The sequence below is a fragment of the Gordionus sp. m RMFG-2023 genome, chromosome 5 (genome assembly GCF_954871325.1).
Source record: "Gordionus sp. m RMFG-2023 chromosome 5, tfGorSpeb1-WG-v2, whole genome shotgun sequence".
Lineage (NCBI taxonomy): Eukaryota > Metazoa > Nematomorpha > Gordioida > Chordodea > Parachordodidae > Gordionus > Gordionus sp. m RMFG-2023.
The window spans coordinates 23479866-23601050 of NC_088779.1; the positions used below are offsets into that span (position 1 = coordinate 23479866).

General features: G+C 26.2%; 6 protein-coding genes across 6 annotated transcripts; 4 read left to right on the forward strand and 2 right to left on the reverse strand.

Annotated features, from left to right (window-relative positions):
• Window positions 1-23047: 23047 nt before the first annotated feature.
• LOC135929912 (large ribosomal subunit protein uL13m-like) lies at window positions 23048-25732 on the reverse strand. The gene is made up of 7 exons (XM_065466654.1): window positions 25658-25732; window positions 25494-25617; window positions 25360-25453; window positions 25258-25318; window positions 25133-25219; window positions 23293-23417; window positions 23048-23247 (listed from the first exon to the last, which is right to left on the reverse strand). Exons 1-7 carry the CDS (start codon window positions 25694-25696, stop codon window positions 23223-23225), a joined length of 555 nt encoding a protein of 184 aa, XP_065322726.1. The 5' UTR covers window positions 25697-25732; the 3' UTR covers window positions 23048-23222.
• Window positions 25733-34591: 8859 nt separating this feature from the next.
• LOC135930014 (uncharacterized) lies at window positions 34592-43411 on the forward strand. The gene is made up of 19 exons (XM_065466780.1): window positions 34592-34630; window positions 34750-34803; window positions 34944-34997; window positions 35116-35166; window positions 35268-35309; window positions 35365-35421; window positions 35653-35709; window positions 35781-35834; window positions 35932-35979; window positions 36055-36114; window positions 36215-36271; window positions 38662-38700; window positions 38800-38838; window positions 39150-39215; window positions 41487-41561; window positions 41626-41730; window positions 41891-42019; window positions 42199-42286; window positions 43370-43411. Exons 3-18 carry the CDS (start codon window positions 34979-34981, stop codon window positions 42258-42260), a joined length of 960 nt encoding a protein of 319 aa, XP_065322852.1. The 5' UTR covers window positions 34592-34630; window positions 34750-34803; window positions 34944-34978; the 3' UTR covers window positions 42261-42286; window positions 43370-43411.
• Window positions 43412-47799: 4388 nt separating this feature from the next.
• LOC135929905 (uncharacterized) lies at window positions 47800-63080 on the forward strand. The gene is made up of 18 exons (XM_065466646.1): window positions 47800-47866; window positions 49462-49506; window positions 49602-49679; window positions 50029-50082; window positions 50799-50852; window positions 50929-50967; window positions 51428-51526; window positions 52641-52679; window positions 53435-53542; window positions 53874-53909; window positions 56736-56828; window positions 60106-60144; window positions 60761-60829; window positions 61424-61477; window positions 61560-61661; window positions 62265-62378; window positions 62759-62875; window positions 63034-63080. Exons 1-18 carry the CDS (start codon window positions 47812-47814, stop codon window positions 63066-63068), a joined length of 1230 nt encoding a protein of 409 aa, XP_065322718.1. The 5' UTR covers window positions 47800-47811; the 3' UTR covers window positions 63069-63080.
• A 12299-nt stretch (window positions 63081-75379) lies between these two features.
• On the forward strand, window positions 75380-93921 carry LOC135930263 (uncharacterized). Its single transcript, XM_065467043.1, has 11 exons — window positions 75380-75416; window positions 75756-75782; window positions 75896-75928; window positions 76299-76343; window positions 76469-76504; window positions 76633-76668; window positions 77528-77674; window positions 82992-83177; window positions 85951-86010; window positions 87801-87884; window positions 93815-93921. The coding sequence occupies exons 1-11, from the start codon at window positions 75380-75382 to the stop codon at window positions 93919-93921; spliced, it is 798 nt and encodes a 265-aa protein (XP_065323115.1).
• A 9291-nt stretch (window positions 93922-103212) lies between these two features.
• Window positions 103213-111371, forward strand: LOC135930072 (uncharacterized). Its single transcript, XM_065466857.1, has 6 exons — window positions 103213-103316; window positions 104670-104702; window positions 104950-105006; window positions 106583-106669; window positions 109935-110012; window positions 111262-111371. The coding sequence occupies exons 1-6, from the start codon at window positions 103232-103234 to the stop codon at window positions 111291-111293; spliced, it is 372 nt and encodes a 123-aa protein (XP_065322929.1). The 5' UTR covers window positions 103213-103231; the 3' UTR covers window positions 111294-111371.
• Window positions 111372-115488: 4117 nt separating this feature from the next.
• On the reverse strand, window positions 115489-116554 carry LOC135929837 (large ribosomal subunit protein P1-like). Its single transcript, XM_065466565.1, has 5 exons — window positions 116445-116554; window positions 116240-116300; window positions 116056-116199; window positions 115790-115846; window positions 115489-115623 (listed from the first exon to the last, which is right to left on the reverse strand). The coding sequence occupies exons 1-5, from the start codon at window positions 116511-116513 to the stop codon at window positions 115610-115612; spliced, it is 345 nt and encodes a 114-aa protein (XP_065322637.1). The 5' UTR covers window positions 116514-116554; the 3' UTR covers window positions 115489-115609.
• Window positions 116555-121185: the final 4631 nt, after the last annotated feature.

Here is a 121185-nt window from a genome sequence, read left to right on the forward strand (position 1 = left end):
ATTTTTTAATATAGTTAAAATATATTAATTTATTTATAAATTATTACCATCGGTCGTATTCTGACTAGTTCTTATTCCTAAATAGAAATTTGTTTAGCCGTCTATATAGCTTAACCTTTAAACCGAAAAAAGAAACAAAGAGGATATTTAGAGGTGTGCACACTTAAAACAAAACAAAATAGGGGGTTTATAGGTAAAAATATGAATAGAACTGGTCTAAATAGAAATAGGTTTTAAAAGAAAAATAAGATGAACCAAGACATGACAAAATAAACTGAAAATATAAAAAACAAAAAAAAAACGTTTAAAAAAGAGTTAGTCATTCTATTTGCTTACAAATTGAAAAGTAGTAATAATTTTTTGTATTTTCTATAAAACTCTTAGCTGTTTAAATTGGTGAGTTTTTTTTTAAACGCAAAATCAAAACGTTTTGCTAATGCAATTTTTTTTTTGCGAATTCTCGAAGTTTAGGTAATAATATTTTTTTTAAGATAAAATTTGAATTAATATATTTTTATTTAAATTATTAAATCGAAGGGTTCTACGAAAACGCCCCAATTTGTAAGTATTATATTATTAGCCTATCTAAGCTACTACATAGTTATCTCTACTATAATAATATACTCGGAGATAAGTAAACCATTTTTTTTACGAAAACAACATTTTTGTTTATTATATATACTACAAATCCCTAAAAATCCTAGTAAAGAATATGTTACCAGCTAGTGTTGTTAAAAAGCCCGAATCGGGTCGATTTTTAAAAACGGCCCAGTTAAGGTTATAGCCAAAATAATATTATGTAAGCCTGAAAATTTTACTCATAGCTGGCGGAAAGGTTTGGACATCTATCCTGAGGCCTGCATAATATTATTTTGGATAAAATCTTAATCGGGACGTTTTTAAAAATCCACCTAAATCAGGCTTTTATCAACACTAATACCAGCAATGTGTAAAATCAAACAATGTGTTTAATATCATAAAAAATCACAGTTTTATTGAAAATAAAGAAAACGCACGAATAAATGATTTAATTTTGAAAAATAAATAAAATAGTTTAAATAATCTGCTAATCAAGTATTAGAAATTTGAATATCTGATGTTACCGAAAATATATTATCCGGTATATGTATAATACCTGCCCCTACATATTTCACACAAATTGTTAGTAAATTCTTGGTTTTTTAATTTCTACACTAAAATTACGTAAAATGGCTGATTGAAACCAATGATATAAATTTTTTTGAAGAAGATAATGATATAGAAGTAGAATGAGGCCTTTTTTTTATTATAAAGCTATTATGTTTATAGGATAATTTTAGCAGATAATCTTTAACACTAACAACGTCCACACCCTTTTCATGTCATTTAGGAATTTTGATGGAATTATGACAAGGGTCTTTTTAGAAACTCTCTCACACCCCTGTTTTTAAAAATAGCTTAGTAGCATGTAGTGTGAGAAATAATGAATATGATTTTGGATAGCCCTCTTAATTCATAATTGAAAATGGGAAAATGAAGCAAGCAAATACTCTCATCTTCCTATATTGAGGTAGATTATTTTAGTTTCGATAATTTTTATAAAATTATTAGTGTAGAGTTTATTTAAAAGTGGACCCAAAGAAATATAAATGCTAAAAAAAATCCACTTGTAAAAAGTATTCATCAAAGTATTTATTTTAGAAAAATATTTTAGCCAAAGTATTTGTACTGAATTACTTTTTTAAAAATTTTTTTGCAGGTATTTAGAAATTTATATTTAAAATACATCATTTATTTAAAAGTATTTGCATTTATATTTAATAGTTTTGTTAAACGGACGGATTTTTAAAAACTGCTAATCCAATATTTTGGCTAAAAAAAGTTATGCTAGTTTCGAGATTTCGTTAATAGATGTCCAAACCATTCTGCTATCTATGAGGAAAATCTCCAAACTTGCTTAATTATATAAAAAATCGAGCCGTTTAATAACACTAATATTTAAATGATAATTTTTGAAGAGTATTGGTATTTTTTTATATCCGAATTTATCCAATTCTGATCATAAATAACTTATATTTTAATTTTGCGAATTTACTATTTTATTTATATATTTATCATTTTAGTTTAGACAGCTCTTAAAATTCAGCGAAATAAGCATATTATATATTATTTTCAAATTAGTATTATTCAAATATTAACTTTGAAACTAAACAAAATACTTCTCAAAATTTTAAATGCCCGAGCTGGCCCCCATTAAAATTTACAAAATGTTCGGTCTTGCCTATAATTTTCTGTAAAATAGGGGATCAATTTTTTATTTTTATTTTTATAGATTTAATTTAGTTAGAACAGTTCTTTAAATACAACGAAAAGAAATAAGCTCATTGTTTTATTGTTATTTCAAAGAATATGAATCAAATTCGAAACCAGAGATTTGTGAGAACTAACCCAGACTTTTTATGCTTGGAATATCCGGTTCAGCCCGTTATTTTTTATGTTTGTAAATATTATTGCCCGAGCAAGTCCTTTATAATTTTTTTAAGAAATTTGACTTTTTAACGGATCGGGCTTTGCATATCTCAATTATATATATGTTAGCAGCAATTTTGAGCGCCTCTTTTTAAATTTAAGAATGATATTATCAGAAATTATTCCATCATGTTTGGAATACCTACCTTATGAATTTCAGACAATTTTGTCTTTCTACTTGATTTAATTTATATGCGTTTTTCTATAGATATTTTTATATTATAAATGACCCAAAAAAGGTTAGCGGCAAAATTTCCTACAATTCCCTAAGATAGGTATTCTTAAACATGCTATAATATATTTCAAGAAAAAATCAGATTTTAAAAATATAAAAAAAAACGCACTAAAATTGGAAAAATAACACATTGCCGGGGAAACACAATGCCGCTCTTATAAATTGGTAGTTTTTTTTTTGTTTTTTTTTGCGGAATAGACAATCTTTCTTTTTGCTAAATTATCAATTTATTGTTTTTTTTATAAGTCATAAAACTATGGCAAAAATATTATTTATTATATTATAAAAATTATAATAATATAAATATTTAAAATTTAAAAATTATTTCAAAATCGATACAAATTAGGAATAGTAAATTATTTTCTCTATTTATATTTATAAATATTTTTTTTATATATAAAGAGGATAAGGTAGGAGGAGGGAAATATTTTTTTTTCCAATATAAGTATATTATTATTTTTTTAAATGAACGTTTTACGGTTTACCTATTACCTTGATTTTTATATAAATTTTTTTTTGGTTAAATCTTATGTTTTTATTTCTTTTTTGTTTTTCATATCGAAGCGAAATAAAAAAAAAACAAAATTAAGATATTTATTATAAATAGATAGGCAAAACCAAAAGAAAAAAAAATGTTTTTATCGATTATTTTCTAAACAAAATATTTTTAATTATTGATTCTTATTCTAATTATAATTCTTATATTCTTATTTTATTTTTATTTTTTTTTACCTTTGTGGGCTATTAAAAATTTTTTTTATTTTTTTAAAAAAAATCTTTCGGCTCTCTATTTATAAAAATCGTTCTATCCTCTAAAGTAGGTTTGGATGCGTGACAGACTTTTGAAATCTGTTTAGGGAAAAAAAAATAATCTTTGTCATTTAGTCTTTAATTTATACCCTCCTGATAACTGGATATTCTTCTAGTATAAAAATCTATTATGACATTTTTTTTGTAATTTAATGTATATGTTAGCGTCAATGTGTTTTTCCCGGTAATGTGTTATTTTTTTCAACTTTAAATCTTTTTTTGAGAACTTTTTTTTTAAATTTAAAATTCTGATTTCAGGGGAAATATATTTCAGCATGCTTAGAATAGCGTAGACAATTTTGCCGGTAGCCTTTGAGCCATTTATAATTTATATAAAATATCTATGGAAAAACTAGTGTAAATTATATTAAGTTCAAAATTTCATAGGGTAAGTATTTCTTCGATAAAATCAGATTTTTAAATTTAAAAAAAGCGCCATCAAAATATGATTTAAAGTTGATATAATAACACATTCCCGGAAAACATATATATTAATCGCAAATTTATATCGGGATACGGCGAGACTTGAAATCATTTTAACTAGGAGAGATTTTTAATTTTAAACAAAAAAAACTGTTTTTTTACAGGAAATATATTCCAAGCATGTTTAGTGCACTTACCTTATAAATATACTCTTATTCTATTTTATGAATTTTTCATGTAAATTAAAAAAATCATACATAAATGTTCAAATTGTCTGAAATGGGGTTGGCAAAAAATTACATTTTTCAAATTTAAAAAATCGCTCTATTAGATGATGATCTTTTAAGAGATTTCTATCCTTCGCATTCCGGATAAATTTATATTCCAGAAAAACTTTCTTCGTATAGATGATATTGTTTTTTTAAACTAAAATCTTGATTTAACCATTTTAATAAAAAAAAATTGGCTAGAGGGATTTGACAACACTAGTGGCAATCATTTAAAAATTGTACTAATAGATGATAAAGCATAGCATTCCCATAAAAAAATTTTTTTTTTTAAATAAAATGCCTAGCAATCATCGTTATATTATCCAAGAACTAAAAATAAAACCAAAAAAATTATAAGATGCATCTGAAACATAACTTATTCTTCAATAGAGTTGAGAAAAGCTGAAAATCTGCTAATTGGTTTTAATTGGCGAATCTGGTAGAAGATCAATCAGCGATGTCAGTTAATCTATTTATGCTACTTTTTTTAAAGTTAAACAAAAAACCCCATAGGCGGAGTTGTTAATTTTTTGCTAAAAATTATGGTGAACGGTATATAGGTTCATATATATCGAGTAAATTATTTATGCTCGAAAAAATTTAATTTTTATTATGATAATGTATATGTTAACACTGGAAACTTCAAGGAAAACTGTAACCTCTTATTATTGATTATCTCCTGTGAAATTCTAATAAAAATGCTAAATGATTTAATGCATATGTTATCGTCAATGTGTTTTATCCGGTAATGTGTTATTTTTTCAACTTTAAATGTTTTTAAAAATTTAAAATCTGATTTTACCTGAAATGTATGTCGTCATGTTTGGAATACCTACCCTATGAATTTCAGACTATTTTTAAATGAACTTTTAAACTTAATATAATTTATTCTAAATTTTTCAAATATATTTTATATGACTCTAAGGCTAACAGCAAAATTGTGTACAATTCATAAGATAGGCATTCCAAACATGATAGAATATATTTCCGGTAAAATCAGATTTCTAAATTTTGAAGAACGTCCTCAGTTGTAGAAATGAAAAATAATTTTGAATATTTTTTTTGCCCAAATCTATAGAACAAAAAAAATTTCGAGATCTTAAAACTTATGCAAAAAAATTACAAAAGATTTACTTATAAAAAAAGTCTTTTACAAAAAATGGAATTTTAGGCAAAATTTGATTAAAAAACCTTGTTTGAGCTTCAAAAAAATCTCCAGAGATCAAAACTTGAAAAATTTATTTTTATTTTTGAAGAATATGTCAAAAAAAATATAATTCCGAATAATTCTTTACTCACATTATTATGGTCTGATCTAGTGTTGTAAAAACGGCTCGATTTTTAAAAAAGACGATTAGTCCAATATTTTGGCCAACAGGTATATTATGTTAGTCTAAGTAATTTGATCATAGATGGTAGGGTTTGGACATCTATTATTGAAATCTCGAGGCTTGCATAATATTATTTTGGCTAAAATCGTAAATTAAAATTGGCAAAATAGAGCCGTTTAACAACACTAGTTGTAATCTCTTATCTAAAATGTAAGAAATTTTTTTTTTATTACAAAAATTGTTCATAATTTAATTAATCGTAATTTTTTAATCTCAAGCGTTCATTTATGGCGGAAATCTTGAAACAAATTAAATCGAGCCGTCGAATAAACCGTTAACAACTGTTTTAAAACCCGGATAAACTGGTTTGAATTTCATGATTTTGTTCTTAATGTTTCATATTGTTGAAATAAATTTTATAACAAAAAAAAATCCTTTTTTTGAAAAAAAAATTTTATATAAAAGGGAATATATTTTAAAATGTAATAAATTAGAACTTTAAAAGGATTTTTTTTTTAAATGATAAAATATTTAGAAATAAAATAATAGGAAAAGGATAAAAGTGCTAAAATGAAATTTAATTAATAAAACAACGCTTATTAATATTATATATTATATTAAATATAGTTTTTAAAAAACGATATTAAAAATAAAATGAAAATTTATAAAGGAAAACGACATTGTAACATTTATTATGGGATAAAAAAATAAAGTGCAAAGTTTCAAGGCTAGAATTACCGAACCCATTCTATATCATTATATTTACACAAAAATTTGCAGAGATATTAAAAAGATAATTTTAAGGGTCGTTAGTTAATACTAGTGTTGTAAACGAAGTTCGTTTTTTTGAAAAAAATGATGTTCCTTTTATTTTTGACGAACTTTGAACGTGAACGCGTTTCTTTATTATGGCGAACGCGTTCGAATTTAACGTTCGTTCAATTTTAAAAATACTTTTTATTTTTATTCATTTGAAAAATTTATTATTTCCGAATTTTTTTAAAAAATGTATTATTTATATTTTTTAATCGGCTGTGTATTTCATTTTCACATTTCAAATTTTTTAACACATAGTTTATTAATTTGAATATTATTGTTTATATTTTAATTATTATTATTTAATCCTCATCATCTGATTCTGAAAATCCAAAATCAGATGAATTATCATTACTATATATCCTAATATGATAAATGTTTTACATTAACATCCTATATTGAAGGAACTAATCCAATGCTTACCAAGTGTAAAATGTGATCAAAAAGTATTATATTGCCAAAATCTTCAGGTTCCAATTTAAAAAGACATTTGATTTTAATATTAATTATTTGTTTTTATATGATATCTAAGTTAAATCATTAAATTTGAAGATGCATTTGGGATATTTGACCCCAACAATAACGATAGTTATTTTAAAATTAGAAAAATTAGTGGCCTCAAATATGGTCTCCTATAATCATGGCGAATATTTTCTCCAACAGGATTACTTCATACAGTACCGTCGTCTTGTCTCCGTCAGCCCCAACGGTCGATAGCGGATTGATCGGTAAATTCCATAAGCTCTTTCAATTCATGGGGACGACAAATAGCTGAGAAATAAATCTTCTGGCTAGGCTCAACCTCTCAGCCTCCTTCCCCCATCCGTCCCAATCCCCATTTACAAGGAATATAGCACTCAGAGGGGTTTGTCCTAAATATGACAAAAAAAGCCATTAATGATCACAGGGGATATTTGAAGAACCTCTTCATCAGACTGGCCTCCAAATATACTCCATATTCTCTCAGCTGGTACAAGCCTCAGTGATCGAGATTACCGATGATGCTTTCTATTTCCCCTTTTTTCTGATATCAAAACAAGATGGCACCCCACGATTCATTTCCGATTTTTCTAACTTATCTAAGAATTTCATTAAATATTCATTTCGACTCAAGACAATCCTTATACCTATGCTTGCCTCGGCCAACAAGGCCACGATCCCATCGGCGCAGAGTAGGAAATGGTTTTTCAAATTTGCCACCACGAATGCCAATATAGATACAAAACCCTCCCAATGGGAGCAGGATTCTCATCATACACCCAACAAAATATCGCGCTGTACATTTGTGTTAAGTCAGTAACGCAGGCCAACTATTCAGTCTACCTTGACGATATTACCATTTTCCATGCAGACGAACAACTAGTCTTCAGGGATACTATCGCCTTTTTAGATATGGCCACAGCTTGAGAATTGGTGGCCAATAATACTAAGTCAGTGCCAGCATCTACATGACAGGACATTCACTGGATGCAAACCCTCTCAAAAACCTATACCTACCCCCCTCCCCCTCCTAAAAATATTTTGCGGCCATAGGCGGTGATATTCACACACTTTTAATTATACCTTTTTAATAAATGTACTCCCTTCATAACCTATTGTTTGGCACGAATATGAGTTTACTGATAGAATTTTTAACCCTTGTAAATTATATTTAAAAGGATAGCAAAAAATGATCCCGAAATAGTTTTATTTGGAAAATATTCTATGCAAATATTTGAGAATAGAGATAAACTTCGTGGACAAGGCGGCCGCGGTTGATAAAGAAAATAAAGCCCGCATCCGCTTCTTCTAGTTAATTCTATACAAACACTCGTGCAAATGAACATTGAGAGACATCGCCCTCGAGGTATTAGGAATTCTAAACGACTACACTTACAATCACGGGATTATCGAGAGTGTTTGCGCTATACTAGAGCACTATGTTAAACGAAGAAGATACCCCCCCCCCCCCCACCCCCAAATCGATTATCTACTACTCAAAGGCCTTGATCGCCATAGCAGCGCTTATGAATCCTTTTCCATTCACTATCATGTAGATGCATCAACGACTCACATCGAAATTGCAGAGGCCCTATCTGGATGCTATTCCTACACATTTGACGAGGTTAAACATGCCCTTGGTATACCTAAATTATTCACGTCATACATCAACCAGAAGGAACTATTAGCAATCTGTGTAGGGTGTAAAATTTCGCTCAATAAATATGGTAACGTCCCTTCTAACGTCACAGATAGTCAGGTAGCTTATACCATCATCAAGGAAGGCAGTTCGAAATTCCCAGCCTGCGAGCACCTGGTCATAAGAATTATGCAGTTAATCGGGTTTTCGACCATCCAGACAGAAACCTGACATAGACGACCTTGGAGGACAACCTAGCAGATAGGCCGAGCAGGGCTTGGATCGGTAACCAACAAGCCCACGATATTCTACATGACTTAGATAGGAGAGCTACCACAGATCGATGAGACCTTTCCTTATAACAGGGACTCAGCTCCGATGCACCTTATCGATGAAATAGATGTTCTAGATGAAGATAGAGTACAAGCGCTAGAAAGAAATTTCAATCCAGCAATCTTCGATAATACCCTCGAACTATCAATCAACATCAACATTCTAGACGATGCCAATAAACATCTCACTCAAAATGAGAAACATCTACATGGCCTCGCAAAACATTAACCCCCCCCCCCCCCACTTAATTTTCACTAACATTACACACTTAGTGTTATATAAATTAGTAATAAAATTGTATTACTTATCTTTCTGTTTTTCCATATCATCTAATAACTTCGACCCGATTCGGAAATTAGGGAGAATAACTAAGAAATAAGGTCCTGCGTCTATAAAAAGGAGTAGATTAAAATATTTATCTTTTCAAAATTATTTTTCCCTGTTTGATTAGATCCTATTTCCCAAAATTTCCGAATTTAACTTCGTTGACGGGTCCAACATATTGCTCTTTTCTCATAATAATACGCATTTGTTATAATTTACTTTATCAGCCCCATACTTTGTTTATAATTACTTTGTCCGCGGCTAATTGTATACATTGATGGATTATTATTAATAGATAGGTTCGGCGAGACCACAGGGTCCTCCAGTACTTGGTATTGGGGGCCCCGCCATTATTAGATTTGGCTTTGTTTTGGGTTCTGGCTTAAATACTGTGATAATAAAAAATGAGACCGTGTCCTGATTCATCTTATTTCTAAACAGTCGTGTAGTCTGTTTAGCTGTATCATAGCTTCCTCTAAACAGCCTAAAAGGAGAGGGAATATTTAGATTTACCAAATATTAGCTGTATTTGTATCGAAAAGAATATATATAAATAACAAATTATATTTATTTTATGTACATATTCGTTCTTTCTTTCAAATAGAGTGTCCTAGTTTAAAATTGGTTTAGCCTGTGCTAAACATAAATAAGTTCTAAAAATAAGACAAACTAGAACACGGCCTAAAAAAAATTAAGATTAATACAACCCTATAATATGAATCGTACGATATTTTGAAAAAAAAAACATTATCACATGTGAATTAATCTTTATTTTGTTCCTTAGAACAAGTTTAGATATCCTGTAAAATTTAAAAAGAGGGCTACGGTTTCTATTATTCTTAAGAAAACGGTTATGGTTCCAGTTATTAGATTTATCCTGGTTCCTAGAGTTGAGTTATTTTAGCCTTTCCAAATTCTGCTCCTGCTATATTAGTTTCGGATAGCTAGAGATTTGTTAGAAAAGTGGAAATTTTTGATAACTTTTCATTTGACCCTTTTACAATCTTTTACTTTCAAAAAAAAATCTAAGCTGGGGAAAATAAACAATGCCAAAAAAATTGGATTAATATATATAAAATAATAATTAAATAGATTAAAAAAAAATTAAGAATGTATATATTCTTTTATCGATAATTGCTTAATAGCACAATCCCATGATTTAATTAAAAAAATATATATTCATTTAAACCATCAAAACTAGATCATAATTATTAAATTAGTAAATCAGAGAAATTCTCTTTGATAAATTGGTTAGTTACTGATGCGATCCGAATATATGGCAAAAAAAAATAAAGAAATATTATTTGAGCATGGCAAAATAACTATGATTTTTATCAAATTTTTTTTGCAAACCCCAAATGAAAATAATGTTTGGGGCCTCAATAATATTGACTTCTATAAAATAAGTATAACTTCTTTCTACGAATTCGAAATGTTTATATTTTTGATATGATAAATTTTATAAATTATTGATGAACATTTATATTATTTATTGCTGAATTTCATAATATTTTCAAGATATTTGTTTTTGGTGTTAAAAGGGTGTGTTCTTCTGAATAGAAAAGACCATGAATACAGAAATAGAAGTCAAGATGCATCATGTAGAGACATTTTTATACTAATTAATATAATGGTATCGATAAATGTCTCCAATTGGTAGATATTAAGAAATATTTTTAATCAACAAACTCAATCTATGATTCCATTCGTACTTTATCTTAAATCGATTTAAATATTAACATTATAATTTAAGAATTATAATTTTGAAAAGTTAGAGAGATGGGTATATTATGTTTATTAATTATTATATATACATATAATATGAAAATCAATGTCTCGATATTTAAGAGAATGTAAGAGATAAAATATATTTTGACCAAAATATAACCGACCTTGTATGTTCCTAACTCAATTGGTGGATCTATTATTTCCAAATTCAAATCAAGATTAGACTTTAAATATACCCACAAGAAAAAAAAATAATTATATTTATTTCTATTTTATGCAAAAATATTAAATTTTTTTAAAAAATAGGTGATAAAAGCTTTAAGATTAGTATGCATTTTTTAAAAAAAAATATTTTAAAATATAATCTTCTTAAAATAGTTATTTTTCAATTAAGCTTGTTATACAACAATTTTTCTCTCTTTAAAATTCTATGAATTATCGATTTTTTTAAATAAAAAAAAAGGAGGATATTGAAAAGTAGGTGGGCAGTTTATTTTAAAGATACATAAACATTACACATCATAATGAAAACTAAATAATTAATAAACCCAATATATTATAAATAAAAAAATCACCCTTTAGTTTATATAATCACATTAATATTTGTTTAATAATCATGTTATAATTTTCATTATCGACACCCGATATTATTGGGCTAAAATTGCCGAGTATGCTGAAAGGCTTCTAAACAATAAAGAATTAATTTTAATATTTTTTTATTTTTCGCAATTTTAATAAAAAGAAATTTATTTATTTAAAATTCATAAGGAAAAAATATAAATTGAGGCAAAAATTTCGTGGCCGAAATCCGCAAATTTTTGAACATTGGACACCTCCTAGTACTTGGCTACGCCACTTTCACATATATGTAGATTCTTCAAAAACTGCCTAAACAATGTAATTTAAAATGAAAGATTAAAAAATAATGATATGGATATAATTACATAATATTTACAAAATTTAAAAATGTAATGGAGGTTTAAAAAAAAAAAATTTTAAATCATAAAATATAATTTAACAATTAATATTCAAGTGAATTAGGAAAGTATTATAACTAAAATTGGATAATAATATAAGATAATCAAATTATAGTGTAATTCTTTTTGCAATTCTTGATTTAAATTTTAAGAAAGGATAATAAGTAATTATAAATATTAAAAACTAAATTTAATTTGTAAATAAAAAAAAATACTTTTATCGCATTAGGATACTCGATGTCTCTGGCTCTATGATACTTTTATAATTTAGACTTGTAGTACTTTTGGAAAATGGAATACCAAAATAAGATGAATTGGTAACGCTAAAAATGAAAACGATTATATAATGAAGTATTTTTTACCCTCAAGTGCTATTGTTCATTAAGTAAACCCAGTATTCCTTCTTCCTTCTCTCCCGGAAAATGATTAAGTATTTCAAAATACTCTAAATTTGATATCTAGACAAAAATTTGCCTTTATTTCTTTTTTAATTAATAAAACCTCCTTTTTCTATAAAATCATCTCATAATACCTTAAAAATTAAGAATACTATCGGTACATTTGATTTTTTAAATCAAATTTTCACATAATTTTAACCAAGTGTAGAAGCGCACTTAGTATAAGTATTAATTTACTAAACAATCACTCATATAGCGTGATGGTAAAAAAAATCACCTGTAATTTATTATCCTATTACTATTTAATTATAAGATCATTGAATCATAAAATTCCAAAATATTTTAAAACGAGGGGAAAAAACCTTAATGTAGTTAGATGATCCGATATTTAAGGTATGTTACTTCGCTTATAATTAGTTTCTATTTGAAAAACTGATTAATGAATTAGCAAGTATTACTCAATCATTACATATTGGCATTCAGATATTCAGTTTTTCATATCAATGATGCTAATCTTTTCTTATTTGCCAATAATGCGTTTTTCTTTAAACAATTTACCAAAGGGGTTGAGTTCTAAACTAAATTCACACTAATTATTGATATAAGTCTAGGGATTATTGAAGAAGATATCATATTTGTTGGGCTTATAATTCGGTTATTTTTTTTGTGTTTGGCGAAATAGATTCAAGAAAAAACTTACTAAATATTAATACAAACTAGATATTTAGAACCTCTATATTCCCCGCTCTGGAATGATGTCCATTTTATATAATATTTTGTTTTACACAGATATATTTTAAAAAAAAAACAAAAAAAATTCATCCGTCCATGTGGTGCGGTTTTTATATGTGGTGCATGGTTCGGGTTTTAAAATTGATCTCACGGTCAGTTTTTAGAATCGGGTCATCAGGTTCGATTCCTAAAAATTGGTTCCAAACATAATCATTGACCTTCACTATACATTGATATTTTTTTTAATGCGAAAATTTTATTAAAAAATTATGCTTAACATTTCGATGCCAGAATTGGAGGAATTCACTCAACATTTTAAAGATTTTTGAATTAGGATTAGATTTTAAGTTATTAATTACCAATTAAAAAATATATATAGAAATACTAATTCTGAACGCTTTGCGCTATTTGCATAATTTTTAAAATGCATTATCACTACCTATCATATTTTATAATCACTGTTGTGGCGCCTTTTTTTCAAATTTTTTATAAAAAAGTTATGATAAAGAGTAACTTGGAAAAATAAAATTATCATATAAATATTGGCTTTATTTATTTAATTGAATTATAATTTCTGTATATAAATAAAATTGAAATGGAGAGAATAGAAATTTTTTTTTAATATAATTTGTAGTTTTGTTAAAAGGCTCGATTTTAGCTAATTTTTAAAAAGGGGAAACTTAATGTCTTATTAGAAAAATGTTACTCTAAAGATTTTGCTCATTAATATCTATTAGCAAAATCTAGAGGCTTAGGCACTATTTTTCTTGCTAAAATATTGAGTTACTCGTTTTTAAAAATCCAAATCGTGCCGTTTAACAACACCAATTTGTAATTTGTTTCACTTGCAATTTGATAGTAAAATTTTTTTTATGCTCTAATAGTATTATGAAAATATATTATCTAAAAGTTTTTCTTGTATTTGATTTAAACTTAAATAATTTTTTCCAGTTCAACCGTGGAAGATTCCAATTCTGTAACGAAGATGTTTTGAGAAATAAGTACTATTTATTCATAGTTTATTTAAATGGAAGAAGAAATTTAGGAGATAATAGAAAAGGAAGTTCTATTAATTTAAAATAAATCATAAAAGCAAATTTTATCTATATCATATTTTCATGTAGATCAGATTTTCCATTGAGGTAGAACCCCCCCCTTCTTATCTCACTGTAGGGTTTGCAGCAGCAATATTTAAAAAGTATTAATGTCACATTATGGGAATATTATGTATAAATCTTTAAAACTTGAAGTAACTTTTTAGAAATGATAAATCTTTTAAGAATCGTATTATTGATTCAAAGATAATCACTATTTAAATAAAAATAATGATAACAAACACCATGATTCCCTAGATAATTTTATATCTGATATTAATAAATATGTTAAAATTTATTGTTTTATTATTAACTTTATATTAAATAATTTATGTATAATATTTTAATATATTTATTAAGTTTCTTATAATGTGATTATGTTTTACAAATATTTTTAAAATTTACATACTATTGTTTTATCATTTTTTCTGGGGTTCTTTTGAGATAGTCATTTAAAAAAATGAATATTGGTTTTCGTTTTGTAGAATATTATATAATATTAAAAAATATATAATATAATGAATTAGGATTTATTATAATATGTGCAGGTTATTGATTGTTTTTAAAATAAATACTTTCGTGATAAATCAAGAGAGTCATACATTTTTTGTTGCGTAAAGTTTGACACAAATATTATTAATTACTTTTCAAGATTCCAATAAAAATAATTTTTTTTTGTAGCCTAAAGATAGAATCATCCCTCAAAATAAATCTCCATTTTCTTTCTCCCCCATTCTGAGAAATATGCCTTTTTTTCAATAAACATTATTTAATGATATCGACATATATTTCACGGAATAAGTCTCATTATTACCCTTTTATAATCAGGGGAATATAAATTAATAAGTATATCTAAGCCAAATTTTATCACGGAGGATTACTTTGCTCAAATAGTGAATATGTTGAGTTTGAAACCCGAACACGATACATTTAAAGAATGGGTCAAGTCTAAGAATTGTATATACATCTGCCCTAACATTTATAGGAACCAGAAAGAATTAAGTGTGGTAAATCACCCTACTGAGAAGTAATTTTGCTTTAACAATAGGATTACAGAGCCTGTTGGATAAAAGTCATATGTAAAAGTAATGTTAAATTTTAAAATTATATTGAATAGATTTACAAAAAAAAATTCTTAAAATCATCTAATATGTAGTCTAAATATTTTTTCTGCTCCATCTCCGTTGATTTGGGTATAGTCAATTATTTTAGAGGACGCGAAATTTTGATTTTAACACCTAAACATAATGTAATGTAAGTTATATTATCAAAATTTACATCATTATTTCAACTAAGCTTATAAATATATTTATAAGAAAGATAAGAATTTAAATTAAAAATTTTATCTCCCAATTTAATTATTTTGTCAAAATAGAAGGATGCTAAATAGTAAAAAAAAATATTCTTGGTAATAATTTTATTCACAATTTGTTTCAGTAAAATTTACTTTTCTAAGAATAAAAAATAAATTCCTATGGAAATTATGTAAATTTCTAATTTGAGCGTCTAATCTAACTAATTTATGCAATTTTTATTTTGTCTCAATCATACTTGTTGGACACAAGTTACCAAATGCAAATACAAAATATATTTTGTCAAAAAAAATAAATTTTTTAAAAAAAAGTATTATCAAATTAATCAAAACGGTTTTAATCGGATATTTTCGATAATTATTTTTTAAATTACAGCACAGTGTATTATAATATTCAGAACTTTTATAAATGATTTTATATAAAATAATAAATCATGCATGGTGAACAGAGATAGATACACTTACCGGGAAATCTATAGTTTCCTAAACTAAACAACTCCCTATTTTCATATATGTGATATAGAGAAGGTCAACTTTCTCTAACGTTGTCGGAAAGGGAAGATTATATCGTATTTAATCACAAATCTACTAGGTACAATATACCTGGCTAATATTGTTATTTTTACACTTAGTTAAAGGAGCATCCTATTTATTTTCTCTGGCGATAAGTATCCTTGTGGTAGCTCGCTATTATATTTTTGAAATTAGTTTAAAGCTGATTTTAAATAATAAACATAATAATTAAATTTTTTGAGTATTATAAATCTAATTGACCATCTGATTTCGAATTTATGGCTATTCCTTAATAAGACTATTTATTAATTTCACGGAGTTATAGAAAGCATCTTGCTGCCAGTTTAAAATCAATCTTCCCATTTTTTTTCTCAAAGGCTGCTATTTTGGAGGATACTAATGTTTATTCCACAGTTAAGGTTAAAATATTTGACTTGGGTTATCCCCTTAGTTTTTTTTATTGTAAAAAATGGTTCATATCGGAGTCAAGGCAGGCTTAACCATCTTCATCTGGAAAATGTATGAAATAATATTCTTTCTAAAGGAAATGATAATATTAGAGAATAAAAATATAAATTAACATATATTGATCGGTTCAATATTAATTAGATTAACAATTTTGACTGAAAATTTAACAGCAAAAAAAATGAAGGAATTTAATGGTTGACCTGAATTAAGAATTCAGCTTATTATTTATAAAATTTAAATAAATAAGAGTAAATTTAATAATACAATAAAATATGTTTTTATTTTTAAAAAAATTTTGAACTCAAAAAAAAAAGAAACGCGTTGCACGTTATCTCGAGGAAAGTAACGAATGGCGTTCCTTTACTTCAAAAAAGATAACGCTGTTAGATAACGACGTTATTTTTTTTACGTTACCTTGCAGCACTATTTTATACTATTGTAAAGATTACCATTTTTTATAATACATACCTGAAAATTAGTTTGTTCTATCTACACTTTTTGTAAAATTATATAATTCTCAGGTGACGAATAGTGAAAATATTGTAAACGTGATTGGCTGCATTAATCCTAAAAATTAACAGTTACATATTTAAAAATATATTATGGATAAGTTACTCATTATTCGGAAAAAGGGGATAACAGTTACATCTAGTTACTTGGAAAAATTTGACACAATTAAAATTTATACATTAAATCAAAATTATGAAATTTCATGCAGGATTAATTAATCTTTATATTTTGTAATGTTCACAGTTAGCGCGAATTCGCGGCGAAGTATATAAAATACGATATAATATAATAATTTTACATTCATTTTTGAATAATCCGTCACGGACACGCATATGAATGCCGAGGAAGTCTAAACTTATCTAGAAACAAAAGCGATTTTTTCTTCTCGTTTTAGAATATACAATAATTTTTAATTTTTTTTCTACTTTTATCGAGGGATGGGAAGTCTACCAAATAAGATTGGCTAAAAGTGGATTTTGACCAGTCAAATACTCTAAAATATTATTTTCAATATTTTTTATTAAATATATCAAATATAATGAACCTGGTTTATCAATTTAAATTGTATAATAAATTTAAGTGAATTCTTTAGTTAAAGATAATGTTACTAATATGAAAGCTGCTTAAATTATTTTAAAATCCCAATCAATCTTTAATTTACAATTATGTGGATTTTCCGCAAACAAATTACAATTATTCTATCGGGATCTTGAACGAGTAGTTATTTAATGTTATATTTTTTAAAAATAAACATCCAAGTGCAGTTTCCAGCTACAGAAATTAGCAAGCATTCCGCTAACAAATAACAATTATTCTATCGGGATCTTGAACGAGTAGTTATTTAATATGTTATATTTTTTAAAAATAAACATATACCAAGTGCAGTTTCCAGCTACAGAAATTAGCAAGCATTCCGCAAACAAATAACAATTATTCTATCGGGATCTTGAACGAGTAGTTATTTTATATGTTATATTTTTTAAAAATAAACATATAACAAGTGCAGTTTCCAGATACAGAAATTAGCATGCCATATTATTTACGATTGGTTTAACCATCTGGGCTTCTTCGATACAATGTATCCAACAAATATGAATGAGCTTTAAAAGCGTTCATCATGGAAGAAACTGTTGTAAACATTGAGAATTCAAGGGGACATATACATTTTGCCCCAAGTAAAAAATGAAGATAGTGAAAACGAAACAGCATTTCAAAAATAAATCAAAATAAAAACAAATTTTTTTTTAAGTATTTTTTCAAGAAAATTTATTTGGTTATTACTAATACCTAATAAAGTAAATACTGTCATAAAAATATTTAATTAAAGCTGACGAGTTAAGTCACCAAATCGTAGTTGACCGGTCAAATACCCAACCCTTCTTTTTATCTGATGTTTATAATTATTTAATCTCGAAAAACATGCATTATCATAAAAAGAAAAATTGTTATTTTAAAATACATTATTAAAAAAGTGATTTTCAAAATTTTTTTCTTCATACGTGAATAAATATGCTATTGAAAAATTTTTGGTGGATGAAAATTACAAATTATTTACTTCAATTAGATTTTATATAAAAAATATTTAAAATTTTTAAGTAAAATTTGATAGGTTTTTCCTCTTTAAAAAAATCTCCATATTTTTGCTCACATTTTTTTGAAGATTTTTTACAACTCTTTCCCTAAATCTTCGTTTTCCGTTAAAAAAAAGAATATGGGAAAAAATACTTGTCGAATAATAAACTATTTTTCTCCATCTCATATTTTGCCCACATCAGATCTTCGTCAAAATCTAGATTAGGCAAATTCACTTAGATATTTTTTTGGCTTAATGACTTATAAATATAATTGAGGTGGTTTACTATATTTTTAGCTGGCTAAAAAATCGGCTAAAACAAGTTTTTACCAGAAAACTATCAAATTGAGGTTTTTATAAAAAGATAGCTGCTCAAATTTGAAAGAAATAAATTAAAAGGCCTTAACGTTAACGGATTTTTAATGGCATGCGCCTGAGGATTGAGCCGTATAGGCGATATTTAGCCATATCCCAACTATACTTATAAACATCATATTTGATTTTAGAGTTAGATGCTTTGATTACTCCTCTAAAATTAGATTATCGAAAATGGTAATTTATTAATTAATCGACACAAATAGATTTAAATTGATTTGCGAAAACAACCCTTCATCGTTGTAAGCTTTAGCCATACGAAGAGACAAGTTCTAATATACCTGAGGACAAATTAATTAAACCATTTAATATCTTAATTACGATTTTATATGATCTTGAACATATCGTTTTAAATTCAAAAATCTCGTTATGGGCTTACTTACAGCCCAATTTCGGAATTAAAATGTTAATTTTTTTTAAAAACTTTGTATTGTACAAATAAAATATAGGATTGATTTTATTCAAATGTCAAGTTGATTTATTGGTTTCATGAGATCCATATAAAATATCAAAATAAACTTCTACAAATTTGGTATAGATTCTTTCTGGAACCTTAAAAATCTTTGAAAATTCTTTGAATGTCTATATTTATTATAGTTAAAAAAAAGATTATAAAAATGATTCATATATTATTAAATAACTTTAATAGAATTACAAGGTTCTAGGCAGGTAATCACAACCGCGTGTGCCAGACTGGCTTCAAATATTGCATTATTTTCAAAATTATCCGACTTTTGTTTATTGTGGCTATAAATTATCATATTTAAATTTATTTTAATTTAAAGAAAAAATAATTAAATTACATGTGCCAGACCTCTTCTGGGGGCAGAAACATATCATAAATATGAATCCAAAAAGTTTTGAATTTGATATATAGTATATCTAATATATCGAGCCCTAATTTTAAGCAATCCTCAGATTTATTAACTAAATTTAATGTATCTAAAAAATATATTGTTTAAAATATTTAATCGTAATAAAATATACGAAAATAGGCGACAATAATTTCGAAACATGTGTAGCAATTTGGAAGTTCTAATTGGTAATTCAACAAGCGCAAGGCTCGAATTTCTGAGTTTAGAAGTGCTTTATAATTATAATCATACTTTTGTTGAGTCAAATATGTTTTAATTGCTTCAGCTGTTATAACCTATAAATAAATAGTATGATTTAAAAAAGTTAATATTGTTAAATTGCATTATCATTGTAAGAATGGTATTTGCTGGCTAACTCGATGGAAGTCAAGCATCTTAATAGTAATTGTTTATTTAGACGCTGTATGATCAGTTTTTTATCTTCTTCACTATAATCATTATGTTTATCTTGTAAACTTCTTAATAATCTTGACATAAATCTGTAAAATTATAGTAACATATTTTTTTTGAGACTATATTTATCATACTTATCAAATATTTCAACAGCTAAATATTTAACATTTGGAGGTTGATTGGTAACTTCACAGACATTAAAAATACACTGAATAGACTCAGGTGTCTTAAAATATTTCTAAAAATATATAAATTGTAAGATTTTTATAATATTCAATTTGTACCAAACTTTTTCATGAAATTTCGCGATTTGTTTACATTTCTTGAAAAGAATATAAAAGAAATCTTCAATAATACTATCAGAAAAATATATTTCCTCCTCAGATTCCACGATTAATTTTTACAGAAGATAAATATATAATACAATTTACACATTAAGATAACTGTAAAATATCGTCTGCTTTATTAATTTATTATAAAATTAGTTTGGCATTTTGTGTATTTATAAAATGATAGATATAATAATAAAAACGAGAACTACAATATATTTTTAGTAAAACATTATAATTTTGATCTAATATTAAATAAAAATATAGTAAGAAAAATTAAAGTTTAATATATTTTGGTTATCTCATATTTTTCAAGGGCCTCTTACTAATGTAAAAGCTGGAAACGTTTGCGGGAATTTGGGAAACATTCCCGGAATAAAATTTTGAAATTTTAAACAGCCAATTGTTTTTTTTAAATTTACTTCAAACTTTATACAATAAATGCGATCAGACTCGACTATGTGAGTAAAAATCGGGAATATGAGGTATTTTCTATGGAAAACCCTGACACTTCCGGCATTTCACTAAACTCGAAATTTTTTTAAATTAAAGGTTCAATAAATTTTTTTTTATTTTCATTAAAAACATTTTTTTATATAAAATTTTAATTTAATCTTTAATTTCACCCAAAGTCTACGTGACAGATAATTCACTGAAGGCTACCCCCTCCCTCCCTCTAAAACCAATATATATACCCTTTAATAATTTCCCGCTGCCTTTCAATCATTATTTACGAATTTTTAATTATAATCCATAAATTATATAAATAATATCCAAAATTTTAATTACTCTACTATAAAAACTAGCAAAAAATTATTATTTTATTGTGAAAAAATTATTTTTTAGAAGATAGATTAAATTAAAAAACTTCTACTCATTTATGATGAATGATTATATTGTATTGTTTGACATGAAATCAATTTAGTTGATAGGTCATCTACTTTTAAATAAAATATATAACAGAAAATTATCCAGAAATAAGTTTTTTTTGTAAAATTACTCAATGACTATATGATTGTAATGTTGTGATTTGAGCCAATTTATAAAAATGATTAACTCAATGTTTAATCTAGAAATATATTTTAAAAATTTTGTTCATAGATGCACAAAGTTTTGAACTTAATGAAATATAGAAGTTTAGGCAATTCTTGCTTAAAATAGTGTTAGCCGTTTAAAAATAGGCTCAAATCGAGAAATTTAACAATACAAAATCTCAAATCGAGCAATTTAACAATACAAAATGGTTGTATCTTATGCAATATATAAACTTGGTCGATTTTTAGCAATTATGTATATGCAATAAATATAAATAGATCTATTTAATAAATTTTGAAAAATGTAATTCGTTACTCCTCATTATAGCCTATCCTACTTAGATGTCTACCCCCTTATTTGCCTACACTCTATCCCCTTTAAGATAATTTGGAAGCAAACTCCTTCTCCTTCACCGCTCATGTATATACTGCTTACACCATTTGCAATATCATATATAATATGTATTTTAGGAATATTTTCTTTAAATTATTAAATATTAAGAATAGGAAGAAAGTTAAAAAAATCTAGGTTCATATAAAATCTATATTTAAATTTTCACAACTGGGTCATTTAGCTTTAGATATGTCCTGGCCATAAACAAGATAACGTCTTCTTTAAAATAGAGAATGGCTGGTACTTCTAATATTTTTAGTTTTTTTAATGCGCTGAACGAGTATTCTTCAGGTCGAAGTCTCAATGACGATATTTTGAAAGATAGATAAATTTGCTAAAATAAATTTTAAATCGCATTCTTAAAATATATGAATCTGATGATAAATTTTTGCGGTAAATATAAATTTTTAAAAAACTGTTGTTTCTGTTATTTATAAATAAATTTTATGTCATTTCCTTGACTCGAACCAGAAATTTTCACTGAACAGAAACCCTTTTGTTAGTACGAGGGTTATCGGCCCTAGCATAACCCCTTTATCTAAATTTTTGAAGTAGTTGTATCATTAAGTGTCTTTAAAAATATTTTTTATAAAATATTTTTCATTTTTGCTATTTGTATTTCCTTCAACTCATATGCTTAGAATTAGAACTCAGACTAAAAAATAATTTTCTTTAATAAGCACCAAATTTTTTGTTGATTTTATAAATAATTTTGTTTGTGAACTTAAAAAAAAGGTAATCGTATTTTGTTTTAAAAGTTTGTTTCTTTTATATGAGTGGTTCTTAGAATTATCAACCAAAAAATATTCATGCAAGACAAACCCCTGTTTGGAAGAAATAAAATAATTTTTTTTATCATTAATTAATTTCAATCTACAAATATTGTAGCCTTGGGTATAAGTAATTTATGAAATTTTTTTAGAATTTGAAGGGGGGGGGGGGGGGTTTATCTTATCAGTAATTAAATTTTTGTCACGGAATAGTTTTTCAGATGTTGTTAGTCATGCAGTCTTTGCATTGAACGATTTTATTATCAGTCTCACCCAAAAGACCTCATATCTTTACTAACGAGTTTTTTCACAACAGGATTAATCTATTGCTCTCAATCATATAGTAAAAACGAATGTATATTAAAATCACATCTTGTACAAACTTAATGTAATCATATCTTTATTCATTTTAATTTCGGCAAAAAATATATAAATTCTCATTTTTATCATAGTTTATGTTTAATAGATATTAAAAATTTGTTTGTTTCTGTTTCTGCCCAGCCTTTGGAATTAAGGTTTAGTTTCATTTATTCGTCTCTATTTCAAAAAATTTAAATTAGGTTATATATAATATGTAATTTATTTTTCAAGGTAATCTGGTGGCCTAAAATTAAATAAAAAAATTATAATAAAATAGTAAAATATTTACATATCCCATATTTTTGGAAAGTTTTCTATTTCATTTTGTGAATAATCTTGCAATCCTTTAGCTACTGGCATATATTGTTTCAGTTGACCTGCTATATTTTCCATAATTTTTGATGGCACATCTTTCTATATATTATTATAACATTATATAAAAAATTAAGAAAGTTAAATTCAAACAGTTTTAATTGAAAAATTGCAAATGAAGTGTAATAAGTTTCATTCCAGTTCTATTAAAATTATTAGAATGTATTAACGAAACCTATTCTAATTAAATAAGAAATGTTTCTCATTTAAAATAAATAGGGGAGACTGAGTTAAAGTGATTGACGTGGTAACAATATTTACGCAAATAATTTCTTAACCCTTGAACATAAAGACTATAAATTTGGTGTGAAGATGTATTTTTATAAAAATTTCTTACCTATGTTCATCTTTAAAAAAACTTTCGCTGATATAACCTACCAAAAAACCGTTTTTATCCAAAAATTATAAAAAATCAAACTTTAGTTATTTGCTTTTAGCAAAATATATTAAGGCTCAGAATTTTAAAATTTGAATACAAGTTCCATAATAGCTATAAAATAAAATTTATTGGAAGTTTATAGCTTAATAAGTCATGTAATAACAACATAATATACAATACATTGGGGTAGAGTTTTTATGAGTAAAATTATTTTGTGTGATTTAACATTAATAGTTTGTTTGTTATTTGGAATAAAATTTAATAAGTAGTCACAAGGAGAAAAAATAATTGTAATATATAATGTGCCTAAAATGGGCACATTCAAAATGTGCTATTTTTGATATAATTATTTAAATTCTGGTATTGTATCGATTAGTTTATACTAAAATTATAAATGTTAAATTTTAATTTAACAACTCTATCCTGAAAGTTAGCCACTTTACCCTGAGTATAGGGTACTATGGCAAAAATGGAACACTTCATGTAAAATTAATCACAAGTCCTAAATAATTTTGTCAATGAGGGATATGACAACATATAAACAAATAATTTGTTCTGTTTTGCGAAAGGTTAAAAAATATTATGGTAAAATGCAAAATACCAATAGTTAATCATTTCACTCTGGCTTCCCTTAATTATACCTCTATAAACATGAGATACATTAAAGATAAAATGAATATAAATTATTATAAAATGGGAGATATGCAATACACACCCAGTTAAGTTTAGCTCATGGTTTCTAGTAATTAAATCAGATGCATTAAACTAATATTCATTGGTATTAGTGAGTAATGCCCAATACTCCCAATTTTAATCAATATAAATTTTAAGATTACATTAGATATTTGCAAATGCTGGTCCAGGCTGTGCCCAAGTCCAAAAGAAAATTTTTGATCAGACTGGACAGTACAATTTTTTGTAAAATTTCTAGCAGGTTAGGAAAATTAGGCCTGATGCTGATCACTAACATATTAAACCACAAGCGATAAAATAATGATTTATAAATTTCCAGGACAATAAAAGAAAAATGAGAATATTAATGAAATATATTTTTCATTTTTTTTTATTACTAGATGTAATTTTTTTGGTAATAATTTAAAAAGTGTTTTTGGTACATCTCTAATTTAATTACTAATTTTTTCTAGTTAGTGAATGATATATTTGTTTTGTTAAAATGTGTAGGGTTTAGAATTCTAAATTTTTATAAAATCCTATATAATGTTCTCCAATTATTTGTGCAACTGCTATATGTATTTAAAAGAGAATTACTTAAATAACATTAAGTATAAATCAAATAAATTAAATGAACAATAAAATTAAGATTAAGCAAGTTGCAGTAATACAAATATATTGTAAAATAAAAAATTTATGTAATTACAAGTTCTGGGTATAAATGTAATCTTGTCATGTTAGATCTTCTATGAATATTTTTTGACATTGAAGCATATATCACTTTCCTAACAATCTATTATGAATAATTTAATATTTAAAATTGGAATATACCTCTGTTGAATCTTTTTCATGTAGCATCCAAGCTGGAGTAAAACTCATGCCTTTAGGATAGCTAAATTACTATTTTCATATATAAGTATTTAAAAATAAAACCCCGTGTGATGATAATAATAACGTTCTCTCCAACCTTCTCCTCTAAAAGCAAGCCATTTAGTATTATAAATGACTACATGATCTCCTACATCGGCTATATTAAATATTGTTTAAAATATTTTAATATGATTTACAATTTTTAAAGTATAAAGGTTTGTGCTTTCCTTCTAATACTGGTTTAACTCTCCTTACAATGGCCATTGGGGTTTGATGAGAAGCATCGTACAACCACCAAAATTTTGAAAAAACAAGCCATTGCTATATGGAAATAAATATATGTTATTAACCATAAAAATACTTCAACTCTTCTATAATCATTTGGAAATCGCAATGCCATTTACCTAACCTCAAAAGGTTAATTCCTTTATCTTTTTAAATTTGAACAAGGGCTGAACCCGAACAATCCGAACACTTTTAACCCTAAATACACGTTTTTTTAAATCTCTGCAATTTACGTATAATTTAAATTAATAATATAAAATTGAAAAGGGAATGAAATACCTAGCTAGGAGAAAATTTTATTTTATCGAAAATTATTAATCTATATAAAATTGTATTAATAAAAATCGGGAGAAAGAGTAAATTTATTTTAAAAAAATTAGGGGAAAGTATAAAAAATCGGAAGAAAGCATAAACTAATAGATGGCGTATTTTGTCTTAGTCAAATATAGAAAGTCGGAAAGTTTACGACAAAGTCGGAAAGTTTACGACAAAGTCGGAAAGTCTGGTAACCCTGGTTATTAGAAGTAGTGTATTGCTTAAAAACGTTACGGGGTAGGGGGGAGGGATGTGCTATTATTTTTAAAATATATTATCAAAAAAGATATATCTTCTGTATTCTATATTAAATCAACCAAGAACCTCGATTCTTAACCTGACTCCCTTCGATTTTTTTAAAATTTTGTATGTTAGTTGTAGCACTCACTAATAAAAATGTCAAATCTTACTTTTCAGATCGGTTTACTTTTTGATATATACCCATCTTTAAAAACAACAAAATTTGAAAATACACTTTATTTAATTTTAAACATGTCAAAAAATAATTAAGCTAAAAACATGATTTAAATTTTATTAAATATCTTTAAAATTTATGTGGAAATTTATTTTATTGAAAATAAGTCTATTATTAAAAACCGGAAATAAAAATCGGAAATAGCTATAAAAAAAATTATCTTTATCTTTCAAATTTATTTTACAAGAAAGTTTACTACCTAATATTTGTACAGGATTGTAGACTGGGAAAAATAATGGGCTAGGGATAACTTTTAAAATATGTTGTATAGTTTAAATCCCATATCATGACAAATATATAGTCATTTCTTTTTTAAAAGTGATCAATATGCAAAAAGCTATCTTAAAACCCCGATTATTTTTCATTTTTTTGAATATTAAAAAAGGCAAAAAAATGTTCACCAAATTGTACTATATCTATATAAAAATGCAAAACGCCTTAATCTGGAAGCCATAATATAAGGTATAATAAATAATAAGGATTTTGTGAAGAGTAATAAAGTAACAACTATCATAATAAAAACCCATTAACTCCTTCACCCCACCTAAAGATGGACCTTCGCTCCGCAAAAAATTTTTGAATTAAAATTTTTTGACCTGGAAACTTTGTGATTGAACGATGTATTTTTTTTGCCAGTTAAAATATTTGTAATAGTGAAAAATATAGTTTCATTTTAAATATTATTTAGATTACGGTTTATTATAATAAATATATCTTATATTTGTCAAAATAATCTCTCAGAGTTTAATCTTTTTAAAATAAAAAAACAAATTAATTATTTATATAAAGTCATATTAAAAATCAGTTCCAAGAGTCGTCATTGTTATTAATATATTTTACATCACCATTACGAAATCAAATTACGTATTCAAAACCAATTTATTTATTAATTTTAACAACTTTAATAATTTTATAAAATTAATAAACATCTTTTATATCTAGCAAAATAATTTAAATATCAACAAAAAACTTATTTAAATTCCAGTAATGTGCTGAAATCCTTTTTGGTTAAAATCACAATTATTGTTATGATCTTAGACAAGAGGGGAAATTAGGTTAGCTGCTAGAGCAAGCCTGCAACATCCTTATGATAATCATATACTAATACCTATGGATGTATTTATGTAATTTGAGAGAAGTAATATCATTGGGATTTGTTATATATTTGTGTAATGTATTAATATAAATTGATTTTCTTAATTGTCAACAATGTTGAATATCTAAGCATGGAAACCAATTTCGAAATTAGATTAACAGTCAAACGAATTCCTGTAATAAAAATTTCATGCATTTATTTTCATGAAGGAAAAAATGAAAGTCAAATTATTTGTCACTATTCTTATTCGTTAAATAGTTTAATTAAATTTTGGGTAAGGTAACATTTTAAGATAACTAATCCTTGTGAAAAAACTAATATTATTGATCAGAGCTTAAGGCAGATGCAGGAGTCTATAAATCCAACAAAGCCGATTATTGTATAAATATGTTAAATAAATCCGACACTTTTATTATATGTATATAATAAATTTAAGTGATTTTTAAAAATAATTGATATAACATCTAAAGAAGTTCTTGTCTAAACTAATAGATGATAAAAAAAATTCGGAAATAAAAATATAAGATAACTGGTAAGGTCCATGGATTTTCTTTATTATGATATTATTATTTTATGCTATATTTATACAACAGATGAATGGATATTTTACCGAATAAAGGGTTAATGATTTGAAAATCAAGCTTGATTAAATAATAGAATCAATACATTCTAAACAACCGTATTGTTTATATTATAATGATTTTAAAAATTTAATTAGTTGCAATTACTATTAATTATATAATAATGTTATATTATATTTATTTAATGATTTTATTTAATATTGTTATTCCTACAACTAATGCATGCGGTGAAACAAAATGTAAGTTATAAACCTTTTTTTTACAAATTAATAATGATTATTATTAATGAGGATATATTCTAGCATAATATAATATCAGCATTTCTGTATGTCACGCACTTAATTATCTAAGGAAAATGAGGAAATGTTCCAAATTTATTTGATTAAGGGAATCCTAAAAGAGATAAAAGCGCCCTAAATATTTTTTAACTTCTGAAGATTTTACTTAACTTTTTAAAGCTCAACTATTTAAAATAAAACTAAAAAAATTTTTTTATAGAAAAACTTCATTTATATACACCAAAGAACTAAAAATTTTATTTCGACTTTTATTTCATAATACATAGATTTATATAAAACTATTTCACAATTTTAAAATAATACATTGAACGTTAAAAGTAAAACATATATACGTAATTTAAAAATATATATTAAAAATATCATGTAAACTATTTGTAAATTAAAATCTATATAAAAACTGTATAATAAAAAAAATAATTAGTATAGTAAATTGTATGTTGGGTGGGAGGAGGTCAAGAAAGAGAGCCGTGGATGGCAATGCAGTTAGATCTGCATATATCAATAGAAATGCGCTATCTGAGATAGAACCCTTCCTGTGGGTCACCAGTGATGGCGCGGATTTTTTTTACCAAGGGATTTGAAGAAGTTAGGGCATGATTGCCAAAAAAACCGATTGTGTCGGATACGATTGGTATGAGATTGCAATTGGTTAGGGAAGTGTATTTATTAATTTTAGAGTTTTCAGCTCGCACGAATGAGTTGTTATTAAAGGAGGGAGCAAATCGGTCGATACAAGTATAATCCCATGCTAATGGAGTTCCATTACTCCATGGTATTAATGTCAAAAAAATTAATGATACAATTTGACATCAATGAGCTCAATGCTTGTATAAAAAAATATATTTATTTATCATTAAATATTTTAAAACAATTTCTATTCTGTTTCTAGCATAAATAAATTTCACATTTTTCACACTTCAACCTTAAATATGTGCTAACATGTAGTAAATACTTTTTTTCGAGTGTTGGGAGCTTCTGACCAATGCCCTATATTTTCATATCTAACGTCTGATATTATCTGAGGCAACATAGAACCTTTTTTTCTCTTACTAATTTTACCTGCCATTAATGAAGCAGTAACTACTTGAGATATAAATATTATAAGTTTTATAAAAGATTTTTCATTTTTTTGAAGTAAATGTCTTCGATACAATAATCATCATTCACAATGCAGATATCTATCAAATAAAATATTACTCGAGATAGAACCTTCTATCTTTGATATCTACTAGCATTCTACTAGCATATCGTTTAAATCTACCCTTTAAATTTAAGGCCTATGGATCTGAAAAAATTTTTCTCCGCCAAGAACCACCGCCTCACATCTTCTATTGGGTCGATACCATTGAAGGATTTAACATGAAAAAATTTAACCATTTGACAATTATTATATCAGTATTAGTATCAGTTTTATAATCGAAACTATCTCTCCTTTTTCTTGAGATCGCGGCTTTTCAAATTGAAACTTTTAGGCCATTGGATTGTATGGTACCAATTATATATATATATACCTATTCTCAAAATTAGGCAAATTTGATTAGACGAAGAACTCAACTTATTCCTAATCCTGTTTGTGTTTTTATAGTTAGATTTCCTATATACACTTTAAAATCATAAATAATTCCGGTGGATCCTGCAATAGCAAATATTTTTATACCCCATTAATGGAGATTTGATTTTATATATTGATTCAATGTATTCTTACCCTTAAATGATATCAAAAATTCGTCAACACAAATATTATCCTCCATTTCAATTTTTTTCATATTGGCCTGAATAGCGGATATAAACGGTCTTACTTTAAAGCATTTATCATGCCCTTCTACATAACATGGAATTACTATTGTATTATCATTGAGATGCAAATATTATCGTGATTGTTCGAAACGGTATCAGTTACCTGTGGAAATTTGAATTCCTGAGACCAATATTAGCGATATGATGGAACCCTTACCAGTGGATAAAATAAATAAATACCTATTGTTCAATCTCATTTTTATCGGTTTTCAAAGATTGTTTTGAACGCGAAATAAATTTGATTGCTCAAACATTATTATCTAATATATCAGAATCCGATATGATATTGGAATGTTATTTTGGGGATTAGAAAATTTTTTTTAGAAAATGTTGTATCAAATGATTCAAAATTTTTTAATAATCATGAATATTATCAAGTTCTATGTGGAGTGAATTTGTGGGCGAATCTATATTTGAAATTATCATTAGGATGATTTATCCTCACTATCATCAATATCTGTTTCCGAAATATCACCTTCAATTATAATTACTTTATTTGACACCTATAAAAATAAAATATATAAATTCAATGTTAATAAAATAATTTATAAAATTCCCAGTTAATTAATTTTGGATTATAATTTTAAAATTATATTTACAAAAATAATTAAAATTTTTAAAAAATATAGATTCATGATGACATCTATAATATTTTGTCTTCTTTATAAAATAAACAGTTCAGAATTTTTCAAATTAAAATATATATAAATAATATGTAAAATCAGGGTTTCGAACCGTTTAGTATAACGGTTCGGTTCGTTCCGGTTTTTAGTTTAAAATTTTATAAAGGTTTTGTTCCATTTCGGTTTTTTAAAAAAAAATCATATCGGTTCGGTTCGGTTTATAATTTATAACGGTTCTTTTCGGTTTGTTCCGGTTTTTATAAATTTAATTTTAAAAAAAATTAATCATTAACCATGTATATATTAATTTTAGAGAAAAATCTTTTTAGTTTATAATTTCTTATTTAATTTATCCATGATAATCTAATAGATATTTTTATTAAATTTAGGAAATATAAATTAGACAAATTAGTTTTTTTTTATTTTATAAATAAATAAGATAAAAACAAACATGCGTAAATACAATAATGAATAAAATAATATGTATACTATACTATTTAGGTTTAAAAAGAGAATTCGAACGGATAACTAAAATATTTTCTAATATTTCAGGATTTAATTTAGTTCTCTGGGCAAAGAGTATAAACTTAAGGCTTGAAAATGCTCTTTCTACGGAGACCTGCGTAGCTGGAACTGCTAGCACAGTTATAGCTAACTTATAAAGTTCTGGCATACTATTCTTTACATTTTCCCAATAATTCAATTTTCTAATCTCTCTATATTATCAAATGACCGAATTATATATTCTATTTCTATACATTTATTATAATTTTCGATGCCCTGAGAATTATTCTTATTAAGACTTTCATGCGACTTAAATAAATCTTCAAAATCATCATCTAAATTATCCTTCGAATACGAACACGTAGGCATAGTATTTAGAATTTCAATATTCTGATTATTTAGATTTTGTATCAAGTTCCAAGTTTTACAAAGATGTTTTCTGGCGATCTCTCTTTCTTCAAAAGTTAAAAATACATTATATCTAGGGTCGAGATAAATAGCAGAGCAAAAAACTTCATTTTTGAAATTTATTTCTCGTGCTTTCATCGTAGAAACTAAAATTCTGGCAAATGGAGTGTCTACTTTACTCGTTTGCATGAGACATTTGATCCACGCAGCATAAAAATCGCCCATTGTCAATTGTTCACTTTGTAAATATTTTGTCAAAACATAAGCTGGATATAAAGCTTTTAATATGTCACTAATTATTTTCCATTCATTCTCTGATAAACATTTTCGATATTTCTTGGCAAAAGCTTTTTAACTCTAGTAATCTTTCCAACATTAAATAGATAGAGTTCCATCTTGTGCAACAATCTATTAGTGATTTTTTCAAATTTAATTTTGAGATAATAGCCATTGTTGTCTGATTTCTTATTTTTTTGCAGATGTTTCTTGCTTTATTTATAATGACAATTTCATTTGAATTTTTAATGCAATCATTAATTGCTAATTGAAATGTATGTGAAGCACATCTAATACCTATTAATATGGATCTGGCATTTGGTGCAAGATTAATATTTTCAATATTAAAAAGTTCTTTATTTTCATCATGAATTATATCATTTTTATTTAAATCGTCATTGTCTATATCATTATTATTTAAATCATCATTAATTAAATAATCGTTAAGGTCATCATCTTCATCATCTTCTTCATCGTGTAGTATTAATAGCTTAATTAACTTAATCATATTTGCTGCATTATCGGTGGTTATTGTGTAAAACTGCTCAATTTTTATTTCATATACTTTTAGAACATCTAGAATAATTTTTTTAAGATATTCTGATGTGTGTCGTTCTTTAATCACTTTCATGCATAGAGTCCTTAATTTTATTTTTCCGTTATTTATAAATTGAATATTGATCCCCAATATGGACCTATCATATCTAGTTGCTATATCTAATTTTAACGAATTAAGTTTTTGATATACTTCAGGAAAATTAAAATTTTAAATTTAGGTTAATAATTTAAAACTAATTATTTTTAAAACCATTTTGAACCGGTTTAAACCGGTTCAAAATATTTATAGCGGTTCGGTTCGCTCTTTTAATATTCTTCATAACGGTTCGGTTAAGGTTACGGTTCAGAAAATCATAGCGGTTTATTCCGGTTTTGCGGTTCGGTTCGGTTCGAACCCCTGTGTAAAATCAAGTAATTTAATAAAAATCGAAAGGAAATATAGTCAAAAGTTACGTGTTAATAAAATAAAAACAAATGCTATTTTTTTTTGATTATTAATAAAATTGAATTGAATATACATTATATATTCATTTTAAAATGCAAAATTAAATCAATGAATGGTTTTAAACGTTAAAATGTTACATGTAATATGATTATGTCAAATTAACTCTCAGAACTTTAATGGAAGTGAAAATATTTATAATCATATAAAAGCTATTGACTATACAAAAAGCTATCGCTTTTAGTCATTAGTTTTCGAGGTGTATAGAGCCCAATAAATTAAATATGTTGACCGGAGCCCTGGCTGCAGAGCCGTTTCTTATGGCTTACCTTAGTTTAGGACTAAGGGCACACAAAAAAGCAATAAATTAAATATGTTGACCGGAGCCCTGGCTGCAGAGCCGTTTCTTATGGCTTACCTTAGTTTAGGACTAAGGGCACACAAAAAAGGTTTAATATAAAAAAGGGTGGCAATATCGATGATTAATTTGAAAAAATAATTAGATCAATTATATGGAATGGAGAATAGAATGACACTTTCTAAGTTCTAAAGACACATCATTTATTCGCGTTTTCTATAAAGGTTATAGTAACAAGAATTCCATTAAAAAATATATTTTTTTGACAAACCATTTTATTATTAAATGGTTTTCTATTTTATTTAATAACTAGAGCAGGGTGGTATTACCAAATAAGGGACTCCGACCTCAATGTGAGTATTAGAAACATGCTCATTGGCCTGATTTGAGCTTTAATTATTATGGATTAATAGTTTTGTTTTCATCAAAAATAGGTATAGGGGATAAGGCTTGGCAGGTGAGTGAGGATTGGTGTTATAATTTTTCCCGGACAATCTTATAAATGAGAACATTATAAGAAACATCATATTACAACAAAAAAATGGGAGGGAAATTTATTTTAAAAATTTTATTACACAACTTCCCCCCCCCCCCAACCAGAACACAATATCTGTCCTCTTGATAGATTAACCAAATATATTTCAGATAAACGTATATATTTAATTGTAGATGATATTGCAATAATTGTGATTTGTTGAAGGCTGCAAACTATTATCAAATCATAGCAAATATTATGATCTTATGTATAAAATTGCATTGATAGAGAATATAGATTCTGTTTTTTATTAAGAATTGCAAAGCTATAGGCTAAATTGTCTATGGAGACGTTATTAATCTTGAATGATTTTTCGAAAAAACGATGGCAAAAAAAAGTTCTGCAATCAGGCTCCCGAAGGCTTAAAGACGATTCCAAAATATATAGCGCCAAAATTAAACAAAATAAGATACTGAGCAAGTGGTAAAAATACATCTTTTCCAGATAAATTCTTTCATCTGAAAATAAACTTATGAGAAAAATATATTGAAAACATAAATTTTGGCAAAAAAATAATAAATACTAATCTGTAACTAATGTAGGCAGAGATGATGTCCCACCATTTAAGTCAAACCATATTATGATGGATGTTATTATAGTATAATATAACTAATTCAAAAAGAAAGATAAAGGCTCCAGTAAAGTGTGTGATTGAAAGTTTTGAAAGGTTGAAGGATATTTTGATATGTCTAGAATAAATATTATATTTGTTATTTTTTATATATAACTAAAATCAGGTAGTATTAATCCCCAATCTCAACCCCTACCCAAGCCACATTCATGTAAGATATGTTTTTATTTAAAATTCTAAAAAAAACAAAAATTATATATAAATATATTCACAATAAAATTTTTTTTTGAAAAAATTGTTATTTTCAATATGGAAATAAAATTTAACCAGGTCGTCATGGTGATATCAACTGCATTTCTGAACCTGTAAAAAAACGGCCACCAGGTGAATCAAACGTTTTGAAATTAATTCTTATTACTATCATATATAATTATTCAAATTTAGAAAATTATAAAATAATAATGTTGATGAAAATTGCTATTTACATTTATACTCTTCATTATATAAATACAATATCTTTTAAGTTATAGGGCAACCAAAAGTTATAATTGTCAGACCTATGCCTATATCTCCTTCATGTGAGTATTTATTTTTTTGTTCTTTTTTTGTAAAAAAATCTGTTATACATTATCAAACAATGGTAGTCTTTTTTTTGTGAAAAAAATATCATTTTCGTGGCATGTAAACTTAAACAAGGTGAACGTGGTAGCAACTGCAATTCTAAAGTCAAGCCTATACAGCCTTCAAGTGAGTCATGTGTTTCTAATTCATTCCTACGATCATAACTCAAACTTTAAAACAATAATATTTGTGAAATTACGATTTTTATTTTTGCATATAAAAACCAGATGGTGTCAACCGAATCAGGCTTACTCCACTGTCACCTTCATGTAAGCTATAAATTTTTAATTCGATAAAATTATAAATTTTAATTGTTTATGACAGGTACTGGTATCAACTGCAAACCCAAGCCCAAGCCTAAAAGGCCTCATGGTAAAGCAGGTGCTTTAAATTATATTCGTATTATTCAGGCTTAAAATATAAATTATTAACACGAAAAATTGCTATTTTCATTTATTCTCCACAATAATAAATCAAATATCTTTAAAGTTATTTATACCTCAACCAAAAGTTATAATTCCCTAACCCAGGTATTTAAAATTAAAAAATTTGAATATAAAAATATTAGTGAAAAATTGATAATTTCATTTATTTGCATATAAATTAAACCAGGTGGTATCAATCGAATCGGAAAACGTAAACGCAAACATAAGCTAAGGCCTCCTTCATGTGAGACATGTGTTTATTATTCTAGATTTTGATGATAAATATTTATTTTCCTTTATTTGTATATAACACAGGTAGTCAGAATGGTTTGAACTGTATTTCAAAACCCAGGCCCAAACCGCATTCAGGTGCATCATCTGTTTCTAATTTAATCTATCATATTATTTAAACCGGAAAATTTATAATATAATAACATAAATTTATTTGAATATAAAATTATACCAGGTGATATCAATCGAATTCCCAAGCGCCCTATGCCTAAGCCTCCTTCATGTGAGCCATGTGTTTATTATTCTAAATTATAATGATAAATTGTTATTTTCCTTTATTTGCATATAACTTAAACAGGTGGTCATAATGGTTTAGACTGCATTTCCCTACCCAAACCCAAGAATATATCGCCTCTAGGTGTGCTATATATTTTAATTCAGTTCTACTAACATATTATTTAAATTTAAAAAATAAAAAAAATTGACATTTTCATTTACTCTCTTATATAAAAAATTAGATATCTTAATAGGTATCCGTCAACCAGAAGCCCCCAGACCTCCTTTATCACCTTCGTGTAAGTCCTTTAAAAAAAATTTAAAATTATACATTGATTAAGATAGTATCCTAATTTATTTTACATAAAAGGGGTATTTTTAATTGCAATGATATTTAGGTCAGAAAATTTTGATAGACCTCTGCAACACTAGCAAATAATAAATAAGATAAGAGCTTCTGAGATGCGAGACTAACCATTACCAATCGCAAAACGCGCACAATATATTAAATCGTTTTAAGAATTAGTTGGTTAAATGTATCATAATAGGAAATTTACGAGTTTATCAAAGATCATCATGCTAGTTATGCCCAATATATAACCTGTTTTCTTAAACTTTAAAAATCCAAGTATCTTTAAAAAAATGTATATATTTTAAGTAAGCTACATTTTTATTATAGTATTTCTCCAAATATTTGTTAATATTTAAGAGTTTTAAGAGGGTTTTAGCAAAATCCCGTTCTTCTCTATGTGTAGTATTTGGAGAAAAGCTAAAGCGCCCATGGAATTTGTATTATCTGAATTTTATAGACCGTTTTGTTAACTTTTGAATTTGAATTAATGTTTAATAGATTTTTCATATATTTAGTGCACCATTCAAAAACATGGTGTCATTTTTTTCAAAATGAAAGTAATTTTTTTTTGCAAAAAAACAAATATTGATTTTTAATCACCAGAATATTCAATTTATATTTAGAAAATGTTAAAGTTAAAAAAATTTTAAGTTATTTTGATTTTTAAAATTTATTTTAGTAATTTAGAGTTTTTTTTGCTTTGAAAAGGATTTTTCATTTTTTTTGTTGATATAATTTATAATGCCGTGAATGAATAATTTTTATCAATCACCATTTAAATTTTTGGCCATATCGGTTAGTCAATCCGGTCCTAATAGACTAGCCCCTGAACCGGACCGGTAGTTGGACCACTTTTATACCATAAACCTGGTCTGTCTTTAATCCTAGTCGGCCATTCGTAGTAGTCTCAATTCCTGATTGAAATATTTTAATTGACTTAATTAATTAGCATATATTGACTGCAATAGCGTTTTTCTTTTCCAGGAGAATTTTTATTGATTCATTTCTCCTGTCAAATTTAAAAATTTATCAAGAAAAACACTATATTAAGTTCTAAACAAGATAATATATGCCTTGTTAACAAATATTTTTTAAAGAAGGGGTTTCACATAAAAAAGGCTTTTTATTAAGGCGATGCGAGCCATCATACGCATGAGCTGAACTGGCTAATAAAAAGAAACAATATGCTCACCTCCATTAATTCCCAAGCACCTCTACGAACAAGGATATTAGTATTTATATATGAAATATTTATTTTTTTATTTTTTTATTTATTTATGAAATATGATATTTTAATTAAAATGAAATTATACGCTATTTTTTTTAGAAAACGAAAAGAAATCTTTTACCAGTTTATAACGGTATCAGACTGGATTTTACAGATCTTGGGTTCCGATTGGTCTGTAAACATTAATTAGTTTTGGCCGCCACCTTTACTAATTAAATTCTGAAATCATAAAAATAAAAAGTCCAAAAATATAATTCTAGGATTAAAAATTTAACATTAGATTTTATTAAATCTTTAGAATTCTGAAAGTTTTTAAAAAATTTCTACATTTATTCAACAAAAATGAAAATCAATCAAATTAAACAGCTTCTATGAATTATAGTATATCGAAGGGTAAATAAAAATACTTGCCAATATTTAGATTGATATTTTTTCTCCATGTAATTCTTTAAAAATAGTTATAAATTATTGCGCACAAACACATTATTATATTATGATAGTATAATAGGTGGCTCATATGTAGCAAAATTTATCTAGCAACGGTTACTGATACCCATCAGATCATATTCTAAACAACAATCAAATTGTGTCAAAATGTTATAAAGAACCCACTTTTTAATATATATCAACGGAATCACGTAGTCGAGTCCAATCTACTATAAATATAATTCCCCAAAGGTACGCGAACAACCAAGTCGGCTTCAGAAGAAAACCATGATCCTTGCCGGAGTCGAATCTAGGTTTAGCGTATTCGTGATCAACTCACTTACCAATTAGAACACAGATGATTTAAGGAAGCATCAATTTTTTTTCATATACAGCCCAAAATCAAAAAATTTTATTTCTAAACCTAGTTATTATTTTTATATTGTTTGATATAAAATAATTGGTAACTATCCAAAAATTTAAAAAAAGTCATGTGGAGTCCTCCAATTCTGTCAGGTTAATATTCCCAGCCCGGAACTAAACCATCTTATCCAGGAAAAGTTTATTGACTTTAAATTCGATTCTGAAATCATTTTATTTTTCAAACTTATTAAATAAATTAAAAATAAATTATTAGTATAATAATATTTTAATTTATTTTTTGTTTTAATAAACAATACAAGTTCAAAATCTCAAACCTCGAACTAATCCACCTTATTCAAGTAAGAGTCAATTTTTGATGTTTTTAATTTGAAATCATAATATTTTTCACTATAAAAATTTTATTTTTAATAAAATAAATCATATCCTAAACTATGGAGTCAAAATTCTTCGACACAAAACTAACCAGCCTTATCCAGGTGAGAATTCATTTTAATATTTTATCAACCCTGAAATCAAGTCAAGGATAGAAATGTCCTAGACATAAAAACCTACGTATAAATAGAAACTGGACAATAATATCCCAATTTTTAAGAAAATTTCAAAGGCTTAAAAAAGGCGATTATTTTTTTTTAAAAGAAATGACTTCTTTCTTCATTTAAACATTAAACAAATTTCTAAAATTAGGGTATAGTGTCTCTTTGTCTTAGGTACTTTTGTCCGGATCTTTTTGCCTTAGGAAATATATGTCTCTGATTCATTTTTATATATTATTTTTTTATGTAATAAGATATCTCCAAACCTAAACAACCAAAAGGCAAAATTCTAGGACCACAAAATAGACAGCATAATAAAGGTGAGTGAGACATTTCCATATTTTTAATTTAATTCTTTAAATTATATTATCAAACATCCGGATTTGAATTTAACTAGTTTTTTTTTTAAATTTATACTCCGGCACTGATTAGATTTTATGGTGACAAAAAGTTGGCCCAATCCTGCTTGATGATTATTAAATTATATAACTAAAATTTATTCTTAAATAAATTGACCCGAAAAAAATTATTTCCGAAATGCGCTTGAATTTTTTTTTTCCTTTTAGTCAGGTCTAAATTTTTAAAATTGTACTATAATAACGAGCTCTGGTTAACCCTAGTGCACGGTTCGATTTGAGCCGTTTTTTGAAAACAGGTAACTCAATATTTTAGCCAAAAAAATATTTATTGCCCTAACTAAGCCTCGAGATTTTGCGAATAGATGCCAAAACCTTTGTGCCGGACAGAATCTTCTAATATTTCTCTGGATAATATTGAGTTGGCCGTTTTTAAAAATAGGTTCAAATTGAGCCGTTTAACCCTAATTAGGCCTGTAGGTATATTTGAAAATTATAATATAACATTGATAAAAAAATATGAATTGCATTCACATATTTTATTGATATTGGTTTATAAAAAATTTCTAAAACCTAAAATTAAAAGGTAGCAATTCTCAGTCCCGCAACTAGACAATCTAATTATTATGCATTTTTAATTCATCTGGTATTAAGTTTATTAAAAATTCAGAATCAGATGATGAAATAACAACATCCATGCTTACGCTAATCGTTAAGATATAAATAATAATATTCAAATTAATAAACTAAGGACAGAAATAGTAACTGGTTAAAAAAATTAAAATGTGATAGAGTAAACAGCTGATTTTCTTAAAAAATTTTAATTAATTTTTTTTTTTTAACAAACAAACGTAAACTCGTTCGTTATAAAAAAGAAACGCGTTCACATTTAAGTTCGTCAAAAATAAAAGAACGCGAACGCCGTCTAATTTTTTCAAGAAAAACGAACATCTTTCTTGAACGTGTTCGTTTACAACATTACATTTTAATGAAGTATACGTGTCATAATTTATGCGAATATAATGAGTCATCCTGATTGTAAATCTTCCAAATAATTCTACGATTAAGGGGCCATTTTTGATATTTCACTTGGCAATGCATTCCAACAATCTACCATGTAAATATCCGAAGAATTTGTCATAAATTTCAAAATTTATATGAAAAATATGATGTAATATGTAAATTCATATAAATTAAAAATAGCTTCAAAAGATAAAATTATCCGAAATTCTTAGGGTAAATGCTCTACACATGTTGGATAGAATTCACTTCCGGTAGAGTTAGTTTTTTTTAAATTTAAATTTCGCTCTAGTAAATGAATGTAAAAATAAAAAGTTTCTAATCCTTAGGTAAGAATTTTTTCGGGTAAAGTCATTGTACCTGGATAGTTTATCGATATATTATTATCAATTTCGTTATATTGATAGTTGTTTCACTTCGGACAGACCCTTCATATACTATTAAAAAAAACTACTCCATTTGTATCTGAATCAATATAATCGAGAAGATAGCTAAACTAAATTTTTGAGAATAATAGAAAGATAGGGAATAGGGTTAATATTAGTATTGTTAAAAGGATCGATTCAATTTTTAAAAATGTTCCTATAAAAATTTTAGCCACAATAATATTGGTTAAGCCTCGAGATTCTGCAAATAGCGCCCAAAAAATCTCCAGGCTTACATAATAGTATTTTGGCTAAAATCTTAATCAGGCCGTTTTAATAAATCGACTCAAATCGGGCATTTTAGCAATACTAGTTAATGCATAATATTAAAATATGTTTAACAAAATTTACGATTTAATAATCCTAACTATAATTTTATATTTTTAAAAAAAAACTGAATTTGGTATATCTACTGTATAAGACACATATTAACTAGAAATTGGGGATTCTGAAAATATAGATATATATAATTTTATACTGCTATAAAATTCTCAATTGCTCAAAAAAATATAATAAATTTATAAGTATTAATAAAAATATTTTTACCCCAGTCATCCAAACCTTACCGAAAGAGTTAATTACAATTCATTATTTTTGATATAATAAATAACACTTAACTAAACTCTTGCCTCTACCATATCTCATTATAGGTGAATCATTTTTGTGTTTTTAATTAAATTGTAGGAAATCATATTTTTCCAAAGAAAATAATAAAATACAAATATTTTCAAATACTGTTATAAATAAATATTAATAATTTTCTTTTCATTTTTTTTTCCATAATAACAAGGTGATATGAATGGGAAATGCAAACCTAGACCCTCCAAACCCAGAATCCCCAACTCCAAACCGTTTATTCCTCCAGGTGAGTTATTCTTCACATATCAATTAAAATCTAAAATAATTTTTTTGTTATCTTTACCCGTAAGATGGCACAAGTAACGGAAAGTTGGTGCCAAAACCAATACCAGAAGTAAATAATCCACCAGATTGCTCTTCAGAAAATATAGATTCAGAAATTGATAATAGCGTTGGTAATGCAAATGGCCATATTAATTATCTAAAATAAGACCTATTTAAATTAGCTTCACATTTTTAAAAAATATATTTGTAAAAATTATAAATAAATTAAATGTATATTGATAGGGAATTTTTTTTTAGTATTTACATCTATTTTATTAAATTGAATCACAGATACTGTAAATATTGACAAATCAGAAGATAGTTCTGTTGACAAAATCTCCGCACCAGAACCGAACCTTCCATTGGACTCAATCAAATCTCCAAATTCACATGTCGATTCCAGCACTGAAGATGAGAATGGTTAAAATTTCTCGAAATATGACCTTACCTATTTAACTAATACTATCTAATCAACTTTATATTATTTTTTAATTATTAAGAAAAAATATATTATTTATTTTTACCTTCGGGAATTTATATAATTATTAGTTAAATTTTTAGGCAATTTTTAATATAAATTTTATTGATCGTTCCAACAGAAGCAGAAACCTGCGCTCCAATTTGTAATCCTCGTTCGCACAAGCGGCACAAGAATCTTTAATACTTATCACTATTACATTATTGCAAGTATATATATATATAAGAACTTTTAAATATGTTAGCGTCAAAGTATTTTTTCCGGCAATGTGTTATTTTTTTCCGACATTAAATAATTTTTTGAGCGCGAATTTTTTGGATTTAAAAATATGATTATACGGGAAATGTGTTCCCTCATGTTTGAATACCTGCCCTATGAATTTCAGATAATTTTGTCAAGAATTTTTGAGCTTAATTTAATTTATATTATTTTTTCCATTAATTTTTCTTAAAAATTATTAATGACTCAAAAGCTATGGTTAAAATAATTTATGATTCATACGATAGGTATTCTAAACATGCTGGAATATATTATCGGTAAAATCAAAATTATATTAAAAAGTTGAAAAAAATAACGCATTGCCGGAAAAAACACTTTGACGCTCCGCTTCTGGATCCTCCAGGGATTTGGATTAGAAATCTGCAGGCTTCGGGCCCTGTCTATTTTTAAAAAATAATTTCGGTTCTGACTTGTTCAGGGCCTAATATTTTTTAAAAAATTTCCGGCCGGGTCGGGCTTAAATTTTAAATATGATATCATTACACTTTGTCAAATAAATTGATACATTTTAAAATTCTTGCAAGAAACTAGGCTTAATATTTTTTTTATTTGTAGAATATTTTTCTACAATAGATAAATATTAAATTTTTTGATATTTAAATTAGGGCCGGGCAGACAAAAAAATTTTATTTTTATTTCGGGTCGGGCTTTTCGGGACAAATAAAAAAATTTCTTTCGGAATAGGGCTGGACAAATTTTTTTAAAATTTTGCGCCGGACCGGGCTTGGGAAATTAGGCCCGATACAGATCACTAATTTAGCTAGTCACTAACACCCACTCGTTTACAGGAAAAGTTGTTGTTATTAATGCGTAATTAAACTCCAAGATAAGATTTAAGTTTTAAGTTTTACCATTATATTTTCAATTATAATTAATCATCAAAACGGTCACATTGATGCAACTGAAGCGTAGAATTTATTAATAAAAAATGAAGGCTAAGACATATTTATGAAAATTTATATAAAAACATTAGATAAAGTATTTTAATCAAAATTTTTATTTTTTAAAAATAGGCATCTATTCAGATAAATCCAAGGAAGTCAATTAAAACAAATATACCTAACCAATATTCATTATAATGAATTTAATTTTACATTAGTTCATTTTAATTTTATTACAAAATGTATATATTTAATGTTTTTATGTTAATAATGTACATAATAATGTTTATAATGATAAAATTTAATGTTTTCTTTAATATAATATTGTTTTGAATATTAATTTTAAATTACCTAACTTTGGCCAACTCCAAGACGGCTTAGACTTTTTATCCTAAAAATTGGCCTTAATTTAAGCGGGGGCGTAATTCAGAGGTTTAACTAACTTTTCAGACTAAAAGTTTGCCTCAAAATTAGCTATACTTCTTCACAATTATTTACTGTTGTTGCTGAGAATGATACGATTGGTAGGGAAAATTATAAAAAGATGCAATATATCATAGCAAAATATAAATAATCAGTTAATGACTAAATTAGGTAAAATACTATTAATCATATTTTATGTAATATTTACATATTACAATTTCCTCTACTATATTTAGTTTAGGGGCCAAATAAATTCGCTGGTGATCTGGTTTCCATAAGTCTCCCATTGTTTCGGCCCTGTGTGATTGGAAATTAAAGTCTTTTACCGAGAGATAAATGCTTAGTTACTCTCTTTGACATGATGCAAAAATTTTTCTTTATAAAAAAAGTCTTGACCCCCTACCCCTCTTTAGATCTACACCCGATTTACCCATTTGGAGTGATTATCACTTTTGAAATCAAAAGTTATTTTAATTATACCCTTCATTAGATAATAACTTAAAACTTTTTATTAATAGTTTAAAAAAAACAATCAGAGGCATAATAAAAGAAGGTCTCGGCACGATAGGGAATTTTAGAAAATATTTCATGGCCCCAAAAGAGGCGTATCAGATTAATAGATTTCCTTTTTAAATAATTACAATGATACCTCGAATAATTAATTGAATCCTTACATTAATAATTTGTTTGGGGAAAAATATAGTATAATTGTTTTTTTATTCAATTACACTTGAATCAGAATGTTTAAATTGTTGTTTTCGTTCATTCGGGATATATTTTATAAGTAAAATTTTCCGTTAATCTTATTTCAGGGACTTCATCTATACCTCCTTAAATGACAACCCCCTTCAAAATTTTTAAGTTTAGATCAAAATAAAAAAGAAAATCGAAATCAAAACTATCCAGGGCCTATTTCCTTTTATTTAAATGACAATAGCGTCTTCATAACTATCTACCCTCTCAAATTTCTATGATAATCTTTTGTTATCCCCACCCCCAGCTTCTTCCTGATAGAAGTCTCTGCCTTTATATCATTGGCATGACAATGATTATAAAATAATTAAATATTTTAGAATTGTAATTACGGAGCATGTCCATCAGGATCATTTTATAAGAAACAATTCATTCACAGGAAATTTTCAAATATGTTTCGTTTATTATAACCAAAATTGGAGAGAAATAATTTAGAATTGATTATACATTTTAATAAATTAAATATTGCCTAATCAATATTGTTTATAGCTGTGAAAGAAATAGTGTTGTTACCCTGCATTCACAGTTATCGCGAATTAATGGAGAAGTATGCAAAATTATATAAAAATGCAGCACATTTTGCATACTTCGCTGTGATTTAGTCCTAACTATGAATTCATGACACCTCATTCACAGTTAGCGCTAATGTGTGGTGGATATTACAAAAATAATCGTATTGCATAATTCGCTGCGAATTCACGCTAACTTTAAAGTTAAAGGGCTCGATTTAGCCAATTTTAAATTGAGCTGTTAGCCAAAATTATATTATGCAAGTCTCGAGATTTACTTATGTCCGAACTTTCCTGTAATCAATGAGTAAAATTTGAAGGTTATTATAATATTTATTGGTGAAAATATAGGGTTATCCGTTTTTAAAGATTGAGCCTTTTAACAACACAAAAAAATTGGTGGAGTTAATATCCCGTAATTATCTTTATGCATATTTAATCCTGTTTTACATAAGGAGAGGTGGAAGAAATGTAAGGATTGATATTGCCATAATTAAGCTTACGATCACAGCAATAAACCCTTAACAAAAGGGAAAAATAATTTGGATTATAATTGCTATATGGCCGATTTCAATAATTCTATTGATCCAATTTTAATTATCTAATTTTTAAGAATTATATGTTACCAAGAAAATCTCATAATGAATAAATATAACAAAAATTTAAACACTTCAATGAATTTATTCGTTTCCATTTAACATTTTATACAGAAATCTAAAATTAGAATGCGTGATTTGACAAAGTTTGCAGTAATAAATACACCAATTTGATCCAATATTTTCATAATTAACACGACTAATCCCTTTTTACTAACAATACCGGTATCAAATATAACTATGGAAAATAGATTTTTAAAGTTTAAAGCTAATCGAAAATCATCTTTAAATTGTTTACATGCAAACTCCTAAACCTTTCTTTAGATAAAATACTGTAGAAAATTTCATAAATTAATATCATTTAAATGATATTCCTATAAAAATGTAAAATTGATCAATAAAGTTATATTTTAAAATCAATTTTGTCCAATTAAAATACTGTATAAATAGTAATATAATTAGAGGGCCTAAAGAAAAATTCACTGGAGAGTCCTAAATCCCAATAGTAGTACTTAGGACTTTGAAAGCATTCCCGATCTCTCCACAAGACCTAGATTCGCATACATAGGTTAACTATTCCGATTAACTTCCATCAGATATTTTAAGTAACTTTTATTTGACACCCTCCATAATTTTTATAAAAAAATATCTAACATTCATATAAGGTTTCTCACTAAAGACTTAGACCGGTTAACTTAATATATGTAATCTAAAGATATTTAAAACCCTGGAGACCTAGAATGTTTACGTAAACTAATTATTAAGATAGCAATAATATTTTGATTATCTTTTATAATTTTTTACAATACTTTTAAAATACTACTCAGGATATATGCCTCTTTTTAGTTTAGAGTGATAATTACTAAAGTTAGCGATTTCTATACTCCCCAATGATGATTTGTTCCATATACCTATCTCTTTCTTACTCTTTATCCTTCCTACCCTTCAATAACTTTCCACCTAGAAATGACTATAACATTTAAAAGATATTTAAATAAGCTTTCATTGATTCCCGATGATTTTTTTAAAACTCATATTATATAAAGATTATATGACGGTATTATAATATAAAAAGTTTCTAATAAAATGTAATCTTCCCATATGACCCTCAGATCCAAAATTTTAGATGATTATCATATTATAATTTTATTTTAGATACCCATATCAAAATTTTTAATCCTATTTTTTTATTTAGTTTTCTTTGGGAATAAAAGTTAAGGGTTAAAAACTATTTTTAAAACATGAGCGGGTGAATTTTAAATATTTTTCGGGCTGAAAGAATATAACAGACCTCTATTAATTAAAAATTATTTTTTTGATTCATATTATATATTTCGGAGACATGTAGGTATTTCATAAAAAAAAATTTTGCCAGGCCTGGTCTAGATTTTTTTTAAGAAATATTTTTCAACTTGGTCCGATTTTTTAAGATATATCATTTATTTTAAATTTTTATAGCTAATAATGGCGATTTAAAATATTCGGTTTTAGGTATTAATAAAAATTGTAGGCCTTGCCCGGTGTTCAAAATTTTTTTTAGGTCCGACTCGGATATATTTAAAAGAATTAAAATTAGGCCCGGTCTGGGGGCCTGCATGTCTCTGATATATTTTATAAGTTTCATTAAAAATACATGAAAAAAAAGAGCCAAACAAGCCATTAAATAATTTTTAAACTAGGCTGATAGGCTGGCTAAGTGAAACAAATTTTTTATAAGTGGGCGGGCAGAGGTGTGTTGTAAATATTTAAAAAAAAACCATGTGTGAGCGGGTGGGCTAACAAAATTTAAACATGATTAGGCTTTAAAACCAACTTGATATTGAAAAGGTTATGATATGAAAAGGTACACACTACGTGATTATAAAATCAAACCTACGCTTAACAAGACATTTTGTCAAGGATGAAGTTTCCTCAAATTTTAAATTGGATCGGGCTTAGGTTTACTCTATGCTATTCCCCTGTCTAACTCTACGTTTAAAATAAACCATTATCTATGAGTTAGGAAGGTAAAATTTGAGTTATAGATCAATATCTATCGTAATGATTATTTTATTATTTAAGAAATCGAAATAGTTGAATCGTGCCATTAATTTTTTTAATAATGATGTTATCCTTATCCCTTCTGCTATATTTATACCGAAAATTATCGAGTATTTTACAGAAAGAATAAAGGATTTGAAAATTACGTATTTAAATAATAGAATCAATTTATTCTAAACCACCATATAGGTTAATTATTTTATATTTTTATTTTTGTTTATTTTTTCAATTATACCTTATTTATACTCTAATAATGATCTGTTATTACATTTATATAATGATTTTCCTGAATATTTATATTCCTACATGTAAGTCATAGATAATGTTCACAATTTTTTTTAAAATTAGTTAAGATACATTCGAACAGAGCAAAATATTAGCATTTTATAGGGCAAATATTCTATCCACCTAAGGAAAAAAATAAAATTGAAATCTTTAGAATTTAATTGATTCAATTAAAGGAAAGGGCACTTAGCAAAGCATTTTTTTGATCTTAGAAATAATTATATCATATGAAAGCTAGCCGCTTCAAGGGGTGACAGAATGAATTATTTTATACTTTCTCTATGCAATGAGATATGAATGAATATAATTTTAATTCTATATATTCATACATTATAATAAGTATTAAAACTATATCTGATATGAGATAAGTTTGTTTTTCTGGATTAATGAATTATTCAGAATCCTTAAGCAAAGAATCTGAGATTTAAAATATGCAAACAAAGCAAGCAGTTATTTTTTTTAATATGACCAGGGGTCACGGACCTAGAATAATCGGGCTTAAAGTGCTCTATCAAAATTTTAGGAGCCGCGGGTATACAACCCAAAAGTTTCCAGCTCTTTGAGAAAAACTTAAGAAATGTCTATATGAGTGATACACGGAGAAGATATTGATTTAGTTTTATTGGTCAAAAGGCTAAAAATTAAAATCCCTTATTTAAAGAAAAAGACGGTCTAAATTTAGGCAAAAATTTTTTTATTATTCGCTGCCAAAAGCTTAAACATCTATTTCCAAATAAATGATTGTCTCAGTTTAGACATTATTATGACACAAAATTAATTTATAACAAATTTGATAGTTTTTAAACATAACTCAAGATTATGGCGAATTGTTTTTAGAAAATAATTATAGCTTATATATTTATAATATTTTATTCAATATATTTATAAATATTTTGATTATAAAAAAAATGAATGAGAGAAACTTAACCATTTAAAAAAATATATAATAAATTATAATCATTTGAATAAATGTTAAATTAACATTTTATAATTTATATTTTGTTAATTGTTGTTGTTAAATAACGTAGTTCCTTGATGAGCTTATTCACTTAGTCATAAATATCTTATAAAAATTTTCTGAAATTTATAGGATATTGTGCTGGAATACATTTCCGAAAAAATGGGATTATTTTAATTTTAAATTAACTCGCTATTGGTAAAGAGCACAATCATAATGTTTTTTTACATTTTAAAAATCTGATTTTGCCAAAAAGTGAATTCCAGAAGTAGAATTAATAAATTTTAGATAATTTTATTATCAAAATTTGAATCAATTTAAATTTATATAATGGTATTTTTTCGAATTGACTGGATTTTAATTAGTTCATGAATAGATCGGTTACGTGATTTGACTAAGATATAAATATTTTTGAATAAAATAAGGGATGGGAGCAAAATGATACCAGTCAAATTTTTAAAAATCTTAAGCCGGCTTGGCGTTTCCACATTATTTGCATATTAAGCTAAAGGTATATCAAACTTCATAAACCTACAAAACCTCCGTGTTCAAGTGCCTTTTTAATTTCATTTTAATATCATATTATTAAAATTTATAGAATAATACCATATAAAAATTTTCCATTTATTTAATATTTATTTGCGTATAAACTTAAATCAGATGGCTACATTCGCTCTCCCCAACCTAGACTTACGCAGCCTCCAGGTGAGTGAAAATTTTTTTTAAAATCAATTCTACCAACATATAATGTTAACGTAAGATAAAATAAATTACACTTGTAAAAAAATTGTTTATTTTAGTTTATTCGCGTGTTAACTTAAAACCAAGTAACGTCAATCACGTTTTGTATCCTAGGCCCAAGCCTATGTCACCTGTGGGTGAGTTGTTTTTTTTATCCTAACCATACATTATTCAGTAGAGTTCACTAGAGGGGGAGGCCAAGAGGCTAGAGTCTCCTGAAAGATTTGAAGAGCCCCCTCAGAATTTTTTTTATACCACTAAAAAAATAGATAAGAAAGCTTAAAAAAGTTAATTTTAGATAATGTTCGCTAAAAAAAGGATAATTTTGAAAATAATTTTATAAAATTTTTTTGAGATCCCTGATATTGTGAAGGCTAGTGACACCCCTGATATTATTCAGATTTTAAAAAAACTAAAATTAAACATTATAGAAAAAGTTTTCCACTTTTCATTTATTATACATTATAAATAATATATCTATCAAAGTTCAACAGAAACCAATAATTAAAATTCTGAGACGTCGTCCTAATCCTACTCCATGTGAGTCATTTTTGCTTTGTTTTTGATTCATGTAATATATATTATTTTTTAAACTTAAAATTAATAAAATAAGACAGTTATAATATTATTACCTATAAATAGAATATAATTCTCATTTAGTTTTTTTTTATAAAATGATCAAATATATGACAAGTAGTATATAGATTTAACACTTTTTTCTAGCTTATTAATTATTTGAGCCTAGATTATCACATAATTAAGCTCCGCCTTGGAAATACGAGCAAAAAAAATTATCGGATTAAATCATCCACATTTGGGAAACTATTTATCAAACCAATTATTAATATTTTTGAGGAGATAAAATTATATTCGAACATTTCCGATTTTAATAAAGGTCCATTATTTAAATATTTTTTTAGTGTAAAATATGTCGCTCGCTTGGGCAAAAACTCCACGAGCTTTTAGCGAATGTGTAAAAAATATCTAATATCAGTTTCTCTCATATCCGTTTTATTAATAAAAAAAATATTTGTTAAAGAATATCCTATTTGCATATCTCTTAAAATAAATAGTTGAACCTTATTTTAATTTTGTAATTGGTGAACTTATGTCTGTCATCTATTACATTTTATAAATTGGTGAGATTATACTATTTAAATTCTTAAAAATCATATTTACGAATTTTTAAAAATCAAATACAAGCTAATATAAGAAATATACATACATTAAATAAATGTATAAACTTAAATATCAAGGTGGTGTCTCCACTTGCAAACCCGGATACTTTATGCCCAGACCAAATTCTCCAGGTATCAATTATTCTTGAGCCTTTATTTAAAACTGGAAATAATATTTTTTTTTGCAAACATATAATTAAACCATAAGTCGCTCCTCCCAGAATCAAGATTAGACGACCTCATATAGGTATATTAATTCTGAACGTGTATATATTTTTTTTAACTTATCAAGTTATTAATAATAAGAATAACATGGATAAGAAATTGATTAAATTTAGGATACTTTATATAAATAATAATAATTAATGATCCTTGATTTAAAAATCATAAGGTATCAATGTATAATCTAGAGTTTCTTTATCACGTTTAGCCGAATACCCATTGGCTCAATTGAGTTTTAGTTCCTGGTTATTAATCGAACATTATTTTTTTATTTCGTATGGAAAAAGAAAATATAATTTTGCTTTTCAACTACTCCTTTTTAAGTTTCTTTTTCAAGAAATGTCGGAAAGTTATTATGATGTTCAAAGTTCTACTATAAATCAATTAAAAACAAGAAACAGGCTAATATGTTTTCCTCAATATAATAATTTTTTTCATAATTAAAATTAATTTATAAATTTCTATACATTGCTGTAAACATATAGGTATGTCGCCATCATCACATGCAAAATTATTTAATAATTCGAAGCACCGACACAGTATACATACCTTTTTAAAATCCAATGATATCAGCAATGTGATGGGTATACATTATTTTACATATTATTTTCTTAAATTTGATTTTGTTTTTGAATTCGAATATGGATTTTATAAAACTGAACATGATGTTGGTACAAATATTCAACATCCTTTAATATAAAACAGGTCTCGTGTTGATAAATGGCTCGATTTAGTGGATTTTAAATTATGAATTTAGTTAAGATAATATAATATTACGCTAGTCTCAAAATTTTGTTAATAAATGCCTAAACCTTTCTGCCATCTTTGAATAAAATCTCAGGATCGCGTAATATTTAGTGGTTTATTGGGGTTAACGTTTTTAAAAATTGAATTTAACAACACTAAACAGGTCGTTAAATTAAATTTCCTGCGATATTTATTAATAATAAAGTAATATAAATTAATAATTATGTTCTTTAATCTTAAGTTCTTATAAACCTTTTTTAAATTGAATCTATAACAATAAATAATATACTAACAATTCGAAAAATGTAATTCTAATTTAAAAGACTATATTACACTATCTGGGGCTAATTGATGTTAAAATTATAATTTGTAATAATATTTCCCAATAATGGGTTAACTTTAAATATTACATTACAAAATGCCTTATTAAACTAAATAAATGTAATTAATTATATAAGCGAAATATAGCCGTTAATATGCAGGCGTGTAGGGAGAAATATTGGGGGGGGGGGGGTAAATTTGATTTTATGATATGTCGTAATTTTGAGTACTTGATTTATATAAAATTGTGTTTATAAATGCATAATGGGCTGCGCATCATCATAAGTTAAATAATATTTTAGGTGAAAAACGGAACATATGTGTGGAAGAATTAATAATTTCCACCTTCTCTAAACAAAATTATTAAAATTTGGGTATTTTTGTTTGATGTCTTTTTGCACAGGAGTATTTTTATCCAGTGTCTCTCCTGGATACATTTATCCGGGTCTTTCTGTCAGTCAAATGACAAAATTCCTAAAGTAATGATGAATAATATTAAGGCGCAATTCTTAAGAAAATGACCTAATATATTGTCAATCTTAAAATCATTATATAAGAAAGAAAGAAATAATTTATTTATTTATTACATTTAATTCTTTTATCAATATATCTCAACACGTAAAATACAAGTCAAATTGCCTGGATCTAGGAGAAAACTACCGCCTCCAGGTGAGTCATTTATAAGTTAAATTTTTTTTAAAAATTATATATCCATATTTTGATAAACCTCTAAATTTAAATCACAAAAAAAGGACCAATAAGCAAGTGCTGTAAACGTTGAGCTCTTTAGTTTTAAAACAAAATTGAAAAGATTTACTTTTTGAATATTAAAGATTTTTTGTTAATAAAAAAGATTTCATGGAAAGTTTTAAAAAAAACAGATTTAGCTAATATATTCCACAAGAAAAAATTTAAAGAAATAATGATTAAATACGTGTTTTGAGTATAAAGTTTTTGATATTAAGAAAAGAGTTCTAGGAACTATGGATTTGATGTTATGTTGGCCCAACCATTATTTTTATTTCACAAAGAAAAGTAAAAAATTTTTAAAAAGAGACACTGTTTCGAAACTAATTTAATATTTTTGGCAAATCAGAAAAATATTCTGAGAACTCTGAGTGTAGAAAAGGTTAGTTTAATTTGTAATGAGCAAAGATAAAAATATTTCAATAGAAAGAAGAATAAAAATAAAAAATACGATTACAAAAAAATTAAGAATATTTTTAAATTTAAAATTTTTTGGACCTTAATTTTTAAGGACTTAAATAACGAAACGTTATTTCGAAGTTCTATTATATTCCGAATTTTAAACAGGAGAGTGTTAGATTTATTTTTCTTGAGTTTTTCTAAAAATATCTATTTAATTTTTTTTTAATTTAAATTTTAAATTTATAAATTTATTCATATTTCTGCTTAACCCAAAGATATATCATCATCATTATCAAATCACCATGCAAGTTCATCAAATACTTTGAAGAAAAAAGACACTATTTATCACTTTTTAAAATCCAAAAATTACAGCAATGTGCTAGGTATTATTTTACATACACTATTCTCTTAAAATTTGAATTGTACTTTTTTTGATTTTGGACTATTTTTTTATCACAAGTAAAGAATTAACTCAAAATTAGATAAAATATATAAATAAAGATTTTGGATAGCATGTTTTATGATAGATATCAAATAGTTTATTTTTTTAAAATGAGATTGATAAACTTTAAAAAGATGAAATTAAATAATTTATAAATTTTTTCGGTTTTCTAAATTCCAAAATCATTATTAAAAAAATTCAAACAAAAATATTGGTGGTTATAAATTGTTTTCATTTATTTTTAATCAATATCTCGAAACCGAACTTAAAAGTGAGAATACCAGGAGCTAGAAGACGACCGCCTTCAGGTTAGTCATTTATATGTTTTTAAAAGAAATTTAATGTCATAGGGTATTTAACTGTCTTTAACAATTAAATCATTTACATTGTACATTGTACATTGTACATTTTTTTAATTTTTTTATTACTTAATGTCTTTGATTTTACCGGAATTCTATTCTAGCATGTATAATATAAATTTCAGATAATTTTATGATAAAAGGGTCTAAACTATGCGGCAAGTGGGGTAAAAAGACAACTAACAAAATTTTTTTGGGAACTTTTTCTCCTATTTTATTTATTTTGTAATTTTTAATATCTTAAAAAACGGGGATTTTTTTCCGGGGAATTATTTTCTTAGATTCAATTATTTCAAATTTAATCAAAAGATAGATTTCTATACACAATATCAACCACGTTTATTAAATAGTGGGAGAGGAGGGGGGGGGGGAGGAAGAGAGAGGCTCAGCATTTAAGTTTATTGATCAAAAATAATTTTTTAGAACTTAACCAAAAAAAATTTCATTGCTCTGCTTGCTTTGAACCGCATTACAAATTTTTCAAAATATTTAAACGTAGTTTTATTCTTTGCATATTATCTCTACGGTAAATATAAAAGAGCGAAATTTAAGAGATATGAGTTATTTTAAGAATAACTGAATATTTGGATTTAAAGAAATTAGGGCAAATGATGATGACAAGTCAATATTTTGGCCAGAAAAATATAGCCTAAACCTCGAGATTTTAGTAAAAGATGTCTAAGCCATTGTGCCATCTATGAGCAAAATCTTTAAGCCTGCGTAATATTTTTTTGAATAAAATGTTGAGTTAGCCGTTTTTAAAAAGAGGCTCAAATATTTTGGGATAGCTCTTTGAATACCAAAAAAAAAGCCTTTCAGATAGTGTTAATTAGTGTAGTTAAAAACGACTTGTTTTGAGCCGATTTTTAAAAACGGCTAACTCAATATTTCATCCAAAAAATATTATGCAAGCCGAATAATTTGCTCATAGAAGGAACAAAGGTTTAGACATATATTATGAAAATCTCGAGGCTTAAGCAATATTTTTTTGGCTAGAATATTGAGTTAGCCGTTTTGAAAAATTGGCTCAAAACGAGCCGTTTAACAACACTAGTATTAATGAATATTCGTCTGAAATTCATTTTTTATAATGTTCGGATTGGTGAGATTTGTGGGCCTTATCTGATATTTGATGTATTAGTTATCCGACATGGATAGATAATATTTTATGCACAAATTAAATTTTATCTATAAAAAAATCAATATCGGCTCGTTGATTAGGCTTTCGGGTGGGCCTAGCCTAGCTTTGTAGACTTCCATTTAAACCTAATTAATTTTTTTAAAATTCAAATCCTAAATTTGTTAACATCTACATATTCCCGCAAATCCAAAGATAAGTCGTCATCATTACAAGTTAGCCAATCAGATAATTCAAAGAAACAACATATTTTACATAATATTTTATAAAAATTTGAACGTATACATTTTTCATTTAGAATTATTTTTCGTACATATTTTGTATATTTTTTGGGAATTAATATGTTAACTAGGTGCTAAATAAATGGCGAGTAAAAAGGGCACTCAAGGTTGGGTAGAATAATGATAAAGACATGAGTAGAGCATGGGATGGGGGGGGGGAATAAATAACAAATTTAATTTTCTTAACACTTACAAATGAAAAAATTTTAAAGAAATATTTATATTTTTTATAACGTTAATAAATAGTCAGTGGGTGTGTATTTTTTAAGCTCAATTCAACGCGGCACCCCACATTTAAAATGAATTGAAAGAGTCCTTGAGAGAAAGAATAAACATAAGTACTTTGAAATTAAATTGAAAAGAAGTGCAAAAAGGTAGATTAAGATAGTCCACTAGTACAAGGTTTTTAACTTTATTCCAAAAATCAAATCTCTAAACGTTTTAATCTCGTTCACCACTAAGGGTTTAGGTTGAGGTTACCCCTGATTCTAAGTATAAGTAAAATATAATTCGAAAAATATTTACATAGTTGATGTTAATATTTTAAAGACTAAACATTTCCAAACGTTTAATATAAGAAAATTATTTTGAAGATCTACTATGAACATAATTATAATTTAAAACCAAAGAGTATCTCCTTCCTTTATCTAGCTTCACGCAAGATTTAATCTTTGCGTCTTTGCGTGTACTTTAATCCAAATAATATTTATAATTCAAATTTGTAAATTCATTAACTTCTACATATTTCTTTCTAAATCAAAGATAGGTCATAATCGTCACATACAAACCCATCATATAATTCAAAAAACAACAATATACCTTTTTAGGAACCAGTAATACTGATGACAGATTATTCTACAAAGGAATTTATTCAAATTTGATTGATGATCTAGATTGATTTTTTTTTTACCTAGCATGAATTACATTAGATATAATGCTGGCTAAGCACCAAATACGTTTCCCTAAAAAACGAAAGACAGAAGTTTAAAAAAAAACACTAGCAGGAGGGTGAGTGGAGCATAGCCGAATAAATAGAGATGGAAGTTTGAGTAGAGCATGAAGGAAAACAAATTGAATTTCGAAAATAATATTCCAAAAATCAAATATCAGGGTGTTTTAAAAAAATCGGTTCATCTTCGGGTTAGGGTTCAGTTTATGCCCTGATTTTACGTATATAAATAAATAATGATGCCAAAAAAATTACCATTAAATGATTGTATTTTTTGGGAACATACATAAACATGATCAAAATATAAAGCTAAAAAATATTCATATTTCTTTCTCTCTTAATAAAACCAAATTTAAATTACTAAATTGAAAAAATTTATCTTTTCACATATTTCTGCAAAATAAAAGATGGGTCATCATATAAACATGCAAGCCCATTCGATAATTCAAAGAAACATTCTTATACCTTTTTAGGATCCAGTAACACCAGCGACGTGAGAGGTATTATATTATATATTCTTTTATTAAAAGTTGATTGTACATTTTTTATTCAAATTATATTTTTTATGTACCTAAGTATTTAATTTTATTAGATAATATACAAACAAAATTGGATAGTGAACTAGGTGCAAAATTAAAGTAACAGACCTTCTAAGGGTCATTATTAAATTTGATGGAGGGTGGGGATGATTACGATAGTTTAATATGACAAGGAAAGGATCAGTTAAAGGAGATGGTAAGAGGTTAAGATACTTGAGGTCTAAGTAGAGCAGGAAAAAGAACCAAAAAGTTTGAATTAAAAAATCAAACAAATATTTTATGCCACATTAAAATTTGAACAAACTATTAAAAATTGAAGTAAATTTTTTTATTTTTAAAAAAGCTGTTTCAATTTAAAAAAAAAACTAAATACAGATTCCTATCGGTCTTAGAGTCGGACCGATCTTTTTTGAGGACCGTGGTCCGAGCCAGTCTTTTTATTTGGCTCGGACCCTTTTATTAAGGTTTAAGTTTGCTTTACTATTAAATTAATATATAATTTTTTTGTATATATTATTTATAATATTTTTCTAGGGGAGTTATTTTCGATTTCGTTAATTTTTATTTTACAATATGAAATACATAAGTTTGTCCAAGAAACATTTTACTTATAGTCCCAATAAAAAACATTCACTGCACTACCAAATTTAATTTCTCGTCAGCAACTAGTAACAAAATAATTGTTTATAATTTTTTAAGCAATAAATTAATCACAATAAGCAGTAATATTAAATATTTTGGTTATTATATAGTTCTAGTTTTTCTTAAGAAACTGTCTGTATAATTTATTGTAAAAATTACTTAATCTTATTCTTAATAAAATAATTAGGTATCTTAAGCAGACATCTGATAAAACATAAAATATATACTTCTAATGATGAAAATGCAAATATCTCAAAAAACACAATCTACTCTTAATTTTAATATGCCCTCCACAAGCACAAAATCATTTTCTTCAATACCATTGGATAAATTTTATTGTTTATATAAAACTCTGATATTTAATAAAATGATAAAACAAATCAAATTAGGTTAAAAAAATATGTTTTTTAAACAAATAAAAAGACCGGTCCAGGACCGGTTTTTTTATTTAGGACTACGGTCTGGATCGATCTTTTTCTTAAGGACCGTGGTCCGGTGCGGTCTGAGGGTATCGGTTTAGTCCGGACCAAAGACCGGCCCGTGACCTTCACTAATATGGACAAATTTAAAATAAAAAATCTATTATCAAATATATTAAATAGTAAATATGTCCATTTTTTTTTACCTAATTCTACAAGACAACCCGATTTTTTCATGCAATTTTTTGCAAGTATCTATAAAAAACATTAACATTTAAATAAAGGATGAAGCCTTAAAATAAAATACATATAGGTAGCTGAAAAAAAAAGTTGAAAAGGCTAGTTAGTAAAAAAAAGAGAGAGAAAATTAATGCAGATTAAGAGAGGCTAGAAAATGTATTTTAAATATTGTGTCCACTAATAAAAGATTTATAACTTTATATTCCTAAAATCGAGTCTCTAAAAAATTTTAATCGTCAAGATATTGGACATCAAATTAAGGAAAAGGTTTAAAAACAATGGGAGAGGTTTATTGGAAGCCAACGCTTTATAAAAATATTTATGTTGTTTAAAACTAATGCGGTTTCTACCACGTCGGTAAGTGGGATAGTCAGTAAAATCTAAAGTAGAAGGTATAAAGGGGGGATAGATGGTATAAAGGGGGGATAGAAGGTAAGGCGTAGGATTAGATTATTGAAACTTCCCTTTGTCTTTTTGAGGGTAATTTGATATTGATAATCTTAAATATTTACTCCTCATTTATTCACAATGAAATAGGGAATAAATTTTATTATAAATTACTACAAATAGTATTTATTCTACATGGGGATCTTATTATATGCTACAATGCAACATAAAGTTATTAAAATGTATATTTGAAATAGAAATAAATAATTTTTAAAACATAAATTTGTTACTTGTTTTGCAATACCAATTGTCACTATATATTTTGATTTTGGAATCACTGTTTTAAAATGGATATTATGCTATCTATCTTATATCTATAATAAATATTTGGGGTTTCGGTGGATGTGTGAATTTCAGTTATTAATCGTCAATGAGGTGTAGAACCCGCTGGGGCGTAATATAAAACGATACAATAATTTTTTGTCACAAATCTACTAGTATTAAATTAACTTCTCAAAAAAGTGATAAATAATTATTAGTTTAAAAATTATTTAGATATTGCTTCCTTTAAATAATTAACATCTTGTATATATGTTTCTACAAAGTTTTATTTATTTTTATATAATAATTTTAAAAATATAGCATTTTTTGGAAACCAAAATTTACACTTTAATTCTTACAATTAAAAATAACATTATAATGTGAAAAGTTTATAAATTTTAATTATTTCATATTTTGAATATATTTCTAAAAATTTAAAACATAATTAAGGGACAATTCTGTTTCATTTTCGACACTACAAAAATACTCATATTAACCTTATTTAATATAAAATAGTTGAAATTTATATCTTATTTTTAAAATTTGTAAAATTCAAGATTATTTTGTAAAATAAAAAAAAATATTGAGTTATATAGCTAATTTCTTTAAGAATGCAATTTATAACTCTAAATGTTTACTCTTCAAATAACTTTTAAAAACATAATAACGAAATATACCCTACTCAAGGGGTTAACAAACATATTTGGCCAATTAATTTCTTTCAATAAGTAATGAGACGAGAAATTACAACTGGGTGATGCCACGAACTAACGATTGGGACTAGAACCCCTGACTAAAAGAATCCAACAATTCTCTCGTCAGTGGGGTTTTCTAAGGCTAGAACGATCTAATTTGCAATCTTAGAATATTAAATTACAAATTTTTATCAAAATTCCATATCCCCTTTTATTTTGGAAAATGTTTAAATAAAAGAATCACTAACTATGCCATCTTTCCCACTTATAAATGCTCCTTTTAGCAACAATACTACTTTTCATGATCTAGCCAAATTTTTAGTCTAGAAAATAGGATGTGTTATATACGCGAGTAAACAAAAATTTATTCAGCTTTCCATCAGTTTAGATGACGAAAAATGTGTCCCAGTTTCAATGCTTAAGAATCTTTTGGCTAATTCTGCCCAATGAACTATTTTCGATATAATAAATAACTATATCTTTTTATTTTTATTTATTTTTTGCCATCAAATATCTCGAAATCGAAATTGCAAGTCAACATTCAAAGATCCAAAACAATACCACCTCCTATAGGTTAGATTTTTTTTGCAATTCTATTTAGGGAATATATAATTTTTTCTAAATTATAAAATCAAATTACATTAAATTAAATTATAAAGGTTAGAAAAAAATTGATTTTCATCTATTTTTCATATATAAATAATGAATCTAAACTGAAATTAAAGTATGGTATAAAAATAACATTTGTTTTTATTATCATGCTCTAAACTCTAACCGATAATATTATGACTAAAAATTATTTTTTATACCCTGCAGTTTTTAAGTAGGGTCCACATAATCCAGCCTATTTATTTGAGTATTTTAATAGTTTTTCATATAATATTTATATTGATTATTTTTATATCAATAATGGCATTTAAAATCTTGTGTCAGTTTTAAGAATTTCTACACTAAATATCGTTTATTTATTATAATGCTTAGATTTTAAAACCCATTTAATAATTTGATTTTGAGATCTAGCATATTTAATTTGGGACCCATTTCCGACCCATGCTATCGGATTTATTTTAAGCCTGTGCTAATGAAATGTTAAATCCTGATGGAATATCAAATTCATTTTTTTAAGTTATAAACTCATCAAAACAAGTTATATATAATAAATATTTCTTTATTTTTATCAATATATTAGATATCTCTAAACTTGAACCACAATATATTCCAGGACGCTACAAGATACCCAAACAACATATTTCTCAAGGTGAGACAATTCAGTTTAAATTATGAACTGTTAAATATAATTTTTTTTTACTCTTAAAACCTCAAAATATCGTTCTTTTGGAGTGATAAATTAGTTATAAATAAATATCGGAAATCCGCAGAAATATCCCTATCGTATTTTTAGAAAGAAAGAAAAGAGAGAAAGAAAGAAAGAAGGAAGGAAAGAAAGAAAGAAAGAAAGAAAGAAAGAAAGAAAGAAAGAAAGAAAGAAAGAAAGAAAGAAAGAAAGAAAGAAAGAAAGAAAGAAAGAAAGAAAGAAAGAAAGAAAGAAAGAAAGAAAGAAAGAAAGAAAGAAAGAAAGAAAGAAAGAAAGAAAGAAAGAAAGAAAGAAAGAAAGAAAGAAAGAAAGAAAGAAAGAAAGAAAGAAAGAAAGAAAGAAAGAAAGAAAGAAAGAAAGAAATCTTCTCTAAATTACAATTTTCGGCCGGATTTAATCATAAACTATGTTTGGGTCTGGACCAAAAAATGTTTAAAATTAAAATTTGTACCAAAAATGGGGAGGGCTACATGTCTCTAATATGTATTTCATTTTTTATTATACTTCTGATATTCCCTAAAAATTTAATTACTCAAGATATAAATCGCACATGCAAACCAAGGCCTAAGCCAAAAACGTCTATCCCTCCAGGTGAGCCATCCTACATCCTTTATAAAAAAAAAATTTTTAAATCATATTTATATTCTCTACCTTTCCTATACTGATACAATAGGCGAAGTCTCTGTACCAGAATTTATAGAATCAGTAACAAACATTTCAGAAGGCTCAGTCGAACCAATTTCAGAAATCGATTACAGCGTTGAATATGAAGATTGTAAATTTTTTAAATTTAAAACCAAAAAAAAACATAATTGTTTAATTTTGGGGTCTTGCTAATTCCGATAACTCCCTAATTTAACCAAAATTTTGAAGTTCCAATCAAAATTCCTATTAATTAACTACAATGTAATTAAACTATGTCTTGATAAATTGGGCAAATATTTAAGTTGGGCAAAAGTCCTATTCCCAAAGATGCCAATTAGACAGGGTTTAACTGTATTATACTATTTATATAAGAATGTCATCCTCATCACATTTATTTTTATAAACTTTTTAAAAATTATATCAAATTAAATCTATTGATAAAATAAAAATATCTAAAATAATATTTATTTTTCATTTATTTTTTTCACAAAAACTTATTTATTAATTTGAAACCAAGATATTGTCGACATGGCAAACATGGACTACTTTTTGACATGAGGGTGGGAGAGTTCAATTATTTTTTAAAGAAATATCAATAACATTAAAGGAGAAATTTCTATCTAAAATTTTTAAAAAATGAAAAGGATGGATTAGAGTCTAATGCCGTATAGCCGCTTCACCTATTTTATCATTTTAAACTTCTATTTTTATTCTTCCAAACTTAAAACACAAGATGATACTCATGGGAAAGGCTTGGCACCAGAACATGCAATATCAGTAAATAACATCCCTGATAATGGCATCGAACCACTTACTGAAATTGATTATAGCGTTGAATATGAGGATGGTAATTTATAAAATTATTTAAAAAATAAAATGTTATATATTTAATTAAGATTATCATCAATATTTAAATTATAATCAAATAAACAAATTGATGGGGGAAAAAAATTGTATATAATTTAAATTTTTATAAGGCTCAATATTTTCTTTTTAGATAATAGATTTTTTTTAAAAAAATATAAGTTTCGCTTTATATGATTTCTAATAAGTTTGTGTGCGAAAAGTTTGAACCTAGATTCAAACCAATATTAATATTTTTTTACAAGCCTGAGCCATAAACCATGTTTATTTCTTGAACCTAAATCAAATCGATATTAGTTATGGGGGTTTACATTTCTGATATTTTATTATTCTAAATCCTATTTTTATTCTCTAAATCTAAAGCACCAAATATTACTTATGGCAAAATCATGCCGGAATCTATAGTAACGGCAACTAATATCTCGGAGGGTTTAATCGCACCACAATCAGTAATTGATTACAGCGTTGAATATGAAGATGGTAATTTTAAATTTTATCTAAAAAAATACCTTCTGTTAATCCTCAAAGATTTTTTGCCCTAAAATTTTGAGCGAAAATAAAAATCTTCAAATGCTCATTAGAATTATTTTGGTGAAAGCCTAGAAAAATATAAATGTATATAAAAATTACTTATACAGATTCCCCAAACGGAGAGACCTCTACCGATTGTTAGTCTGTATAAACTATGCAATGTTCTTTTTCAGATGTATGGGTATATCTAAGAACTACTTCTATATATATATATATTTACATTTATCCAATTTTTAGTAAAAACTAGATATAATTAGAATCGACGGAATATTAGGTCTAGTTAACATCTTCCATTTTAATCTTCCGTTTCTTTTAAATCAAACGTAGCGATTGTATACTTTTATTAAAATAAAAATCATGCGTAATCTATCCAATTTATTGGAAACCGGGGTAAAGCGATAGACGGGTTAACGATGTTAACGCGAATAACTTTTTAACCCTTAAGCACCAAGTCTTTAAATTATGTGAAGATGTATCTTACTTTCAAAAAACCTATCTGGTTTTATATATTTTGTCAAAAAACGGTTTTTTACCCAAAAATTATAAAAGTTATTCTCTAGTATATTTAGCTTTTAGTAAAATATCGCATATATGTTCCTTAATGTATTAGCTATAAAATTAAATTTATCTGACGTTCAGTTAGTACTATGCTAGAAGTCATGCAATAACGATATTTATAATATTTGTCACCTTGGGGTAAACAGTTATGGGCAAAATGGTTCAAATATCTAATCATTAACCTTATATTTTCATTCATTCATTTAATAATTTTTATTATATTAAATAATGATAAATTATAAGAGAAAGCCCATAATTAGAAATGTAAGTATGATTGATAGAGCTTTAAAATACAAAATAACAAATAATACTTCTGTAAAAATATAACATACCTTATATAAAAATAATATTAAACGTTCAGGTGATGTTAAGCATCATAAACAAATAGATTGAGTGAATACATATTAGATGCCAGTAGGTCATTTATGGGATTAACTCCTAAACAATTAAATTATATTGTTAGTATTTGAATTGAGTATTAATTATTAAATATTTCAATTTACCATTATTAATAAGTTATCAAATCATATTTGAATTGAAAATTATTAAAATAATGAAATAGATTTACATTTCAAATAAGCATAAAATTTTGAAAATTATTTTATATTTCAATTAAGCATTTTTAATAAAGCTACCAAATTAATATTGATATTTGAATTAAGCATTATGAAATACATTATATATTTCAATGGAGAATTTTTAATAAAGCAACCAAATTAATATTGATATGAATTAAGCATTATTAAAATTATGAAATACTTATATATTTCAATGGAAGAATTTTTAATAAAGCAACCAAATTAATATTAATATGAATTAAGCATTATTAAAATTATTAAATACAATATATATTTCAATTGAGCATATAATTATGAAATTTATTTTAGACACAATTGTGCATTTTTAATAAAGCTACCAAATTAATATTGATATGAATTAAGCATTATTAAAATTATGGAATACATTATACATTTCAATTGAGTATTTTTATTAAAGTTCAAAATTAAGATTATGAATTTAATTGAATTTATTAAATTAATTATATTATTTTAATAAGTCTACAGAACTGGTATTGGTAATTATTAAAATGAAATTGTTTTATTTTATAAATAAACAAGATAAGAGCATTTGCATCAGCTAGTTATACAATATCACAATGTGCCTGTGTTGATTAGTTTATGAATAAAAATCATAAATATATCTTAAATTTGTAATATTTGCTAAATATAACAATAAATATGTGTCAAATATTACAGGGTAAAGTGGGTAAAATGAGTAGTTTGACATACTAATCATAGCTCCTAAAATATCATAGGTAGAGGGCTACACTTTTTCTATCTTATAGATGAGGAATTGGGTTATTAAACATTAATATATAATTTGTTGTGTTTGACTTTTGTTTAAAATTTTTATGGTAAATATGCAAAATTATCGCTTTACCGGTCTCCCCTATTATTTCTCTAAATTTTGTCAAACAAGAAAATTGATTCCCAGTCATAATTACACCTAATTTTATCATATTTTGAGCACAAAACAATGATATATATTATATATAACTGTATTCTTAATGATAAATTCGGTGTAATTTAGACAACACGCCAGTACATTTTAAAGATGGGAAGCATTTCAATTTTATTTTTAAATAAAGTTTAGTTTTAACACATTATTCTGCTTCCGGTTACCGTTCTGCGTAGTCAGGTAATATCTGTAATAACGACTTATATAATTTTTTGAAATTTTTAGAATCGATATTTTACATATGCTGGATTTGACGGTATAATTTTTTTTAAAAAACGCCCATAAAATAAATGATTTGGAGCGTTTTTAAATTTGAAGATCCTTTTACCGATTCCAATATGTACAAAACCTATCTCATAAATTTTAGGCAAATTAATCATCAAATTTTGAGTTTTATTTGTAATATATATATGCACTAATTATACAATATTTTACTTGGATTGGCCGAAATATTTTCTGTATTACCTGATTTCGCATATTTCCGCTGTAACACATATACTTCGAAAAGCATCGTATATATTATTACCGCGCTGGCTAATTTCCCAATATCTATAAATCCTTGAAACTCTATCCTACATTGCATTTTTGAAATATAAAAGTTATATCCACTAATAATTATATTGCTATTTCACTGATAAAAGTTGTCATTTTATAAAGATAGATAATATACATCTTTTTTTAAAAGGGATTTTAATTTTGTCTCCTTTCGATTTCCTTAAATTATAGTTTGTCCTTTTTTTACTCCTTCCGCCACCTTAAGTGATTTGGGTTTAGTAAAGAAACCCTTCATTCCTAGTGATATTATCCTATTCTCCTTATAGCGAAAAATCGTAATTGTGCTTAAAAATCGTTTTATTCTGGCCGAATATTAACATTTCGAAATGATATTCAAAAATTTTTAAGCCATATCATATGCTATGTAATATTTTGAAATGAATTTTAAAAAAATTGACTATTTCTTAAAAGTTTTATACATTCAGTTTTGAAGAAGCCTAGAATTTAGAAAGAATACCCATTCCTAGTTTTGGTCTCTTATTTTATAACGATGCGATTAAAATACTTACAATGACAATGTTATAAGGAGATAAAATTCTCAATATTAACATTGCGAAGGTTTAAACGCAGTGATTAAAGATGTGGGCCAGAACCAGGTCATATTTTTATATTTACTATTGATAGAAATAATAATAATTTATTGATAATTCATCTATTTTAAGATAAAAATTCAATTTCTACCCATCAATTGTTGATAGCTAGATAGACTGGATATCGAAGAAAGTTTCAATTTAACTTCACATTCGTTTATTTTTTTATTTTATTCTGGAACTAATATTTAATTCATTGTGATATAATGTTTACAATAAAGTTTAATGTTTTCATTACATTTATATTTGTTCTTATAATTAAACATTTGAATTTTATATATAAAAAAAAACTCGAATGAAGAAATTTCCTATATGATATGATATGTTAACCCCCCCCCCCCCCGGCTAACAAGTAAAACTTTCTAGCATCATATTTGATGCTAGTTTGATATATTGTAGTTGTGATTACCAATATAGAGGAAGAGAGAATTATATAAATATAAACACATTTTTTGCCGAAATTTATAAAAAAAATATAGAACTTGTGATTAGATATACAAGCTTTTACTAGTAAAATAGGAGAAAAGATTCTCTTCAGAGATTTGTTATTTACCATATGCCATGTTATAAATAAATAAGACAATTTTACAGCAAAAATTTAAAGTGATATGATGAATCTGGTGCGTTGCTATTTAGGTTCTAAGATTCTAAAGCATCTTCCTAATCGATTAGTATTTTTCAAATTAACACTAAATTTTTAAGTAATTAACGCCTCGTCTAAACATATACAGTGTTATGATAATGAAACATATTGAAAATTAAATTAAAACTCATCCATATAAAATTATAATCTTTGCAAAAATAATTAAAATAACAAAAGGAATACATAAAAGAAATTTCAATAATGTTTTCTTTGTCTATATTTTAATTATTTTTGCAAAGTATAATTTTATATGGATGGGTTTTAATTTAATCGTCAATATGTTTCATTAAATCTTCACAACATAGTAAGATAATATTTTACTTAAAATAAAGAAAAAATTGAACGGAAGAAAAATTAATTGTAAATAAATATTATTTCTTTATGTTATTATTACTGTAAAATAAGTGTTTATTATTAAAAATATACAATAAAAAGAGGAACAAACAAAAATTAAACAGATAATTTTACTTCTTTTCGCCTTTAAACAAAATCGCAAAAAAAATTTTTTATTATTAAATTAAATATTCATTCATTTTTGCGCTGATTTTTGAATATAAAAAAGTTGTGGTTTAAATTTTAGGCATAAAATAAGGTAAATTATAAATATTTAGATATAAGATTTATTTTCTTATGATATAAACAAATTATTAAAATAAAATTACTAGATTTATTCAATAATAAAGTCATGCAAATTATTAATTTTATTACCTTTAATTAATTAATAGATGGTTTAAATCTTTTAATATAATTATACAAAAATCATTTGAAAGAAAATATATAATTCTATAATATTAAATCCGCAAGTTGGCGTATAATTATTTTTTCAAAAAATTAAAATTTTTTTTTTAAAATATATTTAAAAAAAATATATAATAACATCTGGGGAACAATTTACCATAAACTTCAATTCAGCAGAAATCTTGGAATTTAACAAATATTTAACATAGCTAACGTAAATTTTATCCCACTTGTCACCAATACACTTGGTGTTTTTGGTAGGAGTTCCTTAAATTTATCATATTGGATAAAAAAAGTTAGCTAAATCTGTCAAAAAATAATAAAGTAATTTATATACACCTCTACATAAGAAATCTTCGTCCTTTTTTACCATTTCAAATCACATGTATATTTAACAGTTAATCACAAAGTGTGTACTCGATATCGCGGGGTAAAATATGTGTAAATTTAATACAACCAATCCGAAGGTTTAGAAATAGACCAAAACACATGGTAGCAAAAATATTAATGTTTAGGACAATGTGAGAATATATTGGTCTTTAAAGAATATTTGCGATATTTAAAAAAACACCAATTGGGGGTTAAACTATGTGAAAGTCGTTAATTATAAGATGTTTCATACACATAAAAGTTTGTTTACAAATATAAATAGTTAACATATAAAGTGTAAATAATAAATATAAATTGTACGATTATAAACTATCCAAATATACAGGTTTTGCCATTGTTTTCAAACAGAAACCCCTATTATGAGAGCACAAAAAAAACATATTTTTATTAGTGCTGTAAACATTTTTAAAAAAATCGAACGCGTTCGCGTTCAACGTTCATTGACAAAAATCGAACGCGTTCACGTTCACGTTCAAATTCAAAAAAAGGAACGCGTTCAAGTTCATGAACGCGTTCATGCGTTCAAAATTTTATGATAAATTTTTTTTTAAATTTAATTTAATATAAATAAATGCCTTATATTTTTCAACACAATATATTAGCCATGATAAAAAATAATAGTTTTATTTTGATAATATAATTATAAATACAATATAATAGAGCGATAAAAAAATAAATTTATAAAAAATTTTTCTTATTAATTTTTAATAATAATTGCTTTTCAAAATTTTCATCTGATAGGTATGAACGCTTGGCAGTTAATACAGCGTTAGCTATACTAAAAACTCGCTCAACAGGGGCAGATGAAGGGATTGCGGTGTTATACTTGATAAACAATTCTTTTAAAAGGGGGAATTTATTAAAAACATTTAATGTTTTATCCATTGTCTCAAAAAATTGAGCTATGTTATCATCCTTCAATCTGCCCTCTTCTTCCTCGTCAAAAAAAGGATATCTCGGAATTAATTTTAAAACAGTGAAATATTTTTGATATTTGGGTCATGGTAATTCTAATTCAGCTAATATTGAATTTTGATTTTCAGAATCTGATGATGAAATATTTATATCCATGCAAATGCTAATCTATTAAATTAAAATATAAAATATTCAAATTAATAAACTTTAATCTTATCTTCTCTAGCAGTAGCACGTTATGGTACGTTAATTGCAATATGAAAGAGGAAAAAGTAAAAACAGCCGATTAAAAAATATAAGACTTTTTTGTTAAAAAATTGGATTAAATATTAATTTTTCAAAAATAAAAATATAAGACTTTTTTGTTAAAAAATGCGGATTAATATTAATTTTTCAAATAAATAAAAATTAAAAGTGTTTTTAAAATTGAACGAACGTAAAATTGAACGCGTTCATCAAAGAAAAGGAACGCGTTCCCGTTCAAAGTTCGTCAAAAAAAAGGAACGCCGTTCATCACTTTTTTTTCAAAGTTCATTTTGAACGCGTTCGTTTACAACACTAATTTTTATATATTTTGTTCTCGTCACATGAAAAAATGTCAATACCTTTAATTTTACCGTTCATTCGAACAAATTCTCATATAAAACGAGCATTTACTGAAAAAAATATCTATAAAATTATTTTTTTAAAAAAATCTAAATAAATTTATTTGCTTAAAAATAATTGTGCGCATCAATGATGTTACATAAAATCATATTAAAAGATAATCTTAAAAAATTAATTTATGACTAAATAATTAATATGTGAAAAAAATTTTTTATCGTTAATTTAATAATTAATGGACCGTATGGATTAGCAGGCTTATTCCTTAAAAAAATATTTATAAAAAGTAAATATTCATCAGAAAATATGATCCTTCCAACTAATTGTGCACGTGCGAATTACATTTTTTTAAATTAATATTTTTTATATCAATGAACATATATTCCCTTTTAGTTTTCTTAAGATGCATTTTTTATGGTTCATCTTAACATTTTTACAATTTCTATTTTTACCCATTTGCTTAAAATAAGTTCAAACTAAAAAAATAAGGAATATGATAATTTTCATTTTTCTATGGTTCTTCGTTGAAATTTTATTTTACAGTATATATTTTTACATTTACTTTAAAAAAATTTAAAATAACTATTATGACAATTGTCAGTACATCTTAATTGAAATTTTATTTTAACAAGTTTACAATTTATATACCCAATTGTTTCAAAAAAGTTAAAAATAACAATTATGACAATTGTCACTTTTCTATGGTAACTGAAATTTTAATTTAACATGTTTACAATTCTATTTTACCTAATTTCGTTATCAAATTTCAAAAAATGTAAGAAAAATAAGGAACCTGACAATTGACACTTTTCTAAATTATATCATTGAAAATACATGCAACTTATAATTTTACCTATTTGCTTCATAAGAGTTTAAAAACGATTATGACAATTGTCCTTTCTATGTTATATCTTCATTGACATTTTAATTCAACATATTTACAATTTATATTTTTATCAATACTTGAAAAAAATTATAAAATGACGAGTATGACAATTGTCACTTTTCTATGGTTCGTCTTCGCTGGAATTTTAATTTAATATGTTTACAAAATATGTTCCCATTTGTTAAAAAAAATTTAAAAAAGTTTTGGAAAGTTAAGAATATGACAATTTTCACTTTTCTTTGGTTCATCTTCGCTGAAGTTTTAATTAGATCTCTCAAGATCTAGGACCACCCAAGATGATCAATTAGTGAGTTAGCCTCATAATTAAAACAGCATTAACTTTTCCAAACCATAATTATAATATCTAAATGTTATTTATTATTATATTTATTGGAATAGACTCTAGTAGGCTCTTGATCAAAAAAAAAACAAACTATATTTCAGGTAAGATGAAAAAAAAACGACCCAAATTTTAGATTGAATAGAAAAAACAGACCACAGAGTAGAAGTCGTAAAAACGAGCCGAACTTTGAGTCAGAGTCGAAAAAAAGATCCAGATTTTGTGCGGAGTTGGTTTTTCGGCTTTGACTCAGGTCAAGGTAGAAAAAACTTTCCTAATCTTGAGTCGGAGTTAAAAATAACGATCCAGATTTGGGAAAATGTTACCGATTAACAGCATTAGGAGCAACCAGAGCCAAATTAACCATTCCAAATATTTTAGGGACCGGGTCTAAATAAAAAGTGTAAGAAATTTATGAATAAATTGTTTTTTAGGGAATTCTACACTTCTCCCTTATATCTCTAGCCAATGAAGAGACAATATCATACTTTTTATAATTTTTTGTCTCCTAGGTTGAAACTAATTTCCTGTCAAAAAAATCGCATGTCTTATAAAAAAGAAACGTTAAAAAAAAAACTCTGCCATAAAAAATTTGCTTGGCATTAAAATTATTAATATGCCTTTTATTTCGTATAACTACTTGATCGGCAGCGATGATTATAATATGTGCGATGAAAATAATTAAAACATTAATTGAATTGATTTTTACAGAGTTGTTAAAGTAGCTCGCTACTTGTAGCGCGCTACTTAGCGCGCTATCTTTTTTGGTAGCTATAGCTAATAGCCGCTACTTTTTTTAAAAAAATATAATGAATGTAAGTATAAACATGAAAATTTAAATATAATATCATAATTAATTATAATTTTTATAATTTATTATTTAATTTGGAAATTTAAATATATTTTCAATTTTTAATTTATATTTTCAATCTGTGTTAATAATCTAAAATGGCATCGCCCATGGATATCCAAATTCTTGAAAGTGATTCAGACATGGAAGATTCAATAAAAGAAAATGTACTTAATAGCTCTAATAACGATTTCCCATTCCCTAGATTTGAAAAATTTTTTTAAATAAATATTAAAACAAAATCTGGATACAAATTCCTGTGCTTAAAATGTAAAAAAAATATATCATCAAATCAATCGAGTAGCTATAACCTGAAACACCTAAAGGTAAATTGTTATTTTTACATTATAATATTATTTATTTTATTAGACTGTTCACGCCAATTGCTATAAGGAAATAGAGAAACATATAAAAAAATTTGGTATAGGAGAATCTTCATTCAAAAAGACAAATACTATCCAAACCAAATTAACTGATAATAAACATGCCAATATTTCACAAAAATTGGCTGATAAAGTAATTGTTGATTTTATTATTGACACAGTTCAACCATTGTCCTTGGTTGATAATCCATCATTTATTATGATGATTAAAACTTTATCCCTGGCACAACAGTTTTATGTCGCCAGACACTTATGAATAAAATAGACGACAACTTCAAAGTGATGAAAGATGCTCTAATAGTAGAGTTATCAGATATATCTTATGTATGTACCACGGCAGATAGTTGGACACATAACAGAAGGTAAAAACTTATTTATATTTATAAATTGATCTGATTAAATATTTTTAGAGCTTCCTTGCCCTCAAGTGCTAGTGTCGAGAGATTATTTAGTAAAGCAAAGCTTATACTTTCTGATAGTCGCTCTAGACTTGGGGATGATAATATTGAAATGATATTATTATTAAAATGCAACAAATTAAAATAAATATTTATTTATATTGCTTATTTTTTTATAATCTAAACTAACTATATTTTTATATTTTTAAATGTTGATTTTTATATATTATTTATTATACATTTACATTATAAGCAAAAAAAAAATAAAAAAAATTTGTTTCTAAAATTTTTTTTATAAAAAGTAGATTAAAAGTAGCTAAAGCTACTTTTGAAAAAAAGTAACTAATAGCGCGCTACTTTTTTTGACAAATAGCGAAAGCGGTAGCGCGCTCCTTTTTTTGACAAATAGCTATAGCGGTAGCGCGCTACTTTTAAAAATAGCGTTTAACAACTCTGGATTTTTATATGAATTTATATATTTGAAAAACATCGATTATTGTAAATTTTATTATTAGTACAAATGGAAAATGATTTGATTCATTTTTGAATAGACCTATTCTATATTTGGGCCTCAAATGAATCAGTATTTTTTTATAGAAAACAGGATAGAAGGATTTGATCAAACTTATTTAAATAATATAGAATCTATATATTCTAAACAACCATTTATATATATAAATTTATTTAGTTTACAATATTCACAACATAATAATGATACGTCATTGTATTTGTTTAATGATTTTGTTACTAATTATTATTCCTAGAACTAATGCATGCTGTAAGTTAGTTATAAATGAATTATTTTTTTTAAAAAAAATTATTTTTATTGTAGATGAATAAATTCTATCTTATTAATAACTATTATTTATAATAATTAGGAAAAGAATAGTAAATATGGCATAATATAATTGTGATATCTCTAAATAAAAACTAGTCTTATCAACCGAGAAGCAGGGGAGAAAATTGTTGAAAATGTATTTGATTGAGTAGCAGGGGTTAGATGAATGTATCAGAGTTTAGTTTATAAAAGGGAATAAGGCTGTTGATTAAATAATATAGTTTGAAATTGTTGTAGCATTAACTTTTCTCTTAACACTTGAAATATACATACATTTTTATCAATAATCCTTAGCATATTTTTAAGTTCTTTTACAAATTTTAGTCACTATATGACCAGGGAAGGGAAATAAAATTTGCTATTATATATCTTGAGGAGGGACGGGTTCAGGGAATAGGCAGTAGGCAGCCAGGGGTATGGATTAAAAAAATATTTTTAGGGGATAAATAAAAATTTTGCGAAAATCATAAAAAATTGCCAGTATTTTTTTCCATGAAACTGCTTTAACCTATGCGCAATTTAACAAAACCTTCCTTTTCACAAAGTTAAAAAACTTTAATAAACTTATTTTAAATTTCTTTTTAATTTTTTAAATAAAAAAAATATTTTGGACATGCTATTATTTTTTTTTTCATAGCCAGTAATCTCTTGCCCGCCACCAGTTAGAGTCTCCAAGATTATTGTCTATAGTTTAATCGTTTACCAGAGGAAGAATTAGCACGACGGAAATTAAAAAATATTGGCATTCTCTCATTTAGGAATTTTGATTATTAAACGTGAATTCTTTGCTATACAAATGTATACAAAACGATTAATTATTTTGTTTGTTCATTTTTGTTTATAATCATGATTTAACGAGAATGAGCATGCGTCTTCAAAATTTTAACCTTCGAGATTGAAAAACGTAATGTTAAAGTATTGAGTATCTGCATAATTGTGGGTAAATTTTACATCCGGTAGCGTGAGTGGGTATACAGGCCTGTGCCCCATCTCTATGTTATATATAACGTAATATTTTTAAAAATTGATGAATTTAAATCAAATTTGGTTAAATTATTATATATATTTTTTTTTCCCCCATTTGTATAAATATCGGTTGTATTGATATCGGTGCATCTATGATATTAATTTTTTTTTATTAGAATTCATTTTTAAATGTATGTGAAGAAGCATAAAATAAAAAGGCAAAAATTTCTTTAGGAAAGGGGAGCCCCAAATGCTCTTTATCCTCCATATAGTTCAATTATTTTTTTGGCTTTCTTGTTGTATCCTATTAGCTTATCAACAAAATTTATTTAACATAATGCACATTATTATAACATATAGAGAATTGGCTGAAGAAGTGAATTGGAGGAAATTTTATTTACAAAATCCCCCAAGTTAAGCAAGTGCGAAGAAAAAATATTTCCACGCCAAATTAAATAAGGCATATTTGAGCCTAATAATCAAGGCATATTGAATCATTTAGCAATTCTTTCAATTAAAAAAATGAAATTTTGAAAATATGGAAATTGAAAACGTAATTGATAATTTTGACGAAAAAACAATATATAAACAAAGGAAAAATGTTAAATTTCGGAATAAAATGTATAAAAAAAATTAACTTCACTACCCAGATGAAATAAAAAATTTTTAAAAAACTATATTTCTAAATTAATAATTTTTCAACATAATGGCTATGATAAGAATTTTTTAGAAAAAAATATTTAAAAAAATGAGTGATAATCGGGATCTAAATTTATCATAAATAATAAATGGCTGCAGTATTTGCATGCACTTATGCATGGTATGAAGGTAGGTGACAGGTCTCTATTTTAACTAAAACCGTTATGACGAGGATGATGGTTTAATTTAAAATAATTATACAATCTGGAGAGCTTGCTACTATTATAGTATGAGTGATAACTTTGAAATGAGCAAACGATATGTTTTATAAAATATTTAATTTAAGAATAATTACTTCTTAGAGTAAATGACAATTTATTGATAGGGGAGACCGAGGGTTATATGATCCATAAAAAATTGAAGGACCATAAAAAGAGCAGGCAAAACCGATTTATACATAATATAATTCTTTACATATAGGGCACTATGGTAGGAATTGATAAAATTTAATAAAATATAATAAATTCAGGAATTTTGAAAAGCATCTGGGATACCATATCTTTTAATTTTGACATTTCTCTGCTATATTTTATTAATTTTTATATAAATGTGTTTATCCTAAATGAAAATATATTATTCAAATATGATAAATTTTTATGATTTAAATGTTAAATCTCAAGGTATATTAGGTTTCAAATAATTTCATACCTACCAGGAAAACTCTTCACAGGTTTCCCCTAATTTGTATTTTTAAACGGCTCTCGATTTAAGCCGACTAAATTAAAACGGCTAATATTTTAGGCAATATATTATTGCCTAAACCTCTATTTTGCTAATAGATGTCCAAATCTTTGGGCCATCAATGATTAAAACTTCAGGCTTGATTAATATTTATATGGATAAAATATTTCGCCGTTTATAAAAATCGGTTCAAGTCGAGCCTTTAACAAAACCCCTAATTTTGTTTCTATTTATGTTTTTATGTTTTTCATTTTATTTACAAACAAAACATAAATCAGTTGACAAAAGCCATAATCATCAACAAGGTGAGTCATATATTTTTAATTTAATTATATTATATCATATTATTCGAAACTTAAAAAATAATAACGGTGTAATATTGTTATTCCAATATATTTGCATATAAACTTAAAATCAGGTGGTTACAACCATCATCCCCAGCCGCCTCAAGGTGAGTCATTTAATTTAATTCTATTATTATATTATTCAAACGTTTAAAAAAAGTTTTAAGAAATAACATTGGTAATATAAACTTAGAACCAGGCGGTTACAACTACCGACCTCGACCCAATCCCATGTTACACAATCATTACTATTTAAATTTTAAATTTTTTTATAAATTACCAATATTGTTATAGAAAAAAACAACTGTCCATTTACATATTTTAACTTAAAATCAAATGGTTAAAACTATCCCTAACCTAAACCCAGACCCGTGTTACCTTAAGGTGAATCATGCATTTCAAAGTTAAAAAAAAATTATAAGATACAAAAATATATAACAGTCATTTTCATTTATTTGCATATATATAATGTATCAGGTGGTTACAACTATCCACGACCCGAATCCAGACCTAGACCTCACGGTGAGTCATATATTTTTAATAAAATCATTACTATTCAAACTTTTTAAAAAAATTATAAAATATATTCACATTGATAAAGAAAAACTGTCACATTCTTTTATTTACATATATAAAATGCAAATAAGGTGGTTACAATTATCCCCGACCCAACCCGCCGCAAGGTGAGTCATATATTTTTAATTCTATTCCAAAATCATTATTATTCTTTAAAAAAAATTAAAAAATACTTGCACATTGGTAAAGAAAAACTGTCACATTCATTTATTTACATATATAAAATGCAAATAAGGTGGTTACAATTATCCCCGACCTAAGCCGCCACAAGGTGAGTCATATATTTTTAGCCACCTCAAGGTGAATCATTTATTTATAATTCAATTCAACAGTCATTACTATTCCAATTTTGCAAAAAAATTATAAAATACTTACTCATTGAATAAAAAAAAACTGTCATTTTTATTTATTTGCATAACCCAGGTAATTTTAACGGTTATCCCCCACCTAGACTCTATCCACCTTCATGTGAGTCACGTGTTTTTAATTCTTATAATAATAATAATAATAAATAATTTAAAAAATTGTTCTTTTTATTTATTTGTAAACAAACTTTTACCAGGTGGTTATGGTGGCAACTGCAATCCTCCCCCTCCATGTGAGTCACGTGTTTTTATTATCAATTCTCGTACTATCATATGATTCACACTTAGAGAAATTAAATTTATGAATAATGCCTTATAGTGAGCCCGATTTACACAAACGATGCGAAATTATTCGTGTGTAATTTACAAAAGCAAGGCCAATAAATATGCATAAGAAAAATGATGAAATGGCTACAGCTGTTTAACGTATATATTCAAAAAGTATTACAGCTATGGCAAATCAGCTGTGATTTCGCTAGGTATTAATTTCGCATCTCTAGAGTTGAGAAAACCGCGCTTACTGTAAATGCAGCGTAATAATTTCTATTTATTCTTCACTATATTAAAATAAAAATATTTTTTAAAGATAATCCAATAATTATTCCTACCTTCACTGTACCGCAGCCTCCAGGTAAGCCATATTTTTAAAATTTTATTTCTACTATTATGCTAATTACATTCATTCATTTAATTAATAACATTCGTCAAAAATTGACATTTTCATTTATTCTTTTCAACGCTTTATAATTTAAAATATATTTAAAGTTACACAGCCGCCACCTCCACCTCCGCCACCTCCACCTCCACCACCACCACCTCCACCTCCACCACCTCCAACACCTCCACCACCTCCACCAACGCTGCCACCGCCACCGCCAAAAATTATAATTACTGTACCTCCAACGACTAGGAGTGAGTCAACTTTTATTTCAATTCTACACCAATTGAGTAATAGTAAATTCTAATATTTGTATAGTACGAATAGCGAATAATTTAAAAGAATCGAATACGAATAATTAATTATTTGATCCTTAAAAAAATGTTATATATATTTATTTTTTAAAACCTGTAACACAAGCCCAATTTACGATGACCTATGCGAGTGAGTCAATTTGTGTTTTTTTATTACATTTTTTAAATATAAAAAATTTGTCAAATAGTCAGTTCCGTCCCTAACATTTTTTTTCCGCCTTTAATAGACTCCTGCGTAAACGAGAGAACGCCTTCTAGTGGTTAAAAAAATTATTTAGGGAGGCTCTAAATTTTGATTATCTTGGAATTAATTATTTCCGCTTTTTTGCTAATTTTGATTACGATTTTATCTTCTTTTGACAATTTAAATTTAAATTTCCATTTTTTTTGGTAATTTTTTATTTATATAAATACAAATTTAAATTCGAATTTTCTTATCATTTTTATCTAAATTAAGGTTTTTTTTAAAGAGGGATTTCCTTTTCACAATCGGGGGCCAAAATGTTTTAGCAGAATTTAGATTTGTTGCAAAAAAATAAAATAAAGGACACGCTTTAGATTTAACGTATATAACTATCAGCCTCCATTTCTTTTAATTCAAATAAGCCGCCACTTTCTCACCCCCCCCCTCTCCCCCACTTTAATTTTTTTGTGTCGCTTATAGGTAATATCTAACAAAAGTAAGCAGGAAAGAATAAAACTGCATATAGTATTAGAAAAAAAATTTGGTTATAAATTATTTTTATTTTTCTTAAACAGAAGAGACTCTTAGTACTATTCCATGGTGGAAAATCACGAAAGGTAAATCATTTTGTATTTCTAATTAAATTCTGAAATTATTTTTTGTAAAGGCGGTGTTCAAAATATAAAAAAAAATTTATTAGCAAACTCAAAATTTTATCGAAAAAGAAGAAATAAGTTTTTTTTTTAAATATAAAATTCAGGCGCGTACGCAGGAATTTGGTCTGGGGGGGGGGGATAATAAAATTTTTTAAGAACTATTATTGTTTTTTAAAAATATCAAGCATAAATTTTTTAGGACTAATAACTATTTCTAACACACAATTTTAAATTTATGTGAATTATAAAAATATTATATGTAAAGAATCACTTAAACAACCCAAAATAGAAATTTGAATTTTTTAAAGTTTCTTAGGAATAATTGCATTAAAATCCAATCTTCGTTTTGATTCAGCTAATTTTTCAATTATCTCATCCTTGCTTGTCGTCAAATGCCTATGAATATTCAAAAGATCCAAACCTTTCAATCTACTTTCAGATGTTGTACTTCTTGGTATGTTTTTCAGAGACCTGCAGGCCCGGTTCCCGGGCTGGACAGTATTTTAATTTTTTTAAATATACCCGGGCCGGGCCCGAAATTTTTTTAAAGAAACACCCAAGCCGGGGCTGAAAATTTTATTTTAAAAAAAGCCGGGCCGGACCTGAAAATTTTTTAAAAAAAGCCGAGTCGAGCCTAAATATTTTTTTAAAAAAACCGGGCCGGGTATGAAAATTTTTAAAAAAAACCCAGACCGGGCCGTAAAAAATCTTTAAAAAAATCCGGGCCGTGCCCTGCAAATGGTACTTCTGCAGGCCTCTGTTATTCTTAAAAAAGAGAATGTTCTCTCATTAGTTTACTAATGGGAAGAGTTTATAAACCCTTTTAATACATTGGGAATTTGATCTAAAATGTGTTTGAAATAATGCAGAGCATCCATAGCATTTTTTGGGACTATATCAACCATTGTTAATCTTATAAACAAAGTTATTCAGCTAGTAAGGCATCATAAGATACTTTAACATCTTCGTAATAAAAATCTAACAAATATTTTTTTTTCTATCACCATCTGAAAAAGGTTGGGAAGGCTTTTGTTGAAGTAATATTTGCAGATTAGTAAGTGCTGCATGATGAATTAAAAATTCATTTATTTGGGTTATAAATGTATCTGTATTTATATATACTCTTCTACTTATCCTATATTAATGTTTTAACGATGAGCTTGCCTTGCTACAAGTCGAGGGAGACAAATATTAAACACGTATAGCTCAGCTTTTGACTCAACAATAAAATATGAAATTCTTCATCAACATTAGCCCTAATTTCCTTGAGTTCTGATAAAATGCTCTCCGCTATTCTCATCTTCTTAATCAAGTCAATGTCATGTTTTTGAAAAGTAATACTTAGTTGTATAATTAAATAATACATTCTAATGAGAAATAAAATTTGTAATAAGCATTGAATCCAATAATTTTCTTGCTTCTGAGGAAATATTTCTTTCAGGCCATTGTGATATTTCAGTAATAGCAAATAATTGGCTCTTCTAACTCCTTAAAAGCTGTTACTGCTTGATGGCAGAGACTCTATCTCGTTGGAGAAGGTTGTAATTTCTTTTTCCCTGTTGGACAAGAAGTTTCAGAAATAATAATTATTTGACTAATTTGAAAATGGTAGATAAATATTACGCCACTAAAAATTTGAAAATAATAAGTAAATATTACGCCGGAAAACTTGAAATCGAAATTAATTGATAAAATAACTTAGTAGATAAATGTGATAATAAATGCAATTAAATATATATTTAATATGAGATACGAATAAATATTAACAAATATAGATTAATATAAACAATAATATTTTTGAAAAATATATCTGGCATCTGCATTTTTTGGCTTTGGGGGGGGGGGGGGGGGGAAGGCCCCGCTGCGTACGTCAATGATAAAATTAAAAACATGTCCGATGATTTTTTTTATAAAATTTCAAATATTAGCGATTTCATTAAAATTTTAAAACTTACTTCTAATAATTTTGAAATTTTCAAATATTTTAAAAAAAATTTTGGATATAGCCTACACCATAGAAAAAATTATCAATTATTTGTACAAGAATTATATATATTTTAAAATTTTATTTTTAATGAATGTCTCAAAACCACAAGTCACTACCAGGCCACCACCCATTCTAGGTTATTAATTTTGTGTTTGTTTTTTTCTAAATCTGAAAATCATATTTAGGCATTGATAAAAAAAAAATTTTTTAGATAAATATATTTTATTATATTTATTCTTTCATTATAATAAATTTTAATCAAATATCTTTAAAGTTGAACGTGGGCCAGAAACTACATCGCACAGTCATAAAACCCCTGCATGTGAGTCTTTTCTTTTTGTATATGTTCAAATATTTATTAATTTAAAAAAAATGGTATACTGATATATTTTTCAAAAAATAGGTATGTATTAGAGACTTTTAGTATTTCTAATCAGCTCTTTACGAGCCCATTGGCCTTTATTTAGGTTCAAAATTAGGCTCAGTCTCGGAAGCACAATGATTACAGATAGGGGCGCCGATGGGCTAGCCAAACCATTTAACCAAATAATTACCCATTCATGTTACAGTTAAGTGGAAACCGGGGCACAGCGAACCAGATATAAATAATTATAATTAAATTAAGATAATGTGTCTATATTATATAATTTGATAATTCATAAAAGTTATCTGTTCATTTTGCTTTAAATTTTAAAAAAAATCTCAGAAAATAAAATTTAAATGAAGCATTTTAAATAAAAAATAATTCTTAAAGTTTTTTTCTGCCTGCATCTTGATTTCATAGAATAAAATCCTCACATGAAATTTTTGAGTAAAATTTTTGGGTAAAATTTTTGGGGCTATAATTAGGAGTATTATGAATTGCCTCTCAATTTTTTACATATATCAATCTATAGTATTTTTTATATTTGAATCTAATTTAAGATATTTTTCCCAGCTTTAACAGTTTCCTAAGTTGGGTACTGCAATTCTAGACCGACGATTTATTATAAAAAATATATATAAACTATTATATAAAACATTAAAATAATTTTTAAAAAGCAAATAAAAAAAGAAATAACATGTTACCCTAGGGAAATGTATAGGAAATTAAACAGCATATTCCGAGGAAATTCTATTGGCGGAAGTAAAATCCCTTATTGGAGTAATTTCTAATGAGTCTCCTTTTTTGATCTATGTTTTCATGAGAATGCATGTCTTTTCCTAGGTAGATATGTGGCAATACCATCAAATAAAGGCCGCCACTGGGGACTCCGCTCTAACCAAAGCCTTAACTACGCTTATCCTTCCACTCATATCTAATACAGCATCATAGCTCCAGTGGCATACCAGGATTTATCCATAGGGGGAATCCTTTTGTGGTTTCTTTATATCTCATTGAAGGTGACCGACTAATTGGAAGTATTAATTCCAAGATATGTCAATGTTTTGTGCTTTATTAATGTCTAACCAGTATATAGTGAAGGTCAACGGTCCGGTCCTATCGGTCTTAGACCAGGAACGGACCGGGCCGATTGTTGGACCGATCTTTTTGTTGAGGACTGTGGTCCGGACCGGTCTTTTATTGATATTTAACTTTACTTTACTATTCAATTAACATAATTTTTTTGTATATTTTATTTTATGATATTTTTCTAGAGGAGTTATTTTAGATTTTGTTAATTTTTTTTTACAATATGAAAACCATAAGTTTGTCCAAGAAATATTTTACTTATAGTCTTAATAAAAAACATAGAATATGTGTCACTGTAATACCAAATTTAACATATCGTCAGCAACAAGTAACAAAATAATTGTTTATAATTTTTTAAGCAATAAATTAATCAAAATAAGCAGTATTATTATTAAAATATTTTGGTTATTATTTATATATCTATTTTTTCTTAAGAAACTGTCTGAATAATTCATTGTCAAAATAATTTAACCTTATTCTTAATAAAATAATTAGGTACCTTAAGCAGACATTTGATAAAACATAAAATTTATACTTCTAATAATGAAAATGGAAATATCTCAAAAACACAATCTACTCTTAATTTAAATATGCCCTCCACAAGTACAAAATCACTTTATACCATTGGATAAATTCCAAACAGATCATATGAACCAACTCATAATAAAATGGGTAATAATGGACTCTCTGCCAATGAAGACTTGAAAGTTCAGGTCTTCATAATTTAATCGAATATTTAAACTCAACTGCTACAATTTGGTCAAAAAACAAAGTTAAAAATTTTTATACAGCTAATTTTGAGAAACTAAGAAATTCTCTTAAAAATAATTCTTTAATAAGCTTTACCACAGATATGTGGAGCAATATAAATAAAATTTCATTTATAGCCATTACTGCACACTATATTGATTCTTCTTTTACATTAAAAAATATTTTACTTGTTATAAATCATATCCCATTTCCTCATACTTCTGAAGAAATATCCTTAGCTATAAAAGAAGTAATTGATGTATATCAATTGGAGGAGAATATACTGGCCTGTACTACAGATAATGCCAATAACATCCTAAAAAGCATGGATATTTTGCAGAATATTTATAAGGAACAAAAATTTAAAGGCTTTAGATGCTGTGCCCACATTCTAAACCTAATATCTCAGGAAGGTTTATCATATATTACAACTATCCTAGAAAAGTGTAGAGACATAACCTTTTCTATAAATAAATCACCCAAAATAAATCAAGCATATGTACGAATATGTGAAAATAAGGGTATTACAAAATTTAAAATCCCTTCTGATATCCCTATTAGATGGAATAGCTTTTATTTAATGGTGAATACAATTTATGAGTTATTTACATTTTTATCCAATTATTTTTAAAAAATATTTAATTTTTAGAACATGGACGCTATAGAAGAAGTACTTTTTTTTGAATTACAAACAATTTAAAGGGGTTTTCTTTACTGAGTGTGAAAAAGAAGACCTTAAAGAGGCTGTAGATTTTCTAAGGCCCTTCTATAAAATCACACTTGATTTATCAGGATCCAAACATCCTACAGTTGGGATTTCCATGTTATATATGGAGAATATAAATAATAAAATTTTAAATAATATAAAAAAGGATAATAACAATACAAGAAAAGAAATTCTTAATAACATGCTGGTTAAAATGCAGAAATATCTCAAAGAATTATTTTGCTATGAATCATATGTCTCAACATTATTGGATCCGAGATTAAAACAAGTTTACATGCCTAATACTCTTAATAGAATTGAGTATATGACCAAATTTTCAAAATATTTAAGGAAGATAGAAAATTAAAAAAATACAGGAATAACGGATTCTCAGGTATATTTTTAATATTTATTTATTAAATCCTAATTTTCAAACATTTGTGCCAGGAGGAAATCAATGAATTTAGTTTTTTAGAAAGAATTTTATCCTAAAAAGGAAATTCAGAAGGGAATTATATATCTGCAGAAATCATTGAAGAAAATATATCAGAACTTCATACCTATGAATGAACCTCTTGTTTCATTAAAGGATGACATATTAGTATGGTGGAAAGCCAATAGTGAAAGGTCTTTTATATTTTTTAAATAGTCAATATAGTTTATTATATAGATTTCCAGTCCTCTCATTAGCAGCTAGAAATTTTTTAGCAATTCAAGCAACATCTGTCCCCTGTGAACAAATATTTTCGAAAGCAGGAGATATTGTCACTAAAAAAAGGAATAGGCTTTTAAACAATACAAGCTTTGATGTGTATGGGCTCTTGGTTAAAGAATGGAATAGATCTACCGCCTCCATTAAGTCCCTCTTCTAATTCCTTCCAAGGAAGTTCTACAAACAAAGACATTAGCATTTATTTAAATTAAATATTTGTATTAATTATTATATTATTCATAATTAATTTTATATTGTTTATATAATACTCTTATATTTAATAAAATGATAAAACAAATTAAATTATGTTAAAAAAAATATGTTTTTTAAACAAATAAATAGACCGGTCCTGGACGGGTTTTTTTATTTAGGACCACGGTCTGGATCGATCTTTTTTTAAGAACCGTGGTCCGGTCCGGTCCAAGGGTATCGGTCCAGTCCGGACCAAAGACCGGACCGTGACCTTCACTACCAGTATAATAACCAGCAAAAATTAAAATTTTATTATAATAACAAAATTTTGGCCAACATTATGATTGAAAAGAAACTTAAAGCATTATTCTGAAAATTTTATCGATATTTAATGTCAATGAAAATTAATTTAATACAGTGGGTAGGCTGTAGAAAGAAGAGAATTGGCATTATGCAAAAGGAAAATATTTTAAAAAAACTACCTATCTGGCGTTCGCTAATATTTAGTGTCTGACTAGTACTTTTAATTCCTCAATCAAATATGAAAACCACAAAAATTTAATGAATTATAAACAAAATGAAAACTACGACGTCACGCTTTAAGAATGAAGTTAGCCAAGTTTATGGAAAAATCTGAAATAGGCGAGACAGGGAGCATGCGAGCCTTAAAAGGAAAACATCAATAAAATAAAATCTATTTGATAATATTGAGTCAATATGATCTCATTTTATTCCACTTATTTACTTTTATGTGTATAATACATAAAGATAAATTTAAAAAAAATTATAATTTTTTAAAAGTATTAATTTTTCATAATTTTTTCGGAAAAGAATTTTTGGAAACGATGAACTTTCCTATGAGACACTTTTGAGCTTCATATTGATCATTTTATAATGGAAAATATATTATAAAAATTTGTTAAATTTGTTAAATTTGTTAACAATTTAAACCAATAAAGGTTGGATTCATTTTATATATTAAACATGTGTTTTTATTATTGTTCTTATTATCATTATTCTTAAATTTTAAAATAAAATTTAAATAAATATACCCCAATCATGGGGCTACAATATTTTATATTTTATGCAATAGCTTTAAAGGTTTGTTATAATGCAAATTTTATGAAACACATTGGCTATTTTTCTTAAAAAAGGACACCTCATTACTAAATAAAAATAATATTTAAATTATTTACTTCCAATACACTTTTAATAAATGTAGCATATAAAGATTTTAAAAAAATTTAAATTTCGGCCACAAGGTTTTTCTTATTTGATATGTAACAGAAAATTAATCATTTAATGCAAGTTTTTTCTTTTCTACTCTATATCACAAAAATACTCATTTAATGCTAATCTGATTTGCAAATATCTTGTAGATAAAAAAGAAATATTGGGTTTTATTTAATCTGGTTGAATTGGTTAGTCTACATTATATATGTGGTACAAAAATAAATTCGCTTATATTTAATTAAGTTTTACTTTATCACATTTAATAAATATAAGGAGTAATTGAAAAAAAAAATCATTTTATTTTTCATTATACTTAGTACGTCTATTAACTTAAAAAAAATAGGTGGCGGAACAATTCTTAGCTGTAAACCCCGATTCACCAAGCCAGAACAATGCGCTCCAGGTAATAAGTTTCTTTCTTTCCTTCTTTCTTTCTTCTCTTTTTTTCTTTCTAGAAGATAGGTAGCAAATATATTTGCTATTACATTCTCAAATTTGTAAATCACATTTATTTATTGAGCCATAACTATAAGTTTTTGCTTAGAGGGGGGGGGGGGGGGTAAAGAGGAAACAAGAGTTAGGTAATCAATAAAAAAAAATAGAGGGTTTATTCACAGATGAAGGTCAGAATACTCTGCTAATTTTTAAAAAAAGTAAACTATTCGGCCTCTAAAGGCAGGGTGGGTGATTGTCCAAAAGAATCTTGCAAACACATATATTCAAATAAATTTAAATAGATATCGCGGTTAGGGTACCTTTTCAGGGGCAATTATTTTTGTTATTTTTTGTTATTTTTTTATGCTATTTTTTGTTATTTTTTTATGCGATTTTTTTTTATGTAATTTTTTTATGAAAGCTATTGTTTTTATGTTATTTTTTTATGATTGGTTCATTTTCTTATTGGTTAATTTTTTATTTAAGATATTTTAAAATAATTTTTTCTAAAATTTAAAATTCGTACAAATATTTAAAGGAAGTGATGGGGGCAAATGAGGGGGAAGGCTAGGGGTAAGATTTTTAAATTATAAAAGACATGGGGATCGGGATAATATTCATGAATATCTTCTTGAATATAGATATTTTCGAAAATATAGATTATTAAATCGTTTTGATGTTTTTATTCATTTTATTAATGATTGTATAAATTTTAATAGTATATTTCAATTTAATGAATAAATTATTTCGATTGTTATGCTTAAATTTTATTTATTTTTGGAATCTTCCTTTAATTATAGTGTTATCACTAAAAAAAATTAAATTCTTTATACAAATTTTAGAAAAAATTATTCATATTAAGTTTGTATAGAAGGAATCATATTAAGTTTGTATAGAAGGAATCATATTAAGTTTGTTTAGAAGGAATCATATTAAGTTTGTATAGAAGGAATCATATTAAGTTTGTATAGAAAGAATCAACCAAATAAATTTTAAATAGCGAAGTTTCATCTATCAAAAATTTAACCCCAAACCTACCCGCATTGTACATAATCTAATAATTTTACCCCTTACCCCTAGCCTTCCCCCTTATTTGCCCCCATCACTTCCTTTAAATAATTGTACGAATTTTAAATTTTAGTAAAAATTATTTTAAAATATCTTAAATAAAAAAAATGATAATATTAATTTAAAACAATAGTCTCATAAATAAAAAATTAACCACATAAGAAAATGAACCAATCATAAAAAAATAAAATCATAAAAAACAATAGTTTTCATAAAAAAAATCGCTACAAAATAAAAAAAATCGCATAAAAAAATAACAAAAAATCGCATAAAAAAATAACAAATAATCGCATAAAAAAATAACAAAAAATAACATTAAAAAATAACAAAAATAATTGCCCCTGAAAAGGTACCCTAACCGATATCGCTTATACTTTATTTTTTCTTTCAGATTATTTTTTATTGTGATGTGTAATTTTTTGGGAAGGGTGAATCTTTTTAACAACTTAAAATAAAATTTACGAGAACATGCAACTTTCCGAAGAGGAGTCTCCAAGAAATCCCACCCCCGTTTACCCCTATATCTTAAAAACATTAATTTTAAGATATAAATTGTTTTCTCACGTTGCGTTTTGGATCACATATAGTGGTGAGTAACAAATGGCATGGCACCTTCCATCAATATAAAAGCTATAAATTATTTTCATTTTATTTATATTTTTTTAATAAATATCTCAAAATTTTAACAAGTCACATCCGGAACTAAACCACCAGAGACCACGTGTCAGCCACAGGTTATAACTCCTAAACCGACGCCTACACCATGCCCTCCAAGTAAAATATTTTAGCGTATTTAATTAAATGGGAAATTTAATTTTTTTTTATAAACGTCGAACTAAATTAAACACCCCAGATCTTTGGACATGCAAGCACCAATTTAATAGAAATTAGGCAAATATTTATTGTAATGAGCAAATTTAAATAGTAAATAAGAGAAAATGCTATTTAAATTTTCTCACTTACCATTAAAATATCATTTACAAAGTTTGCTTGACATTTACTCATTTGCCAGGCGCGTACGAAGGAATTTGGTCTAGGGGGGGGGGGGGGGGTAGTAAAATTTTTTAAGAAATATTATTGTTATTTAAAAATATTAAGAATAAATTTATTAGGACTAATAACTTTTCTAATACACAATTTTAAATTAATGTGAATTACAAAAAGATTATATATATAAACCGGCATTGAAAAACTATAAAATAAATGTGAATTATAAAATATAAAGTGAATATAACCACGATATTAATTACTTATATGACCCAAAATTGAAATTTGAATTTTTAGAGCCTTTAAAATATATATAAAGTATAAAATTTAAATGTTGGAAATATAAATTAATACACAAAAAGTTTCTTAGGAATAATTGTATTTTGTATGTTTTGAGGTAATTTTTCAATTATCTAATCCTTGCTTGGCGTTAAATGCCTATGAATATTCAAAAGATCCAAACCATTCCATCTACTTTCAGAAGTTGTATTTCATAGGTATGTTTTTCAGAGACTTGCAGGCCCGTAATTTTTTTAAACATACCCGGGCCGGGCCTGAAATTTTTAATAAAAAACACCCGGGCTGGGCTTAAATTTTTTTTTTATAAAAACCGGGCCGGGCTGTATATTTTAAAACCAAGTATTTAAAATCGCCATTTATAGCTATAAAAATCAAAAATAAATATAATTCATTTTAAATAATTCAGGCTGGGCCTGAAATTTTTTTTTAAAAAAACCCGGGCCGAAAAAAATTTCGAAAAAAAATTTGGGCCGTGCCCTGCAAATGGTACCTCTGCAGGGCTCTGTTATTATTCTTAAAAAAGAGAATGTTCTCTCATTAGTTTACTAATGGAAAGAGTTGCTAATATATATAACCATTTTAATATATTATGAATATAATCTAAAATGTGTTTGAAATAATGCAAAGCATCCATAGCATTTTTTGGGACTGTATCAACCATAGTTATTCAGCTAATAAGGCATCATAAGATACTTTAACATCTTCATGATAAAAATCTAACAAATATTTTTTTTTCTATCACCATCTGAAAAAAGGTTGAAAAGGCTTTTATGAAAGTAATATCTGCGGATTTGTAAGTGCTGCATGATGAATTAAAAACCATTCATTTATTTGGGTTATAAATATATCTAAGAGAGAGGAAATTTGTTTAATAATACTCTTCTACTGATCCTATATTAATGTTTTGACGATAAACTTGCTTATTGCAAGTCGAGGGGGACGAATATTAAACACGTATAGCTCTGCTTTTGACTCAACAATAACATAAAATATGAAATTCTTCATCAACATTAGCTCTAATATCCTTGAGTTCTGATGAAATGCTCTCCAATATTTTCATCTTCTTAATCAAGTCAATGTCATGTTTTTGAAAAGTATTACATAAAATAGTTGTATCTTGTATAATTAAATATACATTCTAATGAGAAAAAAAATTTGGAATAAGTATATGAATTCAATAATTTTTTTGCTTCTGAGGAAATATTTCTTTCAAGCCATTGTGATATTTCAGTAATAGCATTAATAATCGGCTCTTCTAACTCCATAAAAGCTGTTACTGCTTGAGGGAGGAGACTCGATCTCGTTGGACAAGCTTGCAGTTTCTTTCTCCCTGTTAGAGAAAAAGTTTCAGAGATAATTATTATTTGACTAGAAATTTAGATAAATAATACGACACTAAAATTTGAAAATAATAGGTAAATATTACGCCAAGGAAAACTTGAAATCGAAATTAATTGATAAAATAACTTAGTAGATGGATGTGATAAATAAATGTAATTAAATATATATATGAGATAGGAATAAATATTAACAAATATAAATTAATATAAACAATAATATTTTTGAAAAATATAATCCGGCATCTGCATTTTTTGGCTAGGGGGGGGATTTGTCCCCCTGTCCCCCCCTTTGCGTACGCGTCTGTCATTTTCTACTTATATCTGCTCACTTGCTATTACATGCTCATTATTATTCGTACTATTAAACTTACTTTTTCATTTTTAATGCATTTAAAGACGGGACACTGCGGACCTGGTAGCACATGAATCCAATCCAATAATTTTAAGATTAATTAAATCTAAGGTTTAGAATTAAAGGCTTGAATAGATACAATTGTAGAGACAAGCAAATATCATTAACAATTTATACCAAAAAAAGTGTTCTTCGTAAAGTGTAAAGAATTTATGTTAGATTATTTTGGTATAGAGTAAGAACTGATATAGGTATTAAATCCTCATTTATCACCTGTGAATTTTATATATCATAATATCATCTTTTATCACTACTGGGGACTAGGGGCACATCGGAACGGGATACTTAGGGTCATTTTTATAAGTAAAATAACAATTCTATATCATAAAATTATTTTTAGTGTTCCCCGTAATCTTTGTAAATAATATTATATTTTATTGTTAAAATACAATTTTTTTCATTATGATCTTATATTGAGCTCATTTAATTTATTCTTTGCTATTAAATATGTAAATGTTTTTTTATTATGTTTTCTTATTTGATTTTAAGAAAAATTTTCTATATTTACTCTTTTTATATTAAATTTGTTCATTTACATTTGATCTCATTTTTTCCTGCTTAAGCTACTTAATTCGCCCTTTAGCTATTGAATTATATTTTTTTTCTTGGTTTGTTAATTAAATTGGCAATTATTGACGAGATCCTTTATGTTAAACGGGTTTAGTCGATACAATTGGCAAAGATCACAAATATAAAGAAAGTTTAAAATATAAACCCATAATAAATTGAGTTTGACAGTCGAGGTTCGCAGAACTTTTTTTAAAATTCCCAAGAGACACGAAGATGCAATTCTTCGAAAGAAAAACATTACGAATTATACCTTGACCTGGGCGCCTATTGAAAAATTATCGAGCGGTGTTTTACTTTATAGCTATCGGCGATCGGTTTTGCGCCGAATTTTCCATTACCTTAAAAAAGATATATTCAATTTTTCTTACTTTTTTAAAAAATTTCATGAACACTTAATTTATCATTTATATGAATAAACTATTTTTTATTTAAAGTCTATTACAATACTAAGTCGAGAGTCTTTTTGAGTTTAAGATAGCCAAGTTAAAAATAGTACAGTTTTTGGGCCAAAAAGTCTAGGTAGCTTCAATCTTCTCTTCTTCATAACATTATTTACTGGTGAAGATAAAGAAGAAAATAATTTATAACATTCTTGTTCCAAATCATTCATGATATTGTTTTGCCGGGAACAATTAGATGAATTGTTATAGCTAATTTTTGTATATAATCTGATTCACATTCTACTATTTGGTCCATCTCCAAAAAATTGAAGAGGTGTAAAACATTTTTCCTTGTGATAAGTGTTCATACTATTCATTTTTTTTTAAATCTGGGAACTAAAAGTGCTGTTATATCTTGTAAAAAAATTAAATAATTTATCAAGTGATTGGTTATTTCCCTGCATAATATTAATATTAAGCTTTTGTTGCATTCGTTTTAAGATTATAAAATATCTACGATATCTTTAAATGAATTAGTAAATCTTCCAACTAAATACCAATCAGAACTAAACAATTTAAGGTTGTGATTCTCCATTCTATTTAACATGATATTGATCAGGATTTTGTTAGTACAACTGGCTCTTTCAAGCATCTTCAAAATCCTATTATAGGTGCATTTAATTTTGAAGTTTCATAATGTAATTTGTCATGTATTATATCACTATTGTAAATCATCTGGTGCAAAATAGTCTTTGGTGAAAGGATCTTTATCTTCTAAATCTAATATATCTAATTTACGATCTATTGTCTCTAAACATTTTCTATTCTCGTAATTATTTATATCATCGTGATCGGAGGTCTTGAATATAAGTGCATCTGATTTTTTAAATAAGATTTTTTATTCTACTTATTTTCTTTATTCTATCTACTGTTACATGTAATCCATGTTCCAAATATAGATGATGTTCATTTTCACCTAACCAGACACTTCTTTTGACATTAGAGCATGCATCTATGAACATTGAAATTTCCTTCAGACCTTAAATTCAACATGTATTCAATTATATTTAATTCTAGAAAGAATTTCTCCGGTATGCTTTGGTTAATATTTAATATTAAACATAACATCTATTTGAGTATTAATAACAAATCAATACTTTCTTAATTGCGTAAAAGTAATTAAATAATAAAATATCATTTCCATAAAATTTATTAAATTTAAAAGGAGAAAGATTTTATTTATAATGTATCATATGATTATAAAAATTGTAATTATAAATATTTATAATGTAATAGCGATAACATATTTACTTTTCTATGAAAACCGCCGCCTATTAAAATGTGGGCGGCCGCACGCCAATAACCAATATCCTTTTCATAAGGCATAGCATAACTAAGATAACCCGGCGGCGTCGACAGGTCTAATCATACCCCGAATAGCTCAACCAACAAACTAAAAGGAACTTAACCGCGTTCTCGAAATCTCTTTTATTTTTTTAAAATCATAAATAAATTTTAAAATAAATACTTTAACCAAATCTTTTATTTTTTTGGTAATTTAAATATTAATTGGCGAACAATTTTTGAATTCTGATTAAAAGATTGTGAATTTAGAGATCTGCAAAAGTAAGCCCGGTCTGTACCCGGCCCGAGCTCGGGCCTAATTTATAAAAAATTGTTTGGGCCGGGTAAGGTCGAGCCTTGGAAATTTTTTTAAATTATATTTAGATTTATCAATTTTATATTGAATTTTTTATGTAAAATAAAAATATTTGATTTTATTTATAGAACTAGACGCCATATAATATATGTCTTTTATTTTGAGTAATTCTAAATAAATTCTATATTTAAATTAAATCGGGCCGGGCCGGTAAATTTTTTTAAAAAAAATTTCAGGTTCAGGCCGGGCCGGCAAAACTTTGTTAAAAAAAAATTTGGGCCGGGCTTGAAAAATTAGGCCCGATGCAGATCACTATGTGAATTTTTTAAATTCGGATAAGATTTATTATTTTCAAATAATGAAACAGTGTTTTTAAAGAAAAAAATTGGTTATAAATCATATCATATCATTTTACTATATACTTTTTATTTTTCAAAAAATATCTAAAAACCTATAGCTGTACAAGTCGTCCTTCCACCACCTGAGACTAAAAGTTATTGATTTTATTATTATTTTATTCTTTTTAGCGTTTTAAAATGCTCTTCAAAATAAAATAAAATCTTAAAATTTTTAAAATAAAGATTTTTTTTAAAAAAAGAAGAGTTTTTTTGAGAATGCTTAAGGAGGATTTTGAATCAAATTTTATCTTTTCTTGATAAAATCATCTATTATTTTAAAAGAATTTTTGATATTCTTTAAAAAAAATAATCTTCCATTTTATGATCTTCAAAAAAAAAATTTTCTTAATATTTTAGGCATATAAAAAATTTTCCAAAAAGTCTTCGTATATTTTTTATTTTCAAACTCTGCTTTAATATTATTTTTCTAACTTATAAGATTATTAAATATTAATATAAGCATTCATTGATTTTTCATAATAAATTTATAAATAATGCAAACATACCATTGAAAAAAATATATTTATAATATTCCTACACGTAAAAGGTTATGATATCTGCGATAAGGCAACAACAACAATTCCTCCAGGTAAACTTCTTATATCATAACTAAATTCTAAAATCGTATTATTTTTATATCTAAACTTAAATGATAAGATGGTTCATCCTACGGAAGCCTCGTGCCCTCAGAATGCTTGACAGTGAATAAAGACGCAGCGAATGAAGCCAGGGATGTTAATGGTTATTTTAAAATAATCCCCTAAATAAAACATTCATTCGGGTATTAACGAGCTTGAGATGGTAGGGTAGACCTGGGCTAGGCAAGCCATCTTTTAGAAAATCTTCTATAACTTCCTTACGTTTTTACATCATGGGAAATACTCTAATATATCAATAGATATCTACCACTATATACTAGCTATTTTTTTAAAAATTTTTAATAAGGGGTTAATTTTGCCCAGACGATTATATAATAATTTTAAATATTTTTTCTTTAATTTATAACTATGCAATAGAATTTAGCCATAATATATGAGTTGGCATCAATTTTTTTTTCTCCCTGTTATTTTTTTTTAACTTTGATTCGCTTTTTTAGTGAGTTTTTAAATTTTATAAACTTCTGCCGTATACATATTCTAGCTTGTTCAGAATACATTGAAATTAGCTTTTGAGTCATTAAAATTTATATAAAAAATATATGGGAAAACGAATATTAAATATATTGAGTTCAAAAGTTCATGGCAAAATTTTCTAAAAAGTAGTACCGAGTTGTTAAAAGATCATTTTCAATCTAGATACAGATACATCGTCTAAAAATAGATCTGGATACAGATACATTGCCGAAAAGCGTAGCTACATTTACAGATACAATCTTTATTATATTTATATGCAGGGTTTATTGTTGTTATCGAGCAGAAGCTCTTATTATGAGAGAGAAAAAAGTAGTAAACAACATATTCGTAATATTTTTTCAATATAAGTTTATTTAAATGCGCATATGAATATTACATTCAAATATTTTTATTTTAATATAAAATAAGTATTAACTAAAAGTATATCAAAATATATCTTAAAAAATATCAAAAACCAGATATATACACCTCTAAGATAGTTTTCAGATACTGATAACAGATACTTCTATAAAAGTTTTCTAGATTGCGATACGGGTACTGTTTTGTATTTCACAACTCTATTGCTTTCTACTCATTTTGAAAATATTATTTCCAGTAAAATCATATATTTAAAACTTAAAAAAAGCAATAAAATGATTTAAAGTTGAAATAATAACACATTGACTCTAACATATATAAAATAATTAAAACATAATTTTGCTATATATAAACGTTTAGGACATGAAAAATGTGGTTCTTTTCGTTTTTATAGAATTTTATGAAATTTGAAGTATGTATTCCATAAAATATTTAAAAATATATTTTATAGTGATGTATTATTGGTTCAATATATATTAATTTCCTAAGCCAATATACTAGCTTACTAATGATGATTAAATAATATAAAATAAAACACTAAATGTTTGTAAAACTTCTCAAATTATAAAAGAAATTTCAAACTTTGCCATAAAAGTTAAATTGTTTATTAACCTTCTTCTAAATTTAATATAAATCATATTCCTTTCTTGTCAAATTTAGTACTAAATTTGACATCAAAGTTTACTAAATTTGACATCAAAGTTTACTAAATTTGACATCAAAGTTTACTAAATTTGACATCAAAGTTTACTAAATTTGACATCAAAGTTTACTAAATTTGACATCAAAGTTTTACATCTTATATAAAATTTTTGAATAGGTGATAATTTTAAACATATTAATTTTTTAAATCTATGTTAGGACAAAAAATATTCTAAAGCCTTAAATATCAAAATGGAATCAAATGGTTTGAAACGCCTCATGGTCACTAGCTCAGGTTTCTCCTATTGTTGAGAAAAAGAGAGGTTTTAAATCTTTCAGAAATTAATTACAGCTTTGGAGATAAAACATTTTAAAATAATATCAAAAATTGGCCCATATTTAATATTAACATCTAATCGACTTTATGATATTATATTATAAATATTAGGAATGAAACATTATAAACGAAAAAAATTCCGTTCGTAAAGCTATCACATGAATCATTACTTGTCCATATTACGTTATTGGAAGTATACCTAATAACTTGTATATACCTTTATACAAGCTTTTTCAAAAATTGCCGGTACGACATTACTTTTACATAATAATTTTATGGGACAAGCCGAAAAACCTATACTTAATAGGGGTTTAACTGGTGGGATGGAAGGAATTTGTTTTAGACTTTATATGTTTAAACATTATTTTCATTATTTGTAACATCTTTATCAAAAAATTATCCATTTTGATTTTACATATGTTGATTTTTATATTAAAATATTAATTTATTTTTATTATAGAATTTTTGTATTCAATTTTTAAGTGAAGATAGTCAATTATTTATTTTTATATCACCTGCACAATTTCTAATGTTATGCATTTTGAATGATTTGGATATTTGCTTATGATAGATTTTTATTGCATCAATATGTTTTATTAGCGCGCGAACTATTGTTTTATATTATGGTAGTATGATTATAGTATGATTTTAAAAAAATATATGAACATTTTATATGATTCTGTTTTTTTTTGTTTAAATTATAATTTTGTGTAAATTTAAAGAATTATTAGAAAAATAAAAACATTGTTTTATATAAAGATAATGTTTTTTTAAGAAATTTTAATCCGTATCTAATTTTCATATATTCAATTATTTTGGATATTTATAGTCACAAATCGTTATTGATTTATCGTATAATTGTCATTACATATAAAAACAATTATAATTTGTGATAGGTGTGGCTTGGAGGGTTCGAGCTTGTGTTGTTAAATGGTTCGATATGAGCCGATTTTTAAAAATGGCTATAACTCGATATTTTATTCAGAAAAATATTAAGTAAGTCTAAAGATTTTGGTCATATATGGCACAAAGGTTTGGACATTTATTAGAGAAATCTCGAGGTTTGGGCTATATTTTCATGGCCAAAATATTGAGTTAGCCGTTTTAAAAATTCGTCTCAAATAAAGCCGTTTAACAACACTAGTTAGAACCCTTGACTGAGGTGCATCAATCATGGTTCGATTCCCTGTAACAACATTTTTTTCTCAAACATACTTATGAGTCGAGGTTAGATTAAGTATATAAATACTGTAAAAAAAGCAATAGAACCCAAAGATTTTGAAGCTGAAATAACTCTAGGAACTAAATTCTGAAACCTTCATTTAAAATTTAGAGCCAAAATCCATTAAAAAAATATCATATGAACTGGGTGTAAGGAATTTGTATATATTGTTTAAAATGTAGATACTTTTATTTACTCCTAAACTAAGGACGATATTACAACCCTCGAATCTTTGCTCCCTGACTCCTCTAAATTTTACCACCTGCCCCCCCCTTCCCCATCTATACCAAATTCATAAAGTATTTTTATGAAAATATAATTAAGATTAAAATATCCAAAATATTTTGAGTACACAATCATTTGTGAATATAAAGTCAATGCCACAACTAGAGAGAATGTTATTGGGATTAAGGGGGGGGGGGGGGAGGCTTTAATTCCATCTTTAGCACAGCACCCATTGAACTCTAGCAAACTCAAAAGTTTATAAATGCACCTAACATCGAATGTAAAATATCCATAAAAAGGCATCTATCTTGCTTTATTTGATGCGATTTTGCAAACTTTTTAAAGTTTTAAAAAAATATGTTTCGCAGAATGTCTCGACACTTTCAGGTGCGAAAAAGAAGATGCATATAATTTTTTGATTTTGTTATAATAAGAATTATATATATAATTAAAATTTAAATTTTTAAAATATATGTGACCTCTTCATATCAGGAGGCGTAGCAATTTTAAAAATGGAGTAAATAAAGGGGACGTTACAGTGATTGACATCTCCATCTTATTAATCTGTTTTAATCACCAAAATGAATAATTTTATAGTTTTAACAAATATAAATCTTTATTTTTTTTTTAATTTTAAATATTGGTAAATTTAAAAATTGAATGTATTATATGATGATCTCCTGTTTCAAATAGGAAAGATTATGTAACTTGTGTAGTAAATTGTGTAATGATTAAAAAGAGGTTTAATTTTATTATTTAGGTGGGTTCAGGTGAAGTATCTATACCTGGTGGCAGAAATATTTTAAAATAGTGGTATCATTAATACATTGTGCCCCTCAAATTTGTTTATTAAATTTGTTTTCATAATGGAATCAAAATTTCCAAAAACCAGCAAGTCTTACATTTATAATTAAAATAACTCTCAATAATTTATAATATTGTTTCTCAATAATCTCACCGATTATGATTATAACTTATAATTTCTCAATAATCTCACCGATTATTATTATAACTTAATATTAATGTTTAGAATTTTGAACATTTTACTACTATTTAACATTTCTTTATTTTATAACTTTTTTTAAATTAATTCCCATATTTTTATAAAACAATCATAAAAATCATAATAATTCAAAATGTCTATAAAAAAATTCTTTTCTTTGTTTTACAATTATTATATTCATCCGCGTTAATTCTTTATCAATCAATATAAACAAAAATCAATATTTTTTATGTTTCTAAATATATATTAATAATTGATTGACATTTATCATTTAATAATAATAATATTGATAAATATATATATATATAATATACCAACATATATGAAATATCTAATACAAATATATATGAAATATATATCAATAATTATTTTATATTTTAAATTAGTTTGCAATCATCTATTTACTGCATAATAAATAAGGTTATATAGATATAATCATACTTGTACAATAATAAGGTTATATAGATATTATCATATTTGTAATTTTGTTGAATATTCATATTCTTAGAACCAAAAGCATGCAGTCAAACTAAATGTAAGCTATAAAAATTTTATTTTATTTAATATAATATTGGCAGTTCTATTATATGGAACCATTTTTAAGGTCTCATTTATAGTAACCACCAAATACCACGAGGTCGCTAAGCTAATGCTTAATTTCTCGCTAAACAATATCATATAGGCGCGTACGCAGCGGGGGGAACAGGGGGACAACCCTTCCCCCTCCCCAAGGCTAAAATATACAGATGCCGGATATATTTTTCAAAAATATTATTGTTTATATTAATTTATATTGTTAATATTTATTCCTATCTCATATTAAATATATATTTAATTACATTTATTATCACATTCATCAACTAAATTATTTGATCAATTAATTTCGATTTCAAGTTTTCCGGTGTAATATTTACTTATTATTTTCAAATTTTAGTGTCGTAATATTTATCTACCATTTTCAAATTTCTAGTCAAATAATAATTAATCTGAAATTGTCCAACAGGGAGAATTGCAACCTTTTCCAACGAGATAGAGTCTCCGCCATCAAGCAGTAACAGCTTTTATGGAGTTAGAAGAGCCGATTATTTGCTATTACTGAAATATCACAATGGCATGAAAAAAATATTTCCTCAGAAGCAAGAAAATTATTGGATTCAATGCTTATTCCATATTATTTTTCTCATTAGAATGTATTATTTAATTATACAACTATTTTATGTATTACTTTTCAAAAACATGACATTGACTTGATTAAAAAGATGAGAATAGCGGAAAGCATTTTATTAGAATTCAAGGAAATTAGGGCTAATGTTGATGAAGAATTTCATATTTTATATGTTATTGTTAAGTCAAAAAGAGCTATACATGTTTAATATTTGTCTCCCTCGACTTGCAGCAAAGCAAGCTCATAGTTAAAACATTAATATAGGATCAGTAGAAGAGCATATCTTAGATATACATTTATAACCCAAAATGAATGATCTTTATTTCATCATGCGGCATTACCAATCTGCAAATATTACTTCCATAAAAGCCTTCCCAACCTTTTTCAGATGGTGATAAAAAAAAATATTTGTTGGATTTTTATCATAAAGATGTTAATTAAGATGCCTTATTAGCTGAATAACTATGTTTATAAGATTAACTATGGTTGATATAATCCAAAAAAATGATATGGACGCTCTGCATTATTTCAAACACATTTTAGATTATATTCCCAATGTATTAAAAGGGTTTATATATATTAGCAACTCTTCCCATTAGTAAACTAATAAGAGAACATTCTCTTTTTTAAGAAGAATAATAGAGCCCTGCAGAGATACTATTTGCAGGGCACGGCCCGGATTTTTTTTTAAAAAATTTTCAGGCCCGGCCCGGCTTTTTTTTTAAATAAAATTTTGAGGCCCCAGGATTTTTTATAAATAAATTATATTTATTTTTTATTTTTACAGCTAATAATAACGATTTAAATATAGGCTGTTTTAAAATATACAGCCCGGCCCGGAAATTTTTTAAAATATTTTCCGGCCCGGCCTGGGTGAATTTTTAAAAATATTTTGGGCCCGGCCCCGGTATATTTAAATAAATTAAAATACGGTCCGGCCCGGGGGCCGGGCCTGCAGGTCTCTGAAAAACATACCAAGAAGTACAACTTTTGAAAGTAGATTGAAAGGTTTGGATCTTTTGAATTTTCATAGGCATTTGACGACAAGCAAGGATGAGATAATTGAAAAATTAGCTCAATCCCAACGAAGATTGGATTTTGTAGTGTAAATATATAACATACAAAATACAATTATTCCTAAGAAACTTTTTGTGTAAAGGCTCAATAAATTCAAATTTCTATTGGGTCATTTAAGTGATTCTTTACATATAATTAATTCACAATAATTTAATATTGTGTATTAGAAATAGTTATTAAAAAATTTATGCTTGATATTTTTAAAAAACAATAATATTTCTTAAAAAATTTTATTATTACCCCCACCCCCCCCCCAGACCAAATTCCTGCGTACGCGGCTGATATCCTAGCTTTATAATCTAACATTATGTATTATGTAAATAACGCATCCCCTTAAGAGACCGCGTTATTTTTTAATTACAATAAACGAGAGCATTAGGTGAGAAATTTGTTTTATAGAATTTAATTAATTAAAAGAAGGTCAAAAGAGAAAAGGAACTCTAAGAAATTCAAAAATAATAATACATAATAAATGAAAACTGTTCTTATATGTATTACACAAATAATGATTTGCAACCATTGAAACGACTCAAGGGTATATTAGAATCATTCAGGTGACTATTAGAGACCCAATTTAATTCTTTCTCTTCAAGCTATGCTAGGCCCTAAATTTATATTTATTTACACTCCCTGCCAGATTTTTAAACATTTATTTTTGGCCCCAGCCCGGCCTGAGTTCTTATTTTAGGAGGTAAAAATTTTACCTGTAAATTCTACAATCTACCATGAAAAAAATATATTTGATAGGGGTTTTTTTTTTAAATTTGTATCTATTAAAAATGTTCTCCATGGTTAACTCCTGGTTTTATATTTTATAAAGAGATTATTCATAGGCGACCAGAGTAACGCTATCCACTGAACTAGAGGCTGGTTTGAATTTGGAAGAAAAGAATTAATCATTATTTTGTTGGTTCCGGCCCAATTAAAAAAAATGTAAGTTTGAGTGGTTTAATTTTTATATAAAATTTCCGGCCTTTAGGCCAACTTTTTGGGCTATTGTATAGTGATCAAAGTAAAATAAAAATTCTAATTTTAAAAAGGAAAGAAGAGCGTAAAGAGATCAATTTACTAAAGTTAAATCAGCTGGCCTCCTGGTTTTTTTATTAATTTTTAATCAAATTTTATTCAAGAAGATAATTGTCATATTAAATATCATAGTATTTACCAATGTTATTTTATTCAGCACCTGACTAAATCATTTATATTTCATAATGTTTCAATTCGCACCTTATATATATATGGCAACTCTTTATTATCTTTTCTAAGATTCCTTAAAATTTCTTCGTTTTTGATACTTCTTTTTCTTTTAATCTTATTTTTTTTAACAAAAATGTATAAAATAAAATAATGCAAAAATTGTAAGAAAAAAAAAATAATAATAATAAATAATAATAATAATATTGTTTTTTTGAACATCAACAGTTCTTTCAAGGCCAATAAAAATAAAATAATTAAAAACTACGATATAAAATATAACAAATTATACAATCACCGTTGCTCCAAATGTTCGGCCAACTTCACGGAGCTTCGTAAAGTTATAATAAAGGCTACCTTAAAATATTATATTATACAAATCTATATAAGTTATAATCATACATAACTATGAATAAAACAATTGTCATATTTAATCAAACTCCTGTTGAACTTATATTTATTTATTTATATATCAATATCCATCCAAATATTTTATTATTATTCCCATAAATACTAAATCTTCCAAAAATGCGAACACTAAGGTGAATCATGTGATGTCGAATAATAATTAAAATCAATCTATTCTTTCCGAAAATATATTAACAAAACATCCATAAATGCCATTACAAATTGACTGATACAACAATAATATTATTTGAATAAATGGTATAATTTTCATCTTCGATTTACCTTTTTTAAAAGCGACGATATCAAGATTTTGACCAAAACTCTATATTTGGCCCAAAAGCAAACCCATAGGTGTATTCTGAACGCTTCTGGGTGAATTTTTCCCGCCATAATTTTATAGGTTTTTAGGTTCACTTATTATAGATATTTGGTCACCTTATTTTTTTTTATTTTTTTAGCTTTCACCTTTTCTGGTTGTAAGCTCCTTCAATATATCTCTCCACTTTATGTTATTCATGCTATCTCTTTTATCTAATTTATATTTCTTCATATTAGCTCTAACTTTAAGGCACCATTTAAGTTTTGGCCTTCCTCTTTTACATTTGCCCGTCACTTCCAAACTCTTAACCTTATTTCATATATGGTTTTAGGCCTTTTCGTAGTGTGCCCATACCACCTAAATCTGTTCACCATTATCTTAGTCTTAATAGGCACTACCTTTAAACTTCCTAGTACTCTTGTACTTCGCACTTATCCTTTCTTGATAATCCAGCAATCATCCTCAGCATTCTTATCTCTATAGTTTGTAGACTTCTCTCGTCTGATTTTTTGGTTGGCCATGTTTCCGAACTATATAGAATAGTTGGTTGTACTATGGAACTAAATTTTTCCCTTCAATTTGTGTGAGATTCTTTTGTCAAAGAGCACTCCAGACACTTTGAACACCCTTGATTAATTTTACTCTTTATCTTTTTTCTATTGTGCCGTTTGTTTATATAGTTAATTTCCTAGGGGAATTAATTTCCACCATTTCGTGCCTGGTCACACCATTATCTAATCTATATACAAAATTTTGAGGCCTAGGTAATATTTGTTTAAGGTTGTTGAAACGTTATTTGTAATCTATTTGATATATCAACTCTAGTTTAAAATTCATTAGTTACGATGAGTTATTTAAAAGGTAAATTTCTTAAAAATGATAGAAATCAAACCTATTTTTGAAAAACATGTAATAAATATATTCTAGAACGACCAATAAAACTATGATTATTTATTTTTATCATTAGATTTTTAAAATTTTAGATTTACATAATGATGTTATATTATTATATTTATTATATAATGATTTTTTCAAGTAAGATTATTCTTATAAGAACCAATACATGTGGGGAAGTATGTAAGTTAATAAAAAGATTCATATTAATTAGTTATATTTGTTATAATCAATGGGTCAATGTTATACGGCTTGATTTGAGCCTATTTTTAAAATGCGACTAACTCGTTTTTATTCAGAAAAAACATTACAGTTAACTACACTATAATGAGCCCCTGACGATTATTTTAGGTTTAGATTTTCTTGTTTTGTCTACTATTTGGTTCAGATTTCCTTCACTTTTTAAAAGAAGTTTTAATTTTCACATTTTCTCATTGCTAATTTTTCCCCCCCCCCCCATATTGTTTCAAAGGGAATTCTTGAATCAGAGACCTGCAGGGTGGATTTTAGGGCTTGGCTTAAAAATATCAAAAATACAGGTTTGATCGCGTTAAATAAATTTAAAATCCGAGTCCTTTAAAAATTATATCTATTAATATAATCATATTTTTGAGACTTTCATAGTCATTTCAATATTTTTCAATTTTCCTTTAAAACGATATCTCAAAATACCGCCAAAATTATTCAAAATAACAAAATTTTTAAAAATTCCTGATTCGGCCGAGCCTGAAAATTAAAATATTTTAGATGGAATATTTTTTATTCAATTTTTATTATCATAGTTAGGAATCTGCAAATCACGGCCCGGCCCTTAAAAAATAACTTCGGTTCGGGCGGGGTCGGGCCAGATATGAATTAAAATTTTAAATATGATATCATGATAGTTTGCCAAATATATTTTGAAATTCTTGCAAGAAACAAGGCGCTAATATTTTTTATTTGTAGAATATTTTCTTTTTACAATCTAAAAAAAATATTAAATTTTTCTATATTTAAATAAATTCGGGTCGGGCGGACAAATAATTTTTTTATTTCAGGTCAAGCTTTTCGGGAAAATTAAAAAAAATTGTTCAGGATCGGAACGTGCGGGGTAAATTTTTTTTTAAAATTTAGGGCCGGGTTTGAATAATTAGGTCCGACGCAAATCACTAATCATTATTTATTTCAGAAGTCAATTTTGGCAGTGAGGGTTTTTACTGCTGGTTACCGACTTGACTCAAACCTCCCTCCTTTCTAAACATGTTTAATAACCGGCTATGGCGGAGTTCCTTTATTTATTTTTGCCATTTTATTTTATATAATATTTAGAAATTTTATTTTGAAAAGAAAACCTATTTTTTATATAAGTCCGATCTGTCCATCACGACTGTAAAATATTTTTATCAATCCCCCCCCCATCCCTCCTGTTGCTACAAAATTAGTCACTTGTCCGCCAGCCCTTGGGTTACATTCTTTTTATACTACTGCTTTTAAACCTCTTTATTAAATATTATTTTATATATTTATTTATAAATTTCACTAAATTCAAATCTCAAGGCAATAAAGGACCAAAACCTCTACAACCTTTAGGTGAATCATTTTTTGATATTTACTTAAAAATTAAGAAGCATATTATAACTATTTTATTTATTTTATTTCTAGTGAGTTTATGTATATTGTGTAAATATTTATTTTACTGTTTCTCAATACCTTCCTTACTTCCTTTACTATATTAAAATTAAATTGGATATTTTTATTTTATTATATAATAAATTTTATTTTTTCGAATTTTATCATTTATTTTTCTTATATTATATATCTCTAAATTTAAATATAGAAGTTCTCATTGTTGAACCAAGTAGACCCAGGCCTATACCGGCAAAACCTCAACCATGTTAGTCAATCCTATATCTTTAATTTCAATTCCTAAATCGTATTTTTTCAAACTTATAAAATTATTAAATGGTATAAAAAATTGATATATATGTATATATCGTAATTTTTAAAGGGATCATGACTATCCGGGATCTTCACGGGTTTTAAAGGGATAACTAAAAAATTAGGGTTTTAAGTTAAGGAATGATAATAAGGTATTATCACGTTTTAATCGTGATAAAGAGGGGTCTTATTTTAAAAGCGTTTTCCACGCGTTTCGTGGGGTTTTTTAATTTAATTGTTATTCATTAATTTTCAATGTTGTTTTTTTGGCCTTATGATATAAGATATGTCTAATATAGGGTATCAATCAATAGATATTCAAAAGGTCTATTCAACTGGAGATCAATCTCTCCCCCATAATGGGCGGGTCTAGGTCTTGGGGGTCGAAAATATTTTTATCAAACAAAATATCGATATGGGTATCAAATAAAGCTAATTTTAATATGGTTTGACTGAAAGTCTTCATTCTTGGTCTTGATGGGTCGGACTTGGTCTGGGGGGGGGGGGGGTGTGTAAAAATAATTTTTTTGATATGGGTATCAAATAAAAGCTAATTTTAATATGGTTTGACTGAAATTCTTTATTCTTGGTCTTGATGGGTATGACTTGATCTAAGGGGGGGGGGGGGTGTAAAAAATATTTTTTAGCTATGTGTATCAAATAAAAGCTAATTTAAAAATTGAAATTTTAAAGAGATCCCTTTAAATCCCGTGAAGATCCCGGATAGTCGTGATCCCTCTAAAAATTGCGACATATATAATATCCATAACCTCTAAACTTAAATCGCCAGCATCTACTAATTGTAACTGAACTTGGTTCTATCTTAGTTGATTTTTAGATTGGCACCAATTGCATTGTGAGGGCCAAAAATTTTAATATTTTATATTAAAAAATATCTTAAATCTATTTTTTGTAATTATTTTGTGCTAAAAAATCTTAAATAATTAAATCATAAAAAAAATCTTATTTTCTTTATTATTTTCAAAAATCAAAAATATTTATATTTTTTTATTCTTATTTTCAAAAATATAATATCTTCTTCAGATATGTTAATAGGTACTATAAATAGCGAATTTAATTAAATTACAATTTTGGCGCATTACAATCATCATGATTGGAGAGTATAATCTTTAGGATTTTAATAAATTCTCAAATCACAATTTTTAAACTCAGAAAATTTTATCTAACATTAGAAAATTGTTTAATAGATATGTAAATAATAATATATTTTTTAAAATTATATTTCATTATTATAATAACGATTGAACTACAAGGTACGGAATGCAAACTTAAAAAAGAGAATAAAATCATATATTTTTTAATATATATATACTAAAATTAAGAAATATAAAAAACTTTTTATTTTAATAGTAATTTCTAAGCTTTGTAGAAATTCGTTATATATTTATTAAACTTATAAAAACGGAAACATTATAAAATGATTATCTGATGTTTATATTTAAAATGAAAATTAGGGCAGGCATATAATTTTTTCTACCTAATAATTTTTATTATTATAACAAAACTTTAAGCTATCTGCGAAATCAAAAAGGATAAACGCAAACACAAACATAAACCCAAAACACACAAACCGAAACCCAAGCCTATGCCAGCCGGAGGTAAAACATTCTTGGCTATTAATTAAATTAAAACCGTAAATGAGGTTTTTTTTATAATGAAAACATATTTACCACGTGAAAGAAATTACTAAATTTTCATTTTACTTAAGACTGTGCACAAAATGTTTTGAAAAAAACATCAAAATTACAAATTTTCGCTAATAAATAAAATTTTAAAACATGTCCGAAATCTTCCATTTTTTAAAAAAAAATAAAAAATGGTTATTTTTTTCTTCAAAATTTATTTATTTATATATTTTTTTATTGATCATAAAAAAACCTTAAAAAAATGTAAAAAAATGAAATACAAATATGTACAATATTAAATTTAAAAAATATTTTTAAAAAAAAACGAATAACAATATATCAAAAATTATATATATTTTATAAAGAAAAATATTATAAAGAACTAAAAGAAAAAATATTAAAAGGGTACATATCACCCTAGAGAAGAATTAAAAAATTGGACCAGCAAATTTCAAGAGAAATCTGCTGACAAAGGTAAAATTTTATTAAGGTCCCCATAGATTTGTCTTATTTTTTCCCCCTATAGTTTTAATGAAATTGAGGGCCTCACTTCCTAACATGCCTAATGTATTGGTAACGATTTGTATGAACACTGTAATTTTGGGCACAGCCTATTATATATGTTTGTGTATACTATTATTATTATTATATATTTAAACTTGAATAAATGTATTCTACCTATATTTATATAGCCTAGACAATAAATGACTTTTTTAGTTTAAATATTTATTTGATTCCAAATGTAAAACTAAATCCGATCAATTGAGTCCGTTTCGTAATTCCAAGATCATATTTTTATTCCCCATCTAAATGTAAAGTACTATATTATAGGATGCTAGACTAGGGCAGACGGTTTGGTGGACACAAGTTCTGGCATTATAAATTTATAAGTATTTTAGCGCAGGATTATTTTATCTTATATCCTTTTAAAAAATTAATTCCTTACATAAACGTAAGATTCAAAAAAAAATCTATACTCCGTAATTTAATGTATAGAAGTTCATTCAATTTTAATTTCAATTATATAGAAAAAATATATCAATACTACATTTACTTCTATCTATATGCTAGCAGACTTAACAAGGTACCGTAATCTCTATATAATTAAACAGCCCCTAGCAGTAGGGTAAACTACTGCCCAATAGTAGATTCTAATCTACTGCAACTGATGCGCCCCCTATGGCGTGATGAAATGTTAAAGTATTTGGAATTGTTATACATGAGATGGTAAAACCTTACCATTTCCTTCTTTGCTATATATCGATTAACCAAGCACTCTGCATTGCAAGCGACGCAGAGGTGTATAGTTATCTAGCAGAATATATACTCAATTTTAAATTTACAGATTTATATCGGATACAGTTTACCCTAGACCAAAACCGATGGTACTAGTATAAGGTCGCTTTTACCACCTATTAGCGAATTTGTCGTCTATCATGTAGTCCATCATAAAAGTACATTCATTAAGCACCCTGACCTCTACTTTCTACAGGTGATCAATCTTTAGAAATTTCTTTACTTAGTGGATTCTCTCTAATCCGCACGACAGAAATACCTCTTAAGTTGGTAACATCCTTGTATACCTTAAATCGAGCCAACCCGAGGACCATTACCTATTCTTCTCTCTCTCAACAATTGAAAGTTTCTCGAAGCATTCTAATCAGGAAATCTTGACTAGCAATTGAGCAAGCTATATCAAGCCACCGGTCTCTTAAGTGCAAAATGGTAACACCTTATCACTGTCTTCTCTGTCAAAGCCAGTACCAACAGGCTAACAGTTTTTACATTGTAAACAATGTAAAGGTAGATTCCTCAAACACTCAAAATGCAATTATATTATAGGCCAGACTTTATAATCTACCCTGCCATCAAACCTTAAGTCCATTGGCCTATACAGTATGGCAAAGTTTCTAATGGATATACCATGATTTATTTGAAGAAAGACGGATTTATAAACTGGGTTGGAATTTTCTTGCATTGATTATCATGCGTCGTTCATTATAAATTGGCTTTCGTGTACGCTGAGTTGAAAAACCTATCATATTTGGTTATCTACTAACCTTACATTCCTAGTCCTACCCATAATTGCAACGACATTAACGCCATATGGCTCTCAAGTCCTTGCATTTTTTGAAGAGTTTAGCCCAACGAATCGCAGTTAGGGCCGAGGATTTTAACGAGAGATAATATTTACCAGAAGAGGTCTCTTTGTCAAAACAAGCTATCTTAGCTTCCTATTCTCGGACAAGGAGTGAAATGGAAAATAAGATTTTTTTAAAAGCCAAAGTTGAAATTATCAGCAATATAAGATTTGCATGGGCATAATAACAAGAAATTTTCTTTAAATCATTTCATGTCCTTTTATTTTTCATGACAATCAATATCGTATTTGCAGGATTGTTAGGAAACTTCAACCTAATTTTTATAAACTCTATCATAAAATTATAATATTTTAAAGTTTAATAATTTATTTGGTCGATATTAATTTTAAATATAAGAATATAAATTAATTCTACTCGATTTTATAAAGAAATAATGAATATATCTATATGTATCAGAGATTTTAGTGGGCCAGGCTAGCCCACGGTGCCCCATACCCGACCGCCTAATATCATATATTCTAGTGGGGCCAGGACAGATTTGGATTTTTTTTCAAATGGACTTGGGCTGGGCTTGGGCCAAATTTTTTAAATTTAAATTTAGCTTATTTAAAACAGTTACTAACTTAAAGAAATATTGCTAACTTTCTTCAATAATAAATTTTAGCATTGCACACAAAAGATTGCCTAAATACACATAAATATGATTATATTATTAAATACAATAAATTAAGGAATTGAGCCTGGTTTTGGAAACTTTTTTTGAAACTTATTTTAGGCTTGGGGCGGGCTTGGTTTATAATAATAGATATCGGCCAGACCTTAGCCTAAGAATATTTTTTATTGAGGGCCTGGGCCAGGCTTGATCAAAAAATTAAGGCCTATGAAGGTCATTGATATGTATGTATTACATTATACAATTTACTTAATCAATAGAGAAGTATTAATCTAAAATAACACTTATTTAAGATTATATCATCACAATTCACTTGATGTTATAACTATTTTGGAAAGAAAATAAACGAAAGTATTGTATTACTGATTAAACTTTAGGTATTATATCCAAATAAAATATATAACTTCTGTAGAGATATTATTAAATTTTTTTATATCGATTTTATCATTCTCTAACATAGGAGGTTGTGTTCCAAAATGTGTACCTCGTAGAACCTGCAGTGGACTTATTGATATTTGTCCATGCCAATGCATTGTTGGAGGTATAATATATAATTTACAAAATAATACTATATTCATTCGATTTTTGAGAACATTTTATGTTGGTTTGAAATATAATTTAAAAAATCCCTTTGTACAAATTAATTTAATAGAACTAAGGTAAAGCAAAGGCAGAAATTGGCAATGTTTTGAATATTTTATTTTGAAATAAAGTTTTCAAGCGCCATATAAATCTTTTTATTTTCTCATCTCTGGTCCCCATTGGTTATATTCTACTATAACTAATTTAAATATATTTTCAGCTTTCAGCTTCATTTCTTTACTTTAATTTTTCATTTGTTGTAATCAGATTTTGAGATTAGAAATTATTATTTGCCTTTGATGAGAAAGCTGAAAATCTTGATCAATCAGTTATGATATTGAGATAAATCGAAAATAAATTAATGTCGGGAAAGGGAGTTTCTTTGTTTAAAAAAAGGAGAATGCCATATTATACGTTGATTAAATTTTAGAATATAAATATAAATCCTTCGTTTATTTTTTAGGCCCAAAAATTAATGTAAAGAACCCATTTGAATCATGAATATTAAATTAATGTAAGAAGTTTAGAGATAGATTTAAGATTAATTTTTACATGTTTTACTTATCCTCCCTGTGCCAATCTCTTTACAAATAATGAAGCTGACAATCACCGGCAATCGATATTTCGTGATTTAGAAAAAGGAAAATATTTCTTTTAATGAAAAGCAAATGAATCATTCTTCTATTGGGTTCATGTGGTCGTAAGTTATCAGTTTGACTTTGCTCAAACGAATACTACACGTAGGATATTAAATCTAAAAAAATTCTGGTTTATCTATAAAGTTAAAGACCCTTGTTAAATTTTTTTTTAAAGGTCCAATTTTCTTATGTTATATAATATTTCCCACTTGCCCCAACACGATTCCTAGCGAGATGTAACACCCGGTTAAAGGTTGCTGTTAAGTTACGTGCTATAAATTGCTCCTCTTACTCTTAGAAACTGATTTAATTTGTTTTTATTATATTTTAATAAAAATCAATCATCACTAAATCTTTATTTTCTTTCTTTCTTTCTTTCTTATCACATTAGAATATAACTGAAGGGATGAGGAAATATTAAAAATTAATTTTTAAAGATTTTTTACATAATAATAAGACTAAAATCTTAATCGGCTCCCGTTTTTAAAAACTGGCCCAAATCGGGCTTTTAACAGCACTAATTCCTTTTATAACAATCAAAATTTATATTTTTTAAATTTTACCAAATAGATAAAATTTTCAATCTCTTAGAAGCAAATTGAAATAGCGATTTCAACCCATCCATTATTGGTAGCCAGATAGATTTTATAATTAAATTTTTCAATTTGACGATATTACACATGTATTGGAATTTTTATTTTTATCATAAAAATGTAATGTATTTATTATTTAATGTTTTTTTTGTGATAATACTGTGAATATAATAAAATGTTTATAATGAGGAGTTTAATTTTCATTTTTTTTAGTTGTCTTAATGTAGTATATTATATAGTAATATATAATGAATAATTTCGATTCAGTGAATAAGTGGGGAAATTAAAAAATTATTTCTAAACGATAAATTAATACGGATATAGTGCTTCAAATTATTATTGCACATGCTGCTAATACCCATAAAGAAACCTCTGGAGTTTTGAAAAATAAAATATTTTATCACTTACTATCGTTCTCGAGTGTCGAAAATGCTTAAAATTAATTAAAATGGGGCTGCGTTGAAGGTGGTTTGGTACAGGGGATTTATAAATATTTGTTTACCTCACGCTTTGCACGCTTAAAAATTACTTGAAAATAGATTTTAAAAAATGGGCCTATTCAGGAGGGCTACTCTTCTCCTATTCCCTAATAAGCTTAAGGGAAAAAGAAGATCGGCTATGTAATTATGTTTCTACCCTGCTATATTTTTTCTCAAAAAAACAGAATCTTAAAAATAAATTTTAGATGCATATCCAGGAGAGAAAGCCCTACCTTTCCCTCTTTATATTTATTCATCAATAACTTTTGCCAGACACTAACCAAAAGCAGAGTTATAAGCTAAATAAAAGTTAGAGACTCACTTTATCAAATTTTATGGCGATTCAAAAAAAATATTTTCATCCAAGTAAAATAAAGGATTTATCCAATTCATAATATTTTTGATTCTTGTGATTTTAGAATCTTTAAAGATATTTTTTTTTCTTTTCTATTTACTTAGATATAAAATATTAGTTATATTTCCAAAAAGATAGTAATCTGAATCTAATATTAAGACTATTATATCATAAAGTTATATCGATATGCATTATGTAAAAATTATAATTGGGAGGCATATGAAAAAATCTTTTTAAACATTTTATATATATATTACATTAGACGTTATATATAATTAAAATTTCAGGTTTTACCCCTGGACTCCGATAAAAGAACAATAATTTTCTAGATATAATTTTTTTTAGAATGAGATTCATTTTTATTATTTACACAACAATTTAGAAAAATATTTGATAAAAAAATTAACTCGGAAAATTTAATAAAAAAATAGTTTTGAGAAAATTAAATTTGATTTTTAAAAATAATCTGAGAAAATCAGTAAAAATTCTTAGCTTTCAGTATTTTTTTTTTACTTGATTGGAAAAAATTCTAAGCATTTCAGAATATTTGTTAAAATATACTTATGGCATAAAGCATATTTTTTAATTTATGATAATGAAGCGGGGGTGGGGGTAAATTTATGTGGTAAAAACTTGAACCAAAATGCCCTCTCCGTACATACAACCATGAATGATAGAAACGAAAGGCTAATTTATTTTCTATAACATCAGATAAAGGTCAAAATATATCCTTAAAACATTTCATGTTTATTATTTAAGGAACTTTGTGGGTTAATATTTAATATGTTGTTTTCCTTTTAAAAATGAATTCGCAATATATTTACTGTTCCTCAGTCATGCATGCGCTTGCGATAATGACTTCCAAATACATTCGCGGTATAAAATTAACTATAAAGGGTTCGCGACAAAAATTTCCCTATAAAGGGTTCGCTTTATAAGTTTCGCTAAAAAAATCACTCTGAAGTTTTCATGGTTAAGTTCTCGCGGAAATAAATTCGCGATTATGGGTTCGCAACATTGTCTCCGTTATAAATGTCTAATAGAAAAAAATTCGCAGAATTGGTTCTGCGATATTACCTTCGCTATAAAAGTCCTTCACGATAAAAGTTTCGCGATAAAACTTTTGCTGAATTGAACTGATGGGATAGGTGCATTGGATAGGTGTAAGGATTGATATTTTCCTACTAAACTCATTAAATAGCTTTCTCTTATAATATTTTTCATTTTATGTTATCCCAGTTATTTACAGATTTTATTCCTATCTGTATCTAGGGCATTACCCGATAAGAATTTCCTTCTGCTTTCAATGGTACCTTAGTTCACAGTCCATCTATTATTGGGCAACTGTTAGTTGAACATAAGTAAAAAATGCTTCTCATATTCATATAACTATAGAAGATTTAATTTTGTTTTGCCGATTCGAGAAATTATCAATATAATATATAGTCGTAGTTTCCTGACAATAAGTTAGTCACTGCTCATCTTCATTCTATGGCACTTACACTTTCTATAATCTATATATATTGTTGTGTCTGTTAGTTGTAAATAAATATAGACTTGAACTTCATTAAAAATATTATTAATATTTTATTCAGATGATTTTTCCCTTTATGTATCACATGGTTAAACTTGTATTAGTTTATTTTAATGTGAATAATATAGATTTTTTCTAGGTTTTAGTGATTTCGATATTGTGGGAATATATTATACGATTAAAAGATCTAATAAAGAATGTTGTTTAGAATCTATTATTTGACAATGGTTGGAAATATTTGTTAATTATTTATTATAAGATTAAAAGATCTAATAAAAAATGTTAATTTGATACATACAAATATGCCTAAAAGGAAAAACATATGAATTGATCGATTTAAAATATTACAATCTAAGGATGGACAAATCTTGGTAAAGTATTTCCAGCAGAGATAAAAGAAGCTAAGAAAATTTATGTTGTGAGTCATTTATGGATACATCGGTTTTAATTTTTTTATTCATGTTGATGTGAATTTTTGTTACAACATAATATTTTGAAGTGGATGTCTAAAGTCTAAAATAGTTGTTTCAAATGAATAATTTAGTGGGATTTTTAAATTTAAATCTAATTTGACCGGAAATGTATTTCCGCTTGTAAAAAAATATTTACTTGTGGAATTTCGGCAATTTTATTTGTGCCTAATTAAAAAGTACAAGAAAGTTTCTGGTAAAACTGTATGAAATTCATAGGGTGGGCAGGGCACTCCACGCACGTTGGAATAAATTTTTCACATTTAAAATTCATATTAACCTTTATTTTGTATAAATGTTGATATTATAATTTATAAACAGGTAGGCTAATTTTTTTAAAAATTCAGTAGGCTTAAATTTTTTAAACATATTATTTAATTTTGTGAATTAAATAATTTTAAAATTCTTGCAAGAAACAAGGCTCCAATATTTTTTTACATTAAAAAAATATTAAAATTTTATATATTTAAATTAATTTTGTTTAAACAAAAAGAACTATTTATATTGTAATTCCAACTATATCTTGACAGCTTCTTACAATAAAAATCAACAGAATGCTGCAACATTAGTTAGCAAATTTTTAAATATGGAATCTATGAGCATTCAAATGAGCTGAAAATATGTTTCTGGCTTAATATTCAGAAAGCTTGTTGATAAGGCATTGAACAATTGTGGCAGAATCAAATTTAGCCTATGCTGAAAAATATTAGAAAGCTCTTGTTACTACATTCTCCCAGGCTGATAAAATAATTTTTATTTTGGGTCAAGTTTTTTGAGACAAATAAAAATATTATTTGGGTTTTAAATTTGAATCCAGGTGGCTTGAAAAATTAGGCCCAATACACTATATAACATAGTTTGTTTTTGCAATATATTTATCTTATTTTTCTGCAATATGGTTATTAATTTTTATGATTTAAATATTTTGTAAGTAACAAAATTTATCTTTGATAATGAAATATGATTTTCTATGTGCTCATAGCCATTATATTTTTATTATGATTATCCTTCATTTACAAATTTTCAGTTATATATGTAATTTAAAATATTCAGTTATATTCATTTATACATAATTTATGGGGAGGGGTATAACAAAATTAGCCACCAACAAACCTTCTATGCCATTATTTTAAAATCTACAAAATTGTCAGATAATAGTTTAAACTTCCCAAGCTATCAATTGATATCTTAAATGCTTTATTTTCAATATTGCATTAATTATTGTTACTTTTGGTGTCTAAAACACCTTTACTTTTGTAAAAAATAAATATTTTTAATTTTGATACAAATATTAATGCTAGTTATATACTAACTAGTTTTACAAGAAATTTTAAATATTGAATATTCTTGTTAGAATAATTAAAGAGCCAGATGATCAATATATTTCATTTATTATAAATATGACAGACTAAAATATTTTATAATTTATACTAGAAAATATATTAGTAATAATTGAAATTTCATATGAATCTTGCTTGTTTATTCTTCTAATCAAACAAACCTATATTAAAGCATAAAAATATTAGAATAAATAATGAATTATTTTCAGACTGCTTAAAAGCATTTAATATCAATTCTCAATAAACACTCAGTGGGTTCTGCCATTTCTGGCGCTGAGATATTTAGAGAGTCATTTAAAATTTTCATCACAATATTTTTTATATTACCAAATCCCATATCAGCATCTGATTCTTCAGATTCTTCTTTCTTCTCTTCTTTTTTACCTGTTGATTAATTTAGATATAATGTTAAAATGTATTATTTAAAATTATATATGTTTGGAGTTAACGGGATATGATATTATTTAAAAAATATCATATACGAGATTTTCCAATTTATATTCTGCAGTTATCATATGAACTATTATATAAAAAATAGAACATGCAAATGTCTACAGGTATTTAAGTATAAAATAAATACTAGTGTATATTACTCTTTTTTTCGTCTGGTTTAGCTTCTGTTGGTGCAGGAGCTGAATCAACAGCACTTGTAGGAGCTGGGCCAGCACTTACACCGCTGCTTAGATTTGTAATCAGATCTTTAACATCCACATTATTTAACGCTTTGGCGTATAAAACTATAATCATATTTAAAAAAATACATTAAAATGATTATACCTTGCCAAAATGGTTCAATTTCAACCTTAGCTGCTTTTAAGATTGTGGATATTTTATCAGCCTATAATATAATTCAGATTTATTTTATAAATATTATATTTATATTATAAATTAAAAATATTGTTATGCCAAATATAATTTCTTTATTTATATAGATATATAAAGAACTCAATATTTGGCTAGATTATATAAAATATATAATTACCGTTATGGCTACATTATCATCACTTAAAATAAGTGCGCTGTAAATACAAGCAAGTTCTGGATCACTCATTAGAGGAAATGGTAATCAGGAAGCTTAACCTTACTTTTAAGAGTTAACAATTTAAATGTAAAAATGAACATTTTTATATATATTTAGAAATAAATAAATGTGAGAATAATAGAAATATGTATTAATTAATTATTTACGCACAAGTTGATTTCGACGTGTAATACAAATTTCGAACATATAAATTATATAATTAAGTAATAAAATATAAAAGATAAAAATTATTATAAAATTATATATTAATTTCCTTGTTTATAATTGTATTCATTTAGTTACCCTTTTGAAAAAGATAACGCACTACACAACTTTAGATTAATCGACCTCCTTTTAAACTTTGGTTTTATTTTTTTTTTATGATACAATAGTAAAATGCAAAATTATTAGTACTGTTTAAGAGCCCGATTCTGCTCATTTTTTAAAAACGGCCCGATCAAGATTAAGATTAAAATTAAAATAACATTATGTAAGCCTGAAGATTTTGCTCACAGATGGCAACAACTATTTGCCAAATCTCTAGGTTTACACATTATTATTTTGGATAAAATTTAATCGGGCCATTTTTAAAAATTGACCCAAATTGAACTAACAACACTAAAAGTCATGCTCAAAAATTTGTTTTTAATTTCTTTATGTTTTCCCATTTAATTTAGGTAATATATTATATTGTAATCAGTAACGTCACTAAGGGGAAGGGGCTTACGGCTTCGAGCCCCATAAAAAAATAGAAGAGCCCTTCAAAATTTTGATTTTTTTTATACCAAATGTAATTTTTATAATGGTTTAAAAAAATATATAAATTTGAAAATTATTTTAATAAATTATTTTAAAGCCCACCTGAGATTGCAAATTTATTAAAATAGTCCTTTAAATATTCTCCCTTTCATTTTAGAATAATACTATTTTTCAGTATATATCTAAATAACCAAAATATTTTAAAAGACAGTTCATAATAAATATAAATAGAGAGCAATATTATTTATAGGACTACCTAAATGTTTATAAAAAAACCTTAAATTTTATAAATTGTATTATAAAATTATAAAATATGTCAAAAATTTTCCTTTAGAATTTTTTAAAAGTTTTGTAAATTTTTAATAATTCTTACAAAATTATTTTTATATTTCCCATTTAATTTAAATATACTCCACTTGAAAGTATAAATTAATTTTACTTAGTATTTTTTTCATAAAAATTTTACAACTTTATGCACCTAATTAAATTTTATTTATTTCTAGAATTTAAAAAAATTTATAAATTTATGTAAATTCAAAAAATGATTTGTACCATATTTTATTTTTACATATAAATAATTCAAAATATTTTATAGCACTTCGAGTAGAAAAATTTGAAAGAAGTTTCAAATTGATCCTTAATTTTCATTAACCTCTCGCTCTTCTAAAATGTGATAAATAGTCATTTCAGAAATATTCTCAGGAAAAGATTAATTTAATATTTGATCAGTACAAATTACACGAGGACGAATAAAATAGAAAAAGTGAATAATTAATAATAAAGGGATTAAAACAATTAACTCCATCTATAATAATTCGATAACGGCCTTCACATAATTTTTAGATACATTTAGAATTCTTTTTGTTTTGCTATCCCTTGCTCAGAAACTTAACTTTGTCAAATCGAGGGATATAGCAACAAGCAGAGTTGTTAAAAAAACGCCTATTCTGGATTTGATCCTAAATTTGTCAATTTTCCCGGATTTATGATCATGACTTAAATTAAGGATCGTGATCGAGATCATTTTTTTTAATATTCGATCCTGATCCTTTTAAAAATTTATTTTTTACTTAAAAAGCAATAAATTAAATAAAAATTTTAATAATTAAATTAAAATATTATTTTTAAAAAAAATATCCGTCTACATCATATTTTATCAACTTCCATTCCACCATATTTTATAATTTGACAATTTCCTAAATTTTATCTAGAACGAGATTTAGAGCCTACAAGTTCTATTTATATAATTATATTATATATAATATAAATAAATTTAAGGTTTAATAATGTCCTCCATTATAGATTTAGAAGATAAAACATCTCCTATTGATGTGACATCAGATATAAGTCAGAATGAGAATCTTTTTCCATTTCATAATATACGTATTTTACTATATGTGAAACGGATGGAAGTATCTATACAATGATCAGTACAAAATGCTCTTTATATAAGAGCAAAATATCTTCTATTAGTAGTTCAAACCTTAAAAGGCATTTAGATTAATTTTTTTTAAATAGTTTTATTATTTATTTGTGAAGAGCATGACAATATGCATATAATAAGAATTATTTACAATAATTAATAAAATATTTATTGAATAAGGGCCAAGTTTTGCAGATACCTGATTTATATGAATGAACATTTATAAATTAATTATCAATTCTTAATATAGATTTCCTTTACTGTAAGATGACAATAACATATTGGCTTTGGCTACAATAATTCACCCAAAATTTAAGTAAATTGGCCTTATAATCCACAAAATCTGTTGGTAAAAGAAAGGTTAAATGCCCATTGAAAATATGCAGGATCATTAATAATTATTTTTATTCAAATGATGATTCAATGAATATTTTTAATATTTATGTTAATTTTAAAAAAATATTTATTAAATATAACACACCTTTGCCATCAAGCACTCCTGTGAAAAGCTTGTTTAGTAAAGTTAAACATGTGCTCAATGAAAACGTGGATGTTTAAATGATAAAAACTTAGAAAAAATTTAATTATTAAAGGCAAATTTTAATTATAAATAAATATATTCTAATTGTTATACTTATATTATATTATACAATAACAATAAATTTATACCATATTTAATTTATTTTTATATTAGTTAATTTTGCATCGATCAGAAATTTCCTTTAGAAATTTAAATAAGAAAAGGATCGTGATCACGATCCTTTTTTAATAAAAAGTCCATCCTGGATTTCGATCTTCTTTTTTAAAAAGATCGTGATCGTTTGATCTTTTTAAAAAGAGCGATTAACAAGCCGGGCAACACCAATATGACACTTATACATTACCATAAAATAATATTGAGAAAATTTAATGGGTATTTCCTATCATTTAGACTGAAAAATATATTTTACTCTCAGGAAAAGAGCCTATACTTTATTTCTTGGAAGATTGGTTGTAAAATATTTTTCCATTCCTGTAGACACTGAACAAATTTATTAATATTATGAGGGCTGATATTATTCGAATTTTATCTGCCGACAAATATTTTCTATATACTTCAAGTGCTGAGGAAAAAAGATAAATTTGCTAAGATTTGTTGGAGAGGAGAAAAAACGGTCTATGATATCAATTAAAATTTCATATTTTTTTTTAACTTTAGTGCAATTTACCTTATATATCTTTTAAGGATATAATTAGCCAACATTTAAGGAAAGTAGGGAATAAAAAAAATTGGGGATATTGTGGCGGTAAATATCGATTTATTGCAATAGAGAAATTTAATATTGTAAAATCCTTTAATTTCATTTTTCTAATTTTCAAATCTCTAACAAAAGTTACCCACTATCAATAATCATAATAATAAAAAAATCCATATTTCAACAAGCAAATATTTCATTGGCATATATTGTAAATGATAGTATATAAATATAATTTAAATCTAAGAGACTGATATGGCTGGTGGAGGTGGTATCCATATGATACCAACTTATTTTCATGAAATAGTTAAAGATTTAAAATATATTTTATTTTTTTAGATGAAAATAAAACTTTTAACTATAAAAACGAGTGTCATTATTAATACAATAAAAGGGGATAAATAAAGTTAGATTTTAATTAAATACATATTGAATTAAATATGGACAGGCAATTAATTAAAATTAAAAGTCATGTTTAAATATAAAAGGAAATTATGTTGGGAATTTAATTTAGAATAAAAAAAATGTGTTAAAATATTTATAAATTTTTAAAATTTTTCTAAAGTAATAAAAAAAAAATATTTAATATAGAATTTTTATTATCCAATAATAATACTAATTTTTCCAATTTAAAGGAAATTGAAAACTCCCAATCTTCGTCGAAAATTCAAAGGCTAAAATGAATACACAAATATTGGAACAAAGAAAAAATGGATAGTTACTAAAATGTTATTGCCTGAAAACAACAAATGAAAATCAAAAACATGGCAAAATCCGTTGAAATGTCTATGACTTCGGTTCATAAATTTCGGCGCGACACATTCCCAAAAATATATGAAGATCCTCTAAAAGAATACATTATTCAAAAAAGAGGAAGAAAAACTATTCTTTTATAATTGAAAGAGACATAGTTAGCTTATTAATGGAAAATAACAATCTTACTATCCAAGGAGATAATAGAAAATAACCCCCCCCCCCTAGTCCAAAAGAAAACAATCATTAGTAAATATATCAAAAATGTAGGTTGGTGTAAAAAAAGAACTGGCAAGGAGCCTGACAAAAGGAATACTCCCGGGGCAATTAATATTTATCAAATCTCTTGTGTAAAGATTTTATCCCAAGAGAAAACTTATATTTCTTAAATGAAACTGTAATAAACTTGCATGTTGCACTAATCTAAGCCCGACAATGTGCGCCCAAAAATAAATATCCCATTCCAAGGGTAAAGATGTAAGCATACTTTATACAAAAAATTAAAAAATATGAATATTACCTTATAACCATT

Excerpts from the sequence above, each read along its gene's own strand:
- LOC135929912 (XM_065466654.1), bottom strand. The coding sequence starts at position 25,696 with ATGGCATTGCGATTTCCAAATGATTATAGAAGAGTTGAA. Across the intron at positions 25,618-25,657 it reads ATGATTATAGAAGAGTTGAA|CAATGGCTTGTTTTTTCAAA; the intron begins GTATTTTTATGG and ends ATTTCCATATAG. Across the intron at positions 25,319-25,359 it reads TATTATTATCATCACACGGG|CTATCCTAAAGGCATGAGTT; the intron begins GTTTTATTTTTA and ends ATAGTAATTTAG.
- LOC135930014 (XM_065466780.1), top strand. Across the intron at positions 35,310-35,364 it reads TACTCCACTGTCACCTTCAT|GTACTGGTATCAACTGCAAA; the intron begins GTAAGCTATAAA and ends TGTTTATGACAG. Across the intron at positions 42,020-42,198 it reads CAGCACTGAAGATGAGAATG|AAGCAGAAACCTGCGCTCCA; the intron begins GTTAAAATTTCT and ends TCGTTCCAACAG.
- LOC135929905 (XM_065466646.1), top strand. The coding sequence starts at position 47,812 with ATGATCTGTTATTACATTTATATAATGATTTTCCTGAATATTTATATT. Across the intron at positions 49,680-50,028 it reads CAAGCCTATGTCACCTGTGG|TTCAACAGAAACCAATAATT; the intron begins GTGAGTTGTTTT and ends TATCTATCAAAG. Across the intron at positions 50,083-50,798 it reads TCGTCCTAATCCTACTCCAT|GTGGTGTCTCCACTTGCAAA; the intron begins GTGAGTCATTTT and ends TTAAATATCAAG.
- LOC135930263 (XM_065467043.1), top strand. The coding sequence starts at position 75,380 with ATGATAAATTTTTATGATTTAAATGTTAAATCTCAAG. Across the intron at positions 75,783-75,895 it reads AAGCCATAATCATCAACAAG|GTGGTTACAACCATCATCCC; the intron begins GTGAGTCATATA and ends ACTTAAAATCAG. Across the intron at positions 77,675-82,991 it reads TGTACCTCCAACGACTAGGA|AAATATCCTTAGCTATAAAA; the intron begins GTGAGTCAACTT and ends ATACTTCTGAAG.
- LOC135930072 (XM_065466857.1), top strand. The coding sequence starts at position 103,232 with ATGATGTTATATTATTATATTTATTATATAATGATTTTTTCAAGTAAG. Across the intron at positions 103,317-104,669 it reads CAATACATGTGGGGAAGTAT|GCAATAAAGGACCAAAACCT; the intron begins GTAAGTTAATAA and ends TCAAATCTCAAG. Across the intron at positions 104,703-104,949 it reads AAAACCTCTACAACCTTTAG|AAGTTCTCATTGTTGAACCA; the intron begins GTGAATCATTTT and ends ATTTAAATATAG.
- LOC135929837 (XM_065466565.1), bottom strand. The coding sequence starts at position 116,513 with ATGAGTGATCCAGAACTTGCTTGTATTTACAGCGCACTTATTTTAAGT. Across the intron at positions 116,301-116,444 it reads ATGATAATGTAGCCATAACG|GCTGATAAAATATCCACAAT; the intron begins GTAATTATATAT and ends ATTATATTATAG. Across the intron at positions 115,847-116,055 it reads TAAACCAGACGAAAAAAAGA|GTAAAAAAGAAGAGAAGAAA; the intron begins GTAATATACACT and ends ATTAATCAACAG.